General features: G+C 35.7%; 1 protein-coding gene across 4 annotated transcripts; it reads right to left on the reverse strand.

Annotated features, from left to right (window-relative positions):
- Positions 1–53,769: 53,769 nt before the first annotated feature.
- Positions 53,770–100,626, reverse strand: TMX3 (thioredoxin related transmembrane protein 3). Of its 4 annotated transcripts, XM_063077179.1 has the most exons (16): positions 100,413–100,626; positions 99,315–99,369; positions 96,649–96,688; positions 95,281–95,404; positions 88,814–88,859; positions 87,361–87,441; positions 85,116–85,215; positions 84,414–84,491; positions 80,051–80,117; positions 76,416–76,514; positions 72,454–72,511; positions 72,211–72,264; positions 71,274–71,330; positions 61,165–61,294; positions 59,695–59,763; positions 53,770–57,256 (listed from the first exon to the last, which is right to left on the reverse strand). In XM_063077179.1, exons 1-16 carry the CDS (start codon positions 100,456–100,458, stop codon positions 56,996–56,998), a joined length of 1,365 nt encoding a protein of 454 aa, XP_062933249.1. In that variant the 5' UTR covers positions 100,459–100,626; the 3' UTR covers positions 53,770–56,995. The 4 variants fall into 4 exon arrangements, with proteins under 4 accessions (XP_062933249.1, XP_062933250.1, XP_062933251.1 ...); XM_063077180.1 differs by lacking the exon at positions 80,051–80,117 and having other exon boundaries at positions 76,416–76,512; XM_063077181.1 differs by lacking the exons at positions 88,814–88,859; positions 96,649–96,688; positions 99,315–99,369; positions 100,413–100,626 and having other exon boundaries at positions 95,281–95,362.
- Between the last annotated feature and the right edge of the window lie 43,553 nt (positions 100,627–144,179).

Here is a 144,179-nt window from a genome sequence, read left to right on the forward strand (position 1 = left end):
ATTAACGTTCCCAATTTTTCTCCCACCCTTCTGGCTTGGAATCACTAGAAATTGAAACTGACTTTTTTCTACGGCCCTTCAAGCTGAAGCTAGTCAATTTGGCTTTGAAGAAAAAAATCACAACAGCTTATATTTGGACAAACTTTGTACACACAAACTGCAAACCAGGAAAATATGTCAGATTGCCACAAATCTTCTCAGCTGACTGCTCTCCAGATTCTAAAGAAACTAGCTTATAGACTGCTCCAGACATTAACCTTTGTCTTTCTTCTGTTTCCATAGGAATCCCTCATTAAAAACCTGTTTGCCTGCATTATATATCGAGGCCTAGCTTTAAGAACCCATCTGTAATGCCATATTCCAGAATGAGACACAACTGTTTAATTGGACTGGCCCATTCCTAGATATGAGAGACTAATTTAATTGGGTATAGAGATAAGTGCTTAGATTTGTTCTTCTCTGTGTATTCGTTCCCATCCTAATCCAAGTTCTTTTTTCCCTTTGTTAACCACATTTCTCTCTTCATAGCTATCCTACTTTAATATGTGAAACTTTCTGGAAATAAATTTTCAAATGGAGGACTGAAGGAACCCAGAAATATTTCACCCCAATATGTATGTCTTTGGTAATTCGGGTAAGTCTATACAGAGGGCTGCAAGCACACGAATAGTCTTATATTAAATTTTTCTAAAGTATTTTTAAAGGGATGGTTATGGATTAATTCAAATATTGAAATTCTAACCCCTGGTACTAGAATATGACAGAATTTGGAGGTAGGATCTTTGTAGAGATAATTCAGTTTGAATGGGCCCTACTCCAATATAACTGGTGTCTTTGTAAGGAGAGGAAGATTTGAAAAAACTTATGGACAGAAGGAAGATGATGTAAAATAACAGTGAGAAGATGAGAAGACGGCCTCTACAAGCCAAAGAGAGAGGCCAGGAACACCTCTTTCCCTCATAGCCCTCAAAAGGAAACAACTCTGTCAACACCTTTATCTAAAACTTACAGCCTCCAGAAATATGCGACAATAAATTTCTGTTGTTTAAGCCATGCAGCCTGTATAGTCTTCCAGCAGCCTTAGAAAACCAGTACAGGGTTGAGCCACATCTTAGTCCAAATGGTAATTTCTTAACAACCATGATTAACTTTAGTGGGGACACCATCCACATAAAAGACTAAAACAGATATTAAATGTAGGAATAACAAAAGATGGGAAAATTATTCAAGTGTAAAGGGTAGATATATATGTGGAAACAAAAAGAGAAACCACTTAGTGACAAAACCACGTGTTATACATTTTCTCTGTTCAAGCAGATGCCTTTTTCCTGGAAACTTCAGGGGACTTTTGCCATCTTCATACAAATTAGAAAATAAAGAGTTTAGTTGCTGCATGCATCAAAAGGACTTCATTTCATGCCACTCCTAAACAGAAAGTTCAACACATTATTCGTTATTAAGATTAAATGGTACAAATATAGTTTGACTTCTGTATTTGCCTTTAAATGTATTATTCACTTCAGAAGCTTTAATTTGAGAATGGAGTGAATCATCTTCAATATATGATGGAATGAACTAGAGCCATAGGCCTTTTCCACAGTAAGAGAATATGTATTAGCAAAAAGCAATTGTTTGATGATGTGTGAGACACAGGCAGATGTATTTGTATTCTGCTCTTTGAAAATAGTCCTTGTATATACATATTTTTATGCCTTACAGCTCAAGGGCTGGTGATTATCTCATTTAAAAGAATTGCTAACCATTTCAAGAAATTGTTGAATCTAATATCTGAAAATGATTTCAGAATGTGAAAACATTTTATACACTTTGCAAATCAAATGCATTCAACTGGAAGGGACTAGCTTATGTTGCTGGCTCTATTTTGCATGTTTTTAATACTTAAGAGTTAGATGGTTTAATCTTTGGTTTCTTTGATAAGATGCAGGTGCAATTACACTGATACACCTCACTAAGTATCCTTCCTTAACTTAATGTGAGCTTTCAAGTTTGCTTCATGACAGGACACTTTCTGCTAATAGCAGAATAGCAAGAAAATTAAGGATCTTTTTCCTAAAGGTTGCTTTCTGCTTTCAGTCACACCTAGAGTTAATGAACATTAAAAGTTCACTCAGAATTGATCCAAAAAGAAAAAAGGAAAAGGAAATGGTAAAATTGCAAGCAAAAATCTCCAACAAATTAGGGCTTGAAGCCAGTTTTAAAGTAAAACCCTTTTTAAAAAAAATGATTGCATTGTATAATGTTGAATATACAAATTATCCCGATTTGAGCATCATCACATATTGCACACAGGTATTGGTATTCAAGTCTGTACTCCACAGATATGTACAATCAACTACGTCACAATAAAAAAATAATAATAAATAAAAATAAAATAAAGTAAAACCCTAATTAGCTCATTTTGCTGACAGGGAAAACCCAAACAAGGGAAAACAGACAGACATGCAGGCCCTAGCCTGGGGTTGCTGCTTCTCTGACAAGCACCCTAGTGACTTGGTGGACCTCATCATAGCCCATGAGATATGACCTTGGGTCTAGAATGTATTCTTATATAAATTATGTTATTTAAAAATACACAATTCTACTCTGCAAAAGACATTGTTATGTTAAATGAAAGACGAGCCACAGAGAGGGAGAAAATACTGTAAAACAGATACCAGAAAACAGACTAGTATCCAAAATATATAAAGAACTCTTAAATCTCAACAATAAGAAAATGAACCACCTAATCTAAAACGCACAAAATATCTGAGCAGATGCCTCACCAAAACACTTATACAGATTACAAATGAGCATATTAAAAGGTGCTCAACATCATATGCAAGTATCATTAGGAAACTGGAAATTGAAACAATGAACTGTTACTACATACCTTTTAGAGTGGCTAAAGTCTAAAACACTGACAGAAACAAATGCTGTCAAGGGCATGGAATAACAGAAACTCTCATTCATTGCTGGTGGAAATATAAAATGGTACAGATACTTTGAAAGACATTTCGGCAATTTGTTACAAAATTAAACACACTTTTAACCATACAATCCAGCATCATGCTGCTTGCTATTACCCAAATTAACTAAAAACTTATGTGCACACAAAAGCCTGCATTAAAATTTTACAGCAGCTTGTTCATAGTCAACAAAATTCGGAAGCAACATAGATGTCTTTCAGTAGGTCAATGGATAAACTGTCATATATCTATACAATGGAACATTCTTCAGCACTAAAAAGAAATGAGCTATCAAGTCATAAGAAGACATGGGAGAAATTTAAATGCACATTCCTAAATGAAAGAAGCCAATCTGAAAAGGCTATATGCTGTATGATTTCAAAAATGACATTCTGGAAAAGGTGAATCTATGGAAACAATAAAAAGAAATCAGTGGTTGCCAGGGGTTGGAAGGGAGGAAGTGAGAGACAAATAGGTGGAACACAGGAGACTTTTAGAGCAGTGAAACTATTCTATGTAACACTAGATACATGTTATAGTGGACACATGTCATACATTTTTCAAAATCTATAAAATGTACAACACAAAGAGTGAACCCTAATACAAGCTATGGATTTTACTTAATGATAATGTATCAATATTTGCTCATGAATTGTAGCAAATGTACCACATTAATGCATGATAGTAGTGGGGGAAACTTGGGGTGGTGAAGAGGTATACAAAGTACTCTCTGTACTTTCTGTGCAATTTTTCTGTAAAGCTAAAACTGCTCAATAACTAAAGTATATTAACTTTTTAAAAATGGTATGGCATCATAGCACATTGAAAAACACTTTTTTTTTGGTGGAGGGGTGGTGCTGGCTGGTACAGGGATCCAAACCCTTGACAATGGTGTTACAAAGCTGCACTTGCAGCCAACTGAGCAACCAGCCAGCAGAAGAGCACTTCTTTAAGATTGGAACCGAAAGCAAGAGTCGAGTTCCTTGTGGTAAATCAAATCATTCTACGTGGGTTTTGTGACTAGATTCCTATCTACTTTGATTTATTAAACCAAATGGCATTTAGAAATGAAGAGAATATATCTTGTTTCTAGCCATTTTTGCTGGTTCCAGCTTCTTCCTTTCTATACCGTTAAGAAAGAATGGAAAAAATCTTTTAATAAAATATATGTACAAAATTATAATGTCATTAGTTATAGTAAAGGCTTCATGAACAACGATGAAAGAACAAAATAATTTTACTTTAATGCCTGCATAACATTTACTTATTCACTTGGACATTCATGAAGTTTCAGGTACTGAGGAGGCAAATCTGTGGCCCATGTCCTGACGAGATTTATTATTATGTACTCTTTCCCTCTCTTCTCTTTTTCTTTTCTGTAACATGTATTTTCACATATTTTCTTTATTTTCCTTCGCAAACGTTCAATTCAGTTAAACTCTGCAAACATTACTAAGCACCTGCTATCTACAAGGATCCATGCTGGGTATTGTAAGTGATGCAAAAGCAGATAAAAATATTATGCTCAAGTACAGTACAGTTTTGCAGGAAGACAAATACATATATAAAATTTAAAACATAATAAATAATGGTAAGTTCTCCAACTTACCATTTAGAGATAAAACAAAGGGTTATGAAACAAGCACATGTAAGGATTATCTGACAAAAGATTAAGAAGGAATCACTGAATAAGTCATATAGAGAGATTAAACAACGTTTTAATGAAATAGTTATACATGCTTAGATAATTTCAAGGATTGAAATGTGTGTGATTAATGGAATAGACTTTATTTTGCCATTATGTAAGTCATTAAACGCATGACTGAATTTACATCTTTATCTAGAATTAAGCATGGCCTGTATTGTTTTACTGTTAATTTTGTCCTTTCAGTTTGAGGATTACAGATATGCTAGCATCATATATCAGATTCTGAAAAATTCTACCTTTCTCGATCATCTGGAAGAGTAAATGACATTGGAATTAGCTTTACTTAAAAGTTTGAAATAGCTTCCCCTTTAAGTCAATGAGGCCAATTTCCGTAATTACAGATCAAATTTGGATTATTTTTTAACTATCTTCTATTATTTTTAGCTCTATAAACTTGACATATTTTTATTCTATTTTGACACTATATTTTCTCAAAAATTATTCATTTTATCTAAAAATCTAGAACTCTAAATATATAGGTATAATATTCAAGATAACGTTTTCTTATTATTTTTTTCAAATAACCATATTTTTAATTGTCTCTTTCTTTTTCCAAGCATTGCATTTCCTCCCCGCAAATCCAAATTATTTTTGCCAAGAAAGATCTTTTTTTTTTTTTTTTTTGACAGAGAACCAGCTTGTGGTTTAATTAGGTGAGAGTTCTAATTGCATTTTTGTAATTCTCTATTTTCTACTTCATTCACTTTTGCTTTACTCCATATTAATTTTGATGTACTGCTTATTTTGGATTTATTTATGTCCTTTTATTTGTTTCTTGAATTGAATACTTTATTTATTTACACTTTTTTTCTTTTAAAAATATTTATTAAAACTATATGATTTCTTCTTGATATCAGTTTGATCACTTTCCATAGTTCTGAACTTGCAGTCCTATCTCTACGGTCTGTAGTTAAATAATTAGGGTTTTGAATTTGATAAAGTCTATAAAACAATATCTTTAGAAATGTATTTTAAATATAGTGTGTAGACTTTATTTTTTATTATCTCTGTTGCTGATTATAAATTGACTTTGTAGTAGTTAGAGAATAGTGACCAAATAATTGTTTTGGGGGGACTTAATGAACTAGTCTTAATGGCTTAATACAGGGTCAATTTCTGTGGTTGTTCACCAGTATTTGAAAATAATATGAAATCTCTCTTGAATGTTTGTTTTCATGAATGCTCAATTTTCTTCACTGCACGATTCAAATTCACAGTATCCTTACACATTTCTTCCCTACTTGGTCTATTTGTTGCCTAGAGAATTTTTAACATTTTCTACTTTGACTCTTGTTTTCATTTTTTGTAATTTCATCAATTTCTGTTTCACATACTTCAGACTTGGAATATACATGAACATTCATGACATTTATACTTCCTTGCTGGATTTTATATTCTATCAATATAAAACATATCTCTGAATTCAATTTAAATATTTTTAATATCCAGTTCTAGGCTGTGAAAGAATATTGCCAAATCTGCTACCTTTAAATATTTGCCAGGAATTACTTTTGCTTCTTCTCTTTGTTTCTGGTTAGTGGTCTCTCACTCTCTCTCACTCTCTTCTTTATCCTTTTCATAAAATAATGAAACCTGTAACAAAAATCAAATTGTGATCAATGGAAAATGAATGATAAGTTAGTTTTCTATATTTAGTTAATCAAAATGTCTTTTGCATCTTAAATTTATTTAAAATATCCTTCTAGTAATCTAGACCATGAATTTATATAACAGTATTTTATTCAAGCATTATGATTTTAGAAAAGTTCTGGCTATGATTCAAAGCCTTCTTTTAAAATAAATGTTATTGTAAAGAAAATTATCTAAATTACCTAGTTCTTTTTCTATCCTGGTGAAATTTCAAAATTCAAATCTGTCAATTATCCCACCTCTACCCTAGGAAACATGAACATGATTTTTAACATTTCAGATTTGAAAGGAAGTATGCATGGCAACAAAGAAATTTAACCATTTAAAAAATTTAAACTTTACTTAAAAATAGGAAAAAAGAATGAAAACAGAAAACAAGGGAAGTAAGAGAAAAACCTATAAATCTACCATAAAGCACACAATTTGGTGCAGGTTTCCTCTCGGAGAGGGTTTGCTGCCCCCTCTTGGTCTTTGCAGTAGGATGCAAAAGAAAAACAGGCATTAGTGAGACAAAAATTAAAAAAGGGCTTGAGTCTAAAATATCTCAAAGGACAATTTACATGCTGTAGAAATCTACCTTTGTAGAGAAATCTGTGGGGCTCTAAGGCCCCCCCCACTCTCAGGTCCCTCACGGAGAAAGCAGACATTAAGGATCCTGCCGTGTGAATTGTCAGGCCTTGTGTTTTCTGATCGTACCCATTGCTTGGGCTCCCTAGACATGGCAACTGTCTATATATTATCTGCACAAATCACACTGTAGTATATAAACCTCATACAAAACTGCACAGGAACAGTGCTTCATATTAGAAGATGATCAAATCACTTTGCAAGACATACTAAGAGCAGTACAGAAAATAAGGAAGCAGCAGGTAAAATTTGAAATTAATAAAGCCAAAAGCAGGATTGGCATCAAAAAAAGATAAAAACACCAGAGAGAACACGGAATTAAAAGAGAAAAATAGCTCACTAGAATAAGTAACAGATACCCATTTCTGAGGGGGACAGATGATTGGGTCACTAAGTCTGTTGTAATATCCCAAAAGGAATTCCAGTTTAACATGAGACCTGTTTGCAGGGTTGGGATCACTGAGATAATTCTCTATATGTTTTTTATTCCCCAAGTTATCCTTACAATAAACCCATGTTACCTAAAGTGACTTAAATGTATATTTTTTTCTTCCATGTGAACTAAAAGAAACTATTATAATTTTCTCTATTATTTCATATAATCTAATTTTAATATACAAACGTATTATTGGTTCGTATACTTGGCAAGACTCTACTAAATACGATAATAAGAAAAGGCCTGGTCCTGTTTTCAATTCTTAGAATGTAGAATTCTACTATTTAGGCAAATTGTTGTAGATATCCTTTGCACGTGGTAATATGGTTCAAAGGAAAGTGAGTTGGGCTGGGAGTTACAACTTAGGAAAGTTAATTTAATTTCTCTAAGTCTCACATTAATTAACTATTGATACCGCCCTCATTACTTTAGAGTGCTGAGGAATTGAACAAAAACTGCCTGATAAACTACACAGTACTATATAAAGATCAAGTATAACAGTGATGATGCACAACTTGCCTTGTATGAAAATTGAGGATATAACAGGTATTTATTTATTCATAAAACAAATATTTACAGTACTTGGCTGGTCGCCAAACATGTTTTTTCTTCCAGTGCTTTATTACAGTGATTTATTTCCCGGTCTCTGTAGCAAGTGGGTGTGGTCATGCAAAGGAGCTCGAGCAAAAGTTGAATAAAGCACCAGGAAGTTTCTCTAGAGCTGGCCCATCAGTCCTCCCATTGAAGGTCCATCTCACTTGTTCCCACTCAGCTACTTTGATTTATACAAACACCTTGGAAGTCATATGTTGCAGCTATAGGAGCCACAAGATAAGGAGCCTGGGTCTTTAAATCACCACTTGGAGCTCTGTATCGAGAAATTCTAACGTTGTGTTTTAAACGCGAAAAATGGATTTTTGTCATCTTGAGCCACCATATATTTTGAAGTTTGTTTCTTATAGGGTCTAGTATTACTTTAACTAAAGTGAGTCCTATTTAATTTACTGAAATTATTTTGTTAAAGTCTCCCAGTAATTACCTGATTGGCTAAACCAAGGCCTTATTATGCGGAGTTGCTTCTTAATGGGTATGTACATTCAGTTACACAAGATAAGTTCTTCCAGTTATGCAACATAAGTTCTAGATGTCTGTCATACAACATTGTGTGATAGTAGCAATACTGTATTATGAACTCAAAAGTAGTCATAGAGGATAGATCTCATATTGTGTTCTTACCACAATAATAAAAATGAAAAGTATGCTTTCCTTTAAGACTTCACAACATTTCATTTTGTTAAATGCTGTGGAGCCTTTTGCATCATGGACAAACATCCCTTTTTTCTCCTGGGAACCTCATCTTCCTTTCCCCTCCCGCTACACTTGCCTCTTCAAATTTGTCTTCTGCATGTTTAATTATTCTCTTTCCTTTTCTCAGAGTATTGGTGTTGCCTTAGTTCTGTCCTTAACTCTTTTCCTTGTTCACTCTATAATTTCTTTCAGGGTTTTATCTACATTTAAAACTTCAATAAGTAATTTTATACTGAGAACTCTCAAATCTTTATCTTCAGTACAGATTTCTCCATGAAAACCCAGGCCTATACTTTTAATACTTTTCAAACATATTGTGGTAAACAAAATAATGCCTTCCCAAAAGATGTACATGCTCTAATGCCCAGAACCTGTGAATATGTTACCCTATGTTGTTGGGATTTTGCAGGTGTGACTAAATTAGTAATCTTGAAATGGAGATATTATCCTGGATTACTTGGTTGGGTACAATGTAATCACAAGAGTCCTTATTAGAGGAAGGCAGGAGAGTCAGAATCAGAGATATAATCATAGAAGTAGAGTCAGAGAGAAATTTAAAGACAGTATACTGCTAATTTTGAAGATGGAGAAAATATCCATGAGCCAAAGAATGCTGGTGGCATCTAGAACCCAGAAAAAGTAAGAAAATGGATTCTCTCCTAAAGCCTCAATAGAAAATGTAGCCCTGATGACCCATTTCAGATTTTTGATCTCCAGAACTGCAAGGAATTAAATTTGTGTAATTTTAAGCCACTAAATTTGTGGTAATTTGTTTTAGCAGTAATAGGAAGTCAATATACATGTTTCTGATTGTCTTAAAGAAACTTCAGATTTACTATTCTCCCCCCCGTCCCAATGACCTGCCCCCACATTTCATTTATATTTCCTTAATTTCACTATATTATTCAACATTTCCTATATTCTTTTATATTACCTATATGGTCATTCTTTATAATGGCATTATTAGAACCCATAACCAGTAAATCTAAACATCCCAAGATAGTTTCTTATTCCAAACATCTCTTAAATTCACGTTTTCCTCACTATTCTACTGCTACTACTTCCTTAGTTCTCTTCTCATCTTAATTGAAGTATTGAAACAACTAATTGCTCCCTGGTTTCCAAATTCTTCCCAATCAATTCTGTCCTATAGAAATATCAGTCTAAAACAAGGTCTTATTTTTTTATAAGACTTCTATTGTTCTCTACTGCCTACAGGATAAAACTTAGGACAGTAAATTAGCTAAAGATGATGCAAAAATGCCCAGGAGAAAAAAATTATAAAATTTTATTGAGATATTAACAATCTGGTTCTTATAGACAAGGAAATAGTTCTCTTAAGAGACTCAAAAATATTGACTACGTATAAAAGAACATATTAAGAAATTTGACTATACTAAAATTAAGAAGATTTACTTATCAAAAAATTAAATTTCTATAAAAACTATCCTACAAAAATTAAAAATTATCCTTTAAATATTAAAGAAAATGAGCAAATATGTTATACACTGGAGATAATACCTTTAATACATATATCGATCAAAGATTAGTATCACAAATATTTTAGAATTCCTACAACTTAATAGAATATCATGAACAATGCATTACAAAACAAATAAAAGACATAAATATAAATTCTACCAAAGAAATTCATACAACTAATAAACATATACAAATAAATAATCAATATTATTCGTGGTAAGGGAAATACAAATCAAGACCACATTGACATACCGTTCTCCACAGCAAAATGTTATACAAAAGTCAAAATACATTAACTACAGTGACACTCAACATATAGATAAACCTATAAATATAAAGGGTCCATAACAGTTATATTCACCATGGCATTTTTTCTTATATAGTTTTAACCAACTAAATATTTAAAAGTGTAATTTTATTTTTTCACTTATTTGGATTCATTAGAATAATGAGATGTAAAGCAATAGAATTATTAATACAGGATTCATTAATAGGAAATGTTTTTTATTTTATTTATTTTTTATTTTTAAAATTTTTTTACCTTGACAGATAAGATGGTATGTTTTTATCCTGTATGACAGGAATTCTTAAATGGGGAAGACCATGGGATGGAATGGTGAAACTGTATGGTTTCGTATATGTTACTGTCAAAGTCCTAACTTTTGTCTTAGGTGATGGTTGGCTTCCTGAGTGCTTACTACATAATTAAAAATACCTGGCTAAATAATAAACAAGTGACCACTGATGGAACAATGAGAGTATATCATGAACAAAGAATTACGATTAATGCAACTGTGTGTGTCTGTAGTCCAAAGGGGGAAACTGGGGTGTCTGGGCTACCATTTCTTTAGCACCTATTCTGTGGCAATCCCTGGCTCACAGCATATATGTCCCAGTCAAGTCAGTCCCCACATGCAATTCTCTTTATGAAGAAGACACTCTAAGTTCTTCTTAAAAAATATAGGCCCTGAGAGGTTTAAGAAACCATGCCAAGGTTCATGCTCTGGAAATTGGACTCGCTATCACGTCTGTCTGTTATTTTAAAAACCTTATTTAGGAATATTTAAAACTAACAAAAAATGTAATAAAGTGTGAATAATAGACATAGGATTTAAAATAATGGTTTCTTCAGGTGAAGAGAAGGGTTTGATTTGACAGGAATCATAAAGTTAGATGTGGGTGGTTGTTCTTTTGTTTAGTTTTGTTTTCTATTGAGGTTGGGGGATGATTCGTTGTCTGTGCTAATTATATTATTTTAAAAAAACCCAAATCAATTAATAACAGCAGGCCATGTAAGGATCAAGAGGAGATGCTCTTAAGGATCATGTTTATTCTGATTCTGTGCTCCTGCAATCCAAACAGGAAAAAAAAAAGAAAAAGAACTAGAAAAAAACATACTTATGGAAGAGAAGGACCTACATATACACTTAATTAGGGTTCTTGAAAATGAATTTTAAAATAGAAGAAGAAAATGATCTTCAGATATGTAATTTTTCAACATGAACTTTCTGAAATAAAGGTTTAAATTTTCAGGTTAAAATACAAATTCTAGATAAAGAATGATTGATTTCAGACACATACTTACTAATATTGAGGTGGAGGAAGAAAAATATAATTTTTACAAGAAGGAAAAATCAGCTCTTTAGAGTTTTCCACTGAACTTCCAATGTCAGCAAAGTTTTGAGGAAAAGAAAGTATAAAAGGATAACTTGGTAGAGGGTTAAAAATCTTGATTCTAGTTTGATTTTTAGAATAGGGGTTTTAGGGAATGCATGTATGGGACAAAAGTCCTTGGTTAGGGGGCAACAGCCCACAGCTAGGGGGCCATGGCCCATCTAATCAATTCTAATCACTGTTTAGGGATGGGATTGTGCACTTTGGCTATTTAACATACTGATTGTTGTTAAAAGATGTTGAAAGAATTGCTGTAGGGAAAAATGTGAAAAAAATGTTTGCTAAGGGCAAGCTGTTTGTTGGTGGAAACTTTAGAGACAATTATAAGAATGTAACTTTTGCTTAAATCATTTAAGGAGAGGTTATATTTTGGATTAGATAATGATCGCAGTTTGATCAGCTTAGCTTTTCAGAAATTGTACTTTGGAATGTCACATTGTTATTTATTTATTTATTTATTTATTGTGACCGGCCGCCCAGTGAGCGTACCGGCCGAACCCGCAGTGGGAGCGCTGCTGCACTCCCAGTGCTGCACTCTCCCGAGTGCACCACGGGGTCGGCCCGTTAATTTAAATGATGTTACTACTTTCCATTGTTTAAGCTATACTTAGCCATAGATAACTTTTGTCATATTGCCCATGTCTTTGTGTCCTTTTGAAATGATTGAATCAACTGCTTTTTCTTGTGAAATGTCCTTGTCTTTACAATAAAAAACAGAAGCTAACTTTGAATTGGGGCTATACCCAGTTTTCTCCTTCTAATGGAAGAGTTGCTGAGTTGCAGTCCCTTTTGACTTCTCATTGTGTTCATGATGCTTTGAGTAATCCTTTTGTGCATCTCTGTTACACAGTGAGAAGTGAAACATAACTTTATACTTATTTTTTTCCTAAAAGAATTAAGGAAATATTTATTTTCAAGCTTGTATAACTCATAAAACATAGGACCCATTAACTCCTCTTGAAAAGAATAATCTATTTGAAGGTGAAATTTAGTTAACCCAGAGTAGAAATAAAATAAAAAACTCAGGAAAAGAATCTGTGGTAAAGGGTTTCGGGATGAACATTAATTGATTTACATATAAAACCATAATCAAACAACTCTGGGAACCATTGTTCCTAAAGAGAATGTAAAGATTACAAACCTTATTAAAAATAAAAACATAAGAAAATCAATAGTGTAAGACAACGGATGTGGGAGGAAGTATATTGGTTTCCTCATTTTTCATAATGAGTCAGTAGACATTACTCATTTTAATAGTCATTAACTGACTTTAACCTCCTCCAGTGTTACTCATAATCTTTCTTCTTAACTTGAGAGGAGTTTCTTAGTTAATAATCTCTCTTATCATGAAAGCATTTATCTGAATTTCATCTATTTCTGCAGATTCATATGAAGAGTTAAGAAAAATGATTTTATACTTATTGTTTGACCTGGTATATATAGAAGTTAATAAAAAGAAAAATAACATTATTATTAATTCCAAAGAAACACATGAACTAGCAAAGTGAAAACCTTGGGGCTTCTAGGAGCTTATTCAATTTTTATAGTGTTCATTTTCATCAAAAGGCAATCGTTGCTGAACGATATCATATCATCACCTTTCAAGAAAGGAAGGCAATCTGTGGCGTTAACCTCTGTAGCATGGTATGGTGAGCTGTCATTGACATCTGAGACTAATATGACATGAATGATAAATGTAAATCACTGTCTTTTTGCAATGACACTTTGCTATACTACCCTAAACACTGTCACATCAACAGTTTACTTCTCAACAATAAAATTATCTACTATAACATGAAACTAATTGACACATTATTATTTATCTGTTGCTTCTGGAGACTAGGACTTTAATAAATACCTCTATGATGGAATCAGTATAGCTTTATTTATCAGGCATCCTTAGGGATATTTTTTTTTTACAAGGGGAATGACTCTAAGCATAAGTTATCTGCCATAAAAGTGCATCTTAGAAGGAAGCTATTATTTCCAGGAGTCTTCACTTTAGCCACATTACATTAAGAATAGCCTCAATTTTTTTTGGTATAAAATCACTTGCTAATAACTAAAGCTGTAAATTGATTCTAATATTGAAATAACTACAACGAACGATGTTTTATTTCAAGGTATGTGCTATAGCTGACCAAAAAGGTACACTTTTCACTGGAAATAACTTTAAAACCTTGGACAGGTATTATACTGATTTGACAGCATCGTTCCTGAGTTAAGAACTTTGTCATTCTTATTACTCTATCTCAAAATATAAAAAGTATTAGTAGATCCATCTTAAATTCTTCAGAAGAAATCCTCTTTTTAAAAATTCTCCCATCACATTTGTCCCTAAACCCTATTAAGTATTTATGCCTTAAATTCCAGATTCATGGTCGAATTCTAGTACCTTGATTTACTTGATATGTAGACTTTGGAAAGTTACCTAGTCTTTCCAAAACTCATTTCTAAACTGTAAAATAGAGTGTATAGAGGCTCCATACCAATTCTTTTCTCACTTTGGTACATAGTCAGATTATTTTTCTCCATCCCTGACATAGAGTAGGACGATGTAACTGCTTCAATTGTCTATGAACATACATTGTTTTGGCAAACAAGGAGACCCTCTGTTAAGCACAAGATGGCAGAGTCTCCAACAGTCTGAGTCACTGAGTAATTATGAATAGCACAGCCCTCCACCCACAGACACAAGCTGGATGTTTTCTGTAAGAAAAGGATAAACCTCTGTGTATTAAGCCAGTAGGAGTTGGGTTTAATTCATTATTGAGACACAATAAAAATCTTGAATAATACATATTTATAATAATAGCATTTATCTCATAAGATTATTGAGCAAATATTTAATACATCCATAACAATTAGCTTGGTGTCTGCATAGCACTTTTAAAAGTTTGTGGTTTATAATTATCTTTATTAATATTACTGCCATGATTGCTATTATTTCCTCTTTATTCACTTAATCCTTTTAAAATGGACTCAAGAAGATATAGGAAGTAGGTAGAAATGGGGTTAAATAAGAAAAAGAAGAGGAGAGAAAGGAAATTTCACTGATCATAACATTTGTAATGATGTAAGTAACATAAGAAGGTAACTTCTACATCCAAAGTATTAGCTTAAATTAGCCTTCCTTAAAGAAGAGATTTAATTCAACAAGCAAGGTATTGGTGGTGGAGCAACATGGCTGACTAGAAAGGTACATTGCTCACTTCCCCACAAAAATAGCCACACGTAGATGAGAAAAATGAAAAGAGAAAGCTGGAATACATGGAGGGAGGAATGGAGATGTTGGTGAGTACAGAAACTCAGGATAATCACAAAGAGAACAGAAGAAAATTCCTGGACACCACCATCAACCCATCCCTAAACCCAGAGGGCAGTGATTCAGGAGGAGTTTCTGACCACGGGAAGGTGGGCAGATCGGTGACACCTGGTGTCGGGAACTGCTATAGGCACATGCTGGCCTGAGAAGGGACACATGTGAAGCCGTCCCCACCCTCCGTGTCCCAGGCTGTTGCAATGAGCTTGGGACTGGGATCAGTCCCAATACCCTCAATTTGACTTTGGCCTTGCATCCTAGGAGCAGACAGTCTAGTGCAGCATGAATGCCAACCTCAGGACAGAGGGGATCAGTGCATGCACACCCAGGACCCAGAAAACTGTCTATTCAGGTCCTTTACCCATGGCTGGTGACCCCATCAACATTGGTGGGATGCCCATACAATACTTATAGCCATGAGGAGGGGAAGGAGAGCCATATGCCTCTCTCAAAAAGGCCTCTGAGGCCATACACCTGGTGCTGGGAACTCTTGGCAGCATGTGTGACTGAATTGACCCAGGGAGGGACACATGCAAAACCACACCAACCCCCAGACCCCAGGCTTCTACAGCAGTTGTAGATTTGATGCAAAAGATCAATGAAACAAAAAGTTGATTTTTAGAGGAGATAAACAAAATAGACAAACCATTAGGTACAATAACTAAAAAAAGAAGAGAGAAGACCCAAATAATAAAAATCAGAAATGAAAATGGAGACATTACAAACAATACCCTAGAAATACAAAAAAAAAAATTATAAACTATTATGAACAACAATATGCCAACATATTTGAAAACCAAGAGGAAATAGTAAATTTCTGGACACATACAAACTACCACGACTGAACCAAGAAGATATTAAAAACCTGAAGAGACAATTAATGAGCAATAACATTGAAGCAGTAAGCAGCAGTCTCCCAACAAAGAAAAGCCCAGGACTGGATGGCTTCATTGCTGAATTCTACCAAACCTTTAAAGAAGAATTAATACCAGTTCTTCCCAAACTACTCCAAAAAATTGAAACAAAGGCCATTCTGCCAAACTCATTCTATGAGGCCAGCATCACCCTGATACCAAAGGCAGACAAAGAAACAACAACAACAAAAGAAACCTACAAGCCAATATCCTTGATGTACATAGATGCAAAAAGCCTCAACAAAATATTAGCAAACAGAATACAACAGCACATCAAAAAGAATATATCCAATGATCAAGTGGGATTTATAACAGGGATGCAAGGATGGTTCAACATACACAAATCAATAAATGTGATACACCACATCAGCAAAATCAGACAAAAACCATATGATTATCTAAAAGACAAAGAAAAAGCATTTGACAAAATTCAATATCCCTTCATGATAAATACTCTCAATAAATTAGGTATAGAAGGAAAATATCTCAACACAATAAAAGCCACATATGACAAACCCACTGCCGACATCATCATTCAAAGTGACAACAAGACAAGAATGCCCACTCCTAAGAACTGCAACAAGACAAGGATGCCCACTCTCACCACTCCAATTTAACTTAGTATTAGAAGCACTTGTCAGAGCAATCAGATAACAGAAATAAAGGGCATTCAAACTGGAAAAGATGAAGTCAAACAGTCCCTGTTTGCAGATGACATGGTCCTATACACAGAAAAACCTAAAGACTCTACCAAAAAACTCTAATGAGCTGATAAATGAATTCAGTAAAGTTGCAGGATTTACCATCAGTATACAAAAATCAGTAGTGATTTTATACTCCCACAACAAAGTAGCAGAAAAAGAAATCAAGAAAGTAAGCCCATTTTCAATAGCTACCAAAAAAATAAAACACCTAGGGATAAATTTAACCAAGGATATGGAAGATCTCTACAATGAGAACTACAAAACACTGCTGAAAGAAATTAAAGAGAACACAAAAAAATGGAAACACATTTGTGTTCATGGATTGGAAGAATTAATGCTGTGAAAATGTCCATACTATCCAAAATGATCTACAGATTCAGTGCAATCCCCATCATAATACCAATGTCATTCTTCACAGAAATAGAAAAAACAATCCTAACATTCACATGGAGCAAATAAAGATCCCAAATAGCCAAAGCAATCCTGGGAAAAAAAATAATAAAGCTCAAGGCATTACACTACCTGACTTCAAACTGTACTGCAAAGCTATAGTAACCAAAACAGCATGGTACTAGCATAAAAACAGACACATGGACCAATGGAACAGAATAGAGAACCCAAAAATCTACTCAGATGCATACAACCAACTGATCTTTGACAATGGCACCAAGAACATACACTGGAGAAGGACAACTTCTTTAGCAAATGGTGCTGAAAAAACTGGATACCCACATGTACAAGAATGAAACTAGACTTGTACTTCTCACCATATACCAAAATTAACACAAATGGATTAAAAACTTAAATATAAAACCTGAAACTATAAAGCTCTTAGAAAAAAACATAGGGGAAACACTTCAGGGTATAGGACTGGGCAAAGTCTTCATAAATAAAACCTCAAAAGCATAGGCAACAAAAACAAAAATGAGCAAATAGGGTTATGTCAAACTGAAGAGCTTCTGCACAGCAAAGGAAAGAATCAACAGAGTGAAAAGACAACCTACAGAATAGGAAAAAATATTTGCAAATTATACATTTGACAAGGCACTAATATCCAGAATACACAAGGAACTCAATAATTTAACAGTAAAAAAACAATCAGATTAAAAACAGGCAAAGGGGCTGAAAGTACATCTGTCAAAAGAAGACTTACAAATGACCAACAAGTATGTGAAAAAAATGCTCAACATCACTAAGCATCATGGAAGAGCAAATCAAAACCACATTGAGATATCATCTCGTCCTAGTTAGACTGGCTATTATCAAAAAGACAGAGAACAACAAATTCTGGTGAGAATGTAGAGAAAGGGGAACTCTTCTACAGTGTTAATGTGACTATAAATTAGTACACTGTTATGGAAAACAGTATGGAGTTTCCTCAAACAACTACAGATAGAACTACCATATGATCCAGCAATTGTGCTGCTGGGTACATACCCAAGGAAATGGAAGTTATCATGTTGAAGGGATACCTGCACTCTCTCGTTTATTGCAGCTCTATTTATAATAGCTAAGCTATGAAACCAACCTGAATGTCTATCAACACATGATTGGACAGGAAAAGGTGGTATATATTTACAATGAAATATTACTCAGCCATAAAAAAAAAAAAAAAGAAATTCTGCCATTTGCAGTAGCATGGATGAGCTTGAATTATGTTACATGAAATAAGCCAGGCACAGATGTCCTCACTCATAAGTGGGAGCTAATAAATAAATAAACAAATAAATAAATAAGATGGAAGGAAGGAAAGAAAAATTTAAAAAGAAAGAAAGAGATAAAGAAAGAAAGAAGGAAAGAATTACAATAACACATTGAATTTTCAGAAGGAGAGTATTGAATTCTGGTTACTACAAGTGGGAAAGGGGGAGTGGGAAGGCAGTTAGTGAGAAATTGGTTAATGCACACAAAGAATGATTGTGTTTTCTAATGATGAGTATGCTAATTATTTTGGTTTGATAATCATACATTGTACACAGGTACTGATATTCGACTCTGTACCCTGCAAACATGTATAATCAATTTGTTTCAATTAAAAAAAAGAAATCAACAAACAATAACAAAAATAACATAATCCAAAGAAAAACTTAACTTATCAACTTCAGTTAATAACACTACATAGAAATAAAAGGATTTGCACCCCCCAACGCCAACAACACACAGAATATAGGTTAGATATAAAAATGGGTTATTCAACTGTTTAAAAATACACAAGCTTATTCTAATTTTTTGTGAAAAGGTACAAACTCTAGAATACTTAAGGCAATCTTACAATGAGAGAATGAAGTATAAGTTACCACTGTACCCAATGTTACAGCTTACAGTGTAGCTAGAGTAATTAAGATACTATTATTGGCAAAGGAATAGATCCAAAGGTCAGTGTAACAGAAATGAAACAGAGAATTGGGATATAGAGCCACACAAATATGTCCAAACGACTTTCAACATAGATACAAAAGCAATTCAACAGAGAAAAGATCATCTTTTCAACAAATGGTGCTGTGCAATTGGACATTTATAGGTAATCAATCAATCAATCAAGCAATCAATAACATAAACCTTGACTTAAACCTTCCACTTTGTTTTAAAACTAATTCAAAATGGATAATGGACTAAATTATAAAATGTAAATCTATGAGAGTTTTAGACAAAAGCAAAGGAGAAAATTTTTATGGTCTAGTGCTAGGCGAATAGATCTTAGACTTGACACAAAAGGCACTGTAAATAAAAATAAAACTGACAAGTTGCAACTAATCAAAATTAAAAAACATTTGCTCTGCAAAAGGCCCTCTTAACAGAATGAAAGGATATGTTACAGACTGGAGGAAATACTTGCAAACAACATACCTGACAAAAAACTAATATCTAAAATATGTAAGGATATCTCAAACTCAACAGTAAAATAACAATAAATACAATTAGAAAATGGGCAAACAGACATTTTACCCAAGAGGATATACAAATCACAAATAAGCACATGAGAAGATGTTCAGTTTCATTAGCCATCAGAGAAACGCAAATTAATACTATGATGAGCTACCCTACAAATCTTTCAAATGACTAAGATAAAAAGTACTGACAACACCAAATGCTAATTAGGCTGCAGAGAAACTAGATTACTCATACATTTCTAGTATGAATGTAAAATGGCTCAGCCATTCTGGGAAGCACTTGGCAGTTTCTTATAACATTAAACGTGCAATTACCATATGACCCAGGAATTGCACTCTTTGGCATATATCCCTAAGAAATTAAATCATGTAAAAACACTTACACCAATGTTCACAGAAGCTTTATTTGTAATAGCCCAAAACTAAAACCAACCCAGATGGCTTTCAACTGGTAAATGGTTAGACAGACTGTGGTATATCCATATCATTGAATACTATTCAACAATAACAATAAATAAATTACTGATACGTGTGACAACCTGGGTGAATCTGTTGAGAGATGTGCTGCGTGAAAAAGCCAATCTCAAAAGCTCATACACTGTATTATTCCTTATGTAAAATTCTTTTAATGACAAAAATCTGAAAAGGAAGAACAGAGTAGTGGTTGTCAAGGGTTAAGACTGAAGTGGAGGAGAGAGAGGGATGTCAGTGCAGACACCAAACTGCTCTGTATCTCAATGGTGGTGGTTTATGCACAAACCTACACAGGTAATGAAATTGCATAGCACTAAATATACACACACACATACAATTAAGAACAAGTGAAACAGGATATCTGAAAAAGATTAACAGAATGCATCAATGTCAATATTTTGGTTGTAATATTTTACTACAGTTTTGCAAGATGATATCTTTGATGGAAACCCAGTGAAGGTACACAAATATCTCCATTATTTCTTATAACTGCATGCAATTATAATGATCCCCAAATAAAAAGTATATAAAAATAGGTTACTCCAAAAAATAAGATCAATATTTCTATCTCCAAAATAGAAAGCTAGGGAAAAAAGAAATAATGTTTTTAAGATTTTGAAGAAAAATAAGCTTGAATCTAGGATGTTATATTTGAACTTTCACTGAAATATAAGGATAAAATGATGACATTCTCAGATATAAAAGGAGTGAGAAAGATTATCATCCATTCACCTATTCTGGGAAAAAAAAAAAACCCAATAACTTGCAGATCTATTTTAGCAAAATGAGAAAGGACTCCAAGATAGGAAAATATGAAATATGAGAAATAATATAAGAAATATATCACAATAGCAATCACAGCTGGAATTACTATTGCAACTATTAAGAAAGTACTCCTTTTAAGCCATTAGTTTAAAATCCCACATATTTCACGATTTGATATTTAAGTATGTTTAAATAAGCTTTTTATACATCTGCTAAAATAATTGAAATAGGATGGAGACTATCAAGATCACTAGAGGAATCAAAAAGAACAGAGGAAATTCTAACAGTTGAGCAAAATGCTGAAATAAAAGGAAAACCATTAACAAGAAAGTGTAACAAATAGAAAACATTAAGTATTAATAATAAGACCAATTATGATTATCACTAATTTAGTAAATGTAAAAGTCAAATTACCATATCAATTAACATTGACTATCAGGGTTAAAATAGTGGCATTCCCTTTACAAGTGATGCAGCAAATCAAAAGAGTATAATAAGTTTGAAAATAATGGAAACAGAAAAATAGACACAAGCAAATAGAAAAATGAGCAGTTTACTAAAGAAGAAATAAGAATGGCTAATTAACTTAATAAGTGACATTTAACCTCATTTGCTAAATCAAACAATGAGATTTACTTTTCTCCCACTAGATTAACATTTTTTAAAAAAATAATATGTATTATTTATGAAAGTGTATGGAAACTAGATCCCTAATAAATCATTATGAAATAAAATCTAAAAATTATGTGTATATATCTTATGTACTTATAACTCACATTAGCATATAAAAGTTCCTTTGAAATTTAGAGTTAAAAAAAAGTTTTGTGATATATTTAACTTCTTTCTCAATTTCTTTGAGCACAGGCCCTTTTGCTAAGTGCGATATGTTAATATCCTAGAAAGCAATTAAATATGTGTTGCCTATAGTCAACAAATTAGTTAAAAAATGTGGCTTTGTGGATCTGCCTACCCCAGAACAAGCCCCTTCTAAGAAGAAATAATAAAAAAAACAACCAAATCATTCAAAAGAGAGCAAGATTTTTACATGAATGTTCATAGCTCCTAAAGCAGAATTAGCTTGTCATTCAGCAATCCCCCTTGTATCAAAACTCAGCACTTATTTTCAACAATATGCAAATTAAAAAATGCTATGACATAGGCTAACAAGATTAGAATTAATTTACACACAGTTGTTAGTTTCTCTGAAAATGATTGTTGTTTATTTTCCAAACATGGAAATGATCTTCCCAGTTGCATTTTAGGATAAGCCTTGATATTTACTATTTTTACAGGAAATAAGGGGAAATATTTATTTTAGAATTTCAGTTAAGTTTCTCCCAACTGTCTCTGCCAACTGTCACAGAAAAATAGCTTCTATCCATGTGTTATGAATCATATTACATTGGAATATAAAAAGTATCCTGACTTTTCATTAAGAATTTGTATATAATAACATTGATTTTTAGGTGAAAAAAATTTGGAGTTATTTACTAGTTTGATCACAGAATAAACATGCTGTTACAAGACATCTCAGCAGGTGGTGAGTTGGAAAAAGCCATTCCATGCATAATAATAATGTCATTTAGATCTCGTCTGAGGAAAGAGGACCCAGTAATATGTAAATTTTACTCTTCTAGAGAGCTGATCTCATCTAAATGGAGAAAACCCCAGTCATACACCTGCTTTCTTTCCCTTAACCTCAACCAATGTGTTTCAGTTTTCTAGACAGAGCTGACTTAGACTCAATGGACCAGGGTTGCACCTTTACCTCTCCTTGGGATGCTGGGGAGGCAGCTGGAAAGAGTCTGCTATTACATCAAATCCTGTAATTGTCACCAAGTCCCCACACCCCCAACACACTCACCCTTCTACACACACAACTCTCAGTTCCGCCACAATCCCCAACATGAAATAAACAGCTCATCTTTCCTTTTTTGGACATCCTCCAGGCTGCTTTTAAAAAAATCTTTTTGCTTAAAGTAGCCCCTTGTTTTTTATTTTACCGATTTTTATTTAGCTGACATGGGGTAAGGAGAAGGCGGCACATAGTGGAGTTTGTACCAGAATCTGCACCTTTAGAGATAGACCCATTTACCCTGCATTCTCAAAATGAATCAGTTGAGTGGCAGCTTGGTGTCATAATTCTAAAATATTTTATTTACAATCCTGTGCTCTCAGCATTAGAAAGAATCCTTTTAGTTTTAAGTATGATATCCAATTTGGAGCAGTGGTGTCTATAGAATTTCTATTACGAAGTGGGTTAGGAGCCATAATTTGGTTGGGAGGAATGGGTCAGATGGAACAGCGACAGAATTTTTTTTTTTTTTTTTTCCGTACAACACACTTATTTGAGGGTGAAGATGAAGATCCTGGTGAAGTAAAGACACCCTCAAACTTTATTTTTGGCATCCATTAGCATTAAAAAGGAAACTTTCTTCTGCAATTTGTAGGGTCTCTCACTGTTTATTCCTCTGACCGGAGGTTCAGTTGGTCTGTTAGGCACCTGTATTTCTGTTCTAGAATGTGATCATCATGCAGTTCTGCAAAGTTGAAAGCCGGATGCAGTGAATTCTGCTGGCTTCTCGAATTCCCAACACCCTGTCCCATTGTATTTTCTTTCAGTTCTTTTATAATGATGCAGAAAACAATATAAAAACTCTTATTTTTCAAGCCCTAAAGATAATATCATCCTTCCCACCTTATGACCTCTCCTCTGCTGTTGACCTGACCCTTTTTTGTTTCTTTATCTTGTTTTTTGGACAGAGTAGGTGTGAATGGAGTCTCGTCAAAAGAAAGGAGAGGAAAAGAGTTGTCTTTCTTTTGTGTTTTTCATGTTTCCTTTTGGTTCTCAATAGAATGCCCTGATCTGGTTGGACAGAGTGGGAAGGAATGGCTGAAGGGGGGCACTCAGGTTTGCTCTTCATCATAATGAATTCCCAGCCTTACACGGAGCTTGTCACTCTTTGGTCAGCACACTTTGGCTTTATGTCTTTTCTCTGATTCCTCCTATATTTTTAAGAGGATCTGTGCAGAGCTACCATTTTATATAAGAAATATACTGCTCAATGTGGCTTATAGATAATAAACTTTACTGGGGAGCCAAGGGGGGTGATTTTTTCCCTGGGAACGTGCTCTTTGAAAGTTTTGTGGTGTTTTATTGGAGAGTCACAGAGTTCATACTTGTTCCTCCAGATATAATCTTTCTCTAAATAACCACCCAGTAATGTGCGGTTAGAGATGAGTGACAGGATGTAATGAGAACATTTGTTTGCTCAACCACTGGATTTTTTTCCTAAGGAAGAAATATACAACTAAATAATTCATGTAACATTACTGACTCCCACACTATTGATTATAGTGGTTGTCATCAATTTGCTGCCCCTCCAGCCAACCCAAAGGGTTATTACTTACAGATTGTGGTATTATTTGCTGCCAGGATTCCATTTTTAAAAATAAGTATAAACAACAAGAGAAAAATTTTAGCACACCAGAGAGTTCCATTCCTCTTAAAATCACATAAGCCAGATCTCTGGTTTTTAATTAATCAGATGCCAAGAGTTGATGCTAAAATTTCAAGTAGGATCAAAACGAATAGCAAATGATAAGACAAATAATTACAAAGAGTAAGGGAAGGAAGTTATTAAAATAAATTTTTTCTAATTTAAGACCAATGCCATAGTAATCAAATATTGGTTATTTTTATTGACAAGAGACTAAAACTAAATGGTATATTTATTAATTGCACTGGAAGATAACAAGAGCCTGTTTTATTATAAGATCAGGCTCCTACATGTAGCAAAAAAATATGGTAAACTCTAAAAATTACTTGTTTATTAGCAATTAGGAGATGTTTAGTTAAATATTAAGAAATCACCTTGAAGAGTTTTCCTCTTCAGAAGGCTGAGAAAATCCCTTTTATCCTATTTTAATAGCCAGAATAATAACAAGCTATGCAACATATTAATGTACTAATCTGCAGAAGAGGTAACTAGGAAAAAATGCTATTACATAATACAGCAAAGAATATGCTCTAAAATACATACAAAAGGAGGAGTAGTGAGTCCTTCCTGATGTTTTAAAAACTGCTTTGTTTTGATAAGCTGTCTACTCCAAGTCACACAAGCAATGAGAATATTGACGATTTATAATTTCTGATTTTCTTGGAGCTGTTTACATGGTTTGTAAATGCAAGCTTCTCACAATGTATTCTAATATTTGTGACAAGTCATTTTCTTACCCTTAAAATTACTACTAATGTAAAATTTTGGCAACCTCAACTAAACATGATTTAAGAATTTAAAGACACCACTCAGACAGTACCCCAATAATAACAACAAATCCAAAGGCATTATTCATCCCCTGAGGGTAGGCATAGGTACAGGTTTGGGTGGTTGTATTGGTGTTTGTGCTTCCACAGCTAAGAGTCATCCTATAGTGCTATGGTTTAACTGTGTTCCCCAAAAACAATGTGTAGGAAATTTAATCCCTAATGCAACAGTGTTGGGAGGTGGGGCCTAATGAGAGGTAATTAGCCTGCTAGGGCCCCACCTTCATGAATGGATTAACGCTGTTGTTGCAGGAGTGGGTTTGTTATAAAACGACGCGTACAACTCCCTTCTCTCCCTGGCTCTTCCATCATGGGATCGTGCAGCAAGAAGACCCTTATCAGATGTCAGCCTCTCAATCTTGGACTACCCAGCCTCCAGAACCATGAGCCAATAAATTTCTGTATATTATAAATTACCCAGTCTCACATATTTTGTTACAGCAGCACTAAATGGACTACTACACAGCCTTAACCACATTCTATTATAATTTTCCCAATTATGTGTTTATCTCCTCTCTCAAGACTGAGAGGAGCCGCTAATGTCTAAATCGATTATTTTGTTCTAGTTTCCAAACATAGTATTTAGTGTACGGTGGATGACAAATGAACCTTAGTTAATTGAATTAAATTGAAACTGCTCACCTTATACTATGCAGACATTTTAAATAAAATAACTGAAATTGTTTATCTATTACCTTTCTGTTCATTATCATAGGCATAGCCAAACACACACACACATGCCCTATATCCACTCACATGTGCCTCTGGCTCCCTTTAATTTCTACTACTGAAAGCCATTTCATTCTTCCATAAAGAATGAAATACGTTATGAATTGCTTGATGAATTATACGTCACACACATGGCAAGCTTTCCCAATTATTTAGCATTTCTATAGAAAAATTGGACTTGCTAAGGGCTTTATAATAAATGTGATTCTTTTGGCTATCATACTTTTGATGAGTAGTCATATTCTAAATGTACTTTATTACCTTCTACTTACTTTTGTACATCACTAAGGAGCAGAAACAGGGATCTAGGGATCTTGCACTATATTAATTTGAGAGTTTTATTCAGAGTTTTAGTATTTCAACCAAGTGGAAAACTTTGAAATAAATTGCACCATGCAAATTAAAATCCCCAATACTTTCCTAAAATTTAGATTTATTATTACTCATGTGAAATGAGCCTTCTCCAGGAAACTCAACTTTCTAAAGTGAACGTTCTGCTGAATCAGATTTGTCATTAAATCACTGATCCACTGATCCTTTTTCAGGTTCTATGTCATGATTTTCTTCATTTATATCACATCATGGACTCCAGGTCTCTTGAGATAATCATATTTTATCTTTAACTAAAGAAAGAATAAAAATGTAGGTATACGGAGTGTGCATTTAGATTTTGCTGGGCTCTCTACACACGGTTTCAGAAATATGCCATGATGCCATTAGCATTTTTCAGTATCATTTTCTTATATGTATATATACCCTAGATTACATATCAATCTGTCTCAAGAGTTCAGAAGCAGTAAACAGTACAATTTTACAAACTAAAACTGCAAATCAACAACCAGTATTGATGGCTGTTTGTAGCATACAGTATTACTCAAAATTACGCTCAGTCATAAACCCCTCAGACTGAGCTAATTGACTTCCTGTTAGCAACACATTGATTCACCGCCTGCTTTAATTCTATTCCTTCACTTTGGATTTCTTTCCCTGTTACCAACAGTCATTTAATCCCCAAAAACATGTAATATCCAACATAAGAAATACTCACTTTATAAATCTATCCCAACTATTGTTATTCCACAGATTTTTTTCCAGGAGTGTGAAATGAAAAAATAGAAGACTTCAATTTAAGTCCTGGCTGAACTGTTTCCTACTCCTGTAACACTAGGCACATCATTTATTTCACCTGACCTTAGTTTCCTCATTTGTAAAAGTATATGATAATTACACCTGTTTTTCAACTTTTATAAGTATTCTAAAATGAAATACTTCAAGGTAAAGTAATCATCAAAATTATGACACATAAATTGTTTTTAAATTTCCACCTGCTACTTCTGCACTATGCATATCACCTAGCAGTTAAATAACATGTAATATGCCATTTGTCTTAACTCTCATAAGAGATTGCAAGCTTTGTGAGGCTGAAAAAATTTTACAGTAATTTTATTGTGTTCTACAGGCTGTGCATCACAGATCTGCCCATACACCTGAGTCAGTAAAATCTGATCATAGATGGGTTGTTTTTTGCCTTTACTCATTCAAGCAGATGATTCAATAGTTATATTAACAAGTGAATTTAACTTGATGGATCTCATTTGTCATTTCATTGTCTCTTCAAAAGTGATTGAAGCATTTGTGTATTTGTTAAAGAGGGTTTCTTTCTGGGGGAGGGGGGAAAGAACATTGAAGGAAATATTTGCTACCTATTTATCCAAAAGGAATTAATATCTAGGATATACAAGGAACTTAAACAACTCAACAGCAAAAAACCAAATAATCTGAATAGACATTTCTCAAAAGAAGACACACAAATGGCCAAGAGGTATATAAAAAATGTTCAAGACCACTAATCATTGAGTAAATGCAAATCAAAACCACAATAAGTTGTCATCCCACCCCAGTTAGATCACATCCCATCCCACACTGTTGGTGAGAATGTAAATTAGTACAGCTATGATGGAAAACTATGTGGAGGTTCCTCAAAAAAAATATATATATATATAGCTACTGATGATCCAGCAATTCCACTGCTGGGTATTTATACAAAGGAAAGGAAATCAGCACACCAAAAAGATATCTGCACCCCTATGTTTATTGCAGAACTATTCACAATAGCCAACATATAGAATCAACCTAGGTGTCCAGCAATAGATGAATGGATAAAGAAAAGTGGTATATATACACAATGGAATACTACTCAGCAATGAAAAATAATGAAATTCTGTCATTTTGGGCAACATGGATGAGACTGGAAGACATTATTTGAAGTGAAATAAGTCAAGTACAGAAAGATAAATATGGTATTTTCTTACTCATATGTCAGAATCCCCCCACTGTCCCTCGCCAAATAAGTTGAACTTTTAGAAGTAGACTAAAATGGTGTTTCCTAGAGGCTGGAAAGGAGAGAGGAGATGGGGGATAGTGAGAAGTTGGTTGATAGACATAAAATTACAGCTAGATTGGAAAAACGAGGCATAGTGGTGTGCAGTACTGCTAGGCATCTATAATTAACTGATTATTTATTGTATGTTCTCTAATGGCTAGAAGAGAGGAGCTCAAATGTTCTCATCACAAAGAAACATTAAATTTTTGTGATGATGAATTTACTAACTGCCCTGAGTTGATCACTACACATTGTATACATGAATTGAAATATAACCCTGTACTCTCTAAATATATACAATCAATACATTTCGATTAAAAAATAAACAAATTCCTTAAAACAATGATTTTAAAATGGGCAGAAGATCTGAACAGACACCTCATCAAAGAAAATATACAGATGACAAACAAGCATATGAAAAGATGCTCTCATCATATGTCATCAGGGAAATGCAAATTGAGACAACAATGACATACCACTATACCTGTGAGAATGTAGGATTTGAAACACAACACCAAACGCTGGAGAGGATGTGGAACAACAGGAACTCACATTCATTTCTGGTGGGTATGCAAAGTGGTACAAAAAATTTGGAAGACAGTATGGCAGTTTCTTACAAAACTAAACATGCCCTTACCATATAATCCAGCAATCACACTACTTGGCATTTATACAAATGAGTAGAAAACTTATATCTATACAACAACCTGAACATGAAGGTTACGGCAGCTTTATCCATTAATTGCCAAAATCTAGAAACAATCAAGATGCCCTTCGATAGGTGTATAAGTAAACTGTAGTACATACAGACAGTGGAATATTATTCAGAGCAAAAAAGAAATGAGCTATTAAGACATGGAAAAACATGAAGGAAATTAAAATGCATATCACTAAATTAAAAAAAAAAGAAATTAAAATGCATATTACTAAGTTTTTTTTAAAAAAGAAGCCAATTGACCAATGGAATAGAATAGAGAATCCAGAAATCAACCCACACACTTACTGCCATCTGATCTTTGACAAAGGCACCAAGCCTATTCACTGGGGAAGGGACTGCCTCTTCAGCAAGTGGTGCTGGGAAAACTGGATATCGATATGCAGGAGAATGAAACTAGATCCATACCTCTCACCGTATACTAAAATCAACTCAAAATGGATTAAGGATTTAAATATACACCCTGAGACAATAAAACTTCTTAAAGAAAACATAGGGGAAACACTTCAGGAAATAGGACTGGGCACAGACTTCATGAATACGACCCCAAAAGCACGGGCAACCAAAGGAAAAATAAACAAATGGGATTATATCAAACTAAAAAGCTTCTGCACAGCAAAAGAAACAATTAAAAGAGTTAAAAGACAACCAACAGAGTGGGAGAAAATATTTGCAAAATATACATCTGACAAAGGATTAATATCCAGAATATATAAGGAACTCAAACAACTTTACAAGAAGAAAACAAGCAACCCAATTAAAAAATGGGCAAAAGAGCTAAGTAGGCATTTCTCTAAGGAAGATATCCAAATGGCCAACAGACATATGAAAAGATGCTCAACATCACTCAGCATCCGGGAAATGCAAATAAAAACCACATTGAGATACCATCTAACCCCAGTTAGGATGGCTAAAATCCAAAATACTATGAACGATAAATGTTGGCGAGGCTGCGGAGAAAAAGGAACTCTCATACATTGTTGGTGGGACTGCAAAATGGTGCAGCCTCTATGGAAAATGGTATGGAGGTTCCTTAAACAATTGCAAATAGATCTACCATACGACCCAGCCATCCCACTGCTGGGAATATACCCAGAGGAATGGAAATCATCAAGTCGAAGGTATACCTGTTCCCCAATGTTCATCGCAGCACTCTTTACAATAGCCAAGAGTTGGAACCAGCCCAAATGCCCATCATCAGATGAGTGGATACGGAAAATGTGGTACATCTACACAATGGAATACTACTCAGCTATAAAAACGAATGAAATACTGCCATTTGCAACAACATGGATGGACCTTGAGAGAATTATATTAAGTGAAACAAGTCAGGCACAGAAAGAGAAATACCACATGTTCTCACTTATTGGAGGGAGCTAAAAATTAATATATAAATTCACACACACACACATACACACACACACACACAAACCGGGGGGGGGGGGGAGAAGATATAACAACAACAATTATTTGAAGTTGATACAACAAGCAAACAGAAAGGACATTGTTGGGGGGGAGGGGGGAGGGAGAAGGGAGGGAGGTTTTGGTGATGGGGAGCATTAATCAGCTACAATGTATATCGACAAAATAAAATTTAAAAAAAAAAAAAAAAAAAAAAAAAAGAAGCCAATCAGAAAAGGCTACACACCATATGATTTCGACTATATTACATTCTGACAAAACTATGGAGACAAGAAAAAATCAGTGTTTGTTAGGGGATGGGGGAATGGAAGGAAGGACGGGCAGAGTACAGAGGATTTTTAGGGCAGTGAGACTATTTTGTATGATTCTCCGAAGCTGGATACATGCCATTATACATTTGTAACCCAAACTCATAGAATGTGAACACCAAGAGAGAACCCTGATGAAACTATGGACTTTGGGTTATAAAGATATGTCAATATAGGTTCATCAATTGTAACAACAGAGGAGACAAGACCACATGCAGTCAGATTCAATGTTCCACGCGATCCTTCCAGTTTCAGTGTGTAGACTTGAAAATTTTATTTCCTTAACCCTCCTGTGTCCAGCCTGCTCCTCTTTGTGGGCAATTTTTAAAATCGGTTTTCAAATTCCTTATTCCCATACCCATCCTAACCTGATTCCAATTCATGACAACTCGTTTTCTTATTGCTCTTGTTCTGGTTCCTGGCTGTATCTTGTCTCTGTTTCACACAAAAAAACACAGTAATACAAATCCTGCCCACTCCTTTGGCATAAAGCAGACCATGGCAAATAAGTGCTTGAACGTTGCTGACCTATTTTCTCAAAAGGATTAAATTGAAACCACTTCTGTAAACTTCCTGGTTTAAGTTTCAAGTTTCATTTTCAAAAATAACTCTTTTTATAGTGTATCAACATGTAAATGACTCTTTATAATCTGTTAAAATATACTGCAGAACTGTTGGGAAATTATATATTTGTATGGTTTACATTGTCTATCTATATATATCCAAAATAATTATAATCAAGTAATACAGACAGCGACAGCAGCAAAGAGAAACACATTCACGGCACATGCATGATGGCTTCCTTCTGCCTTCTGCTGAGACCTGAGCGAGAGCTGATTTGTTTAAAACCTTGCTTTGGAAAGATCTGTTAGAAAAAATAATGTTAAACATTTAATATGTATGTCAGGTATTGGGTTTTTCCCTGAAAAGTGACTTGTTTTATTCATATGCTAATGAAGAATATTGCTCTGCTTTGACTCAGTTGTCAAGAATTCTAAGCTTGTCATTTCATCTTGGAGAATCATACAGCAGAAACATCCATGAATACATACCTCCAGTTTGTCATCTGATCAATATGACAGTGATGGCTTATGCCTTCATCCTGTGAAGCACTTTCTTTACTCCCTATCCTTATCACACTAAATTACGAATAAGAGTATAAAAGTTTTATTTCTTTCAACATGCCATGATTCAAAGATTTTTCCCCCATTATATTCAAATACAACTATTAGCAAATAGAGATTAAGTGAGAAGCAGTTTGGAAAATTTCAAAAAAGAACATGTCTGGGTTTTATTTGCTCCTGAATGTTCTTCAAAAACCTTTGAAAGATGGTAGAAGATTTAAGACACATGCAGCTGCTAATAAAAGAGAAACCACATCCCAAGAGAGTTTAAAGCATGAGAAAAATAGGTTATTTCATATAAGAACAAGTCCCGAAAAGAGCAGTTACAGTGTCAATGAGGCAAACAGCTTAAGCTTAAACCCATTACGGAGGTCCTTGGTTCTCTTCACCCTCCCCCACTGCCTGCTTGGTCCTCAGTGTACTGTCTCAGGGTCACACTAATAATGCCAGAATCCCAGTTGTTAACTGCACAACTCCACAACAATTAGCAGAAAGAGATGAACTATCTTCCTGTGGGTCCTTTGTTCTGAGGTGTCTAAGTGTCCTGAGGGGACATTTGACAGAAAATCTGTCCCGTGCCCATTTTTAAATCAGTCACTAGCAAGGAAAATGGGGTTGCCATGGCTGGCTCGACACAAGGGCAGAAGGGGGATTTCAGAAGAGACCAACATTTTTTCCTAGGAATAAATATATCCTGTACTTCTGGAACCGAGAAGCAAATTACAATGAACAATTAAGATATGTCACTTGCTCTTTGACACATGTTATTAATTTTATGCATTCTTTTTATGTTTAGTTTCGATAACAAACGCTAAAATCCTTTATTTTGAAGACAATCTATTTATACCTTTATCTATTTTCAGTATACAAAAAGTAGACACATGATAAACATTTTTTAGAATCCATTGTGCTGTAATTTAATAACTCATAAATAAAATACTTTATCTAGGGTTTGGCATAAGAAAGCTTACTCCAGTAGTGAACTTCAATATAACAAACAATGTTTTACGTAGGTTCATGCAAGTTACTGTAATAAATAGTCCCCAAATGTAAAATGTTAAAGAAACAAATCTAAGGGTATTTCAAAAAGTTTACGGAAAGACTCATATTATCTTTTAATTCTATTTTTCCACAATTTTTTTTGAAGTACCCTCATAGTAGTTTATTTCTTGATCCGCTAGCAGTACTCATCAAGTGATGTCAGTAGTGTGGACACTTTCCTGCAGTCATTTCTGAATCCAGAAAAAAAGTTTCATTTCTGAGTTCCATTTCTAAGTTTCCCCTGGGGATTATCTCTTCCAGCCAGCTGGAATAGGCACATGGCATGGGAGGATCTTATGGGCCAGGCTTGGAAATGTCACAAGTCATTTTCCCTCACACCCCATTGGCTAAACTCAATTGTAAAGTCACAGCCAACCACAGGGCCTGTCTGAAAGGAAGTTTGGTTTTGTAACAGCAAGAGGAGAACACAGACGCAGATGGACTCATTGACACGCATGTAGCATTTTAAACATAGATGACCATGTATAACTCTCCTAATAACCCCAATATATAAATATGATTAATACCCCATATTGAATATGAGAAAAAGAACACATTCAAATAGGTTAATCAAAGTTTTTTACAGTAGGCAGCAAAATCTGGAATCAAAATTTCCAAATTGTATCCTTTTTATGTTACACCATTTTGTTCTCTGAGGACAAATAAACTACTCATCTATACCTTAGGATCCTTCATGAGAAGTTCTCTCCACCATTCAGCTTGCTTTGCTTCAGCCAACTTCTAATGCCGGTGTCTTCCCCTCTGCAGGAAGCCTCATCTCCACCCCAGCCCCACAAGAAGCCACACTACATCACCAAGTAGCCCTTGACTAGCTACTTCTAGGAGGTGGTATATAGCTGGCCCAGTTCCTTCTCTCTGCAGGTGGGATATTTCCAAAGCGTGTGTTTTAAATGCTTTCCCAGAGTTTCCCTGCAGAATGAACCTTTAGTCTCCACTGTTTCTGGTACTCAATACACACACATTACTGGCTGCCTCTCCCTTCCACTATTACTCCCACACTTTCCTACTGTTGCTCCCAGACTGTGAATCCCATTTCTATGTTTTGGAACCTGTACACCATGGTATCCTGGGTAGGAGGTAGAGATTTTTTTCCCATAAAGAAGATAGCAATTTAATTTCCCGGCCATTCCATCTTTGCAGCTACTATACACACATGTGACCATAGGACCTACCTCTCCTAAATGGACACACTTCTGCCAGATTTGACTAGAGGTCTAATCAGAGAATCAGCTGCTGTGTGGAATACCCTCCAGCAAGGATTGTAGTGGCAACACTATAGGTCGACTCTCCATAGCAGTGATGAAAAGTCTAGCAGCAGCACCCAATGCCAGGTATTGGTGGTACTGGTGGTTAAAGTGGAGGTCTCTGTGGTCTTAGTGGAACCAATTGTGCAGCATGATTTGGACACTGCATGGCTCTGCTGAACCCAAGGCAGTTTCTCCATCCTCCCAGGGTTTTGATGAACATCCCAGTTTCCTTTAATAAATTGCTTTTTTTTTTTAAGTAGGCAGAGTGGGTCTCAGTTGTTAGCAATTAAGAATATTTACTGACAGAATATGAGAATAGTAAGCCCCAAAATTAATTTTAAAAACACTCTCTCCGTATGAGCTCATTGGAACCTTATACAAATCAATCTAAAAACTTACTTATAAAGACACTTCTACAGGCCAGGGACACAAAATTCATGAGGGAAAAAATTGACAAATATAATGTCACAGTAAAAAATATTAATACACAAGAAAATAAGGCATCATGAAGAAAATTTTACAGGAGGAACAGTTGAAGAAGTGGTGACCCAAGAATAAGAAAAATAGGAAAATATAAAGGAGATCACCCAAATTATGTTTTTAATAATTAAGGAGTTTAAAAAGGAATGGAAACCATAATTTAAAAAAAAAACATAAAATAATGGGGTAATAAAAGCAGATATGAAAAACAACCATATATAAATGTTATTAAATGTTTCAACTTAGAGCAGTTTTTGATTTATAGAAAAATTATGCTAGTTTCTCATATTACTGATCTTTTATATTAGTGTGGTACATTGTTGCAATTAATAAATCAATACTGATGCATCATTATTTATTAAAGTTTACACTTCATTCAGATTCTCTAGCTTTTACCTAATGTCCTTTTTCTATTCCAGGATCCCATCTAGGGCACCATATTACATTTATTTGTCATTTCTCTTTAGGCTCCTCTTGGCTGTGGTTGTTACCCATGTTGTGTTCTTATCACACACATACATACAAAAACCTTTGGAGGTAATGGATAGATTTATTGCCCTGATTGTGATTAAGTTTCATAGGTGCATGCATATGTTCAAACTCATCAAAATGTATACATTATATATGTGCAGTTTTTTGCATATCAATTACACCTCAATAAAGCTGATTTTTAAAAAAGAATTATATAATCACATGAGGTGGCAATGTCATGTGTCCACGTGGTTAGGCTGAAAAACATTCCCAAGAATTCCCTTTCCAGTACGTTTCCTATTAGGATGGGACAAAAGATAGTTATTTGAATGAGATTTGAGGTGGTGGAAGTCAAGTAGTAGACATTTGTAACTCACGAATGTGTTACTTATTTGCTGACTTGCCCCATTGATATGAGGGGCAGGAGTTGGACCTGCAAATGCTCCACTATTCCTGGATATTCCAGCTTCTATGATTCTTGGGTCAACTTCTCAATGAAGGGTCCTGGCTTCTGAATGACACCCCTATGACAAGGTTAGCACAACAAGGACTAACCCAAGTGTCAGCTAGTCCTGTGGGCTTCAGCTTGTGCTTGTGGGATCCATCCCTTCACATTCCTTCTAAACTGCCAGCCCTGTGAACTTCAGTGAACTCTAAGCTCCAGCATCAGATGTGAAGACAACAGCCTTGGAGAGACCGTTTAACTGCTTGACCAGCTCCAACAAATCCCTGCAACAAATCCATATGTGTGGGTTCATATGTACACATTTACATACATATCTTTTTGTGTTTTTGCTTCTCTGATTGAACCCTGGTGATACAGAATTTGGTTCTGAGAATGGTTCTAGAGGAACAAAACCTTACAGATAAATTCTATGCATTGGTTCTGGGTTTTCTGGAGTTGGTTCTCTGATCTAAATAGACTTAAAGACATACATGGCCTGGTTCCCAGTGGTAATGGGGCATTAGCAACCAATGGCAGGCAGTGGCAGGACCATTTAGATACTAGAAACAGGAGCCTATGAAAGTCAAGGCTCCGGGTGACCTAGTATTTGTTTGCTGTCTTAGTATATTTCAGTGAAAATAATGAGTATAATGGAATTGGTTTATTGCTTCCAACAGTGTTGGAGAACTTGAGGGAAGAAAATGATGAGCTCAGGGCCTTAAATTTCCAGCTCAGTGTCTGCATAAAGGATCTGAAAGCTTGATGGCTGATCTGAAAGAAATCTTTTTCTCCTGTAGCCACAAAACTCAGATTTCTAAAAAGCAAACCAAAGTCCTGTATTGCACATGGCTGGATTACAACACAAATTAAACCTTCAATCTTGCAAAGTCTCTTTTGTTGCAGTTGGAATATTGAATGAAATACTGAAAACTGACATGAGAGCATGTAGGCAGATTCTGATTAAAGTGCGCACCTCAAACACCTCAACCCCACTGAGCCCTCCTTGACAGTAGAAACAGACCTGCCAGCAGTGTGGGAAGGTTATGCTTCCATCACTTAAAAAACCTGTAATGACCTCCCTTGAGGTGGTGGCCAACAGGCCCCAAATGGTGAGAAATTCAGTGCAGCCTATGAGGAGCTATGAGGCAAACATAAAGAATGGCATGATTTTGCCGATTTGTATTGACTGAAACCAAGGGACTTGTATCAGAATATATACATAACCCAACAGTGAAAAGACAACCCAATTTTTAAAATGGGCAAAGGATCTGGATAGATATTTATCCTAAGAAGATATACAAGTGGCCAACAGGCACATGAAAAGATATGCAATATTAGTAGTCACTGAGTAAATGCACATCAAAACCACAGTCAGACACCAGGTCAAACCCTCTAAAATGGCTAAAATAACAGAGACAAACAATAGCAAGTGTTGACAAGGATTTGAAGAAATAGGAACCTTTAAAGAATGTGGGTTAGTAGTTGCCTGGGACTAATTGGGGAGAGTAGAACAGGGGGTGACTGTTAATGGGTACAGGGTTCTTTTTGGTGTGATAAGAATATCCTGAAGCTAGGTAGTGGTGACAGTTGCATAACTACGTAAATATATATTTTTCAAAAGCCCACTAAATTATACAATTTAACAGGGTGAGTTTTACAGTATACAAATTATATTTCAATGAAGCTGTCTAAAGAAAAGGTTTAGGAACATTGGAATGTTAGTGTGGATTTATCATGTAAGACCTGCTCTTGGAAGGCCTGAAAGACATGACTTTCATCATGGCTGTGAGAAATAAATTCATGAGGGAAGCTCCTGCATTTTTGAAGAGCAAGGTCATCCTGCTCCTCCATAGTTCAGAAATTCCAAGGGAACTGCTGCATTGAAGTGGACTATCTATCAAATGAGGATAATTGGATCCCAGGGAGGTAGGAGCTGTTGAGTCAGGAGAATACTTCTTCCCCTCTGGAGATTCAATATTTGAGTCTGAGAAATAAAGTGACAACAGACGAATCAGCAGGAGAATATCCAAACATATTTATTATGTACATGGAAGATCACAGGAAGATAAGTAGCTAATAACTGAGTGGATTTTAGAAGCCACTGGATTTTACAGGCTGGCCCATGTCTCACTCGGGAGAGTGCGGTGCTGATAACACCAAGGCCATGGGTTCGGATCCTATATAGGGATGGCCGGTTAGCTCACTGGCTGAGCGTGGTGCTGACAATACCAAGCCAAGAGTTAAATTAAGATCCCCTTACCGGTCATCTTTTTTTTTTTTAAAAAAAAGGCGGCACTGGATTTTATATACCCTTCTTCATAGATGAGAAGGAAGTGGGGGATGGAGACAACTGACAGGGGGAGTGAATGATTTTTAGGGAAGATGAATGGTCCTAAAGAACAGATAATAGGCTGGGACAAAGTCTGTCTGGGGTCTGGGCATGGTGTCAGCTCCAGTCTTCATTCCTGTGCTATGCCTTATTCTCCCTGCAGTTGATGAGATGCCTGGGGAATGGATTCACAGCAATTGAGTATCTTCTGCAGGATCCTGCCTCTGGTGGATAGGGGAACTTCAGAGAAAGCCCTTCCTGCATTGCTGCTCCCCAGGTGCCCTCAGTTTAAAGTGCAAATCAGCATAGTCAGGGTTGTCATTTTCTGAGCCACAGCAGAGCCAAGTGAGGGCACTTAATCACCAAAGACAAGGTGAGTTACTATAATGGCACACAGTTTGATATCTTTTAGTCAAACTAGAAATGAATCCACTGTGTGCAATCTGGTAAAGTCTTACTTGGCCTGCATAAATGGAAAAGCTGTAGGTCTGATAAACTGAAGTCTGCATTAAATAACCAAAAATGAGAGTGGTGTCTCTCAATCGATTCCCGGTTGATACTCTCAAAGCCCTTCAATTGAAAAGGCCAGGTCTCATTAGAAAAAAGACATTTCTACAAAGCAAAACAAAAGTAAGTTATACTCATAAATTATCCTCTTTGCTCTCCCGCAAAGGGTCCTACAGCAATTTACCATGGGGACAGCTTTGGGTAAGAAAAAATAATTAGATATTCATGATTTATCGACATTGGCTCCAAACTGACAAACATCCTGAGGTCACCAGTCAGAGTAGGGAGTTATGGAGGTCAGGTAACTGATGGAGTCTCTGCTCAGTACGTCTCACAATGGACCCACTCTCTAATTATTTTCCTAGTGCCAGAATGGATAGAGAACATGCACAGTAACTTGTATAATTACCATGTTGCCTGACCGTGGAGGTGAAGACTACGCCAGGGAGAGAAAGATGGAAGCTGCCGGAACTGCCTCTGCATTTGAAAATAGTAACGTAAAGGCAATTCCACAATCCTAGAGGGACTGCAGAAATTATTGCCTCCATCAAGGCCCTGGAAGATGCATGGGTAATGGTTCCTTTCTGTTTGCCTATTTTGCCTGTAGAGAAAACAGATGGATATTAGAAAATGAAAGCAGATTATTGAAAATTTAATCAGGTGGTGACTCCAATTGCAGCTGCTGTTTCAGATGTGTTTTTTTGTTTGGTTGGTTGGTTGGGGTTTTTTTGTTTGTTTTGTTTTTTTGCTGGAGCAAATTAACATATTCCCTTGTAACTATTGATCTGGTGAACACTTTTTATCTCTACACTAGGAAAACTGGCAGACAAAATCCAGCCTGTTTTTGAAGAGGCACTGAGCTAAGAAAGGTTTTACATTTTTAAAGAGTTAAAATAAACAAGCAAAGAATATGTAACAGAATCCGTATGTGGTCCCCAAAGACTAAACCACTGTCTGGTTCTTTACAGAAAAAAAGTTTGCTGACCCCTGTGGGGCTTTAGAGAAAATGTTTCAATGTTTGTCTGTGCTGTGAGGACTTTCTGAGCAAATTTTATTGAAACTTGGTACCTAAACTAAAAGCAAGCCTTAGAAGGTCTCTGTGACATAAAACTTCAGAGAGATTTACCTCCTGGAGGTATTTGTCTTCACTTCAAGGGGATGCTGAGACCTGGGCTTGGCGATATCTCTGGGTTGCAGAGCTGGAGACAATAGTGCTATCTTTCCCTTCAAGAGATGTATTTACATCCCAAAGGGTTGGAGTTTCAACTCTGGATCCTCCTGAATGAGCAAACATGTTCTCCCTTCTTTCAGGAGGAGAGCTGGACAGCACGTACAGAAGCATCTACATTCATTCTTGCAGGTTTCGTGCCCGGTACAAACTCCGTATGTGCAGGATGGCATCAGGCTTTCATCATGCTGCCCCAGGGGTAAGAATTTGGGCACAGGGCAACCAGAAAATTGTAGTTTGCTGTAATGTAAATAAGGATTAATCCTCTTTGCTCCAGAGACCTCCTGGATGTGTGCAGGATAAAATTAATAAAGATGAATATTAAAAACTTAAGACCCCTGCTTTATACCTATTAGTAAAGACCATAAGCAAGTATTTGCTTTAAGCTGGCAAAGCCAGTGATACACCTTCACTGTCGTTCAGAGCTTTATCAGTTCTCCAGCCCTATACAAGAATGCAGTCCAAAGAAACCTTTATTGGTTTTTTTTATTCCTAGGATATCACATTGGTGTATTATATTGAAGATATTTTGCTGATTCTATTGTTTTTCTAGGGCTTCCATAACAAAGTACCACAGATACTTAAACCGCAGAAATTTACTTTCTCACCGTGCTAGAGGCTGGAAGTCCAAGATCAAGGTGTTAGCGGGATGGGTTTCTTCTGAGGCCTCTCTCCTTAGCCTGTAGATGCCTCCTTCTTCCAGTGTCTTCAAAATGGGTTTTCCCTCTGTGATTGTGTCCAAATTTCTTCTTCTGTAAGGACATTAGTCATGTTGGATGAGGGCCCATCCTAATGACTCTATTTTAACTTAAGTACCTCTTTTAAGGTCCTATCTCCAAATGTAGTCTCATTCTGAGATACCAGGAATTAGAACTACCACATAAGAATGGGGTGAGGGGTGGGGAACACACAATCCAGCCCATAACACAGACTGAACCTGCTGAGCAGGAAGCAGCAACCACCTTAGACACACTGGTAAGACACTGTGTGTCAGGGAGTAGAAAATAAGTCCTGCAAAAATTTAGAGGCCTTTCATCTTGATGAAATTACCAATGGTCCAGAGGTCTGAGCATGTCAAGATACTACTATGAAGGCGAAGTTCAAGTTATGGAATCTGGCCCCTACCACTAAGAAAGTTGCACCAAGGTCTAATAAATTTCTTTGGATTTTGGAGATAGCATATACCTCATTTGGGCATGCTACTTCAACCCATTTACCAAGCAACCCCCAAACTTGCCAGTTGTGAGTGGGGCCCAGAAAAAGTGAAGGCTCTAGAACAGGTGTAGGCTACTGCATGGGTTGTGTGATCCAGCAGATGTGATGTTTATCTAAGTGGCAGATTGCAGTGCTCTTTGGAGTTTTGGGCAAGTTGATAAATGAATCACAATGCAAACCCTTAGGATTTTGGAGCAAAGCCATATTGTTCTCTGTATGTAGCTATTCATATTTTGGAAACAGATTTTGGCTTGCTCCTGGGCCTTAGTAGCTGAATGATTGGCCTTGGGCCACCAACTTGCCATGTGAGCTGAGCTTTCACTATGAACTAGGTGTTGGCTGATTAAGCAAGCCATGAATCTGGACATACACAGGAGCACTTCATGGTCAAATGGAAGTGATATATATGGAATGGGGCTTCAGTAGACCTTCAGGGAACAAATAAATTGTATAAGGAAGTATCCTAGATGCCTCTGACCTGTACTTTTGCTACATTACCTTCTGTTTCTCAGCATGGCCTCATGAGGAGGAATCTATGATGAGCTGTGTCAGGAAGAAAAACCTTTGTTCTGGTTTATACACAATATGCAGGTAGCACCTGTTGAGCTCTTTTACCTGCCCATAATCCTGCTGACTGGGCCAACTGTTGAGCTAAAGCTGGGTCTGGAGCTCACAGACGCCTCAAGCCCATTGTCCAGACTGGGTCACAAATCCTTCACACACAGGTCTATGAGCTAGGTAAATGGCAAATAGGTCCTTGGAGCCGTAGGTTCAAGAGCATAGCCACACAGGGCAGATGCCCAAGGTAGTCCACACCAACCAACATGGCAGCACTGCCCATGCGCACCAACTCCACCCACACACAATTTATTTACAAAGAGTGTGCCGCACCACCCCCAACCATACCTAAGGTGAGGGGGCCTGATTAAATTATTCTATTTTCCCAACAGCACCCAAAACTGGACAGCTGTAGTAGCAGGCCCAGTCTCGAATGGCCCTGAGGAGAGTGATGAAGGGAAATCCCTCCAGTGGGCAGAACTCAAAGCAGTGCACTGGGTTGTTCACTTTGCCTGGAAGGAGAGGTGGATAGAGGTTCAGGTCTACCGGGAATTACAAACATCTGCTAGAGGTATGGCAGGATAGTCAGGCACAAGGAAGGGAAATGACTGGAAAATAGTGACAAATGAGGTCTGGGGGAAGAGGAATGAGACCAGACTTCTATTAGTGTTCAAAGAGGGTGAAGATTTTTATTTCATAAGAATGCTCAGCAGAGGATGATTTTATCGAGGAAAGATAATAACAACCGGGTAGGTAGGATAACCTGCTCTGCGATACCAACCAGTCTCTTTCTGAGCCACTCTTGTCATTGCTCGTGAGCTTATGAATGAAAAGTCCATGGTGGTAGGAACAGGGTTTATGTATATGTTTTGCTCCATGGACTTTCATTTACCAACCATTCCAGCTATAGATACTGCTACGTGTTCCACCGGTCAATAGCAGAGACCGGCACTAACCCCTTAATAAAACACCATTCCCTGGTGACCTGAAGGCAGGTAGATTACTTGGAACCATTTCTATCATTGAAGAAGAATCAATTTTTATATTTATATAAAGTGTAATAGACACTTTGAATATGGATTCATATTCCCTGCCGGCAATGTTTCTGCCTAAACTTTCATGTAGACTTAATAGAATGCCTTAGCAAACATGAATCTTACCATGCTCCCATCATCCTGTAGCAGCTGGCTTGATTGAGCAGTCAATGGCGTTTTTTTGTTTTTTGGGTTTTTTTTTTTTCATTGTGCATGCTAATGGAGTACAGTTTGTTGTTTCAATACACATATTGTATAATGATACAATCAGAATAGTTAGAATTGTCTATCACCTACACACATCATTTCTTTGTGATTATAACATTCGAGGTCCTCTTTTCTGGGTGTCTTGAAATATATCATACAGTATTATTAGCTATTGTTACCCCAGAGCACCAGAACTTATTCTTCCTAACTGTAACTCTGTAACTTTATACGGGTTTACCAACCTTTCCCCGTTTTCCCCACTCTCTCCCTTTCTCTGCCTCTGACAACCAGTATTCTATTCACACGTTTTAAAAATTTACTTTTCTTAATTGACTCATAATAATATATTTATGGAGCACAATATGTTATTTGGGTACGTTCATGCTGTGTGCAATAATTATATCAGTGGTGCTTAGTATACCCATCACTTCAAATATTTATTGCCTCTTTGTGTTGAGAACACTCAAGATCATCTCCACGAACTATTCAGATACATAGCACTTGGTCATTGACTGTAGTCTCCCCTAAATTGCTACAGAACCCTGGATCCCATTCTTATCTCTCTACAATTTTGTATCCATCGACTATGCTCTCCCCCTCCCCACTTCCCCCTCCCCTTACCAGTCTCTAGTAACCACTGTTCTACTCTCTACATCTATGAGATCAACTTTTTGAAGATTCAGTTACAACCCCAGCCTAGGCTAAGCCCTATAAGTTCGGGTGGCAACTCCTTGTGGGGCTGGGACAATATGCTGTTAGACACTGTACATCAGGATCCAATATAAAGTGCTGTTTCTCCCATAGTAAGAATTCATGGATCTGGGAATCAAGGGGTGGAAATGAGAGGGGAGTTTTGGCTACTGCAAGTCTAAGGCTAAGGCTGATGTCACGTATCCTGCTCACAGCGCCAATTGTCTAGCTCTCTTAATCCTGTTCATGAGGCCAGTTGTAAAACTAGGCGACCACGCTAGTTGTTGCAGCTGTTTTACCTGCCAGTAATCTTGCACTGACTGGGCTGATTGTTGAGCTAAGGCTGGGTCTGGAGCTCCCAGACTCCTCAAGCCCATTCACAGACTAGGTCACAAACCCTTCACACACCAGGCTGGGTCACCAGACCCCTCTACGCCAGGCTGGGTCACCAGATTCCTTCACGCAGGTCTGTATGCTAGGCAACTGGCCACATGTGGTCCTTGGAAGCCACAGGTCTGGAAAAACATGGCCACACAGGGTGGGCGCCCAAAGCAGTAAAACACCAGCCAAAGCGGCACCACCTTGGGGTCGCACTTACTCCACCCACACACTCAATGTTTACCTAGCTGGTGAACCACCCTGAACCGGCTCCAAGGTGAGGGGAGCCTGACCAAATTATTCTATTTTCCCAACAGGAGGCTTCTTCATTATTATCCCTAGTGATCACATACAAAATTCTTATTTTCTGTCTCTACAGCCTCAGGCTCTGCAGGTCTAGAGGTCTCATTCTAAAGGCAGAAATGCTTCCACCAGGGTCCACCTGGCCACTTTGAGTTCCTCATGCCATTGAATCAACAAGCAAAGGGGGTTACTACATTGGCTGGGATGTACAATTCAGACCCTCAAGGAGAAACTGGGTGGCTGCTATATAAAAGGGGTGAGGAGCAGTGCGTCTGGAATGCACCTGTCCTCCAGGGTGCCTCTCAGCACTCAAATACTCTGGGGCTACAGTCAATGGAAAAACAAAAACCAACGCCAATACTACCTTTTTTAAAAAATGGGGGCTGGTTAGTTACCTCAGTTGGAGCATGGCACTAATAAAACCAAGGTCTAGGGTTCAATCACTGTACCAGCCAGTCGCAAAACAAAAAAAGCAAACAAATGAAACAAAATTTCACTTAAAGTTAATGGAAGACTACAACAACCCAATTCAGGTAGGACCTTTCAGGAAAGAAGATTCACATCACTCCACTAGGCAAGGAATGGTGACCAGCCAAGGGGTGCTGAGGAAAAACACAGCGTGGAACGGCAAGTGGAAGCAAGTGGTTATAAGACCTGTTACCATCACGTGACCAGTTGTAGAAACAAGCACTGGCGTAGGTAGGAGTCTTCTTTAGTTTTGAAATTAATATATACATCCATGTGTTACGCATGTTGTAAATATTTTTGGTTTTTTAGCCTTTCTTATCCACCTGTCATTTGACATAAGCTGTGTTAATAGTAGTTAACATTATATGTTAGTATTTAAGTTACAGAATTTAAAACAGGGTGTGTGAACCAGCTTAAAAAAAAGAATGAATATCACCCAAAGACAAAAAAGGAATTTTGGAGCCCCTTCTAGGGAAAGGGGTATCATGTTATTGGTTGTATGAAGAATAGCAGCATCATGTTAAGCAGAAGCATGCCTTGGAGACTGTCTTTATTTGGTGGTTAAGTATGGTGTAGGAGATGGCACCACGTGCACAACACCAGTGACAGCAGGTGGATGCTTATGGCTTTGTAATGTGTGCTGCCTACACTCTTAAAAGTTCCATTAGATTTGCAATACATAGATAAATAAATTGATTTAATTTATTAATAGTGCCATTCTGGATATTAAGCATCAAACACAAGTTTACACGATGTCCTGTGCAGTGAAGATGGAGGAAAAAATTAACACCTCTAGAAGGGTCAGTGAATATTTCCAAGTGTTGATTTATTATGTAATCTGGAATTTTTGTTGTTGTTAAAATTGCTGATACTCCAATATACACTATGCAGTAGTAGTGAGACATTATTTACTTTCCTGAAAAAATTATAATAAGATGTCTACTTATATATTTATTATTTTCCAAGTTGAATAAACGAGATAAAACTTTCAATCTATGTTTATGGCTTTGAACATAATTTTAAAACTGGAAGATATTACAATTGACCAAAACCAGAATAACTGGGGTCAACCCTCTTCTCTCCCTTTCCAACAGGCTGCACCCCACTAGGGGCTGGGAATTTTAGTTCCTCTTTTGTTTTCTTCTTTTTTCTACAGTCTGAAGTTATCCAATCCAATTTCCTAGGGAAGAATATGCTTTTGATCACAAATGTCCAATTATCTAGAAATGCACAGACTATGATTAAGATTATGAAAAGACAATTGAGCAGAAATGTCCTCCTTCATAGATGTACTTTGGATAGTTCTGGGTTTTTATTCTTACATTTCTAAATAGACATCTTGGTACACATTTTATATTTGGAACTAGTTACTGGTCATATAAAAATATTAAATATTATAAAAGAAAGAAGCAAACTGTGAATATATTTTTGTATTTTAAATTTTGTTTTCTATACAAACGATTCATGAGGATGAACTAGGGCTCCCCGCATCACATCTGTTCCCAACAGCCAAGGCTGATTTAAGTCAGTTGAGCTGTTGCTCATTTCTAGAGGAAGGGGTGGAATGAAAAGAGAGGTAAATAATCCCAGCTGGACATAACCTACTTTCTTGTTTACAAGAATAAAAATCACTCTCCTGAAGCTGCTGCCGTTGTGCCAGCAGGTTTACTCATGTCAGTGAAGGTGGACGTGTCATGATGAGGCTAGTGAAGCATGTCATGCTCTTGTATTGTATTTGACCTCCAAATGCTCAAAAGGAAATCACAAAAAATACAGCTTCTCTCAAAAACACTGACATTTTTTCCCCTCCTAATAATCATTTAAACCATTGGTTCATAACTTGTAGTGCACATCAAAATCAGCTGGGAAAGGTTTTTTCTCTTTGTTCTGGCTTCCAGCAGAAGTTCATCCAAGGCCAACCAAATAGATGTTTAAAGGTTTAAGTGTTTTTTTTTTATAAATTATCTGGAGCAATGCTTATATAACTCCGATAAGTGCCACTGGTTAGAAAGCCCTGATTTACAATATGGTACTTATTATCACAAAGGCTAACAATTTTAGACTGACATTTGCAAAAGAGATGATTATTTTTCATAGCAATTGAGGAATGGAGAATTATTTGGTTACATAATGTTTCCGTAGTACTTGACATCAAATCTATTTTTATTTTCAATGACTCCATAAATTTCAAGATTTTCAATCATAAGCTAAATATGTAAGAAGTCTTCATATGAAAACATAAAATATCTTCAAAGCTTATAACTCTGTTATGTTAATTATATTTCTTATCGCACAATCAGTAAGCATTTAGATATTTTTGGACCATTTAAACTCTCCAATTGAGATAAAATGTGTTTGTTAATTCTTTTTTAAAATCAGAAACCTTCAACTCTAACACTCTGGTGATAAAAACATCATTAATAAAAATAAATAGATTCAATCACTCGTTCATTCGTTCATTCAGCAAACATTTATTGAATACATACTACAGGTCAAGCATGTTTTAAGAACTGGGAATACGACCTTAAAAAAAAAGACAAACAGATAAAGTATATGACCATTTAGAACTTCTAGGTAAGGTGTATTTGAGAAGGGAAATGGTCAGTAAACAGTTAATATATGTTATAAAGAAGAGCTCGTAAAAAATAAAGCAGCTGTGTAAAGGGCTAGGAAGAGCTGGAGGCCAGGGCTAATCTATATGAAGTGGTTAATAAAGGCATTAATGATAAATTGACCTAAAGTCAGGGAGGCAACAAGTCGCGTGGAGACCAGGAGAACATTACTGTGGTCAGAGGGAACAGCACGTGCAAAGGAACCTGCTTGACGTGCTCCAGGAACAGCTCCAGGAACAGCAAAGGGCAGGAAGCTGTCATGAAATAAGCATGGGGGTGGGGCAGCTTGGAGTCAAAGGTGGTAATGGGAGGTTTTTAGGAAGCATTATAGGCTACAGCAGTTTGCTAGGGCTGCCATAATAAAGTACCACAAACTGCGTGACTTAACAGAAATTTATTGTCTCACAGTTCTTGAGGCTGGAAAAGTCCAAGACCAAGGTGTTGGCAGGATTGGTTCCATCTGAAGGGTGTGAGGGAGAATCTGTTCAAGACCTCTCTTCTAGCTTCTGCTGGTTTGCTGGCAATCTGTGACATTCTTTGGCTTGTAGAAGTATTACCCTGTCTCTGCCTTTATTTTCACCTGGTATTCTCCCTGTGTGCATGTCTGCCTCCAGATTTCCTCTTATATAAGGACACCAGTCATGCGGAACTAGGGCCCACCCAACTCATTGTGACCTCATCTTAACTAGTTATATCTGCAACAACCTATTCCAAATAAAGTCGCATTCTTATATACCGGGGGTTAGGATTTCAACATGTGATAGGAATATTTTGAGCAGAAAAATGACATGATCTGCCCTCCACTGTAAAAAGATTGCTTTAGCAGCTCTTTAGACAGCAGACTGCAGTCAGGCAGTGGTGGCAGCAGCAAAGCAGGGTGATAATCTTGAAAGTGGTGCAGTTTGGCTTCTGAATATATTTTAAAGATTTGACTGACAAGCATTTCTTACGGATTAGAGACAGGGTGTTGAAGGAAAAAAGTCACTGACAGATCCAGGGTTTTTGGCCGGAGTAATCAAAATAATGAAGTTACCACTTACTGAGATGAGAAAAACTGAGTTAGATCAGGCATTTGGTGGAGAAATCAGAAGTGTTTTGACATATTTTTTGAATTACCTATTAAACACCCAAGCAGAGATGTCAAGTTAGATACATGTTTGGAATTTAATCTGGAGATATAAATTTGTGAGAAGTACACGTATAGGTTCTTTAAATCAAGAGACTGGGTGAGTAATAATGTTGAGTACCTGTTAATAGACTTATTGACCACATGAGTATTCTCTTTTGCAAAGTTCCTGTTCATGACATTTGCCCATTGTCTTTATTGGATTGTCCCATTGTTTTAAAGATGCTCTTTATATAGTCTGCATACACGTACTTTGGTAAATGTAAGGATTTGGGATATCTTCACCCAGTTTGAATCTTCTCTTTTTACTCTCTTAATAGTGTCTTTTGATAAACAGAAATCCTTTTTGTTTGGTGGCTGGCTGGTACATGGGTCGAACCCTGGACCCTGGTGTTACCAGCACCACACTGTAACCAGCTGAGCTAACCAGCCAGTGCCTAAAAACTCTTAATTTCAACAAAATACTATTGATACCTTCCCCTCCATGGTTAGTCACACAATTTGTGTCCTCTTTAAACAATTGTTTTCTATGAAAGGTAGTGAAGATACTGTCCCAGGTTTTCTTCAAGAACAGTTGTTTTATTTTACATATTTTAGGTCTATTATCTATCTTGAATTAATTTTTATTTATGGTATTAGGTAGGGCTCAACATTCAGTTTTTGTTTTTCCCATATAAATATCCACTTGAAGAAACACCATTTAGTGAAATTTATATAAGAAAACAACATATGGTGGTTACTACTTCCTAGAAATATTTTTTTACCAGGTGAGATAGCCAGGAGATGCTCACTTGGCAGTAGATTAAACTATGTGGTCAGGAGACTCTCATTTACCCATTACTCCACATGGCAGTGTTGAAGCTTTATTAAGTATTTTATGCTGGGCTTTAGGAGATTCTCTGGCAATACAGCTGCCATAAAATTTAGTTTGGCTACTTGTTTATAAGATTCCTAGGGAATCCAGAGGTTAATTACCAAAGCCACGGATTTTATGGGGGCTTGGTTTTAAGTCTGTATATCATCTGTACAATAGTTTCTGTTTTCTCAACATGCTGCCTGTCACTCATCCATTACTTTATTTCTAACCTGAGCTTTGCACATGAAATGAAGTTGTAGGTCAGTTAAGCAGGAAAGCTGTGCCCTGCTATGCAATCTGCATGCACGTTGGTAGAGGGAAATTTTAAGAAAGGCAGCGTGTAGAAGGTATTAGGGAAAGGAGGGTGAGAGGTTGGTATACGAGGCTATCTTCAGTTTTCTAGCTCCTAGGGATCACCAGTCTTATGTCACTGGTTTACCTCTCTTCCTTAACTCAAATTCAATTAAGCTGGAAGCAAGGAATTTGTTGTTTGCAGGTCAAAAAGGGAGAGGGTTACCTCTGAGTCATTTTTGTTCCCAAGCCAAAGGCTCTCTCTTAGCAAAGCTGTACCTTTCTGGTTTTCTATGTCATCTCTTTCTTGTAAGGGCCTTCCTGAAAATCACAGGAAGGTCACAAGACGTGGCCAACACATTCTAATATCCTAACATTTTTCTACCAAGTCCCATAAAATTTCAAACTTTGTATGCACATACATGGGCACACTGTCAACAGGTTAACAGTTTAAGATTTCCAACTTTGCTGCTGATTTAAGAGCCTACCACAGCAAATAACCATAGACAATTAGCCTTAGAGGATCCGTTTTGTAGAATACAGCTTTCACGCAGAAGAAAGTCTTTATGTAACCATGGCTCACAGCACAGCTCATGAGAAAATACTGCAGGACTCAGTGCTCAGGAAGGGCAAGATTAGAAGAGCTGATCAGGAACTTGGTGAACTACCTGTCCATCCTATGGAGTCACAGCTGCCTGGGAGGCAAATAACACCTGTGTCTCAATGATGAGCTGAAAAATTACAGAACTAACCATAAGACAACAAAAGCACAGAGTCTGTCAGATTTGCACAGCAGCCTCCACCTTTTCTCAGCCTTTCCCTTTACAACTCTTGCTGAGGCTCTTGGGCCTTTGAGACAGTTTTAGTTTTACTGTCTCCTGAGACATCTGATAATAAAGCTTCCTGCCTTGCACCAACATTTGGGACTGACAAGTCTTTTATTTTTGAGGAGAGAGCAGCCGAACTTTGGGCACCAGTAACACTGGGAAGGAAATGGGGACAAGTCACGGTCCCTAATCCATTTTTGACTCAATCAACAAGATAATGAGTAAGAGAGGTTGAGAGATTTGTTCAGAATAAAACAATTGTTGAGTGATTCTACTCAGATCTCAGTGTGAATTTATCTCCAAAGACTCTCTTGAACTATATTTCACATTATAAACCCTAAAAACTAAGCCTCATCAATTTTTCCTTCATAATAGATCTGGAGGATACCTCACAATTTCATAAATAACTGTGGGTCCTTACAATGATGAAAACCCAGTGTAAGGGAAGCAGACATAACAGGATTTTTAAAGGGTGAAGAGGCATTATGTGGGGAGAAAATGTTCCCAATATGCCCTTCTAGAGGTAGTTTTTGCCTATGAAAATTTCTGCTGTGCTTCACACACTCATATTTGAATGGCTCTTTGCATATTTTAAGGACCCTAGAGAAAAACTCTATTTTGAAGACTAGCAGTTCAGAATGTGATATTATGCTATCAACAACTGTAAAGAATAAATTGTACTCTGTGGAAATAAAGCAAGAAATACAAAAGAAAAAAGTTTACAATATTTTCAAATACATTAGTTCTATACATTTGTATGTAACTAATTGTGTTAGTCCATTTGTGTTGCTATAACAGAAATACCCGAAACTCGGAAATTTATGAAGAACAGAGGTTTATTTGGCTTAAGATTCTGAGACAGCTGTATCTGGCACGTGGCCTCGGGCTGCTTCTACTCATGGAGGAAAGTGGCAGGCAGCCAGCGGGTACAAATAGATCACATGGTGAGAGGAAGCAAGAGAGAGAGAGAGAGGGGAGGTGCCAGGGTCTGTTAAACAACCAGCTCTTGCAGGAACTAATAGAGCGAGATCTCACTCAGGACCCTCACCCTGCAGGGAGAGCATTAATCCATTCATGAGGGATCTGCCCCCATGACTCAAACAGCTTCCAGCACTGCCACATTGGGGATCAGATTTTCACATGAGTTTTGGCAGGGACAACACATCCAAACTCTATTACTAATCAATGTCAACTATGCATGGATATTATTTATATAGTTTTAATAGAACCAATACTCAACAAACTGTCAGCAGTCCATCTAAATATTTTATGTACTGAATTTTAAGTAATATAATTCCACTGGAACTTTAGAATTCAGGCTCTATGTGAAATTCATTTGCTCTTCCTATAAAATCAGTGAACTTGTATTGCAATTACATTACCCAAAGCACTGGCACTTAAAAAGTGTTCCCATGGACAAAGTACTATACCAATGTTATGTATTTTTTAATGAAAATTAAACATATTATGAATGGCATTTAAGTTAATAGTAATTATATCCTTTGAAAGTTTCGATTATTTCAGATATGTTGGGTCATTTGAGTGAAAGAAGTGACAATCTTGGGAACTAAGCTACCAAATTAATCTTTAATAAATAGTGCAAATTATATGCACATAATTATATGCAAATTATAACGTGAATTTTGTGAATTCATTTACTCTTTACAAAATTATCCCTTAAAAAAAGAGAGGGTTCATCTTTTACTTAACTCCTTACAAAAATCTTTCAAATTTTAAGTCACTTTCAACTATTTGATTTATAGCAATAATGTATTGTTTGGAAAAGTCATATGATCTTAAAATCTCAATAATTCACAATGCTTATAAAAGTCCCGTGACGATCAGTTTAAGAATAAAAAGGAGACAAAATAACTTAACACGGATTCATTAGTTACACAGATTATTCCTGTGTGTACAACCTTAAAATTTTAACTATTGTTTTTTTGTGTGTCATTAAAATCTAACGGTTTACTGTATTTTTGACCAGGTTCTTATGGTTTGCAATAGAATTTCCAGTGATAGCATGAAACATATATTTAGAAAACTGTGGCATATCCAACAACTTTGATGGAAGAAAACCATTGTTACATTAATCAATACATTACCATGGACACTTATGAAGAATGATGCAAAGATTCACGTGAAAAATTTGAATGAGTGAAGAAATATTCTCATTTCTACTATAAATTCTTCAGCTTCACTGAACTGCTTCATCCACCCAAGTAAAATTCAATATATTAGAGTTGGCTAAAAGTTTTCATGGATCTTTTCGTTGGAAAGAGAAGGGACCGTGCTGTACGTGGGCATAGATGTGGCTTCAGTGCTTACATTTAGGACTTGTAGAATCTCCATCTTGAAGGAAACAGTACTAAAGGGTTGTTGGCTTATGTTTAAATACTTTAAATGCTGAACCTCCAGCAGCTCATTCTGTCTCTGGATATTCCTTTTGTTAAATGTTTCCTTACCTTGAACTACACTTACCTCCCTGCTATCTCCCCTGTCATAGAGGTTACTGACACAGTTGCAGACGTGCTGAGCAAGTCTGACACCTTCATATATGAAGAAAGCTGATAGGTTCTTGTTTTGTCCTGCTCACTAACTCTGAATCCCAAAGATCCCAAAATAGAAAATTAGAAAATTTGCAATTAAGCATTTTAAAAAACTATCAATGACGGTAGCTTAAAAACTCCATGAAAACTGAGGCTGTGACTGTCTTTTACTGCAGTATCCTCTGCAGTAAAGAGAAGATATTTGATAAAGATTTCCCGAAAGAATAAATCACAAGAAAATAATTGCTATTTTATCATAGTTGATTAAAACACCGTTTCAGTTTATAGATGGGCTTGGAGGAAAGTTGAGGGCTTGACTATAGTCAAGCAGAAAAATCAAATAATTTCCCCATCTATATTCAATACCATTAATATTCTAAATCTAAATCACATATTTTAACAATCATTAAAAGACATGCCTTTGGTATAAAATGAAAAAGTTATTTGAAAATTAACATTTGTATTATAAAGCTTTGCTTTTTCCAAATATACTCTTCCCCACTTGATATTTTAAAAAACAAAAGAAAAACAAAAACTCCAAGGCTTTAAATTTCCACTTTATTGACAAAGTGAGGGTGTCAAGGTTGTACTGTGTCCAAAATCATAATTTAGCAGTTAAAGATTCAAATTCAATTCTTTTAACTAAACTCAGTAAAAAGAGGAATAGAGACCCTTTTGAAAAAATTCTCATTTAAAAGTTACCAAGTTACAAATACAAAATATTTCAAACCTATGAATCTCAGGTTCTTCATCTATAACATAAGGGGGTTAGGTTACAATCTGATCTTTCTCAAGTCTGCTTAAACTCTAAACTTGTTTCTGTAGTTATAACTTACAATTTTAATAAAAGGAAAAAATGTTTTGTGGAAGATCAGTCTTTGCTGCTGTCATTGCATGCACAGAGAACTATTCATTATCACAAACAACCAAAAGATACTTAGTAAAAATTACAAACAATTGCATATTTTCAATTACTTTATTTTAGAAAAACAAAAGTTAACAATTGGTTCCATAAGGCAGGGTACCATGAATTCAACAAGTTAGTAATACAGACTCTCAAAAACCTTTATAGATTAGTCCAAAGTAGAAAATTATTTTTTGCTCACTCCTGGACTCACGCACACTCAGAAAAAAATATATATTTATAAAAAATAAAATGGCAAACCTAACTCCACCAATTGATAGTCTTAATATCCTATACTGGTTTATTTGAATAATTTCTGTATAATAGCTGAGTGATTTTTTTCTTGTTCTACCACCATATCATACAAAGCAATGATGAAAACATTTTGCAAAACCAAAAAACCCCACCAAATACACAAAACATCATTAACAACAAAATTCACTAAAAAACAATACAGCTAATTGTTTTAACTACTCATACAGACCCTTCCTTCAACCTGTGTAGACACCTGGCATCTTAATGTTATTTCTAAACCAGATAACAGGAAGCACTATGTGTGATGAAGAAAATGAAAATTCTAGGTCTAGTACACCTTAAACAAGTTTCAGATAATAGTAGCCAGAAAAACATTGATGCACAAAATGAAACAAAAAGATTGCAAGCTATAATGGCGTGCAGAGGGTACTTGATAAAAACATGTATTTTCTCTCTTTGAAATATCCTTAAATATTAATCGGAGCACCAGATTCAGCAACAGCGAGGATCTAGAATTTTGGATTTTTAGAAATAGAGCTTTGTTCCAACTGAAAGAGAAGGCAAAACCTCCAGCTTTCTGCAGGACCTCACTACTGATATGTAAACATGATAAGATTAGTCACTGAATTAAAATATTTATGTTCTTCTACTAGACTCAGTTATTAAGAGATCTGCCTTTATTTTGAAGTAATTTTTCCTGAAATGAAAATATCATTCATAGTAAGCTCTGATGTCACATTAAAGGGAAAAAGCATACTAGTGAACAAATTTAAAAATCTGTTTTGTGAGTAGTTTGACAATGTAAATAAAAATACTCAAAAGTAAAAAGCAAAATTTTAATACAAAACGGAAGAAATAAAATTATTCATTACAAACCACCTACATATTTTGTTTTCCCAATAGACACACTTTCAAAGCACAACTAGAATATGAGGCAACAGAAGAGTTGTGAAAAGGATAACAACTAAGGCTTTCATTTATAAAGGACAACATCACAGAATACAAAGCAAAATCACTGGATTTTTGTTTACTGACATGTTAAGCTTTATCCCTACCCACCTGACATCTTTCATTTACAGGTGATGATGGACAAGACAAAATATGCAGATGACTAACAACTGATAGTGACAAGCATGAAGAAAAAAAATGAATGATATTTTCTATAACTATTTGCTCATGTCACTGCTAAATTTGCACTTCCTTACTAGACCGAATCTCAAATGAGGCATCTGCACTTATGTAAGCTTTTCACTACTGCAAAACAAGCTTGACCACAGGGAACATTAATATTTATCTTCCCAAAGAATGTCTCAATATTCTTTGGAGAAAAATCTACTTGTTAATTAACAGCATGCTCCAGTTTCCATTTAAGAACTTTTCATTCTAGTATTTCCCAAAATTCCCTGTGACTATATATCTGTTTCATTATTAAATAATAAAAATGGGGTGCCAAACATTAAGAATGAGTAATTATTAAATACTAAAAGAGCACATGAATATAATAAAACTATGACTAGTAATTCCTTAAGATCCAAGAGTTTCAGTTTAGTCCTGATCAATATGGCATCGGAAACAACCAAAGACTGCCACTGCTGACCAAAGCCAATTTCAGTGTCGGGACCATCAATCACATATTTTTAAAATGATTAAACATCTAAAAATGTTCAGGACAATCTTTTATAATTAATAACTAAATCATTCAATGAATAACCACCCAAACAATAGTTACCTAATAAAAATTCTAAACTTGGGTAGGTAAAATGAAGTCCTCAAAAATAACTAATCTACAATAAATACAAAACAGTTACTTAAAAAAATACCAATTTTTAGACACTAATTGGGATAGAATTCCTATATTATTTCACTATAGATAGAAGAGGTTTACTCATTGATATGGGTGCCAGAATTAACAGAATGGAGAAAGTAACTGGCCAATCTCTTTTTTGCACTGCATGTGACTTTTGTCACTTGACATGCTAATTACATCACTCATTACTCATTCTGAACACACAGTTACACCCACAGCATTACATAACAGATGTGTCAATAAATTGTGTGTGTGTATGTGTATAAATACACACATATTTTGGACTAGGAGTTACCATAAAGTTTATATACCATACACATAAAAATATGATATATATTACTTTTCAAAAAACAGATTATCAAAGAAAATTTTAGAAGAAATCTCAATATATAAAATAGAAATGGAACAAAACAAAAAGACTAAGGTATTATGGCTAAAGGAGGGTAGGATTAACAGAGACACTTCTCTTCCTGCAATGACCCACGAGACACCATCTAAGAGTATTTATTCCAGAGCATGGATTCAAACCACTGTTCCCAGTAAATCCTGTTTATTTTGAAAAGGTCAATAACGAGACTACTTTTTCCCACTATATAGGCCCATATGAAAATTTTATAATAATGCAACTGAGTATAAAGTTAAAAAGTAACATTTCCTCTCCTTTAAAAATAATAACAAAATAAAACCACTATGCTATATAAAAACCATATTATTCTTAACCTCATAATCCTAATTTGATACATGGAAAAAGTTATCAGTTCTCCTTAAAGTGCCTACATTTTAAAGACTTAATTTTGTCCATATATATCTTATCCAAAATATATGAAGAGGATAGATGGTTAAGAGATGGAAGTTACTACTTTTCCATATCAAACACGTATCTTCTACCTGACTGATCAATTTAAATATTCTGCCAAGAATCTTAACTTTGTCACAGAATATTCAGATAGAGAAACATGCAAATAGAACTGATCTGTTATAACACCTATAGGTAAACTTCGATGGAGTGCTTTGACTTTGTTAGTTTTAGACAAATCATCTCTTTGCTCCAAACATCTCCACATTTATGGAAGGAGTACTTTAATCCATGCAGTTGATATTAACAAAATACAAATAACATGTTTTCTTCTGTAAAGATCATGATTAAATGTCTAAATTCAATAAATAGATTCTTTAATAATTTGAAATCCTATCAAATATTTTATACTAGTAAAGTCTCAATCTTTCTTCTTTTCTAATACATCCTTGGGTTCTTGCACTGCAGGCACTAAAGATCCTCCACTACTTGGCTCCTGTTTTTCTTTGCTCTCTTCTATCTGTTCTTGGCTTTCAATTTCACTCTTAGACACTTCATATCTTTCTTCGATATAACCTCCATCTGTGTCAGCTGTGTAGATCCCATAGCACATGATACTGATGACACCCAGTGGCAGGCCAAAGAGAAAGCAGCCCATAAGTGGTGAGCTCTTGAATATAGACTGTGGAAAGATAATTAAAACTCAGATGTAATTCTGATAGAAAAAGCATGAAATAAATTTAAAACCATTACAGATTTCTTCCTTTTGCTGCTGTTCAACTTGCTTTTGGTTAGAATCAATGTCAATATTTCTGCAGTAACTACCATGTTAAAGATACTGTAAGAGATACAACCCTATATGCACCTGTGCAGGTGTGCATGTGTGTGCATGTCTGTGTATAGAACCAGCTACTGGCAGCAGCAGAGGCACCAAATACTCCTAAATCTTTTCTAAAGACACTTACTCTTCTCACGTTATCCACAAAGTTCTCTTTAAGATGGTTACTATGTGCCCAACAGTTTTGAAATTGCTTCCTGAACTATAAGAATCTGCTCAAGGAGAAGGCTGGATTATTTAACATGAAGAAAGTACACACATATTTTCATCCCATAACATTTTAAATATTTTTTACTCATCTGGTTAGTAGTAAAGCCTCATTAACTTATTAAATTCCCTTAATTTATATACTGCCTCCTCAGCTGTCAGAAAAGTAAAAGTAATTTTACTGAACAGATTTTAAAAGTATAACATATTCTATGGGCTGCATCTATTCTATTACTTTTGTGAATACAGACAAGGTCAGAGGACAGAAAGATCACTTTGGATTGAAATAACAGAAGAAGGCTTCACAGATAAAGGCGTGTTTTGAAGGGGAAATTTAAGGATGAGTAAGAATGTGGCAGGGCAAGGTACGATGTCAGCACTAGCAATTAGCGCAGGAAAGATTATGCAACATTCAAAACCCAATAAGGAGAATATTTCAGATGGGCAGAGTATTGTGATGTGCACCACTGCAGAAAACAATCAAAATCGATTAATTTAGTAACACTAACTGTGCAGTGGTATACAGAATTGATTAGAGACTGAGAAAAAGGAAGTGTTGGAACCACGCAAAATTTAGAGTAGTAGCTAGACATAATGTGACAGGGCTCAACCCATGCTGGTGGCAACAGAAAAGCAAAATAGTGTCTGACAAATTGAGGGATACTATGCAAAAGTCAAAGATTATCAGAATTTATTTCTCACCAATAAAGAAGGGTAGCTATATTTTCCTGACTGCTTTTGGCTACAATGAATGAAAATGCCCATGGAGCAGCTCAAGGTAGAAAACTGGAACTAAATTTAGGATTCAGACAAATTTAGGAATGTCTCTGCTGTCAAGGTGATTGAGAGTTACAGCTGGAAGAGAAAGAACAAGTTCTTAGAGTTCCAAGCAGAAAAGGGCAGAAGGAGGAAAGAGACTCTGAAAAACACTGAACTGGACGTGGTGAGAGCAGCGAGAGTAGTGATTACATGATCACAGTAACAAGGGAAAGGAGAAGGCCAAGGAAGGAGGCCTTGCATTTCCAGAGGAAATACATCAACAGATGGAGTAAGTAGTAGGCAGCTGGTGAGCCTGGGCATTAGTTTGATAGAGTAAAAAGAAGAGGAAATTAAAATGGCAGAAATAATCAGGAGAGGCAATAGTGAAGAAAGACGAGGAAACATATATAGAAACTAATTACAAAAGGAAAGAAAAAAGTGTAATCAGGGCAGACATGTCAATTTGAGTTATTCGAGTTATCTACTATGTTTACTATACTTAGATATAAGAACAACTATGAATAAACACTGGGATGAACGAATGGAAGAAAACATTGTTGGAAAGCATGTGACCCACCACATTATAATTCCACATTTAAAGTCTACTTTTTAAAGAGAGAATTAAAGAAAAAAAGGAACAACAAAAGAAAGGAAGAAAGGAGAGGAGAAAGGGAGGGAAAGATCTGTAAACCATCCTAATTATTTACCAACTGGGGAAAGTACAGAATTAATAGGATGTTTAAAACTTTAAGATCTGCAATTCTGACTACTGGAAAATGAGAAAGAATGACTTCCCAAGACGCATAATTTTCTTCAACAAAAATGACCAATTCACAGAAGAAAGCACTTAGTGGAACTAAAAATTTCATATTATCTACACTTTCATCAAATCACAGAAATTATTAAGTAAAACCTTCACATGTGGGTGGATTAAGGAAATAAAATCTTTTAAGTCAAACTAACAAGTTAATTGATTCTGAATTTCAATTAACTCAAGAATCATACAGAAATGAATAAAAGAAACTTAATTTCCACCTAACGAATATATTTTCTTAATGTAAATACTGATTAGTTCTGCTGGTTGGTTAGCTCAATTGGTTAGAGTGTGACCTTACAACACCAAGATCAAGGGTTCAGTTCCTCATACCGGCCAGCCACAAAAGAAAAAATATATATATATTGATTAGTTCATATCCTGCAAATTAAAGACATATTTTGACCTAATCCTTTGATATTCCAGATTTTACTATAGTTAGACATAAAGAACCTATACATTTTTAATTACCAATGACACTAAACAAACTGTCACAACTTACCACAATAGTAGATTTGGCGTCGAATACTATTCTTTTCAATCTCTGCAAAATGCTATCACCTCCTTGGGCCTTCATTTTAACAGGAAAAAAAGTTAAATTGTTATTGAAGTACTATTACTTCATTTTTCTATGTTATATAATCTTAATAATTGTACGTCAAAGGTTTACTACAAAATACTACATAAATCACCTGGAAAAGTTGGAAAGTAAACATCTACTGTTTTTTCTTGTCCCACATTCCTTCCGCCTTCTTGTGTGAACACACCCTGATTCTCCTCTGAAGAATTCATCCACCCATATTCATAATCCCTGCAGCATAATTGAAGCTAATCCCACTCCCAGAGTCCAGGCCTACCCAGTTTTGAGTTTAGCCAGGATTACTAAACCCGAGTTCCTGCAGGGTACCTCTGCTATTGTGTGCAGAGAGTACCCCTGGGGAGGAAGCTCAACAAGAAAAGGAAGAGAAAAATTCCTGCTGAAAACAAATCAAATCTCTGCATTCAGCCATCTCTGAAATCTGGCTCATTCTTTGAATTTCTGAGATATATGAATCAATAAAATCTCTTTGTTGTTAAACAGTTTGAGTTGGGTGTCACTAACTTACAAAAAAAGGGCTGTCACTCATACAGGTAAATTTCATTAAAAAAAATTTGTTTTCACAAATATAAAATTCCTATTATATGATTAGGAGTGTTTTTCAAACTTCTTGACCTTGACCCAAAGTAGATATGCTTGCAACTGTAAGCCTACTTTCAAATAAAGTTTGTGGAAAGCTGAAACAAAAGTTCCACAAAATAGTAACTAAACTTCATGAAAGCAATGAAGGCTCCTATTTTCTTTTTTATTCTATTCTAGTCTACTGAATTAGGATGCATGCTGGTTGCGATCTGATTGTGATATGAGGTGATTTCATGACTCTCTGAGTTTCAATCCACAGTTTGAAAAAATAAGACTATCCTTTCATTTCTGAGAAATATCTTAGAGGATTATATTTGTAACTCTCCACTGGGGCTCTGATTCTCGATACACTTCCCTCACTCTTAAGAAACTACGGTCTTATTTGCAGATTTTCTTAGAAAACCAATCGTAATAACTTAATCCAACTGTAGATTTGGACCTAGAAAGGTATTAAGAGCCATGGAAGCTCACTACTAGGATTACTCTACACAGTGTAGGCTTCTTAGCATCCCTAGCACCCAACCAACATCACCTCCCCATCACCCTGACAACCAAAAATGCCCTCCAAAGAACCCCTAAAAAGGCATTAACACCTACTAGCAACCTCTACCATAAGAGAACCTTCTGCATTGGGAGGATGTGAGTCTCATGTTACAGAAGAGCAATGTATGGAAGCCCATCTCCCTTCACCCCCCCGGTGATACTCCTTTCAGAATTAGAAGTAGAGAAATGAACTAGATTCTCTTCTACCTCTTCCCCATCATTCCTTTGAAATGGACGTTAACAACTTACTTCTACTGTGCCATCCAAAATGTTATTAATGAACTGGACCATGTCTTCAGCATTCTTAATCTGTCTGTCTAGCAAGAAGTATTGTTGGTTTGAAGTATTCAGTACAACTACAGTTGGGACTGTCAATTCACTGAAAACATAAAAACAAAGAAATAAAAACAGACATTAAACATAGTGATAACAAACATTCTGATACTTACTTATATCTCAGTAGGTATAATTATAGGAGGGAGCTATATTAATAGCTTTGCCTCCCTTTGCCCGTATGAAGAAAATTTCAAATTTTGCATTGATTTTAAAACTAGTTAAGATTATATGAAAAACACTCTAATATACAATGCAATAGAGACAGCTGAGTGATCATGATTTATCTTAATGATAAAAATTAGGATGTATGGAGTATGACTTTCTGGGCAGTTTTATTCCTTGCCACAAATTCACTTTCAGTATCATCACTGTTAATCATACAACACCCCACATCAGTTAAATGGTAACCAGATAGGTAAGAGCATGGTTTCTGGAGTTATACTACTTGTGTTTAAATTTAGGGCTTTCTCTTAAAGGTGCAAATAATTTAGCTTCTTATATGTAATGTTTTTCATTTATAAAGAGGGGATGCAATAGTACCTACCTCGCCACAAAAATTACACGAGAAAATTCAAGTTAAAAATTCAGCACAGTGTCTTGTACATAGTACATGTTTGATGAGCACTAGCGCAAATTCTCTGAACTCCTACCATCACACTATTACGTCATCACATCCTCAGGAAGTGCTTTAGTCATATACTAGACAATAGTTCAGTTTGCAGATGAAAAATTATATAATGTTACCAATATGTGCCACTCAATGCCTTAATTTTATTGTCTTTGAGAACAGGTTTTTGCATAGTCATAAAAAAGGGAGTGCTTAATACCATGTCCCATGCATCATTCTATGGTTATTCGTATGCCCATGTGTACATGAAAGCATTATGTTAAAGTTTAAGCTTTTATAGTAGAAGCATGTTACACAACTCTATTGTCACCACATAAGTAAATGAGTCCAGTGGACTGCTTTATTGTTCATAATTCTTTATCCCTCCCTGTACTGCACCCTTTTCCATGTCACGTGACCCGACATTGGGCTCAGCCATTTTGACCTGGTCAATGGGGAGTTGAGAGATGTGATTTTAGCAGAGGTTTGAAGAATGCTAGCGTGGTTGGGCTGGCTAGCTTGTATTTCTGACTGTCATGAGAAGAACACCTCCCAGGAAAATATCCTTCCAAGAGTTAAGGACATGGAAGACGTGTGCAGTAGGCCTGAATCTAACTGGTAGTTTGGAGCCACATCTAGCTGTGCCCAACTAAGGTCAGCCACCCCAGACAAGTGAGAGAGAATAAATGATTAATGCTTTAAACCACTGGGTAACAGGTGCTTTACAGTCCAGTATTATACATTAGGCAAGAATTAACTGGTTGTGCACTTAATAAAATCTTAGCTCCACTCTTGTTCATAAAAACACAAGAGATAGCTTTTAAATTTATAGCTATTTAGTTATTATAATGCATGAGTAACAAAAAATTCTATTTTTATGAAATGGATTGGAACCTGGCCTTCTTACATAAACACATTTTATGGAAAAGTTAAATACCCAATTGAACTAGGAAACAAATGTTTGTTTTGAAGTAATTTAATTTGAATAATGATGGAAAATAAGATTTCATCTTATTCCTTCTTAATTATATTCACAAATACCCAATACAAAATAATTTCATAGCTCAAAGGTCTTAGAGTACCTTATTTATCTTGACAAAAGTTTTAAAAAAAAGTCAATGCTAAAATAATTTTATCTTATATAATATCATGTATTTGCCCTACGTTAAAAACATTTTAGGCAGCAATAGCTATTAAATTCCACTAATTTATCTGTCCATATGAATGTCATGGGAGCTAAGAGGTTTGGAATAAGATTTGCATTTGAGGACTAGATCTCTTTAGCTTATTTGTCTTATTTGTTGGGCAGCCTCCGGAATTATTATTCAACTTCCTTGAGTTTCTTCTAAGATATTTCAATTTCCCCATCTATATGAAATGGAAATAATAAGAGTACTTATACCTCACTGAAATACTGTAAAAATCAGAAAACATACATTGACCACTTAGTGCAGAGTTGGCCAGAGGGTAAGGGCTTAACAAGTCAATATATGCCTTCTCTCAAAAATAAATAAATAAATAAATAAATAAATAAATAAATGAATAAAGAAATAAATACCCCCAAACAATAAGGGAGTGGGTGGTAAAGGGGGAAGATTACTATCGGTGTCCTAAGTACTTTAATTCCAAAGCAACTTTCACATTTTTTTCCTCTTATACTTTGTACGAGTTGTATACAGTGATATCTAATGAATCAGATCTCTTTAAAAAGAGTTTCAAGAAAGCAGAATTACCTTGTTCCTCAAGACATGGAAAAATCCACTCAGTATTATTTCCTATGTGAAATCATTCATACGGTTGAAACATTATTACAGCACTTCTAGCACATGAAGTCATTTTCTTTTAGTAAAATAATTTTAAAATGTCCATACTTCAGGGGGAAAAAGCCAAAAAACAAAATATATTTAATATGTGCATTAGTTTTCTACTGCTGCCATCACAAACTACCATAAATCCAACGCTTAGGACCACAGGCATTTACTACGTTACAGTGCTGTGGGTCAGAAGTCCTACGTGCCTGGCAGGATCCTCCACTCACTAGGTGGAAATCAAGCTGTCAGCAGGGCTGTGTTCCTTACTGGAGGCTCCGGGAAGAATACACTTCCAGGCTCATTCTATGTTGGACAGAATTTAGGTCCACACAACTGGAGGATTAAGGTCCTTGTTTCCTCGCTGGTTGTCAACCAAGGGTTGTTGTCAGCCCTGGAGGCCAGCCGCATTCCCCGGCTTGTGGCCTCTTCCATCTTCAAAGCCAACAACAATGGGGAGCCCTTCTTACGCTTCAAATTTCCCTCAAGTACCCTTCTACTGTATCATCTCTCTGCTTTCACTAGAGAAAGTTCTCTCCTTTTAAAGCCTCACGTGATTCAATTGGGCCCCCCATAAATAATCCAAGATAATATCCTATTTTAAGGTCCATAAACTTAACTGCATCTGCAAAGTGCCATTTGGCCTATAATTCACAAATTCTAGGAATTGGGGCACAGATATCTTTGGGGAACCATCCTGCTTACCACAATGTAGAAAACAGGTGAAAAGTGAAATATATCTATCCTATTTCCCAGTACAAATCACTTGTCTGACTTGCCTATGTGTCCTCTTAATTCCTTCATAAACTCCCTAGTTCCCCTGTACACATTCCTACTTATTTACCAGTACATATATTATCTTCCAAATATTTTTGTACTCTGAAATTATGAGTTTTTAAAAAAATATCGATACTAGTTTTTAGAAAAAACACAAATATAGTTATTTCTATATAGTAAAGTGATATTAAAAAATTTTAAAACATTGTCATCTTGTAATGATTTTTTTTCCTCCTCTTAAGAGGATTCTCTATAAAATGCTGATTTTTTTGGGGGGGGGGGGCAGCTGGCCACTATGGAGATCTAAATCCTTGACCTTGGTGTTACCAGCACCAACACGTTCTACCATGTTGACTAACCGGCCATCCCCAAGATGCATAGTATTTAAGACAATGATGGCATATATCTTCCACCTCTATCCTTAACTCTAAACATATTTTTAAAATGCCTATTCAGTTCCTTTGCACATTTTTTTTACAAGCATATTCATTACTACAAATCATACTTATTCTTTATGCCTCTCTCTCGCTCCCCATTCTAACAACCATAGGTTTGTTTCCTCCTTCTGAGAGATTAACTGTTTCTCTGTTGATGTGTTGCCTAGATGATCTGTGTCCAGTGCTGAGAGAGGTGTGCGCAGGTCCCCCACTATTATCGTAGAGAAGATGCTTCTTCTATTACTCCAGAGTGTGCTTTGTGGAGAGAGACGTCCTCTTTTTTTTTGTGATCTCTGCTGGTGACTCTCCATGTGTCAACACAGTCAGATGTCTGGCAGGTCACTTGCACAGTGACTGTAACTACTGCTGTGGTGACTAGCCACTTTTGGAGCAGCTGTGGCAACTACGATGGCTATGGTGGGTTACCTGAATGGAAATGGTGTGCTCTTTACCTGGTGGCAGCTGCATGGCTGCCTGCAGGTGGGTTTGGCTTCCCCTGGTTCCATACCTCAGGACCCCAGGTCGTAGCCTATTTTTTTTAACTGGATTATTAGTTTTTTGACTGTGAAGTTGTTTGAGTTCCTTACATATCCCAGATATTAATCCCTTGTCACATGTATAGTTTGCAAATATCTTTCTGCTCTGTTGTTTCCTTTGCTGTTGTTTCCTTTGCTGAAGCTTTTTTAGTTTGATATAATCCCAATTTTTCATTTTTTCTTTTGTTGCTTGTGCTTTGGGGGTCTTATTCATAAAGTCTTGGCCCAGTCCTACTTCCTGAAGTGTTTCCCCTGTTTTATTTCAGTAGTTTTATGGTTTTAGGTCTTACACTTAAGTCTTTAATCAATATGAGTTGATTTTGGTATATGGCAAGAGGTACAGGCCTAGTTTCATTCTTCTGCATATAGATGTCCAATTTTACCAGTACCATTTATTGAAGAGGCAGTCTTTTCCCCAATGTATGTTCTTGTTGCTTCTGTCAAAGATCAGTTGGCTGTAAGTATTCTGGGTTGAGTTGATTTCTGGGTTCTCTACTCTGTTTCATTGGCCCCAGTATCTCTTTATGTCAGTACCATGCTGTTTTGGTTACAATAGCTTTGTAGTATAATTTGAAGTCAGGTAGTGCCTCTGGCTTTAATTTTTTTGCTCAAGATTGCTTTGGCTATTTGTAGTCTTTTGTTGTTCTATATGAATGTTAAGATTGTTTTTTTCTATTTCTGTGAAAAATGTCATTGGTATTTTGATGGGGATTGCACTGAATAAGTAGATAGGTTTGGGTAGTATGGACATTTTCATAATGTTAATTCTTCCAATCTAAGAGCATGGAATTTCTTTCCACCTTCCTGTGTCCTCTTTAGTTTCTTCAAATGACCAACAGGTACATGAAAAAAAATGCTCAGTATCACTAATTACCAGGGAAATGCAAATCAAAACCACACTGAGATATCATCTCACCCGTTAGATTAGCCAGTGTTAAAAAGACCAAGAATAACAAATGCTGGCAAGGATGGGGAGAAAGGGGAACCTGCTACACCGTTGGTGGAACTGTAAATTAGTACAGCCATTATGGAAAATAGTATAGAGGTTCCTCAAACAACTACAGATAAAAGTGCCATATGATCCAGCAATCACACTACTGGTTATCTACCCAAAGGAATGGAAATCATCATGTTGAAAGGATACCTGCACTCCCATGTTTATCGCAGATCTATTTACAATAGCCGAGATATGGACTCAACATAAATGCCCATCAACAGAAAACTACATAAGGAAATACATATATACTCAATGGAATAATACTCAGCCATTTAAAAACAAAAAAGAAAAGAAAAGAAAAGAAATTCTGCCATTTACAGCAATACGGATGAGCTTGGAAAAAATTATGTTAAGTGAAATAAGCCAGACAAAGAAAAATACCACATGTCCTCACTCATAAGTGGGTGCTAAGAAAGAAGGAAGGAAGGAAAGAGAAAGAAAGGAAAGGAAAGAGAAAGAAAAGGAAAGAAAAGGGAGGAATGGGGGATGAAGGGAGGAAAGAAAAGAAAGGAAAGGAAAAAAAAGAAAAAAAACCAGTCCACAATAGTACATTGATCTTTCAGAAAGAGAACAAATCTGTGTTTACTACAGGTTGGGGGGCAGAGAGGGACGTTGGGGAAAGATTGTTTAAGGGGCATAAAGAATAATTATGATTTGTAATAGTAAATATGCTAATAATATTGATTTGATCAACATATGTAGTACACAGGTGATAGTAGTCAATGCTGTACCCCTAAAATATGTATAATCAATTATACTTCAATTAAGGAATAAAAAAGTTAAAAAAAATAATAAAAATAAACATATCTTCAATCTTAAACATATCCTTACATCTGTGTTTATAAGCAAACATAATTCTTTATTTTCAACTTTTCTCTCATTACCATTCACCTCTGGTTCTTAAACTTTAATGGCTATCAGAATCATTGGGAGAACTTACTGAAAGACAAATTTACAAATTACTGGGTCTGACCTGCAGAGTTTCTGATTTAAATATAAGATATGCCATGAGCATATGGTAATGACAGTAATGTGATATTGGTGTAGGAATAAAAAAACAGATGAATGGAACCAGAGTTTAGAAATAGAATCAATAGGAATAAATGGAAAATTGTTTCATGGTTTCATCTCCTCCAGTTCCTCCTCAACAGGTACCACTATAAACCCACATAATGAAGCAAGAGGCAATCAAAAGAGAAAAAGGAGTGAAAACAGGGGATCTTAGAAATGGAGGAAAAACACAGTGGCCAACCATCTTACAATATCCCACCCAGGAGAAGATAGCAACCCAGGCCCAGAATCTTGCAAATCCGAACTTAGTGGATAAAGACAGTCCAGGTATGCTGATTCCTCTGGATTGAATGGGTGCCCTGTTGACAAAAACCAAGAAGGCCATGCTGCATAGATTAAGGGGTATCCAGTGAATACCTTAATGACAACAAGCAGCCAGACTCTTTTCCCTTGTCAGCTGAGGACTCCCCTTCCTCACTTATAGACACCTGCTGGCCTGGCAACAACCAGGACCCTGCCAAAACAAGAGGCATGGCTTGTGAAGCACCTTTCCTCCCTGCAGGTCAGAAACTCCCTTCCTCCACCCAGAGGTACTAGGCAGGCTGTCCTGGTGAAGAGCCACATGCCATGTAGGGATCAGCAAGTGCCCCAGCAGTGATGAACCTAGCATACTGAAAAAGCACAGTAAAGACTATGAAAAGTAAATTACCAATTAGAACCACAGCCTGCAACCAGGACCTATAATCTAAGCCTCAACACATGGACTCTCTGCTGTGATAGAAAGTTTAAACAGGACCCTCAGCAACCTCTAGGAGTAACAAAAGACCAAACATTTGTATCATTAGAAATATAGAAAGTGAGAAGAAAGAATAGGACTAAAAGAGTAACCAATGGAATAATGGCTAAAAATTTCCTATATTTGGAGAAAGACATAAACCTACAGGTTCAAGAAATTGAGAAAACCCCAAATAGAATAAACTCAAAGAAATCCAGGCCTAAACACATCATAATTAAATTTCAAAACCCTAAAAAAATAAAAAATAAAAAAATAATTATTTAATTAAAACTGTCAGAGGGAAATGAAGCATTATCTAGAGGGAAACATCAATTTGAAAGAGAGAAAATTTGTTTGAAACCAAGGAGGCCAGACAGAAAAGAACTGTCAACTACAAATAAAACAAAACAAAGAGAAACTGTTCCTAGCAGACCAACTATGAAAATATGGCTAAGGAAATTCTTCAAACACAAGGAAAAGGACAAGACATTATGGAGGTAGGAAGAATAAAAAGAGCAAAAGTGTGGGTAAATCCAACAGACTATCTCTGTCCTCGCTACTTTAAAAAATACCTAAAAGCTGAAACAAAATTTTAACAACATTTGATATAGTACTTAATGTATGTAGCAAAAATACTCAAGAAAATGTTATTATAAAGTGAAGGAAATAAAGGGATCTAAAAAGTCGATACCAGTAATAATAAGTTACATATATATAGTTTAATACCTACAGCAACCACTAACAAAATAATACAAAACAATATACTGAAAAACACTACAAATAAACCAAGATGGAACCATAAAAAACTGTTCAAGTTACTCACAAGAAGACAAGAGAACAAAAATAAGAATCAGAAGAAATGAACAGGGCTGGCTGGTTTCACAGGTGGTTAGAGTGAGGTGCTGATAACACCGAGGACCAGGGTTTGATCCCTATACAGGCCAGCCACCAAAAAAAGAATGAACATAAAACACATAAAACATAAAAGGCAGACTTGGGATGTAACATATCTGTAACTGCCTTAGTCACAAATGGCCTAAATACACTAACCAACAGGATCTAACTGTCACACGCAGGACACCTACCCAACAGCAGCAGAATACATATATTTTTCAAGCATATCTAGACCATTCACCAAAACAGACCATGTCCCAGGACATTAAAAATCCCTCAAACCTAAGAACTGAAATTGAGTGTGTTCTCTGACTGTATTTGTAGCTCAAATTTTCTACTATCTCACAACTCAAATTAAAATAATACTCACAAAGAAGTATTCTTCCATCTTTAGAAATTCTGAATAGTATCCTGAATTAAGGAGTTGTTTATTGGACCCAAATTGCTTTGGCAAATGCTGTTTTACTGAATCACTATAATGGCTTGCTTTGAGGGACATAATAAGAAATGGTTGTATCAAAGTCCCTACTATATATACTGTAAAAACCCTATTAAAATATACTTCTATTGTAGAATATCCCCCTTTATGAGATTATATATCATATCAATTTCTCTTACATTTCTACAAGATCAACCATATTCCTCCTATAAGCAATATTTATTATTCTATGGGCAATGAGAAATGTTCAAATAACTGTTTTTCCACTTCATTTTGAGCATTAAAAATTCAGGGACAAATTTTCAAGTGCCTTCAATAATTGTATAGATACCTTATTTTCCTTTGTCTTGATTTATTATATACTAAATCTATATCTTTGGCAAACCCTCTCAAATCATTATTGGAATGAGAGGAATTATTGGAATAATATAATTGCATTTAACAAAATTATAAATGATACTTTGGGTTTGTAAACCTCCACCACTCTCCTAAATCCCATTTTCATACCACCTCTTGTGTCTGCTATTATGTTTCACCTGAAATGACCTCCCTTCTCATTTGCTATGGTTTGAACATATCCCCCAAAGTTCACGTGTTGGAATGTGAGAGGTGGGACGCTTAAGAGGTGATTAGGTCATAATGAAACTGCCTTTGTGAACAGATTAACATCTTTATGTTGGAAGTGGGTTCCTGATGAAAGGTTGAGTTTGGCCCCCGTCTCACTTGTTCTCTCGCCCGCATGTGCTCTCTTGCTCATCTACCTTCCACTGTGGAATGATGCAGCAAGAAGGCCTTCACCAGATGCGGCCCCTCCACCTTGGCCTTCTCAGCCTCCAAAATCAGGAGCCGAATAAATTTCTTTTCTTTATAAATTATCCAGTCTCAGGTATTGTTATAGCAGCACAAAATGGACTAAGACATTATTTTTTAGACCTTCTCTTAATGACTGCCTCCTCTAGAAAACATTTTCTGAGACCTTCCACTTCAGCATGCATAGGGGTGAGAGTGGGAGAGTCTCTACACTCCGGAGGCCTCTACTACATAGAACTTTTCACACAGTTCTGCAATTACCATTTGTGGTCTTACCCAGTGGACTGACTATAAGCATTTGAAGACAGGAACTCTAACATATTTTTTGCATCAACTGCTTAACACAGTATACAGCATACAGTAAATGCTCACTAAATGTCCACTGAATAGAGTAAGCTGTTTTTTCAAATTTATTAACTCAGTACAGGATTTGGTAAATGTTTTCTAATATCAATTTTCTGAAGTAAGAATCTAGATCTTTACATCATAAACATAACAGATAAAATTATTTAAAATTTTATGTATTTCCTATAAAATTATTTTGATCTATTAAAATAAGTTCTCTTTGTTTAGTTTGTAAATGCTAAAAATTTCCTATTTAATAATTTTATTTACCCCTAAAAATGGAATTTTTAAAGGTGTGTATTAAACAAATACTACATGTTTTTGAGTAATGTCTTCTTTCCAGAAAACTATAAATTATAATACTGAATCAAGATACTTTTTCTTAGAATAAAACAATATTAAAATTCAGTAAGTTCCAAATACAGAACTTAAAAACTAAAGTTTTTTTAATTTAATGGGAGAATATCTGCATCAGAAAATACATTTTTGCTTTTTTTCAGCTACTTAATTCTTCTGCCTGTCCCTCAGAAACAGAAATTTAAAAATTGATAGACTTCATAGTAAAATCATTCAGTACTTTACTTACTCCATCAGCAAGGTATTTATATAGTCATTTCCATCCATATGGCCAAACTGAAAAACCCTAATCAAAAAAAAGCAGGGGAGAGAGAGAAAAAGAATGTCATATTAAATGCAAAAAAAAGTAAACCATACAACAAATTGAACATTTGGGCTAGGTAAACACAAACACTAAACATTTAACATGTAAATCACATATAATAAATATAGAAAAGAATGTAGGTTCTACTAACTTTTGAGATACAAATACACATGAGGGGAAGTAAGCAAATTCCAAGACATTTTTACTTCATTTATGAATGTTTAAAATGCAGGGAAATATAAGCTTTTATAACTGAAACATGATTAAGAAAAATTACCCATTTACTCTAAAAAAGGACTATTCAGAAGATACTATCTACTATGTAACATGAGAACTACACACTGACCCATCATTAAAAGATTCAGAATAAGAGGAAATAACTAAATATAAAAAAAATTATACTATTTTTTATGACAGCAACAAGCAGAATAATTTAGCACACAGCAAAAATATTTCTAATGCCATTTTTATATTCAGTTATTATTTGAATTCCTTTTAGAACCATTTGCCTATCTCTGACTTCTGATTGCTCATTTAACTTTATCTTAAATTTGTGACTATATGTGCATAGTTTCTTTCCATAAAATTTGTCTCAAATCCTATCAGGAAGCAAGTATAATACAAATTGTAAATAACTTTTTTAATTTTTTTTTTTAACTTGTAGGACATAAAATCAATGGATTTCAAAATCCAGACAAGTCATGCTGAATGCAACATGACATAATTTACTTCAGTTCTTTGATTCACCTTTGAAAGTATGAACTTTTGCTTTTGGTAAGTATGAACTACTACTTTTGCTTTACTACATTATGAAACATAATGAAACAAAAATAAAGCAATCTTCCAGAATGCAGGCACCTACCTATGAAAGTGGTCTCTGTAATCTCTAGCAACTTCCTGAATAATTGACTTTAATCTGCAGAAAAACAAACACACAGATATTTCATCTCTTCACTTGAAAAAGATATTATAATAATTTGTTATAACATTTGCTGCCTTATCTAAGTGCATCAGGAAAAGAAAGATATCATACCAGTTTACCAAGGTCATGAAAAGTTGAAATTGGATGATATTTGAAGCTTAAAACTATTTCAAGGCACTATACCTGGTATGTTCAATGGATGTGTTTTTCTCATCAATAACTGCAATAGCCACGAGCTTTCCTGAAATTAAGAATGACATATCTAAATTCAATAACTCTCATTATACACATTTTTCAAGTATCACTTTAGTTGTGAATATGGAATTAGTAAAAAAAAAAAAAAAATTTCTATAATTTAATTACAATTAGCCTACACATGTTATGCTTAACTGAATCAACACATTATGGTATCATCTATGTTTTGTGGAGTGAATCAATAAATTAGTCAATTCCAGGAAATAAATACCCTCTACCTCCCACCCCCAAAATATAAATAGTAAATACAACAATTTGTATACTCAAATTGCATTTTTATAAAAATTTATATATTCAAATTATATTTTTCTCACACAACACAAATTTACTAAGTATTTTATCAAAAGCTAAAGTCATAAGGAATAAGTTTACTCAGAATAAATTCTCAGTTTACTACGAATTACTGCAGCTCTAAAAGGGCAGCATATAACAAGAGAAAAATGGATTTTCACACATGACCACTCCCTTCAGTACCGAGGATCACTACTTGCCAGTAACAATGCCCTGAATTAAAAAGACTCACATTTACTTAACCCTACGTACAACACAAATCATATCCATCTCTGATGTCCTCTAGGAAGGCAGCATGATGTAATGACCAGACACTGCCATCCAGCAGTGTCTATTATGTTCCAGGCACTGTACCAAGCCCTGGGAGACAAATGGTGAAGTGCCATCATTTATTAGCTGTACGACATAACCTCAGTAACCTTCAATTTATTTTAGGAAATTAATAATTATTTCATGGTTATTGGGACAGTGAAATGAGACTATGTGCACAAAAATATTGGAGTAGTATCTGCCTTAGATCAAGTACATAAATATAGGATTAAATCAACAATCTTTCAATATCATCACCACATTTTAATGCTGCTTCCCCTAATCTCACACTGTTTAAACTTCTCTGAATTCTACACAATCTTGACTCTTCTTTTAACCCTCTGATGAAAACATTCACAATCATTATTTCCCTTCTTGAAATATTCATTTATTATTCAGTCTCTAGTTTTTATTACGTACTTCTTTAATTTTCAAATGACAGTTTTTTCAAATGCCTACAACATGTAGAGCACCTTCTCATGGGCCAACAGGGTTCAAGAAACAAAGTTTCTCACATATTAATTTAACAATGCTCCACGCCAAATAATGTACCAGACACTGAACTAGTTACAGAGGACACAGTGATGAGCAAACACACAACTCTGGACTTATGAAAAGACAGTCGAGTAAGGGAGACTTTATTTTTTCATCAAATAAATGTCCAGTTTAAATATTAGAGGTTCTAAGGGAAAGCAACATGCAAGGATCTCAAACAACTCAACAGCAAAAAAACCCCAAATAATCCTATTAAAAAATGGGCATATGACCTGAATCAACATTTTTCAAAAGAAAACATACAAAAAGGCCAACAGTATATGAAAAATTGCTCAACAACACTAATTATCAGGGATAGGCAGAATAAAACAATGAGATATCATCTTACCCCACAAAGAACAGCTATTACCAAAAAGACAAAAATGTAACAAATGCTGATTGAGAATGTGGTGAAAGGGAACTCTTATGCACTGTTAGTGGGAATGTAAATTAATATGGCCACTATGAAAACAATATGAAGGTTTCTTAAAAAATTAAAATTAGAACTCCCCATGTGATCCAGAAATTCCATTACTGGGACTACATCCAAAAAAAAAAAAAAAAAAAAAAATGAAATCAGTATGTGGTATCTACACACCCATGTTTATGGCAGCACAATTCACAATATCCAATAGGTGGAATCACCCTACGTGTCCCCCAACAGATAAATAAAGAAAATGTGGTAGGTATATTTACATAGTGAAATATTACTCAGCCGTAAAAAAAGAATGAAATCCTATCGTTGGCAGCACCATGGATAACACTGGAGGCCACCATCTAAGTGAAATAAGCCAGGCACAAAAAGACAAATATCTAATGATCTCACTCATTTGTGTAATCTATAAAAGTTCTCATAGAAGTAAAGAGTAGAATTGTGTTAAGAGGCTGTGAAAGGTAGGTGGGAGAGGAGGATGGGGAGAGGTTGTTGAATAGGTACAAAGTTACAGTTAGATTAGAGGAGTTAAGTTCTAGAACTGTTCCATTATACAGTAGGGTGACCATAATCAACAAAAATACATTGTATATTTCAAAACTGCAAAAAGAGGATTTTGAATGTTCTCACCACTAAGAAATGATCCATATCTGAGGGGATGAATATGCCAATTACACTAATTTGACTATTATACATTATATACTTGTACTGAAACATCACATTGTACCTCATAAATATGTACAATTATTATGTGTCAATTAAAAGCAGAGTATTACAGAGTAAATCAATGTATGAGGGGATCAGCCAAATTTTTTTAAAGAAGCAATATTTGGCCTGAGTTTGACGAATGAATACGAATTAACTACATTATCTCCAGGCAAAGGAAAAAAAACATGTATAAAGGAGTTTTGGTACAATTGGCATAGCCTTTTAAAGAAATTGTAAAGTCAGTGTGGCTGAAGAAGGGAGAGAGTGGGGAAGAGACAAAAGTGAAATGAGGCTGCAGATTTAAGCAGAACTCCAAGCATGCAGGGATCTGTAGTCACCAAAACTTCTGAGAATGACACTGAGTGTCTGAAGCAACAGAGAACTAGGAGGCCGTTGTGGTGCTTGGACAAGGGGACAGGTAGGACAAAGAGGAGAGGCACAACTTCAGCTGTTGCCTGACAAGGGCAATTATGTTGGACACACAATAGGAACAATACCACAGCAAACTTCTGGTTCCAAATTAATATGGGAAAAAAATATGTAGAGCTAAAGCCGCCTACTTTAATTACCTCAAGGTCATGCTATCTCCTATAATTACTATACTAAAAGCAAAACTACTATAATTCCTGCATTTTTCCCCTTTTCCCTTCACATAGACCTGAAAAAATCAGAAAGTATACCCACAATCTTTGGCAGTACCCATGCTAGCTTCCAATACTGAGCTAAATGCAGCTCACTCTGTAAGGATAAGCAAAGACAGAAACAACACCAGACATAGAACACTGAAAGCAGGCTCAGAAACCAGAAGAAATACCATCCTAAGAAAGAGTTACAAATAACAGGAGAACATGTAAGAACATTTCTAGTTTACATTCCCAATCAGATGTAAGAGCAGGGAATCATGAAGAGGAAACCCTATGCCCAGTACTTCTCACACAAAAAACTGGACCTTGAATAAAGTTTCCCATCCTTTTACTCTAAAGCTATACTTGCATCCTGCTTATCATAAAGTTGTGAATGTGAACAAACGTCACAACAATAACCCTGATTTCTCATTTCCAATTTGCTATAAATTTAGAAAACACTTTCTCCTAAAACTTAGCTTCTTAAAATTTTTGTAGTTTTCACGGAGACCATATAATTAACTTCTTACAGCTTTCTTTTTTGTAATTCATATTTATATTTGTTTTGTCATTTTCAATCATGGTTTAAAAAACCATGTCAGCTTGATTCACATTTTTCTCCCTCACAAGTAAAAGCAGGCCTTTATAAGGTTGTAGTAAGTTTTGTTACAACTCCTATTACAAAATCAGCCTCCTGAGTATAGCTTCTTGGTTGGTTATTATTTCTCATTCCCTTATTATTCAGGCTGTTTGTTTTCCCTGTCACCATAAGTTCTATTAGTAAACCCACTCTCTAGCTAATCTTCGATCCACACACAAAGGCAATATAAGTCTATATTCTTTGGTAATATAAGTCTATATTCTCATAAAGCAGAACTAGCATTCAGGCTATGAAACAGACCTTAAAATTCATATCCTAGAAAATCAGATTTAAGCCATCAATTAAAGAAAAATTCTGTAGAGTGATGGAGAGCTGTATATACACTTGTTACCTGTATCTCCAAGTTCATACAAGAGGAAGCCATCCATAGCAAGATAATTCTGAAACCTCTCCCTATTGATCCACGATGACAGATCACCATCTTCATACTCTTAAACACAAAACAAACTTGATAAATTATACTATAAATGAGTTTAAGATGGTTATAATGTTTTAATCTCTCAGTATGTATAAAATGCCTGACATAGGATCATAATCTTAAATCCATATATTTCATTTTTTAGGAATTTATTCTAAGCAATCAGATGTACAAGAGGATTAATGCACAAAGCAATTCTTCACTATAACATCATTAAAAATAGAAAATGTCCCAAATCAAAATTTAAATAAATTGATACATGATGAAAAAGACCATTTATAATTTTTTAAAAACTTATTATTATTAAATTGTAAAGTAGGTTACAAAACAGTATTACAATATGACTGTAACTGTGTAAAAATCATAGTATGAAAAGATCCACAGGATGACAAAAATGAAGACATATACTCCTAAATGGTTACCCTGGATTGATGGTTATCCTTGGATGGTGGCACTATGGGTAAGTTTTATTACAGTTTCTTTGCTATTAGGTATTTTATGACATTCTTCCTTAGTTTACAACTCTTACACATACGTACAACCAACACAACCATACATATATAAAGCTACTGTACATTAGTTTTTTTCCATCATCAAATATTTCCTCAGGCTAAGCAGAGAATATAATATGCAAGAGAAATATTATCTCCTGATTAGAAATATTCTTCTAAAGTGATTTTGAAAAATTATCACAACTGCATGAAAAAGAAGCCGATATAAAGCAAATGTCTTTAAAAGCCTATCATTATGTCTGGTTGAAGACTGGATTTTACTGATTTCTTGAAAGGTGTGCTTTTTCTGTCACTTGCATTGCTAAACAAAACATTTTCAAGTTATCAAAGTATAAAATAAGTGATATAATGCAAATCTGAAAGTATTTACGGATTTGGACTTATAAATTAGAAAAACAAACATAAAACTAGAAGTTGTTTACTGAACCACAAATTCTACTTCATATCAAGAGCAAATTAATAAAGACTGCACAAAGAGATAAAGTTGAAGCTCATTCAAAAACAAAGTATCCTCATTAGCCCCTATCTCAATGCTTCTAAACTTATTAGTAACAATTAAATATTAGGATAAACATTCAAAGTACAGCCTTTGTTTTATCTGAAAGCTTTAGGCAAGTTCTAAATACTGACTGCTGCATATTGGAAAAATTTGGCTTTTACAGTGTCTGAGGAACACATACATACTATTCCTATTTTCCCTAAACATGGAAGATCATATCTGAAATGTGGATGAGGAGGGTGTACTTTCTTAGGCAGGCTCAAAGAATACATTTAAATCTAAATAGATATAATCAAGTTTTTTCCAAAAAATAAAGTGATTCTCTGAGTTGTTAAGAAACTCATAATAAAACAAGAACAAAGATTTAAAGCCTGAATCATGTTATCAGTGACTAAATATCTTAACTTGGAGAAAAATCTCTTTAATCCTGTTTCTTTATCTATAAAATAACAAGAAAACTGATCTTAAACAATTGTTGCAATGATCAAATAATACATACTAAGTGCTTGTCATATAAGGAGTACTATAAGCTAAGAGCATGTAGACAGAACAGGTATAGAAATGAATTACTTTCCTTCTCATATTTTCATATATGCAAGTTCCTCTTAAGTTCCTTTTTAAGTCCAACGTCTAATACAGACAATTCAATAAACAGTCAACAAATGAATGACTGGATGAGCACATGGATGAAGCTGCTATTTAATTACATATCTGTCTCCTTATCTAAAATTCTCAGTTACCTCCTTTATGATCTTAGGATATTAATCTCTCTGCCTTATTACCTACCTCACAGATTACTGTGAAGATAAAACAAATATCAGGTTAAGCACATACATTCTACTTGCTGTAGAATGATAGTGTACATGGTAGTTATTATAAAGTGTCCTCATGAAATCAAGAAAGCAAGTTCAGTTCTCACGTTCGCTTAAAGACATTAAAGAAATGCTTAGTTTTTTTTTTTGTTTTTTTTGGGGTTTTTTTTGTCCTTTTTGTGACCGGCCGCACCGCGCTCAGCCGGTGAGCGCCCTGGCCATCCCTGTATAGGATCCGAACCCGCGGCGGGAGTGCTGCTGCGCTCCCAGCACCGCACTCTCCCGAGTGCGCCCTGGGGTTAGCCCAGAAATGCTTAGTTTTAACATGACTGTCAAAATAATTAAAAAACTCTTTACTAAAATAAAACAAATGTTCCTGTCACTGGATATTTTTCTATTCATTTGAATTACTTGAGCAATTCGAAGTCTACTGCTGTCAACTAGTCACCTAGTTCTCATTTCCTTTCTGTTACACGGTAGAATTCAACAAGAAAAACAACCACACTCTATAATGTTTCTGCAATGAGTGGCATGTTCCACATCTGCGCTCTCTAACATGGTAACCACAACCACTGGCCACTGAGCACTTAAAAAAATGCGGCTAGAGAGAATGAGAAACTGAATGTTTTATTTTATTAAATTGTAATTTAGAGTGTTACTAAGACTGCTATTAGGTGAGAGAGCCTTTGTATTCACTTTTGCTTTTGAGTGGCTGTGTAGAGTCCAACAGAAGTTTCACTGTTTCCCTTGAATTTAAAATATTTCCTAGCACCCTATGAGTTTGCTACACTTGGGTACCTCAGAGACAGTTTGGGAACTGGGGGAGTAGGTGTGTTAATTATGTTAGGTGTTATAACAGCATACGGTTATCAAAAAAATAAAAAGTCCGCATTTTTTAAGAGGCATAATGAAGCATATAGTGACGAAACACTACTAAAAATTGCTTTAAAATACTTCAAAGAGGGCTGACTGGTTAGCTCAGTTTGTTAGAGTGTGATGTTGATAACACTAAGGTCAAGGGTTTGGATCTCCACACTGGCCAGTCGCCCCCCACAAAATAAATTAATAAAATAAAACAAAATACTTTAAAAAGGAAAAAAAAAAAAAAGAGTTTAAGTAAATGTGGTAAGATCTTGGAAACTGTTTAATCTCGAGGATGGGTATATGTAGGGTTTTATTATTTTACCATTTGACATCATAATAAAAATATTTTTTAAATAGACAAAGTATTTGCTTCAATGAAGAAATAATGAAACAGTAGCAAATGGTTACTTCTGACAGGAAGGGAGAGAAGCAGCCCGGGAGGAATATACAGGGGCGTCACCACTACTGATGATGTTTTATTTCTTCACCTTTTTGTGTGTCTAAAATGTTAGATACCTTATTAAAATTAATTCTGAACATTTTATTTTGTTTTATTTATTTATTTATTTTTTTTAATTCTGAACATTTTAAAGTAATGCATACAAACTGCATAGGGTGTATTTCTCAAGAAGGCAAATAATTTGACAAAAAATAACTCACTGTAGGCAAAACAAAAAATGAAAGAACACTAGATGGAAAAACTAAAGTTGAAGGGTTAAAAAAAAAAAAAAATCAGTCATTCAACTAACAAGAATTGTAAGCAGCAGCAGCATTTACAAAATCTTTTACCAACATCTAAGTCCTATAATAGAGCATTTTAATTTTAAAATGTTCTATATGAGTTAAAACTTTGGAACTTACCATCATATACAAAGTAAGTTTCATCTTTGAAAACAAGCACAGCAGGCATCTCTTTTAGTGTCACATACTGCAAAAAACAGAAGTTTAAATAACTCTTACCACTATAAAATTTTAATCGGTAGGTATGATTTCAAATGTATTGAAAAATACCAGAAAACACACACACACACACAAAAACTAATAACAACAAAAAAGATGTTACAGACAGGTAAAGAGTACAGTCAATTTCAAGCTCATGCAAGGAGTGAATTTGAATCTCTTTATACATCCCCTGGCACAGTGTCCCATTTGCTATGATAAAAACCATGGATTGTTCTTAGAGCTGATCACAGACCTATAGATATCATTTTGGGAAGTAAAGGATGAGAGGCACTCCGAAGTGGTAGAACAGCAGGGCTAAGGTATCAATCAGCCTATCTAGGTTTGAGACCTTCCCTACCCATCACCACCTGTGTGAAAATGAGCCCAACACTTTTTCTAGGGGAGTCTGTTTCCTCATCTGTGAAATAAGGACACTGAGACTGTCTACCTCAACAGGCAGTTATGAATGCTATATTAGATAACACAAGTGGAACCACTGTTTAAACTGTAAACTGCTCTATACACAACTTACAATGATAATTAATAATAAGGAATTCAGACAAAAAGCCCTGGATTCTCATACCTATGTTGTTCTTATTTCAAAGGAGTAAAATTATAGTAGAGAATAGTTTCAGATGAGAAGACAAATAATTTTGGTAAGCCACAAAGAATTACATATGAGCATGGTAATATTTAAAATAACGATATATAAGTAAATCAGTAGATAAATAATAAATAATAAGAGTAAATCAGTAGATAAATAATAATAATGATTTACTAACACTACCACTAAAATATGATATGGCACCAAGAACAGAACTATTTTAAGGACAGTGGTAAGGCTGTTAGGTATGTCTCTATAATCAAGCATGCTCCATTGGTGACCCATCTGCAAAGATGCTTGGGAAGTATTTTTCAACAGTTAGCATCTCTTTCAAGGATATAACACTACTGAAATACAGTAGTCCCCCTTATCCATGATAGATACATTCCGAAATCCCCAGTGGATAGCTGAAACCACAGACAGTATCAAACTCTACATATGCTATGTTTTTTCAATCTGATAACAGAGTAACTATACTAACTAACTAACAGGCAGGCAGTGTATAATAGTGTGCATTCTCTGGATAAAGGGATGACTCATGCCCAGCAGGACAGAGCAGGATGGCTGAGATTTCATCACAATACTCAGAAGTACGCACAATTCAAAACTTATGAATCATTTCTGATTTTAGACTTCAGCTGACTGCAAAAAGTGAAACCACAGATAAGGGCAGACTACTGTTGTCTAAAACCTTGCAGCCATCTAGTTCCACATATTCTGAATCTCTCTCTTCCTTGTGTTTCCTTAAACTCACTAACTTATACAAGGGTACTTCAAAAAGTTCATGGAAAAATATTACTTAAAAGATAATACGAATTTTTCCGTGAACTTTTTGAAGAACACTTGTGTTATGGTTATTTGTCTACATGCCAATCCTCTCCATTCATCTGTAAGTGTTCAGAAGTCAGAAACTGTCTTAATCCATCCTTGCATCCCTTAAGTGCACCAAGTGGCATTTTCATAAACCCTAGCTGTAAAGCTAATAAAGCTCTGAAGACAAAACATTAGTATTTAAAATATGGGGAGACTATAAAATTATGAACTTTGTACTTAAAAATTCTCTATGGGAATAAAATTCCCCATATTATTCTGAAATAACTATTATTTCCCTATCAGACTTTTGCAACTATATACTCAGAAAAAGAGATGACAAATATTAATATTTCAGGAATAAAGAATGCTTAATGAAACATTATTATTGCATAATAACCAAGAAGTATGCTCATGTAGCAGATGCTGCTGGTGCCCACTCAGACCCTCTGGGTTCTAGAGATCTTGACTTACGACACCCACTGTTATAGGAGGATTAAGATGGTGTCAGGGCCTAGAACTCAGCAAACCCTCTGGTGCACTCCAAGTGAAACAGCTTGCAAAACTTTGCAGATGAGGGTCCAACATAAATTCTCATCTCTAATAAGAAAATGCAGTTCATTAGACTTAGGAGACAAAAATGTAACAGCAGTTCTAGTCTATTAGAGGCCTTTGTATCACATTAAGGCATTCCAGAACAGCAGTTCGTAACATTTTGGGGTACCTGAAAATCTGATGATCCCCCACTAAAAGTAAATGACATAGATATGTATGTTTGTACATAAAAAAGTAAAAGTACACATAAAGTATTCTGCAAAATAACTTCCGTCTTAAACCAAACAAAGTAAATAGGTTCAGGCTGACCAGAAACTGTCTGGGGTTCTCCAAGGAGTTGAAAATCAATTCAGAATATAGGCATACTCTGCATAATGATGTTCTGGTCAACAACGGACTCCATACACAATGGTGATTAGAGCAGTAGGTTATACCATATAACTGACGTGTGTAATAGGCTATGCCATCTAGCTTCACGTAAGTACGCTCTATCATGTTCGCATGACAATAAAATTGCCTGATGATGTATTTCACAGAATGTATCCCTGTAGTTAAGCAATGCATGACTGTACATATTATAAGAAAAACATCAACGTACACATTGCAGGACGCAGTAAACACATGTCTGTAATTTTCTTAAGACAAAATATTTAAATATTAAAACATATTTAAAAAGTAATCAAATGCATGACTTAGCTATGTGAAAGAATATTTCAATTTTTTTATAACCTATATTGATTAAAAAGAAAAAAAAATGCTTCTTTGATTTCTTTCATGTTCCCTTGAAACATTTCCAAATTTCACAGCTTCCCTTCTCAGCAAAACTTTTCTAAAGAGAAGTCTATACTTGTGGTTTCCATTTTCTTATCTGCCATTGGTGTCTCTCAAACATCACCAATGAGATATATATTCCCATTACTCCTCTCAAACTGTTCCTCTAAAAACCACCAACAACCTCCATGTGGACAAACATGATTACTTTCCTCTCCACATCTTGGTCACTTCGTAAGCATCTTATACAATTGGCCACTCCTTTTTTAAAACACCTTTTTTTATGTTGGCTTCCCACTCACCTTGTTTTTCTACTTTACTGGCTATCTCTTCATTTTCCTTCACTGTCTTCAGATTCCAGGCCCTCTTATTTCCTTACAAAAACTACATCCCATATCCAAAAAGTTTATGTATAAAGTCTTGACTTAACTTTAGACTCCAATATCTAACTGCTTATTTGATGCTTGTATTTGGAGGCCTAATCAAATTAAAACGACCAATTCAAAGCTCTTGATCACTCCCCCATGTCTCAATTTGTTCCTTCCCCAATGTTTCCCAAGCTCATAATACCTCAATCTATCCAGTTGTTCACACAAAATACCTAGGAGCCATCCTTGATTAATCCCTTTTCTTCCTCATCAGCAAGTTCTGACAAGTCAATTTCCTAAACACAATTCTTTCACTTCTCCCCACCCCCAAACCCAAATATCCTAGATTATTGCAAAAGTTTCACTGATCTGCCTGGATCTACTCTCATACCCATTCAATCCATTCTGCAATTAGCATAGAGTGATGTCCTTCAAATAAATCACATTCTTCACCAACTTCAACCTCATCAAACACTGCCATGACTTATAAGACCTATACTGGCCTTGATACCTAATCTATCGCTATCTCCTCTCTCACTGCACTATAGTCACACCGGCCTATGGTTCTGTTCCTCAAATATGCCAGGCGTGTTCTCATCTTGGGCATTTGTATTACCTACTCCGTTTTTGGTATACACTGCCCACAAATCTTTGTGTGACTTCTTCACATCATGTAAGTCCCAGTTCAAATATTTTCTTCTTAGACAGACATTTCTTGATCAACCCATACAGAGTAGCCATCTCACCCCTACATATCCTAACCGCCACAGTGACCCTTTATTTTTTTCCATAGTACTTATGATACGCTATAGATTTGTATACTGAGGATCACTATCTCAGTCTGAGGTCCCAACAGAAGACCTCAACTAGAAGACACACACACACATACACACACAAATTAATCCTAATTAAATTGAATACACTGACTTAAGGGCTTGAGGTATAACTTGTTACTACTTCTATTATTTAAAAAAAAAAAAGCAGTAATGTAATAATCATAATCCCTTAATACTACGAATCTGGTGATATTTGCCTATTAATAAGTCATCTGATATCAGTAATAGTTAACATGTTTACTCTTTTCATACATATCACAGTAAATAACTATATAATAATATCAAGTAATAATTTAAAAAATGTAATTCTACCATTAGAATCCAATTTTAAATACTACCTCAGGAACTACTTCTTCTGAGGCAGAAAAGAAGTATGTATATACAATCAACTCTGAAGCAGCATCTATGTATTTCTCCTGTGACAAGACAAACAGAAAAAGGTCATTTTAAAATTTTAACTAAAGACCAAAATTTTCTACCTTCTTTTGCTATATATTCTTTTAAATGAAAAGATGGAATATAAGCAAATAAAATTGTTTCTAAGGCAAAAGATCATTATAACTAAATGCTTTAATCTTCCTCCAAAGTTCATTAAACCTAACATTAAATGTTAGATCAATAGTTAATGTATCAACTTATAATTAAATAAATAACGATGAATAATGATGACAGTGATTATAAGAACGTATGTGTGTACACACACACCCACACAAAATAAGTGTTAAGACAATGGTATTTTGCCTTTAAAAAGTTTATACTCAAACTGCAGTTTGCAGTTTTTGTTAAAAAGCAACACAAGATTTTAAAAAATCAGGTCAATAATAAAAGAAATACTATCCACTCTCTACTCCTGTTTCATAAAAGCAAACACTGTAGAGGGTATATAAGAAAGAGTTTCTATTATAAAAAATACTTAGATTGAACTAAAATATTTCCAGTAAGAGTAAGACTATGTTTTGAGATTTAGGGGAAGTCCTGGCTATAAAGCAAATTAAATTATAATACGCCTGTTTTTGCAGATTAAAAAAATAATTCCATACTTTCAAAGGTGATTCTCCACCTATATAAACAAAAAATACACGATGTCTCTTCCGCATATGTTCAAACATTTGCTGACTTGGAAGTGGCCGAATTAGAGCCCTGTTTGAAAACAAAACAAACAAAAAACAAACTTGCATTATGAACTAAAGATAGCATATGATGTATTACCTAATAATGTACTTATATTATGTATTATGTAATGTACTATTTATATGATAGCCAATCATGTCTAAAGTTATAAAGTTTAAATAACATATTAACTGCATTTTAAGTGTATCACCAAATCCACATAAATCTAGTAAAACCACTGCCCATGACTACTATTGTAACCATATATTAAAAATTTATATATACGCACAATTTAACCTATCAGTTCGAAATAAGTTTCAAATAGATCACTTCAGAGAGTTCCATCATTGCCAACATTTTGAAAAGCAAAAACAGAACTATCATCCATTTAGAGTCCTTAGCTAAAAAAATCAATTCATGTGAGAATTTTTTTCTCCCTTTCAAAAGATCACTCACAAAAACATACTGTGAAATACTATCCCAGAAGTACATAGTACTATACAAAGAATATTTACATCTTATTCTGTCAAATTAAAAGCTATATAGTTTTTAGGTACTCTATGGAGGCTAAAACCCAAAATGATTTGAAAGCATGTTATTGATTATTTTCAGGAAAATAAAACGGAAAATGATGGTCATAATAGTACATAAGAACCTCATAAAGAGAAAACAAAACTATAAAAGTGTTTTATTATACAAGTATTTTTCAAAGCTAAGTAGATAAATGAATTACATCAAAGGTTATTATAAAACACAGCACTTACATAAAATACTGTCTAAACACTAAAAGAAAAGGCAGTCTTCTTTTAAATGGTATATTAGCAGATTTTAACTCTGGTGAATTTGTAAAAAAACATGCCTTGCACAGACAAACATACTTTCAAAATGAACAATTCTTAAGATGCATTGCATCACTCCATGCTAGCCTCTATTTTAATTCTCAGTAATAAACTAGGAAGTGATGCAACTCCATAACTGCCTCTTGAAATGTGATGTGCAATAGAGTCACCCCCAGTTACATCAGGGGAATTCCTTCTTAGGGTTAAACCAAAATTCATTAAAAACTGCAGAAATATAATGACTAATATAAATCATGGGGGAATAAAGTACACTCCACTAGCATTCTCCTCAAATGACATAAAGTAATCTAAAAATTTCTTTATTCACAAAGCAAATAAAGAAAATGAAACATACAATCAATGAGAAAATACAGGGAAAATTATATTAGTGAGTACAGCAAATTTTAATGTATAAAGATCATTACCAGTTCTGTAAATTTTCTCAAGTAATTTGAGACAGTATTATGCCACCCAACAAATCCGTCCCTTTGTAATTTACCTTAAAACTGTTAAAAAGTATCAATATAATATATCCTGCCAAACTCTTAAGAAAGTGCCTATTCTTTAAAGCCAACATAGATTAACCTATTTTGATGAATGTTCTCTTCAGGTGTTCCACATAATCATAATTACAAGCACTGATTTTTCTTTATACCCCAGCAATATGTAGGTTTAAAAAAAATTTACCACATTCAAACCAACAGGAAATGCTAATGGAAGGATTTGTTTTCTTATCAGTAAAACCTCTGAGACCTGAATTTCAAATAGATCTTCAGGTTTTAATTATGTGACATTCTAAAGCAAAAAATGCAATAATACTTCACAGCTGGCATAAAGAAGCATGTAACAGAAAAGTTAAAGTATTTTAGTTGTATATAAAAAGCATTTTTCAGTACCACAAGATAGGGATGAAAGCCCAAGTCTATCCAGAAAAATATTATTCTAGGGCTTCTTTTAAAACTCTGAAATTAGGTAACAAGAAAAATAAACTGATATAAGACAGGCAGTACAAAAGCAAAATTATCATAAAGTAAAAATTAAGATTCACAAAGTTTCTATAAGTAATCAAAATTATGAAAATGTATTACAAATTCATTGGAGAAAAATTCTTCTATACACAAAATGAATATAAACGTGAGGTTAACAAGTACATAATACAAGTCATGGTCTGTGTTTCTCTAAAGCATCTCTGGATATGCCACATAACCTTATCTTTTCTGGTAAATAAATTAGGTTACACCCCTAAAATATGTGTGCTCAATATTGTCTATTAAAATATATTTAATTTTCAAATATTAATATCTTATAGTAAAGGCCTTTCCTAATAAGAACTTACCCAGATACTCTGTGAGCAAACTCAATAATATCATCTTTAGTTCGTGGTCCTCTGTAATTATATGCCAAGTCCCCCTTTAATCTTAAAAAGAAAAAAAAAAACAAGGATAAAAATGTGGATTATTTTAACTGTTTTAATATTTAAAGTTAATCACTCTCTACTGTTACACAAAATTATAGTTATAAAATACTAAAGGCAGGGGAGTTTTAGAAGTAGCATACTCATGTAAAGTATAGTAAACAATTGGCTTCGGAAAACTAGCAACTCAAAATATAAAGAAAAAGGCTGTCTTCTATTAGAATTATATGAAAATATTTTACTCTGTATCTGATAGTTGCATGGGTTCATGCCTGCTGAAAAGTGAGTAATCTACACATTCATGATCAAGAGCTTGGAAAATTGAAGCACTATAACTCTCAATATATTCCTTGTCAAAAGATAAATAAAAGGTCAGGGAATTAAGAGTATTTTGGTGAAGGCAAAACAAATTTTAAGCAATACGTCATAGTTACTTGATAGATACTACAACATTACAGAGTAAAACAATGCATAAAAACAACTCTTCTAGAAAACTAGATAATTCTCCAAAAGCCTACCAATGACTTAACTTATATGTCTAAATAACTGAAATTTAAAAACAGAATAATTGGGGAGCACAACAGAACACCTATAATTAAACAGAAAGAAGGAAAAAGATTATAACACTAACACAAAAAGTAAAAGAAGCTTAAACAAACACTTTTTAAAAGTGGGAGGAGGAAGGACAACAAAACTCCCAAAATCAATTTAAATTACTCAAATTTTAAAATTTGAGATTTTAAAATATTGAAAGAAAACTTACTTTATTATAAAAATAACTTTCAAAACAATTCCTCAGCTCCCCACATTACCAAAATAAGGTGAATGACAATCATGAGAAAATTCAATAAAATTATGACTATAAAACAAGCCCTTTAGAATTATCACACCATTTCTTCCCACTTGTACACTCTATTAGACTTGATCAACACCTACAGATTAGAATTAACATCCATCAATTTTGATTCTCTTCGTTTCTTTCATCTCTAATGAAATAAGTCTACTTTAACTATACAAAAGTTAAATCTGGTAGGAGACAGGATTTACAACGATAAAGCAAATTGCACATTTGAGCTCCGCACGGTAAAGGAGCTTTCATAATTTATGACTGTATACCTTTGTCCTGTGTAGTGCGTGTCAAACAATAAGCACTCAAAAGACGTTTACTGAATTAGCCTTAAACAACATAATGATTTAAATATGAAGAAAAGCATAAAGATACAGCCCCTCTCCTTTGATCACACACGTCACCTAAAAAGACTGGCTGAACCCACATCTTCAATCCTCCAAGGAAGCTACTTGAAATTACTGTGATAAAACGTAAGTAGAGTGAACTAATAAAAATACACATATAAACATACAACACTCAACTTACAGCTTAATTGTTGGATAACCTCGAACTCCAAACTCTGAAGCAATGCCTTGATAAGAAAAAGAATAAATAATTCTAAATTTTTTTAAAAATGAGAAACTAGGTAACAAATGAGCCTTTTACTTAAAAAATATATCGTAATGCAAACCCAAATAGATATGTTGTTTTTAAGTCTTAAAAAATATAAACTCATACAATAAAGAAAAAAAGCATGACATTCTCATACAAAACAATTACGAAATAATCTAACCTATGGCCTGCACAAAATACTATGGCAAAATATGAAATAAATGCCAAAAGAGTAGTTAAAAATTTATCTGTAAAGTACTCATTTTAAAAGATATTCTGTTAAAAAAAAAAAAAAATACATAAAGTACTTCTCATTTAACTTAATTTCCAGGACAAGTGTTCTTCTAGGTCACATTCACTCCTCTAAACAAAAAGGCCCATCGCTTCCTTTTGTGTTTTCTGAGTCTTCAAAGAACTGCAGTGTATTTTAATTTTAAAAACAAATTGTATTTGAAAAATTACTTAAAACTGCAGTCAATACATGATCGAAAAGAAATTTTATCTGCTTGTTTTAGGAGTTTCTGCATTTGTAAAAACCAAGAATAATTCCAATTACATCAAAGATTATTCTGAAATCCTCAAGTGACAAAAACAAGCACACATCAACAGGAAACTAGGACTCTAACAACTATACAAATCATATAGCAAATTAATACTATACTACTTTATAGACTCAAGGCAAAAAAGAAATAAAATATGCTCAGTAATAGACATTTTACAATAAAGACACTTGCAAACCTATATCTGCTCACATGATCTCTCCCTTAGTAATTTCCTTTATTTCCAGGATATTTTCTTAATCACAACTGTGTACAAGAAAACTACTCCTATACATGGATTCTGGTGTCACAATCACTTTAGTAATCTTCACTAATCTTTGGTTTCTCATCACTCCTCACCAATTCATAAGAACAATGACAAAGTGAATTGTGGAAAAATAATATCCAAAATTTCTCAGCCTTCCTTTGTCAACTCTAGAGTTTCTCCCTTAAACATATGGAGAGAAGTGACTGGAAGGGCCTGGACAGTGACCCACACCTTACTTTCAAGAGGCAGCACAAACAGCAGGTGTAACAAATAAGAAGTCAAGGTCTGAAGATAGAGGTCCTGTCTCTGAATAGTCATGTGAACTTAGGGCAATTACATAATTTATCTGTGCCTGTCTCTAATTTAGGACTTAATTCTGTCAACAATATTCCAGTGGGAGAACTGTGGTTATCAAGACTGCCTTCTTCCACGCAAAAACACAGAAATAAGCCTGTTCTTAATGCCTCCTTTCCCAAAATAAGGAGACAGGTAAAAACAAGCCCTTATTATCTTCAATTAAAACTCATTAAAAACTGCCAAAACATAAAGACTAACATAATTGATTGAGGGAAGGATTACATCCCACTAGTAATCCCTTTATATAATTGAAATTATCTTAAAATTTATTTACACACAAATCAAATAAAATGAAGTATGCAATCAATGAGAAAATACGGCGATGGTATTTCATAGCCTGATGTTGTAGATCTCATAACAGGCTTCAGGGAGAAAATCCCAGCTCCATGCTTAATATTATCACTTAATTTCCTTTACCTCAATTTTCATATCTAGAAGATGAGATAGTATTACCCACCCTATAGCCTCTTGCCTCCTCAACCATTAACCTTCATTTCTTATAAAATTTTAATTAACAGTGACTCCTAAAACTTCAGCCTTAATCTTCCCTAGGTGGAAATGGTAGTATTAAAAAAAAAAAAAAAAGCATACAAGCACAGGGAGCGTTAGAGACATATAATGACTCTGGATAAGTTTCTTAACTCCTCTGATTCTGCTTCCCCTTCTGAGGATACCACTCATCCTATACAGCAATGGGTAGGATTTTAAAATTAAAAAACACATGGAAAAGAATCTAACACAGGGTTTGGCACATAGAAGATCCTTAAATGCTATATCCATTTCCTTTCTATTCCTGATCCTAATCTCATTAAATAATCATCTGCTGACACACCAATGCACAGGTAATATTAATAAAAACTAATGTGTAGCCATGTTATAGCTGGCTTTAATATTCTTCAACTGCATCTCAAAACAATTTTGTGAAGAGGAAAAAATGGTGCTAATTCAGATAAACGAAAATGTGGAAAGATTTGGTAATTTGTTTGAAAACAAACATCAACTAGACAGCAGGGCTAACACTCAGCTTGACTTTAAAATAACAACTTGATGACAGAAAATAGGTGTGGACGTAAACCACAGTGATCTTGGATTCTAGGCCTAATTCTGTCTCTAAAACTTCAGTATGTGAAATACTCAAAGTCATTTCACCTCTAGTTACCTTCTATTCCTTGATCTATAAGATGGAAGGCACGGAAGGAGTGAGTAGTTAAACTCAATTTCTGAAGTCAACTTCAACTAAAAAATACTATTTTCCTTAATATTTACTGAGTATCATTCTGCGTCTAACAAGAAAAGGATATAACTATAGCAGTGGTTCAAAACCAGCTGCAGACACTTTGGTTGCCACAACAGATGTAGAGGATGGGGAGGGGGCACAACTGCTTTGTAGTAGATGAAGCCAGGGATGTTGCTAAACACACTACAATGCACAGGAACACAAGAAACAGAATTATCCAGCCCAAAATACCAATAACGCAAAGTTGAGAAACGCTGAAATACAGTCACTGACCGAAAAGAGTTTATAATTTAGAAAGGAAAAATTAATTTGCAACTATAATCTATGAACAAGAAGTCGGAATAAATATGTTATTGGCCAAATGCCGTTGCAAGTTTTACATCAAAGAGAGGTAAAATATGATCTTTACCATAAAAACATGTCACACTCAGGATGGAGAGTAAACAGAATTTCAGTGGTTCTATAATAAAAATCAGCATACCATTACAGGTAGCATTGTATATTTTAACTTCTGAAAGAGAAACACTTTTAGTATTTGTTTTTGAAAGGATATGTACAAAATGAGGCTAAAATACATATCTGAATTTACATTGGACATTATATACCTTTTTAGATGTTATGTGATTATAACAGTATTAGTTAAAATCATGTATCAAGAGATTTTTGGTATAACTCCAGGGAGTAGAATAAATTATAATAGTTCAAATTTCTCTTCTTCAAAAATTCTATACACAGAGATTTGTGGACTGTCTGATGATATTTGCTTTCAACCACTACCTGCAATTACATAACTGAGAAATAAACTACCCTCAAAGACTCTTAAAAATTTTGTATACTTGATCACTTTGAATAATCCTATCCCACCCTAATGAAAATCCTATAACATCTAAGCACCAAAATAATATACTACTTTGTAGTTCTCCAACTTAAGTGTGCAGCAGTATCATCTGAAGTGCATGTTAAAAATACATACTCTCCTGACCCATTCTCAAAGACTTTAATTTGGGAGGGCTGGTGTGGGCCTTCAGAATCTGAAATGACATTGAACAGACCCAGGTAATCCTAATACGGGTAGTCTACAGACTACTCACTGAGAAACACTGATATCATGTCTGACAAAAAAGCAACCTATGGGGATGAAGAGCTACCTATGAAACAGCCAAACCTTTAGTCTTCTATAGGCAGGCATAGCATAATACTGACAAATGGCTTGGAAAAAAATTCAATTTCCTTATCTGTTTGATTCCAAGTTCTACAAAAGCACTTATATTTGAGCTGTTTTTAAGTATTTAAGGAATCTGAGAATTATAAGCCAAAAATCTATTTGTAATCTCTAGACTGTGGTTTCTGAATACTTTTTAAAAATATTAGGAGGATACTTTTTTCTCCGCAGCACATAAAACATCTCCTCAATGCTCTATTTAAGTGGATGATGCATCCTTCACTGACACCAAATGCTAAATAACACTAGACAATTTACTTATGTCAATTGGTTAGTTGTTCTCCCCATAAAAATTTAAGTTCCATAAGGGCAAAGATTTTTGTCTGTTTTGCTCAATAATATACCAGTGACTAGAACCCGCCTGGCATATCCTACCATATGGTAATCACTAATCAAATACTTGCTAAATGAATACATTTTGACTCTACAACTTTTCTACAAAGGAATAATTTTTTCAACAAATCACATTTGCACAATTCAAGTAGCCAAAAGGTTTACAAGCAAGCATCATCATGCAGGTTGCAGTGCAAGTTGGGACAGGGAGATAGAGGAGTTTTAGTATTCCATATCTATGGAGTAAATTATACAAAGTATATAAAGTACCTATGACAAGGCCTGGTGGTCCGCAATATATACCAGTTCCCATTTCCCTAATTCTAAACCTAGATGGTTTGCTTGAGATGTGTTACATGTATATGTTTCCTACACTGCAACCTCTACAGGTTTTTTCCTCCTACTGATTCAACACAATGTATAACACAATGCTAAGTGAATAAGAAATAAAATTTATTTATAACAATCATAGCATCAGAGATAAAAATTAAACCTCTGAACGGTTTATAAAAATGAAAGAAAGAGTACCATCATGAAGCATCTAATAAGTTTCAAACTATAAATGAGGTCTTAAGACCTATAATGGCATTTTTAATAATGGCATTTAAGACACCTTCTCTAAGCTACTCAGGAAAAAAAATCTTGCCTATTTTTTCACTAGTCATAGTGCTGCTTATGCTAAGTATGCTAAGAATCTTACACTACTATTTTCCATTGTTGCTCTTTACGTTACAGAGCCAATCGATCACATCTATGATTTTACTCATGAAAACGTCTGTAAGAATGACTGTTTCCACTTCATACAAAAGTGGAAACCAAGACACCCTATACCAAGACATACAAAACTAAACTTACATAATCTTCCTGTTTCTACCTGCTCCTCTGTTGCATCCTGCAAGTTGCTACCAAAAATACGTTTTCAAGTCATTTGTCTTCTCAAAAATGTTTATTGCCTCCCTAATGACAACTAATAAAATCCAAAATACTCTGAGACCTAGAAGGCTCTTAACAATCTGGCATTCATTATCCTTAAACAGCATGTGCAGCTAGGTTTTGAATATAAAATATAGCCATGCATCACACAGCAATGTTTAAACTCAATGATGAACCACATATACAAGGTGCCTATACCATGTAGTCTAGGTGTGTAGTAGGCTATACCATCTAGGTTTGTGTAAGTTAAGTCTGTAATGTTCACCTAACAACAAAACTGCTTAACAAAGCATTTCTCAGAACATATCCATGCCATTAAATGATGCGTGACTGTACGATCCTCACAACCTGAAGGATCATCACTCCCTTACAAACATGGAAAATAAAACTATGAGAGGTTAAGTACTTCCCCAAAGCCACTAAAGTAGGACATGGCAGAGTTGAGATTAAAACATAAATTTGTATTGCTCCAAAGTACAATCCAGAGTATGATTCTGATTTCCCAAAAGAAATATTCATTACATACTCTCACTTTCTTCATTATCTAAAGGAAAAGGAAACATACATTTATTGAACACAAAGGGTTTTACATGTGCTACATCATTCAAACCTCAAAACAACCAGTAAAAGAAGCATTATAATGAAATATTTACCAAAATGGAAACCAAAGCTTAGGGTGCTCAGAAACTTCCGCAGTGTTACAGAGCAGAAATAGCAGGCAGAGTCAGGATTTGAATTCAAGTCAGCTTTCAGAAGACATGCTCCTTCCAAATTTCTATGATACCTTACTCATACTCCTTTTTCTTCCTAAATCCTTTAAGATAGGTGTTAGTAAACTTTTTCTGTAAAGGGTCAGATAAATATTGTAGGATTTGGGGGCACACAGTCTCTGTCACACTACTCGATTCTGCCACTGGAGCATGAAAACAGCCATAAACAACAGTAAAGAAATGAGTGTGGCCGTGTTCCAATATAACTCTACAATCACAGGCACTAAAACAGATTTGGTCTATGGGCTATAGTCTACCCACCTCTGCCTCACTCTATTCTCTGGTACACACTCATTAAGCTCATTTTCAACTCTATGATTTTTCTCTAATTTTCTTTCTAATGTGAACACCTTCCTAATCCTCACTTGTATTTATCCTAACTCAACTCATCCTTCAAGTTTTTAGTTATTCCTCTACCATGCAGACAACAAACTCTCATTCTTAACTCATACAGCAATATCCATAGTTTAATACTCAACTTTCTGTAGCTGCCTCATGTAAACTGATTATTTCAAGCGGACTCGAAGTAGAAACAATGGCTTAAATATCTATGCTAGGCATATGATTAACATATACTGCATATTACATATTTAATGGCTAATTCATTTAACGCATAAAGTATACAGTCTTAAATTATTAATTTTACATGAGCAAAAATTCTTCCTCCCACCTTAAATACTGCTGCATATAATTAAAATATTTTCATTGTAAGAACAATATCATAAACTAAGTAAAGGCTTACTGGAATAGGAAGTAGCATCCATCTTTCCAACTTTAACTGGAGAACCAATGCTCTTCATCTCAACACCAACTTCATTCCAAATCGGTTCCAGTTTTTTACAATGGCCACACCATGGCGCATAAAACTTGTTCAAAAAAAAAAAAAAAATAGACAATGACTAAAATGTTGTGCTCCTGTGAATATCAATTTTAACATTTAAAGAAACTCTTTGACTAAACGACCTACTAATAATCTGTTAGACAAAACGTTTAAATATAATTTTTAAAGTGGTTCGGTAACAAAAGAAAAAACACATAGACATAAACCTAGTAGGCACATACCTCAAAAATGAAACTATTTCAAGATCACTTAAATAACTACTGATACCTGTTTAAAATAGACATACAATTTACAAAAAAACACCTCTGCTTCCAAGTGAATGTGTCCATGTTCAATATAAAATGAAACCACCAAATAAACATACACACACCATGTCATCTGCGCACCCCCTGCGCATTAATGATAATCATCCATCTACTGCTATTACAAAAATCCCAACACAGAAGGAGCCTTTGCTGACTTTAATCGTAACCATTGGTACGATATGAGAGATCATTAAGATAACTAGTTTGGCACAAGGGCAAGTCAGTTTGACTGAACTAAAACCACAATCCTTCATACTTTCAGAACCGACAGATGGTGGAGGTGATACTTAGGTTCCCCTAGTTAAGTGGTATAACAAATTGCTTGTTGTAATTTCATAAAATAAGATTAATTTTCTAGCTTTATACTATGGAAATGCTCCAGCATACACAAAAGTAAGAATTAAACAATGGACCTTCACACCCCATTGTCCATCTTCAATAATCAAACTGTGCCACTCTTTCTACGTTTCTTTTGCTGCTACTCTACTTCTGCTGAGGCATATTAAAATGAGTCCCAAATATAATAAGGTTTCAATATATTCCAAACTTGAAAGCGAGAAGATAATTTTGTTCACTATTAAAATGAAAATATGATTTTGACTATTAAGTGATATTAATATACCAAACCGCTTAGAAAATAGGAAGAAATAATAGTGAATTCTGTAATAAAATCACACTATAATCTCCCTAAGACATAATCCATAAGTTGACCTCATTGTAACAGGGTTCAGCTTCCCCTCTGAAAGCTCCCATCCCTAGAATTTCATCAAAAATAGGTTCCCTTGCCAGGAACCTTAAAGCTCTAAGCTTTATTTTAATATAAAAACCCAAATAATAATACTTGAGAAAACAAGTTGAGCATATACATAAGCACTAACTATATACTGACTTCTTTTGGTGGAAGAGAAAATAATACTTAAAATGGTAGGGGTGGGTAATTAGCACATAAAATTTACATACTCACATCTACAAGCCAAATGTCATCTTTTCGATTTTCTTTAAACCTAAAAAAAAGAAAATCAAATATTTGACTGTATGTTTTATAGGGATAAGTTGATAAGTCTAGTAGCACAGAACAAACTCTTTATGTAAAATTTTTATACTGTGTCCTCTAAATCTTATCCTATCCATTAAACATCTTAAGAATAAAAGTAGGGAACTGATCAAAGATAAAGTAATTAGGAGTAAAGAATCCAACAAAAAGAATTAAAGCAGGACTTAGTAGAAACATAGATATACACCTGAACTTCTTCTATTCCATTTTACACCTGTGCAGAAAAGTTAATGTAGCAAGCTTGAGGTTATTATGCTTAGAAAGGCCTGCTTGCAAAACTGCTCCTTGGTTGGTATCTGGAAACTTGGATTTTAGGAGGGTTCCCACCATTTCCTGGTAAACATGGCTCCTGTTCATAAAATGTTTGTAAAAAGTATCTAATTGGGAAATTGCTGCATTGAGATCCCAGACCACTCGACTGAGATGTGTAATCCAGGCTGTGGTAATCTTGTACCACACCATCAGCTGGTTAGGCTTGTCATTTAAGTGTCCATTAAAATGCTCAACCACCTCTGAATTAGGGTTAATACAGAGTGTTGATGGACAGTCCACGGTATGCCCCATGACTGGGCCCACTGCTGTGTAGCTTGGGCTGCAAATCCAGGGCCATTATCAGATTGCAGTGTTCTAAGATTACCTGAACAGGAAACATGGTATTGTAGAGCCTAGATGTGGCCCAAGTCAGTGGAATATAATATACAGGATGGCTAAGCCAAACCCACAGAAACATCAACTGCAGTAAAGACCAAGAGGAACAATATGAATAGGATGAGGGACCCAAACTGTTCTATCTGCTAAGAATGCCCTATCCCACCAGCTTGAGGGATCTGTCCCTGGGCAGTATTTTTAGCTTCAACCAAGGGTCTGACAAGCAGGACAATTTTTTCATGCTGTTTTGATCTTTTAACAGTAGTGGCAGTCCATGTGTTCTCGCCCAGTCTAGGAAGAATTTCCTGTATCTGAATTTCCATGACCCATCTTCTTGTAGATCCAGGAGGGAATTGGTTGCAGATCTCCTTGCTCTGAAGTGAGAAACTATTCAGTTCCCACATTAGCTAACAAGCGTGGTATGCTCTTGGCAATGGTCTCTTTTGTTCTGGTGAGCATCCACACAGGTAACAAAATGATTATGAAGAGCAGAATCCCTTCCTCCTCCTCAGGAAGAGTGACCACTGTTAGGGCACTCTGAAGGAGGTCTGTAGTGACACACCCCACAAGGTACCAGTAAGTTTAGCAAGATCACCTCCTTGTTAACAATGGTTCCCCTCAGAATCAAAACATTTCTGTAAATAATCTGATAGCACTCCCCAAGACCCATTAATATGAATGCCAGTGCCCCAATGGGACCCTCAGAATTCTTGCTCTTCCAGAATAGCACTGTATTCAACTGATCACCTTGCTCACTGTACCAATTCTGTCATGCAATGAGGCATCCAGGTGGTCAATTAGGACAACGAGCTAAAGTGAAAGTAAAAACCTCAAGCCTATATTTATCTACTGTGATAGTTCAAGCCAAGAGGCAAAAAGGAAGCACCAGCTCCTCAGTGTTTTATTTTTTCCCCCCATGGAAGAGCACCAGGCCAGAGGAGGATCAGGTAGATACAGCACGACAGGGAATTCATCTCACTGCCTGGGAGCACCAAACAAAAGGCTTCTGCCTCTTTATGGGCAAGCAAAATGAGAAAGGACTAGCAGAGGAAAAGCACCTCAGCTGAGGCCCTTGATAAGGAGCTTTTGGCAGAGGTGCCTGGGAAATGCCTCAGGTGAGGCTCCCATAAGGAGGCTTCCAAGTAGAGGCAACTAGGATAGGACTGAAGATATGCATATAAGCATGGCTGGCCTGGGAGGCCTGAGTCCTTGACTACAACTCCCCCCAGGGACTGCAACTGCACTGGATGTACACCAAGTTTGGTGTTGGGGGGGCACCTTTCTTCATGTGGCCTGCCAGGAAAAGCCTTGTGAATTGCCTATGGTCAAGCCTGGAAGATCACACATTCTGGTTGGAGCTGGACACCTCACCTACTATATAAGCAAGGACTTGTGATTAATGCTATGGTTACTAGGAAGATAAACATAGTATGGTTACTGAATTCCAGAACCCACTCAATGATTAAAGTGAAAAGACACAATAATACAAGGGAAAATTTTTTTTAAAAGAAAAGAATATGGAACAGTCTGCCACAGTTTTGTTTTGTTGTTGTTTGTTTGTTTTTGTGTGTGTGTGTGTCGTTTTCGCGACCGGCACTCAGCCAGTGAGTGCACCGGTCATTCCTATATAGGATCCGAACCCGCAGCGGGAGCGTCGCTGCGCTCCCAGCGCCGCACGCTACCAAGTGCGCCACAGGCTCGGCCCTGCCACAGTTTTTTAATCTCATAACTATTAGTAAAGCTCTTTTGGGCACACCCTCATTTTGTACTAATGTAGCACTTAGAACTCCTGAAACAAAATTAGTGATTGGTAAGCATTGGTCATAACTGTCTGTATGATTAAAAGATTAGATTCACATGGGGATATTTAGATAACATCTGAGATGAACAAAATTAAAATATTAAAAAATGTATATATATACACTCACGATTCATCTAGATCTTCTACAAATCCTTTACTGAAAGCCATATCAAGTAAAACAACTGGAAAAAAAGAAAGAGAAGACAAAATGTAGACAATAAACGCTGATTTACCACTTGGCTCACACTGTTTGCTTAGTCACCCATAGTGGCTTTTTATTTAACAATCTACCAAAAAATTCATCACTGATCCATCCCAGGGTACAAGTGATGCAAAAGCAGAAGTAGTTCATTCATTTAACAACATTTACTCTGCACGCGACCATCCTGTGACTGGCGAGTTCTATGCAGGCTAGTAAATCTTATACTAGAGCTACTTTTCCACATATTTTCACTCTCATCTTACTTTTCCTTTTTACCATTCTATATTCTTGGACTAGAGAGAGAAATCGTTCCTCCATATTTTTCTCTAATAGAAATTATGTCTTTCAGTAAAAATTCAAAATGCCATTCAAAATACTATTAGGTCCTCCATCCGCCCGCCCCCAATAATAGACTAAAAGAAAAAGTCTAGCTGTACCTCTAAAACTTATTACAGGTCAGTGCCTGGCACACAGCTGGCTCTAAAGGGTTACTGAGGAAGTGAGCAAACCTCGATGAGAACCAGGGGACCCCGCGCAGGCTGGAGGATGGGAAAGGTTCACACACACTCAGGTCACTTTTCACACCGCACGATCCCGGTGGGCTGACCACGACCTGCCCTCGGCCATCCCTTTCTTAGTCCCAGTGGCAAAAATCCTTCCAAAGCGACAAGACTCGGAATCTAAAGCCAAGCAAGAGCTGGCCATAGCTGAGCGGGTGACATCCTCCTCGCCTATCAATGGAGTCAGCGCTACTGAAACTTCTGCTCAAACAGCAAGAAGAAACCAAACATCCGACGGTGGCATCTTTTCCACGTCTGGCACGGGGTCTCCACAAGGCCTGGATGGGGGAAGGACCCGACGGTGTCCATTCAGTCAGGTCGCCGCAAGACGGAGGGCGGGTCCGGCAGGACGAGGCCAGGACCGGTATGTATCTCCGCGGACCCCTCAGGCCTCGCCCCAGCCCTGACCGGCGACCCCAGCCCCGGCTCCCACCCCAGGGCCGGGTCTCCGCGCGCCCCTTACCTGCGGCGCAGAGCCGCAGCACGGCCCAGCTCCTCCGAGCTGCCATGCTTGTCGAAGAGAGCTACAGGAGCCGACTCCGCATAAAGCAGAGACGCCGGCGCCCGCCCCCCGCCCGGAAAGGGAACCGGGGCGACCGGGCACAGAGGGCGGGGCCGGGGCAGGCCGGCCTCCGCTACCCGCCCAGGACCCGCCAGCCTGCACCTCTGACCATGCGCGGGACTGCAGTGTGTGCGCAGGCGCGTTCTCAGTAATCCTCTGCGCTCTTCACTGCCTCGGAGAGCGTGGGCGGCTTCCTGTAGGGGGCGGAGCGGTGTGTGCTTTGGGGGCCGTTTGGGAAAAAGTAAATACCGGTGAAATTTACTGCTGAGGGGAGGTAGGTTCAGACGGAACACTTCGAGGTTGATTTTTTGTTTGTTTTTTTTTTGGGCCGCTGGCCGGTACGAGGATCCGAACCGGTCGGTGACCTTGGTGGTCTAAGGTTTCCGGGTTGAATTTTGCCAAATCCTTTGCTTGCTCTTAGTGTGCAGTGAGCATTCTTGTGCATTTTGATGGTACATCAAATTCGTGGAAAGAGGCGTGCGTTAGCCGTGAGTGGCAAAATGGAAAGCTGTGGATTTTCTGAGCTATGCGACTCTCCATATATTTCCAAAAAGTCTGCCATGTAGTAATTAGCTCCTTTAATGCATTTTGCCAACTAAAAGTCCCTCTTTCAAATTTTTTCTTGAAACCTGAAAGAATGCAAGTTGAGCATAGGATTTTTTTTTATTGGTTATGAAGCTGATTGTCACCACTTATTCCCAAGATGTGATGGCCAGATCCATACTGGCAGCTTGCCCATTATCTCAATTTGAGATTATACCCCCTGTCCCCCATCCAATTATCTCGGACCTCCCTCTCCTTCCCCCTTTTCCCCACTCCACCTGTGTCCCTAGGTAGAGCATAGAATATTTTTTGATGATTTTTTCTCTGTTTTCTGATTATTTAGGGAATAAATAAAATACTTGGTATAAAACATATTGCCACCTGGTTTTATTTCTACAATTTACTTTTATATGATGGTTCCTGCAGCAGTCACGACATCTTGGATGAAATTTTTAGAGGACATAAAGTACCAGAGGATTTAGATTAAACCAATTCTTGAAAACGTATGTTATGAGAACAACAGAAAGGGATTATGATGTCAGCTGGTTCACCTTAGATTCAAAATTCCAACAGGCAAAAATCTCATAAAAACATTGCTGTTCTTAGGGACTAGAAGATTAAATTGCAATCTGAGATCAAGCCGTAGCTTTTATCCCTTTTATTGCATACAGCGTGATATCCCTTCCAGACCTTCTGCAGATCCAAATAATTTTTGAATAAAAAAAGTAGACAGAAAATAAAGGGACTATTAAGGTAATGGGGATGTTTTTACCATTGGTTGTAGAAAAGCTTTATAGTTAGTGCTGTAGGCTTCATAATTTGTTATGCAGAGGCTTTTCTACTTTCTAGGCAAGGTCTCTGAATAACGCAACTTCATTTTTTTTCCCCTTCATTTTCAAGTATTTCAAAATTCTGTCTTCCGTAGCACGTAAAATAAAATAATTTCTTTTAGAATTTGCATTACAGCTCAAATTAGCATGTGGAGAACAAAAACCACCCTTGACCTAGACCTGTACATTCCAATAGTGTAGCCACTAACCACGTGTCTATTGAGTTCCTGAAGTGTGGCTCCTGTGACAGAGTAACTGAATACAGTCATGTGTCACTTAGTGAAGAGGATACCTTCTGAGAAATGGGTCCTGAGAAATTTGTCCTTAGGCAATTTTGTGATATTGTGAAAGTATGTTATGAAAGGGAACAGCAATGAATTTTCCTATTATCTACACTGGCCACTAGTTGCATGTGTGGGCCTTCTAATTATGTTACTAAGTCTCCCTGTGCCTCACTTTCCTCATCTAAATGGGATTAGAATAATAACACTCTCACAAAGTTTTGAAAATTAAATTACGGTAGGGATTGTGCCTTGCACTCATTGAGTGTTAGCTATTATTTTGCTGTGGGGATAGGTGGTAATTATTTTAAAATGCAAGAATTCTAAAGTAAACAACCACTCTTTCACTTGAGGTCAAACCTGCAGTGTCAAATGCTTAAGCTTCTAAAAGGTCTGAGCTTCCTTTGGCAGGGTCGCCCTGTGGTTAAATTAGGTACTCTTCCCCAACATATTTTGCACTGGGTTGTTAAACCAGCATCACCACAAACACATGAATTATGCCTTGGGCTCTGATATTCCAACAACTACGACATCTCTAGGCAATAGGAAATTTTCAGCTCCGTTATAATCTTACGGGACTATCATTGTATGTGGTTCATCATTGACCAAATCGTCATTATACAGTACATGACTGTATTTAATCTTATTTAATTTTGGTAAACTTAAAAACTGACATTTGGTTCAGTTATTAGAAAAATTTTAAGTATGGTTGGAACAACTATGTACTTTTAACTGTGAATTTTGTGAAATCTAAATACTGATAAAGTATATCTGATGAAATTTTAGAGTCTGCAATTAGAAGTATTATGAATATAAAATATAAACTGGATTTTGAAGACAGTATAAAAATGTAAAATGTCACAATATTTTTATATTGATTATATGTTGAAATGATAACATTTTAGATATGTTGAGTTAATAAGACACATTATTAAAATTATTCTTACCTGTTTTTTTTAATTTTCAATGTGGCTACTAGAAGATTTTAAATCATGTATGTGACTTGCATTATATTTCCACTGCACATCACTGACCAACCCAATCTGAAAATGATCAAAATAATTCATTAATAATTCATAATAATCAAAACAAAACAAGTTTTTAGAGTGTTGTGCAGAAAACAGGATAAATTTCCATATGCTAAAACTTGTCTTCAGTGAGTTTATGGTACAATATGGAATAACGTTTTTAACTAATGAATAATGTAAGTGTTTCTCCTGCTTATTTGTCTCAAGTGGTCATGAATATCCTTGAGATTTAAGAGATCCTATAATAGTGACAAGTTTAAAATTGTTTTTTTAATTTTTAGATGAACTACGTATTATACAGATGTGTGCCTTATATATTTTTCATAAATATTGATATGGTTTAAATGTGTCCCCCAGAGTTCATATATTGAAATTTAATTGCCAATGAGACTTAATTGCCAATGCGATAATATTAAGAAGTGGGCCCTTGGTGGTGATTAAGTTATGAGAGTGGCACCCTCATTAATGGGATTAGTGACTTTATAGAAGAGGTTAAAGGGAGCATCCTAGTCCCTTTTCCTCTTCTGCCTTCTGCCATGTGAGGACCCATCAAGAAGGAAGAGAGAAGGTACCATCTTGGAAACAGAGTAGGCCCTGACCAGAAGCTGAATCTACTGGCACGCCATGATATTGGACTTCCTGCCTCCAGAACTGTTAGAAATAAATTTCTATTATTTATAAATTATACAGTCTATAGTATTTTTTTATAGCAGCAGGAATGGGCTGACACATATGGTTACCAAAAAGGCATGGACAAGGATGTCTGTAACAGCACTGTTTTTAGTTGTGAAAAACTAAACAACTCAAATGTCTGGTAGTAAGATGGACAAATTGTGCTGTATTCCCATAGTAGAATACTATATAGCAATGAGAATGAATAAACTTTTGTATAGAGAACTACATGGACACATACCATAAACTAAACATTTAGCAAAAGAAGCCAGAAACCGAAGAAAGGTACTCACTGTATGATTTTATTTACACAAGCTCAAAAACAGGTAAATTAATCAATAGTCTTAATAGTTAGGGGTATAGGTAACTGTCTTGTTTCTTGATTTGGTGCTGCTTACAAAGATGTGCTCAATTTGTGAAAATGCCATACCCTTAGGGTTTGTGTACTTTTCTGTGTGTAGGCTGTAACAATAAAAGTTTAAAAATAAGAATAAATAAAGCTATTTATGTTTAAGTGTGTGTTTTTCATGGAAAAATATTATATAGTGTTAAGTGACGCTTCTCAAATTTTGGTAAGCATCAACTACCTGGAGAGTTGATTAAACACAGATTCCAATTACTCCCTAGAGAATCTGATCCAGTGAGGCCCATTAATTTGCATTTCTCACAAGTTCCCAAGTGATACTGTTACTTCTGTCCTGTATATCTCACTTAGTGGTGTTGAGGGAAAATAAATTCAGAAAATACCATCCCTTTTTAGATTGCTTTGTGCAAAATTAAAGGTATTATGAGATACAGATCTGTCGTATTTTTATTATAATTACCAGTATTGTTTATTCAGTGTACTAACTACCATTAATGACATTAAGATCTAAAGAAGGACATAAATGTATACAACAGAGGTTAACAAGATAAAGAACAACTTTATAAAAATATATATGAAAACTGAAGTCAAAATCATAAAAATATAACAAAAATCAGTTCAAAAACTAAAGAGACAATAATTGGGTAGGCACTAAAAAATTGAATCTGAAGTTTGAAATTACTCCATAAAGAAAACATTTGGCCCAATTGGTTTTACAAAATGTGCTTCCCATCTTTAACCAAAAAAAAAAAAAAAAAAACCCAAAAACAAAAAAACAAAAAAACTTTATATTAGTCAGGATTCTCCAGAGAAACAAAACCAATAGGAGGAGATTTATTATAGGAATTGGCTCATGCAGTTATGAGAGCCAAACAGTCCCATGACCTGCCATCTGCAAACTAGAAAACAAGGAAAACTGGTGTTGTAATTCAATCCAAGTGTGAAGGGCTGAGAATCAGGAATCAGAAGATCTGAAGGTGGGGTAGGAGTTGGGGAGGTGGTTGATGGTGTAAATCCCCATCTGAGTCCCAAAGCACAAGAATTAGTATCAATGATGTCTGAGGGCAGAAGATGGATGTCTCAGCTCAAGCAGAGTGAATTTGCCCTCCCTCCACCTTTTTTTCTATTCAGGCCTTTGATGGGTAAAGTGATGTGCACCTACATTGGGGAGGGCCATCTGCTTTACTCAGTTATTGATTCTAGTGCTAATCTCTTCCAGAAATATCCTCACAAGCATGCCCAGAAATAACGTTTTACCAACTTTCTGAGTATCTCTTAGCCCAGTCAAATAGAAACACTAAAATTAACCATCACACTGTTGTTACAAACCCTTTCAGAGCTAGAAAAACAGGGAACGCTCACCAATTCATCCAATGAGGCTAGTACTAACCTGGTATTAAAACCAGAAGAGGCATGTGTGAAGAAAAAGAAAATCATACAAGCCAACTTCACTCATGAACAAAAATGGAAAAAGTTTCCAATAAAATATGAGGGTACTTATAGAATTAAAAGATAATATGAATCTTTCCATGAACTTTTTGAAGACCCCTGTTATTATCAAACCAGATCTGGCTGTGCACCAAAAAAATAATACATCATGATCAAATTGTCTTTTTCCCCAGAAATGCAAGCATGGTTTAACATTAGGGGAAAAAATTTATATAATTTTTCCACAGTAACACATAAGAGATAAAGAACATGTAATCATTTAAATAAATGCACTAAAAGAATTTTATATATTTCAACCCCCAATCATAATAGTGAACTAGGAATAGGGAGACAATTCTATAACATGCTATGCTGTGAAGGTTAATTTCCAGCAGTTTTGAAATTAGACTGAGTTGTTTTGCTAAGTTTCCTGCATGGTACTCATCTCTCTGGTCAACACCCAAAACATGCTGATTAATAATGTCGCATTTATAATCATGGGTCCAAAGAGTTTTTAGGTAGTTTTTACCAGCTTGTCAGCACTGTTATTTAGATTGAGATTGATGATTTGCATTTGGTCTTAATGAGACCCCCTGAAGAGTTCTACTATTGAGGCTAATTTTGTAGCAGGAATATGCATATGTGACCAGTAAAATATTAAAAAACCCAGCTGAGACTCCACTTTGGGCTCCCTAGTTCTGAGGTGTTCTGTGCACATGTAAATGGTTCCTACTCTAAGAGAGAAAGTGCATACACCTATGACCCTTATAGAAAGAAGAAGATAGAAGCTTTCACCTAGTCTTTTTCCAGACCCCTTGGGGTGAGACAGTCTTTGACTGTGATCCATACCCTTACTTCAATACTGTTGTTATACTGCATCCTTTTCCTGCAATAAATTGTGATTTGTAAGCATTGCTATTTGGGGTCCTGTGAGTCTTTTTTTAACAATGTAACACTGTTTTAGTACAATTGGCAGTAGAAGTTCAATTGCTTAGAAGATTCTGGATTCATTCTTTCCTAAAAATATGACAGGCATCATTTAGAAAGAAAAAGGATGATTCTGATAAACTCAATCAAAACAAACAATTGATGCAAAACAATTGCTGCCAAGGTATGCTTGGTTTCAAGTAGCACCGGCTTTGAAATCAGTTACTGATAGTAAGACTTTCCATTGCAATCTGGAAATGATAGAACCTGAACTCCAGGAGCCAGCAAAATTAGAAGAGAAGTGCATACTGATGGCAAATTGACTAAAAATTCAGTTCCTAGCTGCTGCTTTCAGCATCAGCAAAAGTGAAAGTAAAAAGTAATCTTTTTCTGTTGAGTTCCACCCTCTAGGCTGCCAAGTAGAATCCCAAGGGAAATAATCTTTTTAATAAATAAACGAACAATTTTTTAATACCTATTTTTATTTTATTTTATTTTTTATTTTAATTTATCAATAATACAATGTATTTGATTTTCGTGTCCCTTTACCAATTTCTACTCCTCCCCCCCCCTGGACTCCCCGCCATCAACATCATATCTGTTCACTTGTCTTAACAAGTTCAAAGAATTATCATGATTGTTATCTTTTTTTTTTTTCTCCCCTAAGGGGGCTATAACTTTTGATGTCCTCTGAGCCTGTGAGGCCCATGAAAAATAAGAAGATAATTCAACTGGGCAAGTTGATGGTGGAAGGTAAGAAACCACTGAAGTAAGGGATTATTCAGTGAAGGAATGGAGGCATTTTGTAGAATGTTGCCAGCACTGTCCTGATGGACATTTGTACAAATGGCTTCAGAGAATTTTAGATCAAGATCTCTGGCTTTGAACGCTGTTGAGTGGAGGGGGATGTTTGCACCCATACTGAATCCTCCTTTGGCTTCAGTCTTTGTGGGGTAGTTGAAGAAGTCCATGCTTTCTAGAATAAACTGAGGGAGGAGACAGTCATTCCCAGAGAAAGGTAATTGCCCCACCCTCTCCCTTGTCATTTAAATGGTCTGCAGAAATGCAGCTTATGCAGACAATAATGAAGTGACTTATGACAATGAAATATCTCCCTGCGGGATGCCCCTCTCCTAGCTTGTGATTTCTACTGTCAGGAAAGAAGCCCCACCACCATGGACACCGTAAGTGATTTTGCTCTTGGGACCTAAGGAGGATGTAAAAGAGGCAGTTTGAGATCTTTTATACCAGCTTTCTACTACCGACTTCAAGATAACACAAAATTTAAGGTTTTATAAAAGAAGGGAAATCAAAAAGGGGGTGGGGCAAGAATTCAGGACCTAGTGGTATGAAAGTCTTCAGATGGTTAAACTAAAATGGCCTGAAAAAGGAAGAAATTGGCAGACTGCCCACCAAAACCTTGATGGAATTTTTTAGGAAGCCAGGGAAACAGTACTGCCTCTCCTCAAACTTCCCAAGATGTAAAACTATCAAAGCAGGTTTGCTTGACTTGTCTAAGACAGAGAATTTCAGATACAGAAAAGTTCCCATGAGGTTCCAGCATCGAGTTTCAAAATACTCGTTTTTAATACTAAAGCACCCTATTAGTTTTCTATTAACGCACTTTAAAACACAAATTTATTATCTCCCAGTTTTGTAGATTAGAAATTCAGTAAACTAAGTTTCTCTGCTCCAGACCCCACAAAGCCAAAATCAAGGTTTTGGAAGGCTCTGCTCCTTTTTGGAAGCTCTAAAAAAAGAACTCGCTTCCAGGTTGACAGTGGATTTCACTTCCATGTGGTTGTAGGATGGAGGCCCCTGTTTCCTTGTTGGCTGTTGGCTGGGAGTTGTTCTCAGCTTCCAGAGGCCACTGCATTCCGTAATGCATGGCCCACTTCACACCCAACAATGGGGGCAGGGGCTTCTCCTGCTTCAGATCTCTCCAACTTTCTCTTCTCCTGTAACTCTCTGACTCTTCTTCCTACCTCTTCTATTTTTAAGGGCTCATGCGGTTAAATTTGCATCCATCTGGAGAATCTCAGATGATCTCTCTATCTTAAAGTTAGCTGACTGGTAGCCTTCATTCCATCTGCAAAGTCCCTTCAGAGCATTTTCTGGATTCGTTTTTGACTGACCAAGCAGGGTACGGAAGCTTGAGAGGACATCTTTAGAATTCTGCTTACCATGGGCAGTACTGGAGGAAGAAGGGTGACACGAAGGACAGGTTCTTTTAATCAAATCCCTGTGTGGATGACAGCCTGGAGATGGAGAAGCAGCTCTTTTAGATCAATTGGATACAGGAGCACTGTCTGGATCTACTAATGAGTCCCTCAGGGGTGATAGAATAATTGAGGGGAATGGAGAGATGTTCCTGTAAAAAGAATAAAAATTAAAGTCTCATTAAAAGCTGAAATATACGATTTAAAAGAAGTTTATTGTTGGGATGTCTCCCTTATCTGAATGTATAAATGGTATGGGTATAATGACTGACTGGAAATTCTTCCCCCTACTGAGTGAAATTAAAAAATTTAATAAAGAATTATCTTGTGGATCTGCTCTTCATCTAGTACTATTGGATATGAAAAATGGGAGCTGTTAGAATTACCTAAACCTACTCAAATAGCAAATTTGAAATACTGTCATATGCCTACAGCAACAACAACAAAAAATATTGCCCTAATTAAGGAAATGTTAGATGCAGGTTTGCTTTTGCCTGCACATTCACTAGACAATCATCTGATGTTGCTGGTGAGGAAGGCCAGGGTAGGGGACTCCATTAAACAGTAACCCTAATGGCTTAAGCAGTCCCCAGTAGGGTCCACACTATTCAGTTGCAAAACAGACTATTCAGCAAGCTGCAGTTGACCAGTTTTCTGAAATTGACCTGGCTAATGCCTTTTTTAAAAAGCGAGAGATGGGGCCGGCCCGTGGCTCACTTGGGAGAAGAGTGTGGTGCTGATAACACCAAAGCCACGGGTTCGGATCCCTATATAGGGATGGCCATTTCTCTCACTTTGGAGAGTGTGGTGCTGACAACACCAAGTCAAGGGTTAAGATCCCCTAACCGGTCATCTTTTAAAAAATAAAAAAAATTTTAAAAAAGGGACAGCAACAATATGCATTCACATATTCACGTGGAGTGGTTTCTAACACACATTTGCCCCAAGGACATTTGAATCTCCCTGTGTATTATCACAATCTGGTGAGGCAGACCTAGATGTAACACAGGGTCCTAATGTACTGTATTGATGATCTTATGATTATCTCTGAAACTAAGAATCAAGCTAAAAGCAACTTTACTATGATCATTGTTACTGAACTCAATCTGTCCAGCTGCCTGCCCTAAACAAAACCAAGACCCAAAAGTCAAATGTTGGTGAAAACGGAAGTTGGCTTTATTCAGGAATACCAGTGACCTGAGGTTAGGCTAACTCATCTCTCCAGTGAACATGAAGAGGAATGGCCAGACTGCAACTATCTCAGAGACTCAGATTTACTGAGGAGGTTTTAAAGAGGGGGCCAAGTGAATGGAATGTGGGAAGCGAAAAGCAGGAAGGAGAGAGACTTGTAGAGGACCAGCTATGAATTCTTGCCAAGGCTCCATCTGGCTTCTTTTCTTGTCCTTGATGTTATCTTAGGGCCCTGTTGGATGTTGCTTCTGGATAGAATCAGCAGAGCTTTTTTGATGTCTTCCTTAGTTTCTCAGGGTCTGGATAACACATGTCTCTACAATTTTGCAGCTCCAGGCTGACTGTAAAACAACTTTACATTTATGTAAATGGTGTCGTCTTGTCCCAAAACCAAGGTTGAAAATATCAAGTAACCATAGGAAAAGAGGGAACTCAGAGAAATGCATGCTAAGAAAAAAACTGTCTTTTTTTTTTTTTCTAAAGCACATGTGGTTTTAGGTACCAACATGGCCTCGGTCCTGCTCACTCCAACAATCATAAATCTGATTGGAGATTTTTAATGAACCCTGAAATAAGTCCAGGTCCCTGCACAGACTGTAACATTTGGGAGGATTCCATGGGTTAGAGTTCCCTGTGCTACACTGCAGACCCCTGGGAATAAAATGTTCTTGTTCCTCCCCTCAGACTAAATGAGAGGCCTAGTGCCTAACAGACATATTTTGGGTTTTGAAAAAATCATATTCTCTACTAAGAGATATTATTGGGACCATTCCATTAAATCACCTAGAAAAGGTGTTATTTGATTGGAAGCTTCAACAAAACAACAAGCCTTTTTGGAACTGCGGAGCCTGTAGCTCAAGCTATCTTGTTTGGACCATATGGTGCTAATGCTGAAATGGTATTTAAAGTGTCAACCATCCTCATTCATACCAAAACAATGGTCTCTGGCCAAAGCCCATGTCTGCGCCAACAGTGACCTCTTTGTTTTTGGACTAGAAAATTACCTAATGCTGCTCTCTGATATATTTCTTTCAAAGACAGTTACTAGCTAGTAATTGGGCATTTACTAAGAAAGTCCCAATAACTGAAAGTTCATTAAATGAACTCCTGAGTTACCCCTCATGTCATGAGTAATGTCATAAAAAGTATCACAACATGGAGATAAGTGTCCATAGAAGATCCTTCATAAAATGAAATGATATTACAGAAGCGCTCTGCTATGATGTGCAGAAGGACTCAATGTATTCATGAACAAGTGGCCTATTTTCTGCTAGGGCCTGCTAAATAGCCATCTGCAGAATTGGCTGCTGTTGTTGCTGGCAGGCCTCACCTTTCCACTAAGGATATAAGGCAATTGACCTGAGTCACAGGTGGCAATGCCAGAACAGCGTGCCATCACTCAGTATGGAAACCAGCTGTCTTGTGTCCAGCAGAGAGTAAATTCTTCATGGAAGAGGAAATGAACAGGTCAGCAGCCTAGTGGACTGAATTACGGGCTCTGTTTCTGTTAGTGATAGAACTGGACACAAATACAATCCCCAGGATTTGGGTGCATATTGATGCTTGGACTGTTGCTGATAGACCTTCAATTTGGTCTGGCAAGTGAACCATAGATAACTAGACAATAAAGAGATCTGTGTGTCAAATATATCTCCTTGGAAATCACTGTGGTAATTCTGAGTGCAAATCAAAGTAGATCATAGTGTTGTTCACCAAAGAACTTCTTTTTCAGTTTCTGAAGGTGATTGGAATAAACAAGTTAATGCTCTAATTCAATGGCTTAAAGTAGCAATGTGGGTCCATGAAATGAGTGGACATAATAGAACTGAAGCAACACATAATGGACTGAATGGCAGTATACACTGCTGGACTCTGCTGATGCTCAAAGAGCTAAAAAAAAATGAAAACATTCTGCTTCCCAACAGGAAAGGTGATGTTTGTGGTTATTTTGGAGAAGTATTCCCAGGGTAGAAGGGCCAGCAGATAGCAAGCAAGTAGATTATACTGCTTCTTAACTATTCCTCCAAAGAGACTTAATGGAATATACAGACATGAAAGATATTCTTGGGTTGGCTTTGTGTATCCAGTAACTGAAGCCACTGCTGCTAATGCTACCCAAAGATTGAACAACAACAGAAACAAAAATATGAGGGTACTCCAAAAGTTCATGGAAAGATTTGTCTTATCTTTCAATTCTCTTTTTCCATGCATGTTGCTTTGCGTTGCTTTGCCCCCCACGGATTTGTCACCCCTCTTCCCCTGGGTGACGGAGACGCAAAGGATTACTCAAAGCCCATCTCTTCTAAGCAGTGAGGGGCCCTGAAGTGGTTAATCTCCCTGGGAATGCTCAAGCGAGAGCCAACGCTTCCATTTGGGAAATTAACACCAAATTGGGGTTCTCTTCCTGCATTTATTTTCCAGACCAGGAAGTTACAGGAAGAGACAGAGGTGGGGTTATAGTTTAACAATATAGGCTGGTAACTTTCAGTGAAACAAGCCAGATGACATTCCAGTAAGGCAATTAAGTGGTCCTATCAACAACAGTTTGATCTTAGCAAACATTCCTTCTTACCAGCAATTTCTCAGTGTCTTTACATAACAATCAGTAACTAGTCTGTCTTTTGAGCCAGCAACCTGCTGTGCCACAATCCTTATCTTGCAACAGAGACTTATAGCTTGAGGGAAATTTCCTGTCCTTGCCAGGTCAATATTTGAAACTGCAAGGCTTTGGAAAACCAGGCCCTGTGAAGTACATTTGCTTTTTAGTATATTCCACACATGAACTCTGTGATATATTGCATATTGTACCAGTTTGTCCCCCCAAAGCTTTTCAACCCGTACATCAAGAGTATGTTGCAGGTGTGCTGTACTATTATTTCCCCAGCCTCGGGCACAGCTGGGTGTGGCCTGCAACAGGCAGAACAACCTAGTCTACTGCCTCTTGCCTTGAGCAGCCTCATCTGTTTCGTCAGTGTGCCCTAAAAAAATCCCTTTTCTATGGGTGTTATCCTGCTTAAAATGTTGGGAAACACCAGGATACAAAATAAGGATTAATAACTTACATAAAACTTTTGTTAAGGGTAAAAAAAAAAAAGAATTTCCCTTGATATGCAGAATTGGATGAGAAGGTTATTACTACCACCCTATTAAATATTGCACTGGAAGTCCTGCCTTGTTTAGTAAAATAAAAAAGGATAGTATAAGGATTGGAAAGGAAATTAAAACTCTCATTAATCATGGATAAGAGTGTTTATATTAAAAAAATTTTTAAACTCATGCAAACTGTTAGTGTTTGTATTAATCGGGGTTCTCCAGAGAGACAGAACCAACAGGATGTGTATACAGATATAGGGGAGGGGATGTATTAGGGGAATTGGCTCACGTGATTATGAAGGATAAATCCCACAACAGGCCATCTGCAAACTGAATGCCAGTAGCATAGCTCAGTACAAGTCCAAGAACCTCAGAATCAGGGAAGCTGATGGTGTGGTTCTCAGTCTGAGGCCAAAAGCCTGAGAGCCACAGATGCTGTGGCTGTAAGTCCTGGAACTCAAAGGCTGATGAGTCTGGAGTTCTGATGTCCACAGACAGGAGGGAAGAGTGTATCCAAGGATAGAGTGAGAGATTCACCTTTTCCTCTGTTTTTGTTCTCTCTGAGTCCTTAGTGGATTGGATGTCACCTCCTGTTCCGAGAGTGGGTCTTTCCCACCCAGTCCACTCAGACTCACAGCTAATCTCCTATGCAAACACCCTCACAGACACACCCCAAAATAGTGCTTTACCAAGTATTTCTTAATTCAGTCAAGTTGATACCGAAAATTAACTATCACAGCATTAATAAAGGTTTACCAAAGCAGTTAGATATAAGATCATTATGCAAAAATTAATCGTATTGCTTTAAAATAGGTATCAAGAGAAAACATACATTTAAAAAAAAATCATTAATATTAGTAACAAAAAATGTTACCTTATAATTTAACTAAAGATGTGTGATGGGCATATGGAGAAACTTCTAAGAAATTATTTAAAGAAGTTAAACAAGACACCAATAAATAGAGAGATAAAACACTTTTGCAAATAGAAAATTCAACATCACACAGGTACCTGTTATCCCCCAGATTGTCTATAGACTCAAGGAAATTTCAATGAAAATTTTTTCAAGAAGTTTTTTAGGAAGTTAAATTAAGAAGTTTTTGAATTAAATTAAATTAAGAAGTTTTTAAATTAAATTAAATTAAGAAGTTTTTTCAAGGACCTTGATATTCTGATTTAAAAATTTACTTGGAAGAACAAAAGTCCAAGTATACCCAAGGGAGTAAGGTGAGGGCTTATCAGTAATAATACTGAAGATGACGTGGCATTGGCACAGGGGTAGACAAATTGACCAATGAAATACAATAAACAGCCCAGAAACAAACTCATGCATAAATGAAAACTTGATACATGACAGAGATCACATTAGAGTAAACTGGGAAAAATGATATACTGTGCGGAGACAATTTAATATTCATAAAGACAAAACAATTAATTTATGTCCAAATCCTACACCATTGACAAAAATCAATTCCAGCAAGAAAAGACAAATGAGCAGACAAAATATTAAAGTCTTTATAAGAATATATAAGAGAACATCTTTGATACTTTGAAGTAGAAAAGGATTTCTTAAACACAAGTGTTGCTAATCAAAAGCAAAAGATTGATAGATTTGTTGAAAGACAACTTGAAGAAAATGAAATGAAAAGACAAGCAACAAAATTTGTATTGTTATGTGCAACTCAGACAACTAAAAAAAGAACTTGTTAATAAAAAAAAAGATAAGAAAACACACGGACATAACATAACAATGGAAAAAAACACATGAACAGGCATTTCACAGAAGAGGAAACACAAACATCAAACGGTATTCAAAGATACCCTTCATTAAAACTTTATGTTAAATTTAAAATTGACCTCATTGACATACCACTTGACTTTCATTTTGTATGTGGTTGTGCTACAATGGGATTTCTTACACACTATTTATGTGAGTAGAATTTATGTTTATATATATAGTCAACATTCGTTTCTCTTAAATGTTTTAATACTAAATATAAGATGTAAGATTTTATCTGAATAAATTCATAGATTACATATTTCAGATTAGATTTCAGTCTATCCTTACAATAGGTAAGATTCTCTTACCCATTACAAATATAAAAATACAAAAAATTAATGCTTTGTTTTCTTTTTAATAAAAATTTTTATATTTACTTCTAATTCTCCCTAGGGTTCAAAGGTGCTAACCCAATTATGGAAGTCAGTTGATATTCCAGTTAATTAGGTTATTCACTTCTAGAGAGTTAGTCGTGGGAATCACTTAGATTCTTGTCCATGACCCTGAAGAAACACTTTGAACTTTATTTTTAGTTACTGTGCCAATTTTTTCATAATTTCAACCGAGCAGTGACCCACTCATGTAATACTTCTGTCTGCTCATAGAAAGCTGCAGCTCCCCCAAAATAAGCAATTGATTAGAACACTTAAGATCTTTAATTACCTTTTCCTCTGAATTTTGAAAACTTTTAAACATTAATGCAATCTCAAACTCATTCGTATTCCTAAAGTATGCAAATATTACTTATTTTAAAAATGCTAGCAGATTGGTTATGGATGCCTTATCCTCATACGTCTTCATCTGACTGTATGTCACACTTATTGGGTGATTCCCTTGAGTAAGAAAATGTCTTTTCAATGATGTATTTGACACTGAACTGACTTCTACAACCTTCATCGATACAATAAATGTATCAACACTACCAAAAGGACTGAGTAATAAAATCCAGCAAACATATATTCTGATCTCTCGATCTTTCTTTGTATTTAATGTATGTGAATTAACCACAATCATCATTTCATTTTTGATAATTATATTGTCACAATCAAACCCCTATAATCTGTTTTCTGCGTCCTTTGTTCTGGTTACATTGACCCTTAAATAAGACCTTGGCTCCTTGTGTTAGAACTTTTACATTCACTTATTCCTTCCTTCCCCAGATTTGCAATCAGTTATCGTTCTAAAAATACTGGCTCCTTTTCAAGGAAAATTTTGGGAACTACAGTCTGGGCTTTATATTTGCATTTTGGATTGGTCCCATCTGAGATGCCATTGCCTCCAGGCCATTTCAGTGAACAGAGGGAGAAACAATCTGTACATATAAAAATATCTGCTGTGTAATCTGCTTCATAACAATGCTGATCAGATATGAGGGTACATCAAAAAGCTCATGGAATGATTTGTATTACCTTTTATTGCTGTTGTTGTTGTTTGGTGGCTGGCCTGTACGGTGATCTGAACCCTCTGACCTTGGTATTGTAACACTGTGCTCTAACCAACTGAGGCAATTGGCCAGCCTATACCACCTTTTAATTCTAATTTTCGTGAACTTTTTGAAGTACCCTCGTATATATCAATTGCCAAATTCGTTTGGAGCAAAACTCTTCAAAGGGACAATCGGTTTTGAGATTCTGAAATCTTTGAACACCATTTCTACTTCAATATAAATACAGAAAATGAAGTAAATCACTGCAGTCCAAGGTCTTTTTGCAGAAAACAAATCTTTATATTTATTTATTTTTATAAAACTGTGATTACATCTCATATCAAAGGAGAATAGTTTACAGTTTTTCAGATTTGTTTTAATATCTAGGAAATACTTCCGTTATTTTTCTTTCAAATAAAAATAATTTCTCAATCGTCTGCCTTTAGTACTCTAAGATCACTCTGAGGAATTTTCTTCATGTTGATATATTTTCAATTGATATATTTTCTTCATGATAATATATTTTAAGTTGATATATTTTCTGAACATTAAAGTTCAGAATGTGAAGGGGTTAATTTCAATAAAATACATTGCTTCCAGGAAGGAATCTTGAATCTTTATGTGGGCTGGACAGCATTTACAGGAGTATAGGACTTTTTGTGAGTATCCTAGGTATATTAAGTATTTCTAATATTTCTATGGTGGACTTCACAAAGGGCTGAAGAAACAATACTCATATCTTGAAGGCTTATTTTTCTAAATGGGTGTTTGGCATTTCTTGAAGGCTTTTTATAGAAGAATTGCCTACTCATCTTTGTTTTGTAAGCCTAACCTGTCTGCAGTTAATGTGACTTCATCTACTCAGGGTTAAAGTTTTCCAATTTTCTCTTAAAAATTTCAGGATACCATAGTTCCCAAAACTATGTATAGAAAACTGTAATTTTGAGGCATTCTTGCCATGCCAATTATAAGTTTACAAACCAGGGACCATAATGGTTTAATGGACTGGGGACCTCCCATAGATCAATTTAGCCTAGGGACAAAAGGAAGACACCCAATTTATAAAAAGAACTATTTAGAAAAGGTATAAGAGCTGGGGAAAAGTCATACACAGGCTAGAGAAACTCAGAGGCTATAATATATATTCAATTTATGACACTTATGGGAATTTGCAAGTTTTTCTGAACTAAATTAGCTCAGAAATGGAGCCAAAGCCAGCTAGATCAGCCCCAGGAAGTGAGGGGGAGTTAATGAGGTGGGTCTGAAAGAAAAACACCAAAGACTCATGCTTTTCACACATTCTGTCTTTGTCCTGGAAGATAAGACCACCAACTCAGAATTAAAAATAAATGTTGTTTATTGAGAACCAATTTAAAAAACTGCACGTTACATTTTGGTTCCTTAACATTATAAAATTACAAATCTTCCTTAAGTCTCTTCGAAAATGACCTTGTGGTTAACAAGAGAACAGAAAGGGGTGAGAATATATTATGATAGTCAACAAGGGAGAGAAAGGGTGCCCTTGAAGTCATAAGGTAGAAAACTTTCAAAAGTTATTTGAAAGAAGCACTGAAAATATAGACTTCATGGGATCATAATGTTCTTTCTGATAAAATATTGATGATCTATAATTTTGTTGAGATTCTATCTTTCTGACACTAATGACTACCTAGGGGATAAAGCTTTCATAATTTCTCTTTTCCAAATAAATTTCTATATACTCTTGAAGCAAAGAAAAATTGCATTTAATGAAGGAGTACCACATCATGGGCACATCATGTGTATTACAGTTAACTCTCATAATATCGTGAACTGTTATGAATTGGTAACTCTTCCTTATAGATGAGTAAATTGAGATTTAGGAAATAAACCACCAATAACTTGCCTAAAATGAGAATTTACCTAAGAGGCTTTTCAATCATCTCTGTAAGTTCAACTATAAAAAAGGAACTTTTATATTTGATTGCATGTATTTACTTTTTTCCAGTTTGTGACAATTTTTGTCTCATAAAAGCTAGTTCCAATATTTTTTTGTTAGTGATAAGAATGGTGACATCTGCTGGAACCATGTGTTTCAGCATCAAAGAACAAGGTCTGAAGAACTGATTTGACCCAAGTCATGCCTGTGTTCCCCAGGAGAGGTCACAGATACACCTGCAAATGGAGAAGTAACAAAGTCCATGCTTTATTTAGAATAAAGATTTATTATGGATACAGCCATGCTCTTCAAGACAAGATTTTGAGAGAGCTGAAAGCTTCTAGAATAATGTCTTTGTAAAGAAACCCACACTACCAAGAAGCTTAAAAAGTTAGAGAGCAAGCAGTTAGCAGTGGTTGCTATAGCAGCAAAGGTAAACCTGTCCTCTGGGAAGAACAGAAGAGAACAGTTAGCTGTCCCCAGGGAAGTTGGTTCCAGGGCCCATTAAGAAGTGACAGGAGCTACCTAGTTCTGAAAAGAGAAACAGCTAGAGAATTGTCTGTCTGTAGAGAACTTTTATTACCAGAAACTGCAGCATCAGGAGTGTAGAGATTAGCCAAAACAGCAGAGTATCAATATATATATTATTTTAAAATCCAAACTGCATTTTACAATCAGCATTATTATAGTATGTTGAATGCCACAATATGACAATAGCAAGGGATTACTGTCATCCCCTTGCTTAGAAAGAAGTGTTATGCATCACATATATTTAAACCACAAATAGAAATCCATAAATGCCCCGGGTTTTATGTGTAGTGACTCAAATGTCACACCTTTTAAGTCTGATTCAGATATAAAGAAATACCTAATTCAATATTCTGAAAATGAGTACCCCTATTTATTTTTTTCCATACATTTTTAAGTGTCAACCTTTCCAGATTTTTTTTTCAGGCTAAAGATTACAACCATTTAAGTGCATGGTTTGAAAGAACACCTGAGAAAAAGGTGTTTTGAGAAACACCTTTTCCTCCTGACCTGAAAAAGATGAAAAATCTTTTTTTTTTTTTTTTTTTTGCAACTTGGCAGGACAAAGTGTGAGAGGTGTGAGCAAGTCTTTCACCTTCTCCCTCCTCAACATGCTGATATTTTCTGGAAATTTAGAACTGAACTTTTATAAACATTCTTTTGAATTTCCTTAGCAATTAGTTTTTTAGACCATAAAATACTTTATGATGTCATTCGATCAGCCTTATTTCACATCTCTTAAAGCAATTCATCTCCTTCATGAATGTTTATAAAAACATTTTTAAGTAGAAAAGTTTTTGAAATCTTGTATTGCCAAAATATGTTTTTTATAACAACATTTTTAAAGGACATTTGCTTGAGTACATAATTTTATATCCACCATTCTATTTCTTAAAGCCTTAAAAAAACACTACTCTCTGTTCTCTTGCATTCATATTCATTGTCATATCTGATGTCCTTCTGATCCTTGTTTCTTTGCAGGTGATGAGCTTTAACTCATTTTAAGTTTTATAAATTTCTCTATGGCTTTGATGTTCTTACATTTCACGGTAGCACTTTCATGCCTAGGTTTTTCTTTGTGTATCCCGTTTGAAGTGAAGGCAAATCTGGCCAAGTGCACACACACCTGTGGCTTTCCTGAATGGCTCTCACTTCTTACCAGTGTCCTTACTAAACTGCAGGTTGCCATATGTCCAGGACGCTCCAACCAGAGGTTGCTTGTTTGATAAGTGATATGTGAGATCCAATATAAACTCACCAATTAGAAACACCTTACGCTGTAAGATACATTTTGCTCTGTTGCTGTAACTGAATATTTTTATCTGCGAAGTATGCCTTTTGGCAATTTTTTCTAAAGGTTTTATTTCATCCTTAGAACCTTACATTGGAGAGACATCGTGTGGCAGTACAAGGTTATGCAGGCAGACTTGTCAGTAACGTTATTTGTTGAATCACTTTTCTCTTAGATACCAACTTCTCAGTCACCAGATGCACTTTTTCTAACAATTCTCTTGCGTCAAATACCACACCCTTTTATACCTAAACAATATGTTATCATTGTATAATGTGTTAAATTATTTAGATGGAGAGGAATTTTTAGCATTTAAAAAAATATGATTTTGAAGTTAATATAGGGAGTAATAATTCTAAAGATTGTCTTAGGACACACATCATTCAAAAATATGGATCTCCCCAGGGGCTGTCATTTTTGAGAATGCCTTAAATTCAAAGTCATTTAGCATTTGAATCCTAATCACATCTTATGCTATGAAGTCCCACATTTTAAAAGTATGAGTTTTTATTTTCTTACTAAAAGAAGTGATGATAATCTTAAATATTGAGCACAAGAAAAGTATCTGTGAAACACAAAAATCTCTCCCCATCTTGACAGTGAATTAATGTTAACTGAGCATGAGCTAATGTAAGACCAGTATGATTTAAATTGTAATCCTTTAGCATTCCAATCAAAACCATTATTAATGTTGTTGTACCATGCATATCCTTTTATCATTGTGTCCTAATACTATGAGTTAAACACATGGTTCTTATAGAACTTTTTTTTGGTGCAATAGTGCTAGTTATGATGTCTGCAGTATATTTTCTCCATATTTTTATTTTTGAAAAAATATCTAGTTATTTATACAGCATTGGAGACCAAACTTATACAAAAGGTCAAGTGTTTTAGGTTTGGCTCCTGTAGAGACTGAGGTGGGATTCTTGTTCAAGTGATGCGGTGAGGAAGTGTCCACTGGAGAAGAGCACTGGGGGAATCAGGACAGGATGGGGAATTCAGCTCAGCAGGAATGTGCCTTAGCTAGAGATTAACTTCAGACTGATCCCACAGGACGGCTCTAGAGAAATATATTGCATGACATACAGGTAATTTAAAATTTTCTAGTAATCATATTTAAGAAGGTAAAAAACAAACAAACCAAAACCAAAACAAAACCAAAAAAACCCCAGATGATTTAACACATTTTATTTGAACCAATACATCTAAAGTATTGTTATTTTAGTGTGTAAATATTAAACATATTGATTTCTTACATTCTTACAAGTTATCTTACATTCTTTTTTCATACTAAATCTTTGAAATCCAGTGTGGAAACAGCATATCTCATCTCAGGTGCTCAACAGTCACACGTGGCTAGTGGCTACCATATTCAACAGCATAGTATAGAATATTGATTGCACAAGAATTGGTCCTATCTTGAGTCAAAGGAGTTAAATTTTGTACCCCCCATTTCAGTCAGTTATTGGCTATAATCTGCCCTCAGACAGTTGGGAAAAGGAGTCTCGAAGGAACCTCTGTTCCTGTTTGGCTGAAGGCTATATTTCTGGAGAAGGTGTTACCTGTGAGTTTTACCTGCCCAGGAATGAGTGTACCTGACTTAAAGAGGATCTGGACATCTCAAAAGAAAGAATTCACTACAGTTCCTCACGCCACTCAGAGACACTTGCTTCTCACATTAAGTTCCTTCAATGCAGGCACAGGTTCTCTAGGATTCCAGTTGGTTATATTTTCTGGGAAAACTGTAAGAGGAGAGGTGGCAGGACCAATGATAGACCCTGCGGGGGTTGGTCCCAACACTGTCTTATGCCCTCGATCTCCCTTCTCTATTACTCATTATAAATTCCCCTCCCCATTGGCTGGCACTTCCGCTGGTTGTGTGTGTGTGCATGTGATGGGAGGGTTGTCCCAAACTCTCATTTCTGAAAGACCTGAGTCCCTGTTTACTTTACCCTTATTAATGGCTGTGATTGGTTATATACAGTTAAATCTAGCAAAGGTAGTGACAAGAAAAGCCCACCAGAGTGCAAAATCTATTCTATTCTGCTTCAATTATATAGAAGCAGCCCTATTTCCTTGTGATTGAATCAGTCACCTCCCCTAGTACAGCAACTCCTTTCTTGCTAGCTGGTTGATTAGCACAAGGTACACAAACTGAACAGAAATAACTTTAAGCTTGGTGGGATTCACATTGTTTCTCCTAGTGGAAGTGATTCTCCTCTGGGAACCAGGAAGTTGACACCACAGAGCCTAAAGTTGTACACACAGAAAGTACAGATTGCCTGAATGTGGATGACAGTGGGTGGCTGCTCCTACTTCCACTTCTCTGTACCTAGACATATGCACTTTACATATTAGGGACCCAGCACCGTAAAATAACTCTTCATTTAAGGTGTATATTGCATAACAAAGGATAGTACCCCATCCTTTGGCAGGGTATCACATGTACACTGACTGCTCCTGGCACCTACAAAGCACTGCTTTATCACATACCATGCTTCTGCATGGTGTGGGAGGTAGTAGTACCAAGGGAACCTTCTGTATTTAAATCAGGCACTGAACCGTATTATTTTCATTGTCATTGTGAATTATTAACCACAGGGCAGAGTAGACCTTTAATGTTATTACTAATGTATAGCAAATTAAAAACACACACATATATATACACGTTGTATGACATCTTGTCCTGATCCTCAGAAATAGACTCCAGATGTATGCTTGGAAACCAATCTTTCAGTATATTACTACTATATTAAGAGTTTCTTTCAAAAGGACCAAACTTTGCATAATTTCTGGGCCATTAGAGATACCCTTATTTTAACTGTTTCTGAATATAGCCAATCACATGAATACACGATAAAATATTTGTAGATTAGTAAAACGATAGTTCAAGTGTTTTCAGATGGAAATCCTCTTTTACCAAAAAGAAACTTCAAAGGGCTGCTGGAAGATTTATTAACTTTTTCTCTGAAAGGAATCTTACACAGTTTGTTACCCAATGTGATATGCTTGTTTCATAATCCAAATCATACTGAGATCGCACAAAGGAATGACAAAATCTCCAGTTGTAGAATTCCTGAGGAACAGTGATATTGTGGCCTCAGAGCCAGCAATAGCCCAATCTCTCCTTTGATCTTAAGAAAAGTACAATCTTTTAACTTTTACCTACACAGGCAAAAATTTACTTCTGAAATTCTCCTCTTGAATTGGCTTTATATCCCAGTGCTACAAATATTTACCCCTAAATTAGCTGCTTATGTTTTTCTCTTTAGCTGCACAAATTCTGTATCATTACAAGGTTAGCATCTTTTTAAAAAATTAACAGCTTTTTTGAAATATAATTGATATATAAAAACTGTACATATTTAATGTATAAAATTTGATGAGTGTGGACATATGCATACATCCATGAAACAATCACCACAGTCAAGGTAATAGACATATTCATCACGTTATCCTCCTACCCTTTATGGTAAGAACACTTAACCTGAGACCTACACTCTCAAAATTCTTAAGTGCACAATACAGTATGTTAACCACAGGCATTAAGTTGTACAGAAGATTTCTAGAACATATTCATCTTCCATAACTAAAACTTTATGCCCATTGAACAACACCTTCCCAGTTTTCCCTCCTCTTCCAGCCCCCAGGAACCACCATTCTACTCTCCTCTTCTATGAGTTTGACTACTATAGATATTCAAGTGGAATCATGTGGTATTTGGTCTCCTGTGACTGGCTAATCTCACTTAGCGGGTCTTCCAGGTTCCTCCGTGTTGTCACATATGGCAAGATTTTTATTTTCCAAGGCTGAATAATACTCCATTGTGTGTATATATCATGTTTTTTTTAATCCATTCATCTGTTGATACACATTTGGGTGCTTCCATATGTTGGCTATATTGAACAATGCAATGAATATGGGATTTCATCTTTGAGATCCTGATTTCAGTTAGTTTGGATACATATCCAGAAGTGGGATTGCTGGATCATACACTAGTTCTATTATTAATTTTTAGAGGACCTTCCATACTGTTTTCCATAGCGGTTGCATCATTTAACATTTCTACCCACAGTACAGAAGGGTTCCAGTGTCTCCGTATCCTCACCAACTTATTGCTTTTGCTTTTGGTAATAGTTGGCCTAACAGGGGTGAGCTGATATGTCATTGTGGTTTGATCTGTATTTCCCTGATGATTAGTGATGTTGAGCACCTTTTCATATACCTGATGGCCATTTATATGCTGTCTTTGGAGAAATGTCTATTTAAGTACTTTGCCTATTTTTTAATTGGATTATTTTTTGCTACTAAGTTGCAGGATTGTCTTATAAATTTTGGATATTTATTAGGCAATCCTGGATTGGATATTTATCCAGCCTGAACTAGAGTTCCAGATATGACTGAGGTTTTTCTAATTGTGTGCACCTTGATGCGACTACAGCTTAATATAGAAGCATGAGCAAACAGGCTGAGTGCTACCACTGTGTAGTAGTTTCCTCCTTTGTAAAACAAAAAAGTATTTTCTTTTACTTCTTGAATGAGTTATTTATTAGTTGGGTGTACATTGTGTATTACACAAAGTATTTGAAGAGGCTTTCAACTAGAAGGACAATGACAAGAACGGCAGCAAAACTTTTGGCAAAATGAAACGAACACAAGTAACTCCCTCTCTCTGCCCTTTGAAGTGCCATTCAAACATTCAGCAGATTAAAAAAAAAAAAAAATCTGCATGCTCACTGGAATTCAATACTAGGCGGGTATATTCTGCATTTTAAAGAGCCTGAGTGCTATGGGTCAAATGTGTCCTCCAAAAGTCCATGTGTTGGAAAGTCACTTGGTCCCCATTGTGACCGTGTTAGGAGGGTAGAAAATCTAATTACAGTATTTGAAAGGTGGGGCCTTTGAGAGGTGATTGGATCGTGAGGACTGTGTCCTTGTAAATGGATTAATCCATTCATGAAGTAATGAGTTATCATGGGTGTGGTTCTCAAGGCTTTATAAGGAGAGCAAGTGAGAAGTTTAGTTCTCTTGCTCCAGCCATTCTCCATACGTGACACCCCGCATTGCTGTAGAGAGTCAACATCAAGAAGAAGGCCCACACAAGATGTGTCCCCGGACCTTGGACTTCCCAGTTTTCAAAATTGTAAGAAACAAATTTTATTTCTTTGTAAGTTACCCAGTTTTAGGTATTCTGTTATAAGCAACAAAGATGGACTAATACACAGAGGAAATGCTGCTAAATTTAGTGTGAATATGAGTGGATTGAACAAAGCTACATAAAAGTGATATGAAAATCCTTTCCTCTAAGCCAGGTATCTGCAGACAGAGGTGGTGGCCGGACGCTAGACAGACACTGAGAGAGGATGGTTGAAAGCAAAAATGGGCTGGGGAGACTGTTATGAACTGAATGTTCCTTTTCTCCCAAATTTATATGTTGAAATCCTAATCCTCAATGTGATTGTATTAAGAAGGGGGACACTGATAGGTGATTAAATCATGATGGCAGAACCCTTATGAATGGGATTAGTGCTCTTGTAAAAGAGGCCCAAGAGAGATCTCTAGCTCCTCCTGACATAACTATTGCCAGAAATCCTGTTAACTGCCTTTCAATTGGAATAATTTGTGTTTTATTATAATTGTTATGCCATGAAATTTTTTCTCCTTATTCCCAATTTTCAAGGAACGTACTTTACTTGCCTATATGATGAGAATGTGATATTAGCTTTCATTAAAAAAAAAATTAAAAAAAAACACACACACAACAAACCCTGTCTCCAGTGAGATTGCATTTTCCAGTGAAAGTTATGATTTTATGTATGATTGTTGATATTCTTGCCTCTCCCAAGAATCCTTAAAAAATAAAATGACTTTTTCCTCTTGGTAAACTTATTTCAAAAATAAAGTTGATCTAAAACAGCTGTTGAAATTGATCCCAAAATGCAGAGTAGGGAAAGGAGGAGTAATTCTATTGGGTAAAACTATATGTAATAAACTGCTCATTCAGGTGAAAGTTTCTCTTAAAAAGCAGGAAATGTTATTTTTTAAAAATGCTGGTATGAAGGAAAAATTACCTAAAATGAGTATTACTATTTACTGCTTGATAATAATTATTGCTGAATATTAGTAGTTTCTTTTTCATTGTATTTTATCATTCTCTCTTTTCTCACAATTATACATTAGATAATATTTAATCAATTTTTTAAAAGACAAAATAATAAGATAAATATTATGACTCTAGTTGGCTTTTTTTTTTTTTTTTTTGCTACATAGCTTTTAATTTGCTTTCCTGTCTCAGTGGAATGTATTACTGTGTAAATCTAATTTTCTGAAGAGAAAGGGTTGTACTATGTTTCATCCCTTGTCCTGAGGCCAGTTAATGAGCACATAACTTGTTCCATTGGAAGCTCCAACTCAGAATTTTAACTCTTGAACAAATAGTAGAAAGACATCAAGATGGTTTGGATTCATTTACAGCATCAGCAGAGGTAGCTATGTCCTACAGACTTTGCACTAAATATGATCTTTTCACCTCCCACTTCTTGGCTTTATCGTGGTGTCTTGATTACTGTGTATATTTCAAGCCAGTCCTCCATCTTTCCTTAGATTCCAGAATATCAACATGCTTCAAATAAATTTCCATTTTATTCAAGGTGTACAGAACTGATTTTGATATTTGAAGTTGAAGATGTATCAAGAAAAAAAGAATTTAGTTCAATCTCAGTAAGCATACTTTTGAGAAACCAGATATAATCTGAAAATTGTCCGGGTTAAAAATGATTGTGTTGCTGTATGGATCGGTATTATTCAAGATATTTCTATGAATGCTTAAGGTGAAAAAAATGGCAGCAAACTGTTCAAAACAACCTATGTGGGGATAACATACAGGAGAACTCTAGCACAATTCTCAGTGGGACCCACAAAGAGAGTAAGTGTAACAAAGGTAACAACCTGTCTGCATAATCTGTTTAATCATAGTGTAAGCACCACTGTAAACTCATGGTTATGACCCCCACAAACCCAGCGGTGCTGGTGATATCTGGGGCAGCTTAGATGCTAAGTGGAGCCTGCGATAAGCCTTAATAGGAGAAAAAAGGCCTTGACTCCTACAGTTTTAAGAATAAGTCATGCCTTTTATTTAAATTTTTATAAGTAACTATTATCCTGTTGAGAAATAGCTCCTGGCTTCTTGCTGGGACCTTAGAAGATTAAATGCTTATTCCATGCTGAAATGAGGCAGAGTTGTTGTTTGAAAGCCTGTTTAAGACTTGGTAGTTCTCTAAATGCCAAACCTCTCCTCACCCCCATAGGAGACTAACGTCTTAAACCCTGAAGTAACTGAAAATAAAAGTTGCTGACTTGTACTAAGTAAGATAAAGCTTAAAATCTGGTAACAAATGACCAAAACAAACTTAACAAATACAAAGATTAAAACTTAAAGAAAGCAAAATTTATGAAGAGAGAAGAAAACTAAAACAAACATGCAAAAAGTAAGATAAGAAATGATCTTTCAAATATGAAAGAACAATAGGATATCAAAAAAATGGCACACTCTAGTGTGAAAAAGAGCTTTTAGAAATAAAAAAATATAAAAGCAAGTATGAAAGAATCGAGAGAAGAATTGAAAAAAATACATTCAGGAAAAATCACAGTCTTAGAAAAAAAGAAAAAGTTATGAAAATATTGGAAAAAATATTTCGAAAATTTTATTACCAGTACAGGATGTTCAATATCTTAAAAATAGAACAAACTAATTGAGATTTTAGAAAGAAGAAAATCTTTAACAAAATAATCATGAAAATTTCCCAGGAATTAAAAGATATGAATTTCTATATTTAAAGGACACACCGAGTGCCCAGCTCAAAGGTTGGAGAGGAATGCTTACCAAGACACCAGGGTATTTCAGTTTACTGGTATCAATCAAGGAGTCTAACAACTTCTAGTGAGCAAAGGTAGGAGAGGTGGAAGGAACAGATAACAATCACATATAAATGGACTGAGATTAAGAATGGCATCAGACTTCTCCACAGAAATATTAGAAGCCAGAAGACAATGGAGTAATGCCTTACATTTTGGGAAGATGATGCTAAGTTTAGAATTCTATATTCATTCAGCTTGTCAGTCAACAGTTAAACAGACTAAAGATGTTTTAGATCAGTCAAATGTCTGTTTACTTTCATTTGCCTTTTCCTAGAAAGGTATATTTTGCCAAAATGAGGGTATAAACCAAAAAAGGAAACAGGAAATCCAATACCAGAGACTTAGGGAAGTCTCAGATGGCAGCTGGTCAGTAAATCTACAGAGCATGCATACTATGGTGCTCTGCCCAGACCCCCACAGCTTCTGAGAGTTCTGCAGTAATGTGGCCCTCAGCCATCAGCCCTCTTTGTGGATTGCACTCACTGAAGAATAATGCCTGGCCCAAAGATCCAGGGGCAGCCTCATCAAAAGACTAATCATTGAAGGGATATAAACACATGATCACCTCACTTCAACTCTGAAGGGCCATACCAATTCCAGAACTCCTTTGTGGTAGACTGAGGCATTACAATTCAGTTTCTCTGCCAAATTCTTCTTCCTTTTTCTCCATTCCACAGATGTAGATGCCAAGTACACTTCATACTAAGCCCCTGCACAATTATCTCCCATGTCAGAATATGCTTCTTCTAACAGCCATTTAATATTGCTTGATAATTAAACTATTCACTTGTAATACCTTTGTAAAATAAAAGGTAATGAAAATAAGTAAAGTAGCCTGAGACAAATAAAAGGAAAAATAAAATGAGAGTACAGTATACAAAATTCATACCTTAACGACCTGTAATGTAGAAGAGTTTAAATTAGAATATAAACTTTAAATTAGAATGCCAGCCAATGTAAAAGAGGTTAACTCACTTAGGAACATGATTTGCCTAAGCATAATATAAAAATAAATCTGTTCCTAAAAAGGATACTTTCTTGAATTATTAAATAGACACGTTTGTTATACTAGGTATTATTGGTACATTCATTCATTGAGCAAGGTATTCCAAAGCACTGTGATTATACAAAGGGAATCTTCAAGGAGAACACAGCATGGTGTGGCCATCAGCGAAGTGAGATAATCACAGGACAGTGTCACCTTGTCATGATAATAGCAAATGCATAGTGCTATGGGAGCCCAAGGACTGATGCTGAAACTAATTTTGATGTCAGAAAGCGGTTTCCAGTGGAGGTGACATCTAAACTTAGATCTGAAATATGAGCAGCAGTTACATAAGTAATGAGATGAAACAGGCAGAAAATCAGTAAAATGCTATCAGTGAAAAAGGTAACAATCTGTCTGGATGAACTGAAAATTTTCCACAATAGCTGGATGGTGTGAGTTTCCTAAACTAATATCTATTTTTTACTTCATCCTTAGGTAAGACCCTCCCAATTTCATTCAGAGTATAATGTGCAGACAAAAGATAAAATTATCAGCCTCTTACGTAGCAAAGTAAGGTCACATTACTTATTTATGACCAATGAATATAAGTAGAAATGCTGTACTTTCCATGGAATCTTCCTACATGGCAGGAGCATACTCTTCTTTGACTTTCCTTGTTTTTGTTCTCTGGAACACAGCTGTGATGGCTTGCACTCTGATGAATCTGGCACCATAAATGAGGGGAACTGGAGATCAGAGAAAGGACCCCAAAAAGGGCTGGTTCTCTTTAGACACTTATGGAGCTGATTCACCATCCCTGGACTTTCTACCTCCAGACCTCTCATGTGAGAGAAATACACCTTTTCCCCAGTTTAGCCACCTAATTATCACTGATACACATCCCACCCTGGGTGTGTCTGCAAAGCATCTGAGAAAACTCCATTAATTTTTCAAGCAGTAAAATTAGGTAGACCTGGTGCGATGGTGAGCTGTAGAGATCAGCTTGACTAGATTAAGGAATACCTGGAAACCTGGTAAAACATTATTTTTGGGTAAGTCTGTGAGGGTATTTTCAGAGGAGATTAGCATGTGGGCCTGGGTGGACTAGGTGGGAAAAACCCACCCTCAATACAGCCAGGCGTCATCCAATCCACTGGGGACTCAGAGAGAACAAAAATGGAGGAAAAGGCGAATCTCTTGCTCTATTTCCACTGGAGCTGGGATACTCTCTTCTCTCTTATCTGTGAACACGCAAATTTGAGACTCTTCAGCCTCTGGGTTCCAGGACTTACGCCAGCAGGAGCTCTGCCTCTCAGGCCTTTAGTCTCAGACTGAAAATCACACCATCGGCTTCCCTGGTTCTGAGGCTTCTGGACTTGGACTGAGCCACACTACTGACATCCAGTTTGCATACGGCCTATCATGGCACTCCTCAGCCTTCATAACTGTGGGAGCCAATTCCCCTAATAAGTCCCTTGTCACATGTTTATATACATTTCCTATCAGTTCTTTGTCTCTGGAAGAGCCTGACCAGTACACTTGGTTTGCAGCTTTCTAAGGTTTACCTCAAAAAATAAGTTTGATTAACTAGAATAGAGGAATAAATAAATTGAGTATATTGCAGGCAAGTCTTTATAAATATAAGTATATGTATATTTTATCATATAAGCACACATGTTTACAAGTATTTAACAAGCTTTTGATATTCATGTTTATGTAGTAAGTATAAAGTTAGGTGTATTGAAAAGTATCAATAACAAACATTCACAAACACTACAGAAAATACTAAAAGTACACAATAAAACCCAATCTTTCCTTATTTATCCTCCATGGAAAACAATCAAATAAAAAACACTTTATGTATTAGTTGTTCTGCTGAAATTGTCAGTATGTTTTCAACATTTGGTAGTGCTTTTGCCTATTTTTGTCATTTTGATGAACGGTGCAGCATTTCAAGAAACTAATAACTTCGTAAAACTTTATATTCCCTTTTGGAAAAAACAAAGACAAAACAACTCTATATTCCCTTTCAAGGTTTAAAGCAAATATTTTGTTGTCTTGTGGGAAAACCTGTTAAGACTCAGACAGGTTAAATTATGGTATGTTTGCTATACATGACATGAGAAAGAATTTAAGATATCTTTGCTTGGAGGTTGACAAATAACGTAAAAAATTAGTATGAACAAGAGGTCAAATCTTCTCAAATAGGCAATCTCTTTGGTGTAATCCCATTCTGCCCAGCATACTTTTCTTCTAGTTTCAGAACAAACATGATAGTATTCAAACTCAGAAAATACAGTTTGTCATTAGTTTTCATTCCTTTTATATGCAGATTTTCAGGTGTATTTCTCTGTGTTTTCCTTTACTTAAAATCAGCACATTATTTACCCCTACAATTGTTTGAGAAAATGAAAACTGTTTATATAGGAAAATTATAATTATGGCTAAGGGTGAGGTAGATCTTTGACATATGTAGTTGTTTATCAACCAAACCTAAAGTTGATAACATCATAATTCCTGACCCCAGAAGGGCAGAATTGAAATGAGAAATATAAATGTTAAGAAAGGTTTCAAGTCCATCTTCACAGCTGTGCCAGGAGATGAATGAAGTTAGAGACACACAGGTATTCTCAATATTAATATCAGGAAATCAACATACACAAAAGCAGAATTCTTCTCCAGAGTATTTTATGACTTTCAGTAGTTCTGCCCTGGAGAACAACTCATTTTATTAAGGGACCTGGCTTTTTAGAGGAAGTACTCCTCTCTTGGTAAGAGATAGCAACATGATTTGGTGAAAAGGTGAGACTGATCTTTCTTCAAGATTTTAGACTAAGTAGAAGTTGGATGGAAATGTATCCCTCTAAATTCTTGGAACTTTTATGAAATGATATCCCTGGGTCAGGAGCAGAGTCCCAGTGACAGAGTAGAATGGAAAATATCATTAATGCTTTCAAAAGTCGTTTAGAGGGCCGAACCTGTGGCTCACGAGGGAGAGTGCGGCGCTGGGAGTGCCGCGGCCACAGGTTCGGATCCTATATAGGGATGGCCGGTGCGCTCACTGGCTGAGCGCGGTGCGGAGGAAACCAAGCCAAGCGTTGCGATCCCCTTACCGGTCACAAAAAAAAAAAAAAAAAGTCATTTAGAAATAATAGAGTCAATCAAATTCAAATGAATTTTTCTCTACTTGAACTGTGTTAGATTAGCTAGAGATCAGGATCTTCAAACTGCAGGCAGCAATGCGTTAGAAATAAGATCAGCCTAGTGGGCCAGGCCCAGTGTTAAAAAATCAAAAGAAAAGAACTAGAATAAAATAATATACAAAAGGAAAGGAAAGAATTTAAGAAAAGACAGAAAAATTAGAGTACATCTCATAAAAAAGGATATTGTTTTATGACATTTTTGTGTGTTCATTACATATACATGAATCATTTTCTTAAATTGTGATTAGATTAGGTTTTTACTTCTTCTCAAATAAATGCTATAATTTCTTTATATTTTTAGGAATTCATAAGTGTAAGTTTTGAAATTTATTGTCATAAAGGCATTCATATTATTCTCATTAGATACATTTAAAATTCTGCTATGTTGGTACTTAACATCTAATTTTTCATCACTAATAATATTTATTTGTACTTTTTCTGTTTTTCCATTTTACCTTTATTACAAAAGTTTTGATATCTTATTAGTCTTAAAATAACATACTTTTGGCTTTGCTGAACTGCCATTGATTCTTTGTTTTTGTTTATTAATGTATGCACTTATTATTTTTAAGTCCTCTACTCATTTTGGGCATTTTGTTTTCTTCTTTTTCTAACATCTCAGTTGGAGATGTTATCAATTTTCAACCTCAAATTGTCTTTTCACAGAAGCATTTAAGGCTATAATTTCCCTCTAAAACAAACTTAGTGGCATCCCATAAATTGTGATGTGTATTATTTTTATTTTTGTTTAATTATACATTCTAAAAAATTTCATTCATAACTCAGTTGTGAAAACAGGCTCTATATAAAGTACTTTAAAATTTGTTAGAATTTTCTTAATTTTTGTAAATGTTGCATATAAGTTCCTGGAGAATTAACTTTTTAAATTTTGCGTGAAGCAGTTTATATTGGCCAGTTTTCCTAGGTAATCAATAATTAAGATACATTGACTCTCCCACTCTAATTGTAGATTTGTCAAATTCACATTTAAAAAAAATTTTTTTGCATAAGTACTTGACTCTGTATCACTTGTTCTCTACACATTTAAAATTTCCATATCTTCCTTATGAGATGGAAATTGCATCATTTTATTGTAAGCATCCTTAACTCTTGTGTTGCTTTGAGCTTAAAGATGAATTTTTGGATATCACATAACTAAACCAGATTTCTTTAGATAAAATTTTACTGTTACAGCTTTTTTTCACCTTTTAAAAATTTAGCCCTTTCTGTGTTATATAGTTAGATTTAATATATATTATGATTTCTTGTGTATTTTATTTGAGATGATTAGTCAATTTACATTTATGATGATTACTTATAGTTTGGGACTTATTTTTAAAATCTTTAATTTGTGCTTTTATTTGTCCTGTTCTTTCATTGCTTCTTTTATCTCCTGTTTTAGTTGTTTGAAGTTGTGTTTATGTGTTTCTCTTCTTCATTTAAAAAATCTCTTAGTTTGCAAGTGTTTCCTATCTATTTGAAATCATTTCTTTAATGGCATTCCTTGACATTTTACCCTGCATAATTACATGAACAATGTTATAATTAATAAGTATTTTATCACATGCTCACTAGCCATACTAAGCTCCTCAAAAAAAATAATTTTTTTATCCCTTCTTGATTTACAAGGTATTATTCCTAATATTTTAGACGTATGATGCAATTTTATGTGGATCATAGTCTGTAGGTTTACTTATTTTTATGGATAACATTTGTTTAGATTTGTTTACTCAACACTTGTGGTCTGACACCCCCGTAGTTAATTCATTGTAAATATGGGGAATCCCTGCTCAGTCTATCTCCCTGTCTCTCATATAACCACATCGAAAATTCCATGATACAACCTCCTTTAGAGAAGAACTATAAGCCAGCCATGGGGAAGGGCACCTACTATATTTAAGTATATTTATGAAAGATGATGGATGGGTTATTGAGTTATCATGTCTCCATTTTATTCCTCCCTAGAAGAAAGGATAACAGCATCCAAGCACAAATAAAGTCTATTGGCAAAAAGATTCTTTATATCCTTATAATAAAAAAATAAAATAATGTTTCCTGAATAATAGCGTGACAGTGGTGAAGAAAATGGAATGGATATAGTCAGACCCTCTGGCCTCATATCCCAGCTGGGTATGACTCAGCACATCCTTTGTAAACAAGTTATGTAAGAGTGGTGTAACTGCGCATGTGCGCCCACGTGCCCCTTGGCTTGTTGCCGTCATGGTGTACTTTCTGTATGGAAGACAGCTGCTCTGAACTGCGGGCTAACTGAGCTCACATCTGAAATAAAGCATGTCCACTTTGCCAGTGGCTACTCAGTTTTTCTTTCATTTACCTGACTCACAACCTGCACAGGACAGGGCAGAGGGGTCTGTGATCCAGCCCGACAACAGCCTAATCTGAAGAGTTAAAGATTTTTTTTGTGCTAAGAATACCAGGATATACCAATGCAGAGGATTGAGGCTGATTGCTTCTCAATAATTGTAAGAATATAAACACTACCAATCCTCCATAATACAGTAGTGGAAACTAGATTGTCTTTCTTTGTGTTAAATGTTAGACATTTCTTCCATGCATGTCTAATAATAGAGTAACTGTGACTGGAAAACTAGCGTTTTCCTCTGCCAGTATATAATAACTACCCTTTGTTGAATGCCATGTGCCTAAGCACTGAATTAGAACTCTCACAGTGGTTGATTTCAATCCTCATATCTTCCTAAGAATGCTATTACTAATTTTTTTATACTAGGAAACATAATTTGTTCACAATTAGACAGATAATGAAGATCAGATCTGGGTGTAGGTGCAAAAGCTGAAGATCTTAACCAGTCTTTTAAATTTGATCCATTACACTCTTGCCTTCAAGTAGACAGAGTTTCTTGTCATTTTCTTTCTGTTATTTCCCTTCTGTCCACCTCCTTCCTATGGATTTATTACAGATGCTTCATATACTATTACTCCTGCTGATAACATCGTGATTACTCAATAGGAGTGCATTGCTTTGAGGCTTACAGTTCTTCACACATGTTATTCCAGTTTATCTGTACAACAACTCTAGGAGGAAAGTACGTATGACATCTAATTTTACAGATAAAGAATTAAGGTTTGGCGAAGGTAACTCACTTTTTCACACAATCCAATTAGGAAATTCTTGTTTATCTGAAAAGAATTTTGTGAAGGAGGCCAATATACCTCTGAAAATTTATTTGTCCTACAAATATTTATGGAGGAAATATTTGCCTTAAATTTACTGCTGTTTTGAGTAAATGTAATTTATTATAACTAAATTCAATAAAATCCCTCAACACTTTCTAGCCTAAAATCTGTTTAGCAAGTGACCCAATGAAAAAATAGACTCAAATCAAAAATACTACAGACATTTTAAAACATATAATTTATCTCCTTTTGGAATCATTCGGTGCATTTGGTTGTAGCATTATATGCATCAGTGACATTTAGCAAGAGAGGAAATTGACTGACATTAGAAAAAGTAGAAAAAACCCTATATATCATGGAGATTCATGGTCAGGGTCATCAGCATGGCTCCACAGGTATTACCATTACTTAATGGTCTATTGACTATAGTTAGTATAAAATATATGATTCTTAGACTTACTCTGATGTAACTAGTATATCATCCACTTTTTAGTTTTCTAAAAACCAGCTGATGCACATGTGTGACCCCCATTATTGCTAATGAGATGTACATATGTAACTGCCATGTGGAATGCTATATTTCTTAAAGGCATAGCAATGCCACCTCGTTAGTCAGAAGACTGAGCAGTGAATTTGACAAAATTTTGTTTTAAATTTTTTAAAAAAATATTTACTCATCAGAGATAAGAATTAAACATAATCCACTTAGGTAGCAATTTGAGGAGCTAATTATTTTGATTTCTATTTTCACAAGCTTATTTTTAAATATAATAATGAATTTATCTCTTTTCTTAATGCAATAAAATAGTGATGGCTTAATTAACTGCTACAACAGAGGAGCAAGATTATAAATTAAGCCACTTATGGTTCTGTGGTCATTAGTGGACAAAGAAAGTGATGTATAAAAGAAGTACTGTGAGGGTTGCATTACTCAAATTTGAGAAAAACAGTGTATCCTGCAACTGACCAAGTGATGCGTACATGCACGACTCTCTAAGAACAAAGGCTTACAGTTTTTAGTTAATCTTTGCAAAAATTCTTGAGGAATATATAGCTTTAAGAAGTTGAAATGCTTACCTACATCAAGTGTAAGTGAGAAAAATGCACTGGCAATGGGTTGAGAGTGTGCTTAAGAATTTTTTATATCTGGTCCATGAAAATCCATAGAAAATCATTTAGTCCCTAATAAATTGATGTGTTTCAAATATGAAGTAACTGGCAGCAGATCACACAGCACATGAACTTCCAAGTGCTATTCTGAGTCAGAGTAATTTGTGAGTCTGGTGTCTCCTTTCTTTATATTGTCATTTTGGATACTTTGTTTTGCCAGCTGAGAAATACATTTGTTTCCTAGGAAATAATAAGGTATGAGTCTGACTGGTGTGTCACTGGGCCCTTAATTGAAAATGACATGTTCTGTGGGAAATGGTTAGTGAAAGTATAGTTCAGATACATCAAAACTGAGTTTGGGAATTAAAATAAAGAAAAATAGTATTTTGAATTTTTATATTTTAAAAAAATCCAATACACATATTACTTTATTCTATATAACACTGAATGGATAAGCAGAGATGAATACAGTTTTTTCCTGTTTCATGGAAGAATATCAAAGCAAAGAGATATTAAATTGAACTCCAAATTATGTTAGATAAAATTATAGAACCATAAATGCAATAAGCTCCTTGAAGTAATTCTCAAGACTGTCTTATCTCTTACTAGCTGGGTAAATCCAGACTAGGCTAAAAATCTATTGTTATGTAAAACTTTGCATTCTGTTTCTGTTTTGCTGTTAATTTGTTAAAGCTAGGAAACTCATTTCATTGTAATATTATGGGCTATAATGTTTGTGTCCCCCATGATTCGTATGCTAAAGCCCTCAACCCCGATGTGATGGTATTGGGAGGTAAAGCCTTTGGGAGATAGTTTTAAATACAAAACTGTGAAGGGCTGTCCCCATGATGGGGTTTGTGCCATTAAAAGAGGAAGACACCAGAGCTTTTTTTCTCAGCCATGTGAGGACACAGCCAGAAGACGGCCACCTGAAAGCCAGGAAGAGGGTCCTCACCAAGAATGGAATGCACCAGCACCTTGATTGGACTTTTAGCCTCCAGAACAGTGAGAAACAAATGTTTGTTGTTTAAGCTAACCATTCAATGGTATTCTGCTATAGCAACCCAAACTGACTAAGATACTTGTATATCTCTGTAATAATGTCCAGAGTATCTACACTTCTGAGAACAGAACCCAACAAAATTAAATTTATTATGAATTTTAGAAGTTATAAAAGATCATAGTAATTGTCTGAAAGTCTCATTTATATTATTATATATAGTTTATAAGGAATAGTGTAGTAATAGTTGTTCAGTCAATTACATTTTTAAACAAAAATTTATCAATATTATTTTATTTTAACATACACTTGTGCATATAAGTGGGTACAGTGTGTTGTTTCAATACATGTGCATACTGCACAATGATTTGCTTAGGGTAGATAGCAAGTTTTTGTACCCATTAGTCCACCCCTATTCCCCTCTCACCCACTTCTCCACCCCCCCCACCCCGTCCCACCCGCCCCTCCTGGCCTCTAGTAACCACTATCTACTCTCTACTTCTGTGACAACTTTTTTTTTTTTTTTTTAGATTCCACATGAGTGATATATCATGAGGTATTTGTCTTTCCGTGCCTGACTTTACTTAACCTGATGGTTTCTAGTTTCATACATGCTGCTGCAAATGATTGGATATCTTTATTAAAAAACAGCTGAATAATATTCCAATGTATATATATACCACAGTTTTTTAAATCCATCTGTTGATGGACATTTAGGTTGAATCCATCTCCTGGCTATCGTGAATAGTGTTGCAATGAACATGGGATTGCAGATGTCTTTTGTGATACATTGATTTCATTTCCTTTGGGTATATACCCAGTAATGGGGTAACTGGGTCATAAGGTAGTTCTATTTTTAGTTCTCTGAAAAACCTCCACACTGTTTTCCATGATAGCTGTACCAATCTACATTCCCACCAACAATGTAGGAGAGTTCCTTTTTCTCTGAATCTTAGCCAGCATTTGTTACTTTCTGTCTTGAATTTGTTATTTTTTATTCCTATTGGAATAGAGAAATGATAGGGCACTACTTGTTCCTGTATTCACTGGACAAATCTAGCTGCATGGTGAAGCCCAATATTACTGAATTGGAGAAATGTAGTCTACCTCCACAAGGCCAAGGTGAGGCTGGAGATACATACTACTACTGTAGGGGAGGGCAGAATTGTGGCTAATCATTCAACCTATCACAAAAACTAAATTAGATCATATTCTGCCCAAAAAACATGGAAGATTTGATGATTCCTTTTACGCAATTCTTCTCCCACTATTCAGTTAAAACTTGTTCCTTCCTGTGTACATTGCTTTTAAGGCAATGGTTAATAAGTTTTATTACAAAAATGTCTATGTAATTTTGTAAGGTTTTTTTGAAATACAAATTTGTAATGACATCTGGGAAGCCAAATATATCTTGACGTATAAAAGCCAGGCTTTGTAGAGAGCACAAGGGATTTTCTGTGAATTTAAAAAGCTGAGTTTTAAAAATTAAGAACTAAGCCCAGAGTACTGAGCACAGAGTTTCGCATTGTCAAAGGAAGAGTATTTGGAATTGTAAAATGCTAATTGTTTTACCATAAAAGAAAGGTTTAGTCAGTAGGTTAGAAGAGATAGTCGAGGTTACCTAGATTGTTATCAGCAGTGGGAGGGTAAGTAGGCCTCTGAGAGGGAAAGTGACAGATTTGGAAGATTTCCAGCGATCTGGTGTCTGACTTTCCGACTGAAATGGGGAAAACCACACAGAATCTGCTTAAGTTATCAGTGGCTGAATGGTGCTGTTTAGGTAATGCAGTAAGCCTCATAGAATCTAATACACTCCAGGGTGTGTGGTCAAAGTACCAAGAATTCCCAAGCCCCGTAAAGGGCAGAGGAAGTCCTTAGAGGATGGCATGGGTCGGGATGAGAAAATGTTGAATATATGACAAGTAAAGAGGAGAAGCCATGAGAGGGACTAGTGATATCTGTGGCAGGTTCCATTTCTAAACACCTAAAATCATCAGGGATGTCATATGTCAGGGTGCAAAATAGCAGTGACGGAACACGGTCCAGACATAAGGAACTCACCTCTCTGTCTCAGGATGAATACAAGTCACACACTCTTGACTGCTTTGCCTTACCTCTCACTTCCCGCTACTTAGGTGACTCCTATAGAAATGGAAAGGAAAAGGTTTGGAGAAATCTTGAGACCACTTGCTGTGTAGCTGAGGAAGGGTGGTGTCAGGAGAGTGTGGGCTTTTGGACCACGCGGACACGTGGCTGTGAATACATCTGGCTATTTACAACGGAATCTCAATTTTCAACCTGGAAGGGACTGAGTTACCTTGAATTGGGAAAAATAAGAGCTTTTTGCCATCAGTAGAAGTGGGGGTCAAAATTGTGTTCACTTAGAAGTTGAGTTTATTGATAAGAGGGGGAAATTTACATTTCTGCATATAACTCAGAATTATGCCTGTGTGCACACGCACACACACCTTTTTGAGATAATGCTCAAGATGATTTGTTCTTAAATGTCTGGTCAGAGTCTTGAGGTAAATATGTCTCTCCTGTTTCAACATGTTTTAGAATTACATTTCACCATTCAGTTGTTTTGATCTTTATTGTTTCAGTTCTACAGATTTCCAAGGTTAGTGATTAAATGTAACAAAGTGCAGAATCAAATGCAATGAGGAGCAGAATCAAATTCTTCTCCCATTATACCAAACAAAGATCCAAGGGTTCTTGACCCCACGTGTGAAAACCTTGGCTGCTGATTAACATCAGAGCCTGCCAGAGCAATCTAGTTCCATTCAACAGAGTAAAGATTTGTTCACACAAATTAATGTATTTTACTGAAATCTTTTTTGTTTCCAGCACAAGGTAAAATGGAAAGTTGGAAATAATCTTGGAAAGCTGGTCAGCATAGCAGCCAAACTAGATAATTAGGACAAATTCACACTCAGAACTATATTCTTAGAATTTTTAGAGTACAAATTATCTGTAGCTGTGAATAACATTGACTATTTAAGTTGTGGGTGAAATTTTTAGTTTTTGACCCAAATTGTCTGGCTTGGCTCTGGCACATGCTCTATGGCCAGCTTTTCCATCTTGTTTTATACTTCACAGGCTTGAGTAAAATCTGGAATTCTAAGTTACTAGATAATTTTAGTTTTTAATTTTGTAGATAAAACTATAATTTAACAAGTTGTTTATTATTCACTGATATATATGCATGTATATTATCTCTTGATAAATGGTTTGAATAGTCAAAATATTAATGTTATATTTATTTGAAAATTGAGATTTAGTAATAATTTGCCTACTCAGGTATAGGGTTATGTGACTATGCCACTTGTTGGGTTAGGGCCATTGCTACACCAATTGTATGGCTAGGCAATTCATAACTAAAGCCAAAATATTTCATTATTTTAGTTATACTAAGTTTTCCATTTGTATTTTCAGGGCTAGGGCTCGGGCTCAGACCCTTCAAACCCACTGTGCAGACTGGGTCACCAGACCCCTCATATGCCAGGCTATGTCACTGAACCCTCACACGCAGGTCCATGCTAGGTAATTGGGAAAGATCCTGGGAGCTGTTGGCAGACAACACGAGCTCAGTCCTCAGTAGTAGTGGCAGTGGTGGTCTATCGGGGCATCCCAGGGGCACTGACAGCAACAGCTTGCAGCAACAGCCTCCAGCTGCAGTAGTAGCCTCCCCATGGCCCCCCTAGAAGCATTCCAGGGGCAAGTGTGCTGTGGAGCAGAGCCACTCATCCTTTATACTTAAGTCCATAACCCAGGACACCTAGGTGCACATGCGCAATTATATTAGACAATAACCAAGGAACACCTGACGCATGTGCATATTTACATCAAATGCTCGGCAAGATTTTGAACATCTGAGTGACCCTGACAATTTTCCTTCACTTTCCCTACCCCAGGAAAAGAAAGGCTGCTGATAGTTAAAGTACAACCGGATTTTCCTCGATCATTCCAAACAAACTAATTACAAGAATAGCTTCAATATTTTCTTTGGGAGAGCTAGCTGGCACACATTCCCAGGGATCTCTGTAGTGTAACATAAAAATTTTAGGGAGAAAAATATAAAGGAGATGAAAAATATAAAAAGAGTATGAGAACAAACCATGTGAGTCTGAAAAAGGGAGCTAAAGCTTTCTGGTAAGTGGGCAAATGAAAGTCAAAAAGTTTTAATTCCTGAGACATGAACCATAAAAAAGGGAATATAAAAAATTACAAGGTGGAGAAAAGGATTTAATCAATACCAGCATGCATTCAAAAATATTGTCATTAACTATAAGAACTTTTATCAAAGTAATATATTTTCAGTTTTGGAAGCAACCTCTTCAAAACTAGAAAAAATGCCAAGACAAAGGAATCGGATTGAGTTTCTTCCTAAATTTTAAACCCAGTCATTGTTTTCAGTGTTAGAGAATCTCTAGAGCTGTAAATAATTTGTGCTCCAAAAGTTATAAAAATGAGGCTGAGTGAAATACTAGTAACACTGGATGGAAGCCAGGGAGAAAGGGAAGGTTAATTTGATATGTCCTGCAGTATCCAAGAAGTGAGTTTACTTCCCATATGGTAAAGAGAAGATAAAATTTCTCCAAATTAGAGGTATTTAAAGTTAACCTTCTCTATCTTAATTTTTCCCATAACACTTTTACTTAATTTACTTATGAGAATTTGTAAAAAAATTAAATGACTAAAATCCCTTGATGTATAGTATTGAGATATACATTTAAGTGTCAACTAATACTTAAATATCATAGTTTTTTTAGCAGCTCTGCTTAAAATAATTTTTAAAAATCAAATACAATTTTTCTCTTTAGTAAAACCTATATTTTCAAGTATATAAAATGCAAAGCATATTATATTACTTATTGGCTATCATTAAGGGTGAAGATTTTGAGAAAAAATTCTTTAATTTTGCAAGAGAGTTGTCTGGAATATAAGCATGTTTGGTGCTTACTGGTATTAAAAAGTATGAGCAGAAAAACACGAAGGTGCCACAACTGATTTTCACATTAGCACAACACTTACTTTTGACTAAATATTCCCTTCTTCAAACATCCATTTCTTTCCTTGAACCATAAAAGCGATGATAACACAATTATTCTAGTCAAATATTATATCAACTCAGTCACAAATTTTGTCTAAAATTGAAATTTTGCTTGTGCTTAAGAGAAAAAACATTTTTGAAAATGTATGCCTTTTAAAAAATGGTACCTATGATTTGTTAAAGGGTAAAGTAAAAGATACCATAATATCATCAGTTTAAAATCTGATATAAAAGGAAACATTAAAATCCAACCAAATTAAAAATTAGGCGGGTGATTACTAACATCCTCCAATAGGAACCATTAAAGTTGTTGTTGTTACTGATGCTTAAATTGTTCCTTTTTTGTCCTAGTTCCTTTGTATGGAAATTGTATCTATAGACAACTTTTTTGGAGTTGGGAAATTTATCAAAGTCTACTTTGCTACTGGGTTTGCCATTATTCCAAGGTCTTTTTATTTAACAAAGCTAGGATATGTGTGTTGGTAAAATACAGAAAAATGGTCAGGGCCCTTCAGATGTTCAGAATCTTGCTGAGCATCTAATGTAAATACACACATGCGCCCAGGTGTCCCTTGTAACTGTCTAATGTAATTGCACATGTGCACCCAGGTGTTTTGGGTTATGGACTTTAAGTATAAAGGACTAAAGGGTTTGATACACAGTGCTTTTCGGGATGCTCCGGGAAGCCACTAGGGCAGCCGTTCCTAGCTCTGAATAAAGCCTATTAATTTTTCACCCACGGCTCACAGGGCCTTTTCCTATTACCTGGCTCATAGACCTGCATGTGGAGGGTTTGTGACCCAGTCTGGACAACGGGCTCGAGGCATCTGTGAGCCCTAGCCCTAGCTTTACAATGTGTATATATACTTATGTATATTTCTATATATTATGTCTAATAATTATATTTACATAAAACACAGAATAGGTTCTTACTGATACTTCTATTCAACATACGGACAAGGGTTTCTACTAACCTGTTTATTCTGACATCTGTATCTCTTTCCTCCGTGTTGCAAATGCTGATTCTGGATAACACCAGGAATGATAGTATTAGCATATCAGGTAACATAATTTCTCATTTGCATTATCCACAAAATGCACACAATAGTCTCAGAATAACAATACCAACAACTACCCCCAAAAATATGATTACTGAAAACAGTTTACCTTTTTTGCTGTTATTTTTGTCAAATTACTGTGATTTCAATAATTTGGAATCATTGATCATTGTGTGGTTATGCCGCTCACTGGATACACATGTAAGTTTATTTGCTTCATTTTATTTTAGAGTTTTAGAGATTGTTTTACAATTCAATTTTACATGGTCTCAAAGCTGAATCTACGGAACAAGGTATACTCGAAGTATTTTATCCCAATAACCCCAAAACTTGTCATTTAAAAAATATTACAGTGTATCCCTTACTTTTTAATATATGTTGATTATATAATCAATACCACTCATAACTGTCATTTGAAATATAGTTTATTCATTAATTTTGATATATTATACATATAATGTATAAATATATATGTATATATATTCTTATGTTGCCTTTCCTAAGTAAATTGTAGCATTCCATACTTTCTTTTGTATAGTCATGTACAGAAATCTCTCTCACTGCTTTTTACAATGGGACATTACTTTGTTGTGTTCATATTTTACTACTTATTCATCCATTCTAATATTAACAGATATTTCTGCTATTTCCAATCTACACTTTT

The sequence above is a fragment of the Cynocephalus volans genome, chromosome 13, assembly GCF_027409185.1.
Source record: "Cynocephalus volans isolate mCynVol1 chromosome 13, mCynVol1.pri, whole genome shotgun sequence".
Taxonomy (NCBI): Eukaryota; Metazoa; Chordata; class Mammalia; order Dermoptera; family Cynocephalidae; genus Cynocephalus; species Cynocephalus volans.

What these genes read in the sequence shown, in the direction of transcription:
- TMX3 (XM_063077179.1), bottom strand. Translation starts at nt 100,458, where the DNA reads ATGGCAGCTCGGAGGAGCTGGGCCGTGCTGCGGCTCTGCGCCGCAG. An exon ending in GTAGAAGATCTAGATGAATC is followed by an intron (nt 96,689 to 99,314) that starts GTGAGTGTATAT and finishes TCTTTTTTTTAG; the next exon opens with GTTTAAAGAAAATCGAAAAG. An exon ending in ACGCCAAATCTACTATTGTG is followed by an intron (nt 57,257 to 59,694) that starts GTAAGTTGTGAC and finishes ATCTTTCCACAG; the next exon opens with TCTATATTCAAGAGCTCACC.